At 40.9% G+C, this 127963-nt stretch overlaps 7 protein-coding genes across 22 annotated transcripts in view; 4 read left to right on the forward strand and 3 right to left on the reverse strand.

Annotated features, from left to right (window-relative positions):
• LOC120806991 (calmodulin-binding transcription activator 1-like) overlaps positions 1 to 13499 on the reverse strand; it is a 47577-nt gene extending 34078 nt beyond the window's left edge. The window contains exons 1-2 of the mRNA XM_040158585.1: positions 13412 to 13499; positions 8347 to 8450 (exon numbers count right to left, since the gene is read on the reverse strand). Of these exons, the coding sequence (XP_040014519.1) occupies positions 8347 to 8450; positions 13412 to 13478 (171 nt within the window). The 5' untranslated portion in view covers positions 13479 to 13499. The remainder of the gene's footprint in view (positions 1 to 8346; positions 8451 to 13411) is intronic.
• A 4642-nt stretch (positions 13500 to 18141) lies between these two features.
• Positions 18142 to 26112, forward strand: LOC120806968 (dnaJ homolog subfamily C member 11-like). Its single transcript, XM_040158539.1, has 16 exons — positions 18142 to 18271; positions 19071 to 19200; positions 19357 to 19430; positions 19551 to 19652; positions 19869 to 19997; positions 20111 to 20233; positions 20433 to 20506; positions 20644 to 20833; positions 21013 to 21098; positions 21604 to 21720; positions 21824 to 21979; positions 22355 to 22424; positions 22654 to 22711; positions 23384 to 23526; positions 23610 to 23739; positions 23862 to 26112. Exons 1-16 carry the CDS (start codon positions 18146 to 18148, stop codon positions 23885 to 23887), a joined length of 1734 nt encoding a protein of 577 aa, XP_040014473.1. The 5' UTR covers positions 18142 to 18145; the 3' UTR covers positions 23888 to 26112.
• A 1482-nt stretch (positions 26113 to 27594) lies between these two features.
• phf13 (PHD finger protein 13) lies at positions 27595 to 32923 on the reverse strand. 6 transcript variants are annotated; one of them, XM_040115524.1, is made up of 6 exons: positions 32447 to 32853; positions 31477 to 31578; positions 30694 to 30715; positions 29418 to 29597; positions 28901 to 29321; positions 27595 to 28807 (listed from the first exon to the last, which is right to left on the reverse strand). In XM_040115524.1, the coding sequence occupies exons 2-6, from the start codon at positions 31503 to 31505 to the stop codon at positions 28575 to 28577; spliced, it is 885 nt and encodes a 294-aa protein (XP_039971458.1). In that variant the 5' UTR covers positions 31506 to 31578; positions 32447 to 32853; the 3' UTR covers positions 27595 to 28574. The 6 variants fall into 6 exon arrangements, with proteins under 6 accessions (XP_039971458.1, XP_039971459.1, XP_039971456.1 ...); XM_040115525.1 differs by having other exon boundaries at positions 32744 to 32852; XM_040115522.1 differs by lacking the exon at positions 32447 to 32853 and adding an exon at positions 30108 to 30203 and having other exon boundaries at positions 31477 to 32438.
• A 1205-nt stretch (positions 32924 to 34128) lies between these two features.
• On the forward strand, positions 34129 to 41355 carry LOC120806934. 7 transcript variants are annotated; one of them, XR_005709763.1, is made up of 7 exons: positions 34129 to 34250; positions 34957 to 35057; positions 35163 to 35474; positions 38139 to 38583; positions 39423 to 39482; positions 39576 to 39725; positions 39842 to 41355. XR_005709763.1 is itself a non-coding variant. In XM_040158482.1 (7 exons), the coding sequence occupies exons 5-7, from the start codon at positions 38444 to 38446 to the stop codon at positions 40560 to 40562; spliced, it is 921 nt and encodes a 306-aa protein (XP_040014416.1). In that variant the 5' UTR covers positions 34129 to 34250; positions 34585 to 34709; positions 34957 to 35057; positions 35163 to 35474; positions 38139 to 38443; the 3' UTR covers positions 40563 to 41355. The 7 variants fall into 7 exon arrangements, 6 of the variants coding, with proteins under 6 accessions (XP_040014416.1, XP_040014415.1, XP_040014418.1 ...); XM_040158482.1 differs by lacking the exon at positions 39576 to 39725 and adding an exon at positions 34585 to 34709; XM_040158481.1 differs by lacking the exon at positions 39576 to 39725.
• A 423-nt stretch (positions 41356 to 41778) lies between these two features.
• Positions 41779 to 48903, forward strand: LOC120807033 (heme transporter hrg1-A-like). The gene is made up of 3 exons (XM_040158659.1): positions 41779 to 42176; positions 44619 to 44786; positions 47608 to 48903. The coding sequence occupies exons 1-3, from the start codon at positions 42047 to 42049 to the stop codon at positions 47742 to 47744; spliced, it is 435 nt and encodes a 144-aa protein (XP_040014593.1). The 5' UTR covers positions 41779 to 42046; the 3' UTR covers positions 47745 to 48903.
• Positions 48904 to 60221: 11318 nt separating this feature from the next.
• Positions 60222 to 60794, forward strand: LOC120783144 (twist-related protein 2-like). The gene has a single exon (XM_040115900.1). The coding sequence runs from the start codon at positions 60222 to 60224 to the stop codon at positions 60792 to 60794; it is 573 nt and encodes a 190-aa protein (XP_039971834.1).
• Positions 60795 to 67460: 6666 nt separating this feature from the next.
• On the reverse strand, positions 67461 to 111038 carry LOC120783236 (histone deacetylase 7-like). Of its 5 annotated transcripts, none has more exons than XM_040116069.1 (25): positions 110771 to 111038; positions 91359 to 91543; positions 90665 to 90752; positions 90039 to 90153; positions 89638 to 89717; positions 88526 to 88639; positions 88108 to 88205; positions 87307 to 87405; positions 86641 to 86794; positions 85375 to 85619; positions 84831 to 85043; positions 83870 to 84065; positions 83574 to 83707; positions 83109 to 83229; positions 82973 to 83022; positions 81312 to 81419; positions 81027 to 81082; positions 79702 to 79789; positions 79106 to 79225; positions 76375 to 76472; positions 72755 to 72873; positions 71814 to 71947; positions 71609 to 71693; positions 70013 to 70160; positions 67461 to 69914 (listed from the first exon to the last, which is right to left on the reverse strand). In XM_040116069.1, the coding sequence occupies exons 1-25, from the start codon at positions 110787 to 110789 to the stop codon at positions 69872 to 69874; spliced, it is 2910 nt and encodes a 969-aa protein (XP_039972003.1). In that variant the 5' UTR covers positions 110790 to 111038; the 3' UTR covers positions 67461 to 69871. The 5 variants fall into 5 exon arrangements, with proteins under 5 accessions (XP_039972003.1, XP_039972001.1, XP_039972002.1 ...); XM_040116067.1 differs by having other exon boundaries at positions 84831 to 85082; XM_040116068.1 differs by lacking the exon at positions 110771 to 111038 and adding an exon at positions 103132 to 103149 and having other exon boundaries at positions 84831 to 85082.
• Between the last annotated feature and the right edge of the window lie 16925 nt (positions 111039 to 127963).

A 127963-nucleotide genomic window follows, 5' to 3' on the forward strand; every position in this document is an offset into this window, starting at 1 on the left:
GATCTGTGAGACACTGGAGAGCCAATTGGTATTATGAAATCATTATAAAATCAGAAAAAGAGCCAAAAGGTAAAGCTCCATACATGCTATGGCAGACGATGCGATACCTGCATCATAGTGTAATTATTGTATGAGGATGTGACACAGTTGAGGTCTTTTTTTGGCACGTGCCTCTTAATATTTGAAAAGCAGATGAAAGATACTTTTAGTTATCCGTGTAAGTCCTATGACCAACAAATTCTTATTTTTTATTTTCGAGAAACCTCAAATGCACTTAAATTCGTGTATAAAAACGTGGATACACACGTTTGCTTCTAAATTAAAGTCCTTAATTGTGTCTTTAAAGAGTTTACCGAAACAAAACTCCATGAGGCCAAAAACGTGTTGATTAACACTGTGCAGTAAACACGGCAGGAGAGCTCCACAATAATATGACTTCTCAACTCATTAACAGGAAAACACAGACATTAAGAGATTTACCTTGAGAAATGCTACCAGTGAACGTTCAACTTTAACAGACTCTGTGGTTGATAACTCACATTTACTACTAAATATACATATTTACTATCCCCCACATATACATCTCTCTTATCAAATCAAATAAGCAGTGGCCTAATTGATAATGAGCAAAAGAAATGTAAGTGTTCTGAAACCACAGCAAGTTGACATTTTTTATCACCATGCTGTATTTTTGCACATTGATTTTACACTGAAAATGCAATTTAATGACCGCATAATCTTACCAGATTTAATTAAAAATAGAGAATACAGTTTGCAAGTGGCCATTAGTGGGTTGAAGCTTATAAGGCAACATCACATCAACAAAACTGACAATTGGACCTCACAGCAACTTTACAGAGCACAAACAAAAGTGGTCTGATACATTTTACAACCCCTTTGCAAATAAGTATGTGAAGTTTGACTGTTTCAGTATTAAATACTTGGGTATTCACATTTTTACTGACAACTTCATATTTGTGTCTTAAAAACGTTTTCATGTCTTAACTGTCTGGATTAGCTATGATGTAGGCAGTTAATGATCCTGTGTGGAAAATTTATAGAGGCAACTTGGAAAACACAAGTGTGTAGTCACTGGAGAACATCCTAAATATTTGTGCAAGTTGTGGTTTATCTAACTTCCAGGATATTAATATTATGTTGTACTAGAAATACGGAACCATAACCATCATCTGTCTAAATATGTAGGATGTGAAAACTGTGTAGAGACTGAAACAATATTATGCCAGCAACAGCTAAAAAAAAATGAACAAAATGTAAAATAGGTAAAATAACACTATTAATGCAGAAATGAAACCAGTGAAATGCAAATTGAATCCATGTTGAGTACAAGAATTTGAGGGCTAGGCTGCAGTTCAGAAGTTACTGATCAGTATAGTGCAATTGTCTGTCTGATATATTTTCAGAAACGCTCGGAAGAGTAGATGGAGAGATTTTAAGTACATGCGCAAAACGTGGCTTAAAGAAAATGCTCTCGGACAGTTTGAATAGAAGGTAGGTTACAGTTTCAGATCTATCTATCCTTTATTTCCTCACTAGAGCCGAAGCTCCAATCCACTATTGCTGGTGGACAACTCCATTATCATTACACAACACTGAAGCAGTATCAATCATCTGTAAAAACCTCTCAAATGACTCATGTAGAACTCATGCAGTCTCAGGTGTCCACAGATATGCTCAGTGCATAGTTATCATATGAATGCACAGTCAAGTATTGCCAAATAATGGTGCGTGGGGAGACTGCCACAGAGTCAGCATCAGCAAATGTGCATTAGTAAAAAAGTGTCAGGGCATCCGGATAGCGCTACATGTGACTTGCAGATCAGACAAATATATACCCAAACTTGGAATAAAAAAATTGTACAAATATTTGTCAGCAGGATTTACAGATATTTTGATATTACTTTTTAATTTTAAGTATTGTTGGACTTGTGTGCCATTATCTGCATAAAGTCCAACATGACAAGCTGAAACTGCAAGCGCAGTATGAAAAATAAAAGATGTTTGTCTGAAACCTACCTTTGTAAAACATGAGCAGAGAGTATGAAATATGTTTTGACTTCAGGAATCCTGAACAAGGCATATTCCCCTACAAACCTCTAAACTCCAGACTTTATTAAGTCAAAAACACAAAGACACTTAAGACAAGCCGCGTCCAAATCAATAGCATTACAGTATGTCATAGTTAAATAAAATTACAAAGTTATCTAGACAAAGCTCTACACATACAGTACAAGTTCTCAAAACATGAGTACAAAGACCACCACACCCAATCACACATTTTATTGCTTTATTTGTCTCCAATGAATCAAATCTAATTTATAGAAGACTCAGATGTAACGAGGTTCTATGTGGAGATATTTAAGGACACAAATAGCGGGGTCTCCACGGCAAAGCCTGGCTCCTTATTAGAGAAGACACTGCTGGCCATTCATTTCTTTTTGGTTGGGCTTGGAATCTAACAGGAAGTTAAAACGCAAAAGATACACTCAAAGACATACACATGAAGGGAACACACAAACGAGCTAAAGCACATACACAACACCCCCACACTCACAGTCACACGTTCCCACTGTTTAATATATTTCTGTGTCTCCAGTTAACAATATTTTGTGTCAAATTATAGTGGGCAAGATAAATAGTGGGTCTGTGTGACATGGAAAAAATAGAACAGGAGGAAAATGCGGGGCTTCCAGTTGGGTAGGAGGAGTGGAGAGAAAACACTAACTCCTACCTCAGACACCTGGCTTTCCCTGACTAGACTTGTAAAACCTGGTTAATCCCAGCCCCTTGTGAATTTGTTTGTGCTGAAATATCTGCATGACTGAAACACACTGAAATCCTGATCCAGACAATCTATGCGGCATCTTCCCATTTGCAAATGAAAAACTTGCTGCATAATTACTTGTATCAACAAGGAAATTAAATGTATGAATAGAATGAATCTAATTAATTCTTTGAATTGCTGCACATTTGGTTAATATTGCCAGTTCGGTCAGCAGGACAGTATGGATGTCTGGAGTTCGAGCGGATATGGAAGTCACAACAGACACAAAAATGACGTTGGGCGTTAATTGGGCTATGCTTGGCTCAGAGAGAGATGGAGATAGACAAAGAGGAGGAGAAAAAGAGAGAAGGAGGGAGAGAGAGAGCCTGGAGGACTAATTAGTGATTATAACTTGGCGCTCTCCAAACATAAAATATTTCTCAACCCAAAAGACAGAGGAATGATTAAAAATAAAAGAATAGGAACCAAACACAAGGAGCTGTGCAACACCCCTCTGGTATTGTGTGTGTGCATATCTGTGTGTGTATATACATATATGCATGCATGTGTGCATGTGCGTGAGTGTGTGCGTTGGCTTCTTTGCCCCCTCATTAAACCATGCTTTACTCTGGTAAACGGCAACAGCACAGAGCTCAATGTCAACTGCAGAGGTTACAGCCATAGGCAGGCTCTGGGACACTCACATGCACACACTGACACAGATAAGTCTCTTTCGCACGGCACACCAGTTTCATTTAAAAATGAAACTTCTGGTAAGTTTCCAAAGACACGTTACTTTTGTCTTACAGCCGACAAAATGAGGAGTGTCAGCCTCAGCCAGTGTGAGCTGGACATTAGCAATTCACACTTCAAAGTCATAAATCAAGGGCACCCTTCACCACAGTATAAATGGAACATAGATGCCTGCAACTTGCTGTGTGCTAACTTTATTGCTCTGGGTTTCATAATGGATCTATAGTATTTTTTTATGTAGTCTGGTAACTGACATTTAACGTCAACCCTCCTGTGTAACTTCCTTTCCTCACACTCCTCCTGTTCATGTTTTACCTGCAGCGAAAAAATGGGAAAAATCACAAAGAAATGTAGGAGTACATTGCATGAATATTTAATTCAGTGTATCTATTTAATGGTTCACAAACAACAATAATGACATGAATAGTAAATTAAACATTCACACACACAGAGCTGTTTGGGCTAGAAAGTGGAGCTCACAAAAGCTGAGATGCCACAGCACGCTGCACAGGTGAGTGTGAGTGAATTTCTGATATTAATTTTTACCCTGAGATTTTGAGCTTTTGCCCTTCACCAATTGGTTTTTTTTTTTGGATCTGTTGTACATGTTTGGCATCGCGAGCAGACATACTGACGATGTCATGTCCTTCTTATCACCTTTGATGTACTGCACAATCATAAACGGTGTTTGTGTCACACATGCCACATTGATCATTACATTAGCAGGAATACGCACACACACGCACACACCCAATCTGTTACCATGGCAACACCTACCCGTGATGCACACACGCACACACACAGACACACACACACACACGCACACGCACACACACGCACACGCACACACAGAGACACACACAAAGGAGGCAGTGGTTTAAAATGTATATGCTTTTTGATCTGCTTCTCATTCATGTAATCATGTTAGTGTCATGCAGCAGCACAGCCAGACATGATCGTGTATGAACTGTCAATGAGCTGCCTTCACACCATACAGCTACAAATATATCTCTATGTGATGAGAACGGAGCACTACAATAAAACACTGCATGCTTCATGTCACATCTTTTCATATCATTGATGCCAAAGTGATGCCTTTTCCTCACACTTGCTTATGGAACCTACACAGTTGAGCGACATATAGAGCAGACTCACATGCAGAAGCACTGTGGCACAGACGGCTGTCGTCTGTGTGATGTACTGAAGCCTTACCAAACCATTTGACAATTGCCTCATTTGAGTCATAGTGGGGGGCTGCTCTGAAGTAGAAGCCTTTAAAATCCACATTAGATCATGCTATAACGTGCACATTCAGATAGCACATGCAGGCCCATTTCATAGTTTGAATTTAATCTTTCAAAAAGGAATTTTATGTGTTATTCAACTCAGAGTGGCCTCTTAAAATATGAGTCAGGATGTCAAGGGTCCCCACAAGAGTAATCATATCTCTTCATGAGCTTGAATCCCAGGACCAGATTCTAAAGTTCATCTTTGACTAGATTTAAAAAAGTTTGATAGCCTCCTTATTTCAGTGCTCCAAAGAATTCTCTGAAAGCAAACAAGTCATTCCCGATGAATGGATAAAACAGACTCTACCATCAGTCTGTCTACCTTAGTGTGGTTTGTTATCTAAAACTAGTCTATAGTCCATTACCATGGACAGATACACATACACCCCCAATCTATTATTGAACAAAAGGCTCACGCCTCCGCTCAGCCCTTCAGGGAGGAATCCATCCCTCCATCCCAGAATAATTTCACACATCAGTGGGTACACAAAAGAGAGAGAGAGGGAGGAAGAGAAGGAAGGGAAGGTAGAAAGGAAAGGAGAGAGGAGGAGCAAAGGAGGAGGAGTGGATGGGGTAAAAATGTATGGAGTCACAGCTCAGTGCTTGTGGGAGGCCAAGGTGTCGGGGAGAACCATGTGTGACAAAACAGAGATCAGAGGATCATATGCAATCACGCACATGTGCAAGAAAACAAACGCACATGCACGCACACACACACACACAGATACCAACACACACTTGCACAGACTTACACGTGCCAAGAAAAAGGTGAGAATAAGGACATATCAGATGAAGACTTGTAAAGATTGGGGCTGACTTAATCAGAGGCATCCAAACACAGAAAGGTAATCTCTTTATCGCACTCTCCTCTTCCTATTCACACACACACACACACACACACACACACACACACACACACACACACACACACACACACACACACACACACACACACACACACACACACACACACACACACACACACACACACACAAAGGATAATCCTAACTCTAAATGCTGACATGTATCGACAGAATGCAGAAACCCAACATCCAAACAGTGAGGATGAGGAAACACAAAACCAATTTTGGATTTCGTTGTGCATAAGCATATGAAAATGAAGAATTCTATGGAAACCCACAAAAGCATACATGCAGACCCAAACACAGACACACACACAGACACACACACAGACACACACAGACACACACACACACATACACGTGTCTACACACCGAATAATTACTGGGCGTTTTCAACACACCATTTGTCGATAACACATCACCACACTTCATGAGCAATATCTAGACCAGAACTGTATTATAACTTAAGCTAACACACACACACATACACCCACACACATTGAGCAGATGTGGTTGAATAAATAAATTGATTCAAGTTTGACAACTGACAGCTAGTGGTTTGGAAATCCCACATAAAATTGTTTTACACTACAATCTATGGTGGACAATTTATAAAATCCTACATGTGTATAACATTTGATGACCAATGATGATTTCAATTTTCACTATGCTGCTGATGAAAACTGCTATACTTCTCGCAATGTCTGCAATACAGACAGATAAAAATCAACAAACGTAGAAAATCAATATTTTTGTTGCAGCAGCTACAAAATAATCAACCACAATCATCTGGAGTTTTGTATATGCCTAACAGACACAAATACATACATGCTCTACACGCACAGCGAGCAACCCCCTGTGAAAGCACCTAGCAAGAGGAGCAGCAGACACAATGGAGTCTTTAAGTATGCAGGAAACTTTATGCCTGGGTGGAAGAGGAGCTTTGAAGGAATCCGCTGAGGGACACCCAACCTCCCCCTGAACTAAGCCTGCACCTTCCTCATCAGAGACAGAGAGCCATGGAGAGAGAAACAGAGAGGGGGAGGAGAGGAAATGAAAGATGAAGATGGAGAGGCCTAGATGGTAACATGAAAAGGAGACTTATGGAGAAAAAGAGGGAGAAAGGGCAGGAGATGGGGCAGCAACAAGGTGCTCTGGTCTAGTCCCTTCACCTTGTGCGCAATTGCTCATGGTTAGGCTGATGAAAGTGGAAGTCCCTAACCGACAGCGGTCACGTTGTTCTGAACCACACACACACACACACACACACACACACACACACACACACACACACACACACACACACACACACACACACTCTATTCATGTGGGCACACTGTTCAGTAGGCGCCGTGCTTAACTCCCAGTATGACCTTCATTGAGATGGATTGCATGAAAAATGTAATGACTTTCCTGAGAGAAAAACCACAGGCCAAATCAGCTTTGCATTGCATAATAATGCTAGACTTGGTAATCAATAACACAAACACACAAACACACATCTATAATGGAGTACACAGCCTGCACATGGAGAAAATGTCCTCGCAGAGGCCAACCGCATCACAATGGATGGAGTAAACCACCAGTGAAGAGCTGTGCAATGCATAAACAAGGAGCTATTGACGATAAATGCCTGCATCCATTTCCACCTATCAAACACTTCCCTAAGCTAACAGCTTAAGTCTGAAACAACATGCAACTCTGTAAAGCTTTTCACACCCCAAATGTGTAGCTCAGGGTTATCTTTGGCCCTGAGTAAAGAGTTGTCCCATCCTAATTTGGCCCCATTTTACATTGTATCACTTAGCCACTAGCAGAACTTTAGTTATCTATTGTTCATGCTGCAAATATGATGCTAATTTGGGCCCAGAGCAGGGTAAACTCAGCCCTATATTAATGAGTGATAGCCGTGTGTTTGTGTGAAAACTTCAACAATTAGAGCATACTAAAAGTTCTAAAATATGGTTAACATTGAGTAGTGAAAAAAAAACTTAAGTTGCTTAAACTAAACTCACATTTATGATCAAATCCTCTGTGTGTATTGTCACTGTTTTTGTTGTTTATGTCTCACAGACAGATTTTTCATTTTTTCCTGTTGCTTTGGAGGACAACATTACACACCGTTAAGTAGAGCATAATTTTAACACATAACACAGGGCAGAAAAAAGCAACGATGTGCAGAAATGTGCCAAACATTTAACAGCCTTCTGTGGTTGCATAGCAACAATGTTAGGTTCAGATAACAATCTCTATCCTATTGACCATAGGTTTTTTGAACCCAGTAACACCCGGCAGTGGAAACGTTCAATCTGTAGCCTCATTTCTTGTTTTCTTAGCCTTTGAGTCCTATAGTTTTAGACCCAGGAGCCCCTGATCCATAAGCCTTAACCCAGAGTTTTTTGGATAACAAAGCGAGACAGACAGCAACATGCCAAATGGAATGTAGTCAGTGGGATTTTGGCTGGGAGCTCAGGTTGTTTTTTTTATTTCTTAGTGTCACAGTTTTAGAGTACCATAATGAAAAGCTGCCATTGTGTTTGTTTACCTCCTCTTCATCTCTCAATGTGACAAGAGCTAGAGATATGTCAAGAGTAAAAAACACTGACTAAATCTCAGTGTCACAGATATTTCTCTTTTGAGTGTGTTTCATTCTCACCTCGTTGGTGTTCCAGCGATGGCGCTCCTTGGGCAGAGAGGAACATTTGGGTAGACACTCTAGCAGCTTCTTAGGAAGGTAGATCTTCAATTGGCCTGGCTCATCTGGAGTGGAAGGGGAGGTGGGGGAGGACAGAGGGTGAAGATAAAGGAAGATCAATAAGGGATGAGTAGGAAGAGGAGATAAATTTCTCATCAGACAAAGAGACATTGCAAGAGGAGAATACCAAAATTCAGCATCTCTTTGATCTGGCTGAATAAAATCATAACAAACTTTTGTTGTGTAGCATTTCAAATGGCTTGATGTGACCTTAAGTAAGTGAAATTGTAAACAGATTTGTTCAGGCCTACGAAGGACAGAAGCTTTAATTAATTTTTTAAAAGAAATTTTTGTCTATCCAGTTACAGATCATTCTTGATCTGTAATAACTTCTTCCGAATTATGAACCAGAAATACAGCTGAGGATTTTGGCATAGCAGTCAATAGTCATGTCAGGCGTATACATTGTAAGGCACAGTAAGTACGTTATTCCTAATCAATGAAACAAGGGCGAGCTAGCAAATTGCAACAAACAAACTATGTTTAAGATTTTCCACGTCATCTTTATATAAGCTTTTCTTGTTTATCTTATTCACTTATGGGTGAATAAGGTTGCTAATTTTGTCAATCAAGGTGCAGGGTGCAAACAGTATGTTAAGTGTGCAGTGTGCACTTATATTTGGACCGCAGGTGGAGGTGCACAGCGCACCTGGTGCCCAATCAGAATCAGATTTGGATTAAGAACCCATTATCATACATTATCAGTACATTTGGGGTTGGTTACAATCATGACCAATCACAAGGGTATCTCTTATCCCCTTTAAAAGCAATGCTCTCCCCACAGTGTTATACAGACAGTTAGGTAATGGAGAAGAGACTCCAGACTAGCTCCTCCTGAGAGGGAACTAATATTCTTCTATGGGAGCTGGAGAGTTGCAAGTTCAAATACACGACAGCCCAAATGCTGCTATAGGCAGGTAATGTTAAATTCGTAGTTTGAGTCATGTTTCTGGAGATACTGAAAGTCCTCAGAGGAACAAGTTTTCTGTGAGTAATGATGCACTGTTCTGCACTGTAATCCTATTTAGAACCACAGTGATCAACAAGCTAACCACAGGTGAGGCAACACAGGTTCGTAAAATCAGTTAACCTTTACCTCCTTAGCATCGTTTCTTTGAAGAATTAAGTCTGGTGATATTCTACATTTTTTAAATTTTATTCTTTTTATTATCGACAAACCCAGCAATGAATTGATACTACTACCAAGTATTGCTTGTGTAACTAGTGCCTATTATAGCAAGTTTGTCTCTGGCACGAACCTCTTCTGTTGTCCAAAAACTACTAAAACACATCAGTGCACCAACCCATTGCACTAACTGACATGTTTCTTCATTACGATTAACATTGGCACTGCAGTTTGTTTTAAGTAAATCCCACATACACCATTCTGCTGCAGGAAATACTCACTCACACACCAAATCCGCAGTTGAAAATAGTCCCCAACATATGCACTATTTTCTCCTGTTTGAGTAACATTTGCTAAAAGCTAAAGTGCCCAGCTGGTTTAGGAAACTGCATTTTTTCAAAATAAATGTAACCATATATTTGTGACCCCTTTTTAAAGATTTCAGTCTTCAGTAGGGGCTTCAGGTCGAGAGCCACAAACAGGACAGTGAAGTATTTAAGTATTGAGAAACAGACTTAGACATAACACATTGTTGATTTTAGTCTTTTCATGAGATTTGTTTAAAACAACAAAACTAAAGCCAGCCTTATCCTTTAATTATTTTTTCAGTGTAATGTGATGTGACTACTGGTAGTAGAACATGAATAATAGAGGTTTGCCTAGTTTTGAAGAGAGTTATAAGAGTGCACTGCCACCAAAACTACATGGTGCTGCTGGATTACCTGTGAAAGTGCCACTACTGTGCCTCTCCTCTTCCCACTGCAGCGCTCAGAGAATCACCAAAATATTGAATAGATGCAGGTGGGGAAAAAAATCCCACTGCGCCACAGGAAAATACCACTTCACCAGCGCAAAGCGTCCATACTAAGATAGAGACCCTCGTGTGTGTGTGTGTGTCTGTTTGTGAGTGCGTGCCCGACGGGTGTGCTGCTCAGAAGTCAAAGAGAACAAGCACTCAAAGGTTATTGATAAGCATTTGAGTAGAGGTCGTCCATTCATGACTCCTCTGGGAAAATAGGAATTATACTCTACCTGAGGGCAGACGACAGAGTGAGACAAAAAGAGATAGGTGGGGTGGGGGTCAGGGGGGTCAGAGCAGGGAGACAGAAAGAGGCAGGGAGACAATGAGCCAGAGAGAGACAGGTAATGAAGAAAGAAACAAACTTAGAGGGAGAAGAATCCGAAAGTAAGAATTTTGCAAGGACAAGAGATGGAACATGGTAACACAAAGACAAAGAGGGGAGAGTACTGTAGGAGGACAGGAGCAGGGTCTATGTGTGTGTGCTCATGTGAGTATGTAGGTGTCTGAGCGTGTGTGTGTGTGTGTTTGTGTCAGTAGGAAGTGTGTTCAGGCACGTATGCTTCCCCTAATCAATTATGCATTTATTAATAGAAGGCCTGAGAAGACAGAATTTCAAACAGCTGAACGGTGCAGCAGCTTAGTTAAACAGCTGAATGGTGCAGCTTAGTTAAAGCCTAATTTCTTTTTTAGCAGCACTCCAGCCTCTCTGCTATGAATGCCAATCAGCGTTTAAACCCCACCCCTCCTGGCTATAACCCCCTCCCCTCCCCCTGCTGTTCTGAAGAATTCTCATCAGAGCCTCGCCTTTGAAATGTACCAGAACCACCACATCAAACAAGCCCGTAGCACATGCGTAAGCACACACACAAACACACATGCACTCACACACACACACACACACACACACGCACGCACGCACACACGCACGCACGCACGCTCATACATGCAAACAGACACATGCATACACAAGCAGTGCCTGCCAATCAAAGAACACACATCACAGTATTTGTCCTAAAGTGGCATTTCTTTTTACCTGTGACCTTGGTACCGAAATCCCTTTCAAAGCACACCTTCATGGACACGACCATCATCTTAACGTATTCTTAAATGTACTTTTCTCACTGACGGGAAATGGTGGACCAACTTTGCAGATTTGTTGAATACCCAATGAGCTTTTACACCCCAAAGACACTGTACATAGATCACGCACTCATTTGTTAATCTGGTAAAAGAGAGTCCAAAAGAGTGACAAAGCCTGAATGCAAATGTGAGACTGATGGCTCATTAAGTCGTATAGAGGTATGTGTGCTAAAAGTGAAAGTGTTCGACCAAAGTGAAACATTGCTTTGGTAGCCTATCAAATGCCATAATTTAGACTGGAATCACATACAAGAGCAGACTCTGACTGATGAATATTTTACCTCATAAAACTGTCATCTCCATATTTAACACAGAAACAAGCCAATGCCCTTGTGAGATGGCTGTCAGTTAATTATAAAACTCTCCTCAGTAAAGAGAGAGAAAAACGCTCCAAATGCAACTCTTAACTCTGCCCCTACTGATATAAGGAGGCATCAGGGGAAATTTTCACATTTTCCCCCTTTTTGGGATGAAATTAATGTGACAGAAAGAAAGGCTCATTGCACAGCAGCTAGATAGAGGGATGACGGGGGGTGGGGGGTGGGAGGGAGAGCCAGGGCAGGGAGAAGAAAGGGGGGAGCAGAGCACGGTGAGCGAGAGTGCAGGAAGAGGGAGGGAGAGACGGGAGAAAGAGGGAGAGCAGGGGGGAAGGGATAGAGAGATGGGCATGCATGCTAATTTTATCATTCTGCTGATAAACTTTTCCTCCAGTAATCCTCCAGCTGGGATGCGAGAACAGATAGGAGACAGGGATAGGCTCGGGAAGTCTCAGCTCATATTAAACAGCCATCCCAAACAGAACTCTCTGTTCTTTTCTATTCTATTCTATTCTATTTCAGATTTTCTCTTAATTCTTCATTTGCTATTTTGTGACGGTCACATTTTTTCCCATCCCTCTTAACAAAATAAGAGGATCTGGTGAAGGTATGAAGCCATCTGCTCCTTTTGAAATGAAAAAGGGGTTGGTGTGTGTGTGTGTTCGTGCGTGTTTTGGGGGTTGGGGTGGGCTGGGTGGTTTCCACATACCTTCCCTCCTTATACCCAGAACCCCCATCACCTCACTAAGCACCATGTCTGTCTGCTCCTCCTCACATCTGTTTATTTTCTCTGTTTATTCCCCCCTCACACACACACACACACACACACACACACACACACACACACACACACACACACACACACACACACAGCGTCAGAGACATGCATCTGTGTCATGTCCTCTGGAATCAATAACCAATCAAAGCAATCATTGCCTTTATAGTCCCTCTAACACACCACAGCAATCACACACATGCCCAGTACACACTTGGACGCATACAGGACCATGCGGCGACCCCAGATTTCACACTCCATCTCACTTCTAGTTTAACCAGGCCCATTGAGGATTGTAGATACATAATGCCATGTGTACAGATTAGGTATGACAATAAACTACTGATAGCCAAAGTAAGCTCTGCCTTATTGTGTGTGTGTATGTGTGTGTGTGTGTGTGTGTGTGTGTGTGTGTGTGTGTGTGTGTGTGTGTGCCCGTGTGTGTGCCCACTAATACTGTACTGGCATGCATGAATAAACATGATGTGTAACAGAGCTGAATTGGAATGACGTCTCAGCAGAGAGACACAGAGATAGAGTGTGTAGTTGTTTTGTGTGTGTGTGTGTGTGTGTGTGTGTGTGTGTGTGGGTGTGTGTGTGTATGTATGTATGTGTAAGTGTGATCTGTTACAGAGCAGATGAGAAGGAGACCTCGGTTCCCGCATCACATCATTCTGCCAGAAGGCTTTTATACTTGCTCCCAGAGTCACCCTGTGTTACCAACAAATGTTCGAGCGCCACTTAAATACCCTCTCACAGACATGCGCACGCACAAACAGTGTGAAGAGTGTTTGTGTGTCTCTTACTGCTGGCGTCAGTGTCGTCACTCTTGGGAGGGGTGTGTCCTGTGTAACCCACTGCAATCCTCACCATTCGCTCTGGATTTCTTATCTTCTTCAGTCCTACAAAAAAAGAAGCAGAGCGAAAAAAAGAGACAAAGACAGAGACATATTTAGGAGACGCTCCAGACTTTGGTTTCCTTGGCAGTCGCATACCTCACCTCATTCTTCCTCCTCTAAAGCCCAGAAACAAAACTCCAAGTGATATGCATGTGGGCTGATCCATTTTCTGATCCACTAACTTGCATCCATTGTGTCCCCTGATCGATTGGCCACAGTAGATACACTGCCTCCGTGTGTGTGACTAACTTGTACCCAGCTTTAGTTTCTCTTCTCTCTCATCATTTCTCTGTTTCCCTGACCACTGTTGCTATGATACAAAGTAGACCAACCAGCACAGAGGGAGATGGTCTTCCAGGCTATATGGTGGATATTGTTCTCATGCCCACTGGTGTACTCTGCTGATCAGCGCCACACACATCTGCCAGGGGATGGAAAGCATGGATAGCTGTCTCCAGTCTTCCTCGCCACGATTCATTTGGCTTTCATTCAGCATGGCTGAGGCTCCTAAATTATCACATCCTCTCACTAAGGGGGCAATGGACAAAAAAACCCCTCATACTTTACATGCCGTATGTCTGTTTACATGTGCGTGTAGGTAGTATACAGCATGGGCAGGGGGTGGTTTTATGTTCATGTGCCTGCTGATCTGCCTATGGCCCTTCTGTCTCATCTACAGTTCTAGCCTTTTCACGCAATGGGACTCTCAACCCACGGCCTTTCCTTTGCCTCTGGCCACACACTGCATGCTTGCTTGCCTGCATGCGTGTATGTATGTGTGTCTGACATTAACTGCTGTACGCCTGAAAATGTGCTTCACAAATGTAAGATACTACTTGTGTGGTTCAAGTAATCCAAAAAATTGCCCTTAGAGAAATCTTGCTCGGCATCGCTCCCTAGTGGAGAAAGGGTAAAAAGCTTCCCCTGTCATTCTCAGCATCACTTTGCTGAGGGAGAGATAAAAAATAATGACAATTAAGAACAGTCCAATAATAAAACTGATGCCTACAGCAAATTTTCAGTGCTGTATGTCATTCTAGCTTTTAAGTTAAGCTGTTATGGAACTGTGTCTCATCCATAAAAACACAGCTGTTACGTTTGTTGGCTTGACCGGCTTCTTTAGCCAATGCGACCCTCTGTGACATCAGTAGCAAGAAAATGAAAGTGATACTTAGAACAGACTAACTACCAGGGGATGTTTATAAGCAAATGTCAAACACACAGAGTAAGGAAAAAAGCCTTCATTAACCGATGAGTTGAGCTAGAGATAATATTGCCATGGTAATTCTGATCATCCCCTAAATAATTCATGAATGAATGAATAACAATCTGAATGAAATGGTGGCTGTGTGTGACAATAATGACCCCAAGAGTTTAGTTGAGGGAGTAAAAATTTAAACTAGATTCATACATGATATGACCTAAAACTGACACACATACACTCCTCCCCTCCCCAACATAAATGCAGCCAGATTCTCACCTTCAATGCCTTAGCAACCATTAGCTCAACACCAAATGAACACAAACATAAACACACGCTCACACACACACACACACACACACACACACACACACACACACACACACACAAGCACACGCGCGGGTACGTACACACACACACACACACACACACACACACAGACATACACACACACAGAGACTGGCTTGTGACGAAATAAATACACAGCTGGACTGGGAGGTTTCGTGGCTGTCAGGAAAGGAAATATTCGATTCAATGGTGTATTTTATTCTCAAAGAGAAACACAGAGACAGAGAAACACACACACGCACAGAAAGCATCTGAATTCCTTCAGCGTGAACCACTCTCATCCTCTCTCATCCCCATCCCTTTTATGCTAAACGCTTAAAAAGGACTCATAAACCAGCTATTTAGGGGAAACGCTGGCAAACATTGGACGGTGAAAACTACCTTATTCCGACTCACTCAGAGCCCACCGACAGGACAACTCTCCTCCCGTTATTTATTTGCTGTCGGTTAACCGTGCTCCACACAGTCGCTGCTTCAGCACCAGCGTCCGTGTTTTCGGGACGGGCCACAAGAAAGGGAAAGCCCTGCCGTTATCTCTCTCCTCCTCTATGCCTCCATCCCTTCATCGCCTTGTCTGAACCCCGAATAGCAGGACTCTGCCACCTCAAATAAAAACCGTTAATTCTCTCTTACCTTCCGGCTTGTTTTCGGCAGCCATTTCCCCTCCACCGCGCGCCTCATCCCTCCTCCTCCTCCTCTTCCTCCTCCTCCTCCTCCTCGACTCGACCTAGTGGTGGTGGAGGTGGTGGTGGGGAGGGGGTGCCACGCGCGTGCACAGAGAGGACAGCTCAAGGAGGGGGGCGGGGCTGAGAAGAAGGGGTGGGGGGGGACGAGCCTGCCAGGTTCAGCGAGACTATTGGTCCAAACGGTGAGGACTGACAGCGGGGATCCGTGATGGTGACTCGCGGAATTCTCCATCCCTCCGTTTATTCCCGTTGTCCCCGCCCCCTCGACGTTCACGCGCTTTCATCCTCGCTCTCTCGCTCTCGCTCTCTCTCTCCCCTCTCACGTCACTGAACAACGTCTGTATTCGAGGACACCTTGACAGCCTCCCACAGCATCATCATCATCATGCTCATCATCATCTTCTGTCTCTCTCTCTCTCTCTCACACACACACACACACACACACACACACACACACACACACACATACACACAACATAGACCAACACACACGAACAGACTACAATACACACACACACAACGACACGTACAAAGTCGCGTGCCCGCTCACTTCCCCACATGCAAACCCAGTGGAGTGTTGAAAAACGGCGATGTAAGGTCGCGTCTCGCCATAAATTATGAACCTCCCTTGAATATAAATGAAACGAACTGCCTGAGAGAGACTTTTTAGACGCGCGTGGGCTGGCGGGCGCTGTCGTTCGCTGTGGTGCTGAAGCTCGCGGTGCTGAAAGGACAGCTCCACACGCGCCTACACAGGCTGCGTGCACTCACTACCTGCTCTCTTTGAGCCCGTGTTATTGAACTGAAGTGATGATAGGTCAGGTGAAAACTCAAAGGATGAAAGGAAAAACACACACCCCCCCCACCCCACCCACCCCCACCCCGCGTCTCCCCTTGTTGTTGCCTATTTTGGCTCAGGCAGGAAATCGTTTTTATCACTGGTCATTGCTCGTTAAATTTATAACGAGCCTATTTTCCCACTGATAGGCTATTTATAATGATGTTGTTTTACACCGCCCCATCCCTTCCAAACAGCGCGGGTTAACCGGGACCATTATGTTCTTGTTTCAAGCCCACACCGTCCCTCTGTGCCTCGGGGTAGAATATCGCCTTTGCGCCAATAAAGCCTCGTGTTTGACAGAGACAATCGACTCAGTAGACACGAATGGCAGTGAGGAACATGTATAAGAAATGCAGCCAACAATGAGATCGGTTTAATTTAAACGTTCAAAACCCCGTGCTGTCGTTGCTCCATGCCCCAAAACAACATCTAAACAACAAATCTCTAGCCTGTAGTTGATGCACAGTATAATGGTTGGCAGATACGAATTTTAAATGGAAAACATAACATCTATGAACAAAATTATAGAGCTAAACTCACATCTGTACTTTAAATTTACTAAAACACAACGCTAACGGAGTATTTTTACAGTGTGGTATTGCTACTTTTACATACGTAACAGAGGTGAGTACTTCTTCCACCACTGCAACAACTGGAGCAGGCAAAATGAAAATGAGAATTTACTGGCAGCAGAGCAACAGACAGGAAACAAGACTGGATTACCAACTGGGCAAACTGGGCAACTGCCCAAGACCACGGGTTCACATCATGGCAATTCGTGTGCAGTGATTTAACTATTTGACTATTGTCCTTAAGGTGGGTCCTGCGTCAAAATCTAGTTTTAAGAACACCATTATTTCATCTGATAGGGCTGACAGGTTCCATAGTCCTGAATCAACTTATTAATATTCACATACCCAGACAGCAAACATGGGGCCAGATAGTAGCGTGCTATAGCAATGAGGGGGAGGGAGGGGGCAGGATGTTACGAAGGGCGCGGCGGCTCATTTTTGCCCCATGGCCCCAAAGCAGGGTAATCCGGCAACGGCGTGAAATGACTGGAGACAGCTGATGTTGAACTGCTGACAATAATTGTAATTATTAATAAAGTGTAATTCGGTGAATAGTTTACAGATTGCTTTAAGCACAGCGGACAAGATAGATGGGCATAAAGCGAGACTCTCATCATAACTAGGATTTTAATATAGTATTGTTAATACCGGAGTTATTGTTATTAAAAGTCATTTATTTTGAGTCCAGTAGTTAAACTGTCGTATTAATGAGCGGGGCCTGTTCATTCAATCGGAATTGATCATCGTTGTTAGCCGTTAGATACACGATAGCCTACCGACTGTATTAAGACAGAGAGGAAAGGAAAGGAAAAGGACAGTGACAGACTGTTTTAACACACTGACAAATACATCACCCTCCAAAAAGAAGAAAGTCTCCTCACGGTGCTCTCTCCTCTCGTCTGGAGGTGTCAAACCTTTTTCGCGCTGAGCTCAAACTCAAATACAACAAGCAGAGGGCGACAGGACGACTTCCGCTTCTCGCACGGCTGACCAATGAGCTTCCAGAACACTGGAGGGGTGGGCGGGCTCGGACCAAACGCGAACATGGCGGCGTCCGTGGATGATGATTTTGAGTTAAATAACCAGGACTATTACGCTCTACTCAACGTCAGGAAAGAGGTACTTTTCTGTGTTTTACAGCGAAGCCCGACGATCACGGTCTTTTTGGCGTGATCGCCGGGCAGACTCTCTTAGAGAAAGTAATGTGCAGTCGGTGCATCATCGTTGAGTTGATTTGCGGTCTTCTCCATCAGCACCATCGTCCGTGGAGGCTGAGACCAGCTGGTGCTGCAGAGGCATGAACACGCAGGCTATTTAAACATGTACTTTACATGATGCAAGCAATGCATTCAAAAATGCACGTAAGCACAGATACCTTGTCTGCACCCATGAGCACCTTCTCGGGTCACTATGAGAGATGATTAGGAGGCCTGACCAGGACTTGCGCTTGGATGTTCATCTGGATAACGTTAGGTAACATTTGGTGGTTCCTGAGGCAGGGTTAATGTAAGCGGACTGGTCGCTGTTTTTCAATTTCCCTAGAGTGGATGCTTTAATGCAGCAGTGCTGTGTCAGTACTCAGGAGAGGGGCAGACATGATTAGTCAACTGAGTGAAAATTAGTCTGCAACAATTATGACAGTCAGAAAAATAAAAAAAAACAAAAAGGCAGCAAAATTACTGGTTCCAGCCTCTCATGTGAAGATTTCCTGCATTCATTATTCAACAGTCAGTTTCGACTGGACTTTTCTTTGGACAAAACAGAGCAATTTGAAGACCTCACCTTTTCTGACATTTTACAAACCAAACAATTAATCAATTAAATCTCCAAGGTATATGGCAGATTAATCAGTGATGGAATTAATTGCTAGTTGCAGCACTAACCGGGAGTGAAACCTGTCCTCTCTCTTCCATCACAGGCTACATTGGAGGAGCTAAAGGCATCGTATCGGAGGCTGTGTATGCTCTACCATCCTGACAAACATCGAGACCCAGAGCTGAAAAGACAAGCCGAACAGCTTTTCAACCAGGTGCACCAGGCGTATGAGGGTAAGTGGAATTTAAACCATTTAGTTGAACATTTTTATTGCCATTCGAGTTGAAAAAATTCAACAGCATTTCTTCAGGAAGGAAAACAGACGTAACGCCAGACAAAACACAATACATCCGTATAAACTGAACGGTGACTTTCCCCTCTGCCCTCAGTGCTGAGTGATGCTCACTCCAGAGCCATCTATGACATCTTTGGGAAAAAAGGGCTTGAGGTGGAAGGCTGGGAGGTGTGTATTCTGTCTAAAATAACCTTTTTGTCTCACAGTTGAGTGGTTTTACTGCCACATAGTACATACAGTATTAACGTATCTTCATGACAAATTTCTCCTGGTGATGATGCTTTGTAGGTGGTGGAGAGGAAGAGAACTCCAGCAGAAATTCGAGAGGAGTATGAAAGGCTGCAGAGAGAAAGAGAGGAGAGGAGACTGCAGCAAAGAACTAACCCTAAGGTTTTGTCTGTCACAACTGCACCACATTCCTTTGTCAACTTCTGTCAACTGAATTTCTTGTGCGGGCCACTACTTTTATGCAGATATTATTAAATATGTCACCGATTAATTTTGACTGTGGATAGTTTCCACATTCACTTCATTATGTCCCTAAACTTCTTCCTTCTTTCTTAATTAATTCTGTCAATCTCTTTCCTTCACACTCTCATTATTCAGGGTACCATCAGTGTCGGTGTGGATGCAACGGACCTGTTTGACCGCTATGATGAGGACTTTGAAGAGATGCCAGGAGGAGGCTTTCCTCATATTGAAATCAACAAGATGCACATTTCCCAGTCCATAGAGGTATAACAAAAGCCACTCACTCAGCATTTACCTTCCACACAGCTACCTAACTGGGCCAGGATCACTGCAGTATCCTCTGTTTTATCAGGCGCCACTTCTTTGTCTTTGTTCAGGCCCCTTTGACGAACTCTGACACAGCAGTGCTGTCTGGTTCACTTTCTACACACAATGGGAACGGAGGGGGCAACATTAACATGACAATACGAAGGGTTACTTCAGCCAAGGGCTGGGGAGAGGTACACACATATACACACATATGCAAACAAAGTGCAAAGAATGCAATATATAAAGCACAAATATAAACTACAACCTATAGAGGCATTTTTTTGAGGAGGCCTTTTAAAGGCTTTATGTTAGATTTTCAGATGGGATAATACAGGTTTGTTTAGTTATTTCAGCGCATTCCTTCCCCTTTCTGCGCATTCGTCTCTGCAGGTCGAGTTTGGTGCAGGAGACATTCTGGGACCACTCATTGGGTTAAAGGTGTTTCGCAATGTCACTCCACGGTGGTAAGGCCCAACTGTTTGACATGAGGAACAATAACACATACTGTATCGACATAAGAGCGGCATTCTCCCTCTCTTTAAATAGTCTCTTATTAATTAATAAATTAATCTCCTCATTAATCTGTCATTTCTCTGTCCAGTTTCTTGACAGCCCAGTGTGGTTTGCAGTTCTCTCCTCGAGGTTTGCGACCGAGCTGTTCTCTGATGACGGCGCGCCACCTGGACCAGAACACCATGGGTTACCTTCAGTGGCGCTGGGGGCCCAATAGCGCCATGACTACCAGCCTGGTCCGAGACACAAAGAGCAGCCACTTCACTCTAGCTCTGCAGGTACACACAAATGCTTTCACCAGCAAATATTGGTAAGAATGCCTATAGACTGCCACTTGCACTCATTATGATGAAAAAGGTTTGTACTATAACAGAAATTTGCTTTACTTAACCCTGTGGTTTGCTATCTTTTACTCTGTATATGCTTCTTATGGCCCCCCAACCCCACCTTCTTCCAGCTGGGTGTGCCTCACTCCTACCTGATGATGAGCTACCAGTACAAGTTCCAAGATGAAGACCAGACTAAAGTTAAAGGCTCTGTCAAGTATGGCTGTCTGTTGATGTTGTGTCAAAGGACTTAAGTATCCTTTTTTAAACCAACTTGTGTAAAGATAATGAGGGGGATAATGAGGGTATAATGAGAAGAACTATGACAATGCACAAAAATATATCCTGTTGATTGGCTTTGGTGATTTCCATATCACTGCACTTGGAAGGGAAACTGAACGCCAGCTGAAAATCTTGTTTTTGTGTACTCCAGGGTGGGTGTTGTCAGAGGTGCAACAGGCACCTCTTCGCTTTTCTGTCTGGTGTTAAGTTTTCGCAAGAATTGTGAATGTTTTTACTGAAAAAATATTTCATAATTACCAGAGAGCAGTTTGTCTTTTCAATTCCTAGATATGTCAAGATTGATCCTTAAACATTTTAAGCTAGTTATACTGGCTGTTTAATTTAGTCTGTCCCATTCTGCCCATCTTATTTTCTTCAGTAGTTGCGTAGCCCCATCTCTTCGTAGTCTTCTGTTCACTTCTGTGTCCCTCCCATTCCAGGACAGGCTGGTTTGGCACTGTGGTGGAATATGGAGCAGAGAGGAAGATCAGCCGACACAGTGTCCTGTCAGCCACTGTCAGCATCGGCGTCCCACAGGGAGTCACACTCAAGATCAAGTACTGGCCAAACCCAAAATATGATCTCATCCTTCTGTGGCTTCTTATCTCACTGCGTGATTCTCTAATGTATGTGCATGTTTGTGCTGGTGTTTCCATGCAGGTTGGCGCGTGCCAGTCAAACTTACCTGTTTCCAGTGCACCTGACAGATCAGCTGCTGCCCAGTGCTGTCTTCTATGCCACTGTGGGACCCCTGCTGGTCTACATGGCCATCCACAGACTGATCATCATCCCATATACACAAGCACAGAAACAGCAGTCAGTACATCTCTTCAGTCAGCGTTTCACTTTGTCAGAGTATTAGATAATCTTAGTACAGGGCTAGTTTTCAATTATAATCAAAAAATGATCACTGTTCAGACTGAATTTATTGGTGAATTATCTTTCCTTACCAATTACCAAGTTCTCCTTACCCCTTCTGTCTTTTAATGTAATTTGTGTATGCATAATAAATAGTAAGATCATGAAATCTTGTCCTTCAGCTGAAGGCAACTGCACACCCCTGATGTGGGCAGAAATGCAGCTTTCCCGTTGTGGGTGTCGTTAATACTAGAGGGGTTTCTTTCTCGCCACCACAGTGAATCCCAGCGGGTGATTGTTGATGTTTGCTTTGTCTGTCTCTGTTCTTCTCAGAGAGCTGGAGCTGCAGAGGAAGAGTTCTGCCACGGACATCGCCAAGAAGAAGCAGGAGGCAGAGTCTGCCGTGAGCACTCACACACACACACACACACACACACACACACACACATTCACATGCAAACACACCATTTATTCACTGTGTGTGGGGGATCATTGATCATTGTTTCTAGGTTCAGCTCCCCTCATCTCATCTAAAAACCTCTCTCCACCCCGATCCTATTCTATTTCGCTCTCCCCCACCTCCTCCTCCTCCTCTTCCTCCTCCTCCTCTTTCTCCCTTGGCTCCTCTGCAGGTTCTGCTGATGCAGGAGTCTGTGAGGAGAATCATAGAAGCAGAGGAATCCAAGATGGGTGCGAAAGGCGCACACATGCACTCTCTCACACAAATACAAACACAAACACACACACACACACATACACATATACTCATATACATTTTACCAGGGTGTGAAACTGAGAACCTTTTTAATTTGCAGCTAGTCAGAACTTGGTAAAAATCCAAATGTGCAATTCAAATGCATTTGTCATGGTTGCTGTCAACAGCATAATATACTGTAGCTCCAGGATTCTGTTTAGCTACGAAGCAAGAGATGATGATGTAGCCCATCTCCATGCTGCAGTGTTTACATAGGTTAAGCTTGTAAATCAGTGCACAGAACATCAGAGTTCACACTCAAATAAATCAAAACTGTGAAGTCAGTATGCTAATGGATTTCCTGTTATATTTATGTAGAGAGAAGTGATTATTTGAAGAGCCACTCTATGAGATGTGTTCACAGCACCTTCTAGAGGCTGTGCGCAACGAGTAGTTGTGCAAATTGCTACATATTATTGATATCAAGCTAACATAGGAGCAGGACTGTTGAGGTTGCATGTGTTTGCGCGGCTGTAGTAGGAATTTACACGTGTGAATATTCTGTATTCTGTACATTATTCCTGTGTATCTCGGTTTTAAACTGACAATGCATTTACAAACATACCAAAAGTTAGACGAAAAAGCTTTTACCATGTATCACTGTCTAGGTCTGATCATCCTGAATGCCTGGTATGGAAAGTTTGTGTCAGACACTAGCCAGAAGCAGGAGAAAGCAAAGGTCATCGACGTCACTGTGCCTCTGCAGTGTCTGGTCAAAGACTCCAAACTCATCCTCACAGAGGCCTCTAAGGTGTGTGTGTTCACTTGTCACTGTATGGGACTGCGCATTTGTAAATCAGCATGTGTGCAATTGAATGGTTTCTCTGTGTGCAGGCAGGGTTGCCGGGCTTCTATGACCCTTGTGTAGGAGAGGAGAAGAGTCTTAAATTACTGTACCAGTTCAGAGGTGTGATGCACCAAGTCATCTCTGCAGACACTGAGCCTCTACGGATACCCAGGCAATGTTAGTATGCAGCCACTTTACTTTTACGACCCAATATTATCCTGCACACTTGTTACAACGTGGCTAAAGCCTGTATGCATGCATCCAAGTTCAACCTATAATTATTATTTTTGTCTCTTCAGCTCACAGAATTGAGTCTGAGTCCTAGGAGCTCACCACTGCAGGAGCACCAGAGGGCAAATGCAGATAAAAAAGACTTTGTGTAAACTGAAGAACCCATGAGTGGAGGGGACACATCAAAAATAAGTCAGATTCTCTCCTCCATTCCTCTTCTGTCATGGTATTAATGAATCCGTTTATCAACTTCGTCCACTCCTCCCTCTCCTGTGGGCCATCTCCCAGGTTCAGCAAAAATACAGGAGTCAGCTCAGAGTTTCTACAAGGTGTCACCCTTTGAGTCTCTAGTCGGCTACACCTGACAGGGCTGCTCAAATATCTGCCTGCTGCAGGAGATCAGACATTGGCCCCAAGCATAGTTTTATAAATGCTACTACACAGAGGGACTTGCTCAAAGATAAATTTATAAAAATTTCTTGACATTTGTTATGTCAAGTGTATACAAACGAGCTGTGCTGTAATTTTAGCCCTTATCATTGTAGTCTTTGTCCTGTATGTGTATCACCCTTGTTGTTTTGAATCTAATAATGTTATAACATACCAGTCAATTCACTTACTCATGCAAAATGTTTAGAGTAACACTATGCAGGATCGTGTCTCATGTCTGTGACCCTAACGCTGGCCAAGAACTGAGGAATGATTGTGTAACTCGTGTTTTTGTTAATGCGTTGAAAATGTCTCATCCTCAATTTATTATGCCTTTCAGTGACATGTCTGCTGCCAGTCAGCAGGTGCAAACTGGTGCTCAAAACTTATATCTGTGAGGGTTTGGCTTTGGAGTCTGGAGGAGGGATAGCATGGGAAGGAAAAGTGAAAGCGATGCCCTCTGATGGTAGTTATCCAACGAAGGAGAGACAGGCTTGAATTATCTATACAGATTTTTTTTAATTTTAAGATCTCAGGCTAGACTGCAGTTTAAAGACAGAGATTCCTTTTGTATTTGATTTGCGTCAGTGTTTACTGATTATCTTTGTGCAGTTGCAGCCAAAAAAGAATATTCTACTGTGTTTTTTTTTTAATACAGTGGAGGCTATAGCTTGTACATCACTGGTGTTTATCTGGCACAAAGCCAGTGATGACAGTAACTACTGGTATGGGTTTGAAACATTTAAAAAAAAAAAAAAAATGGAGATATGAATGAAGAATCTTTTTCCGGATGGGATGCAACCAGCAGAGGGCATAGTTCAACACTGTCCCTCCGACAAATAATAACTTGTTACTGGAGCTGACCTGAGTAACACTATAACTATTTTACTTATTATGGCATATTTACATGGTTACATGAATTTGGTGTTAAAAACCAGGTTTAGTGCGTACACCATTCATGTGCCATTTCTGTTAGTTTGATCTTGTTATCCCTCCCCTTTTATTTATTTAAAAATCCTGAATTGATTTAATCTTAAATGCAATCTGAGTTCTTACACAAAGTAGCGTATAAGATGCTAAACCTATATTTTTCATCCAGCATTTTTATGCCTGTCATTTAGGTGATAATCTAAACTCAGTAACTCACCATTGGTAGCTATTTTCTGATCAATGTGGTGAGACTGACATGGGGAAATCTAATATCCTATGATGTACTTTTTGTTGAGTATAGATGTTGTAGGACAGAAGTCCCAAAGTTTAGTCCTTATACTGATGTATTATTTGTGTCAGTAGCTACAGTGGTTTCAGCTGAAGGTGGACTGGTACTGTAACTGCAAGGGGAAGGGTGAGGGTCTGTCAGTTATTCTTCATTTTGTTTGGGAACCCTGTAATGAACTACGGAGAATCCCTGAACACACTACTGTAGGATAAAAATTGTATTTTACTGAAAAAAAGTGATATTTTGCACAAAATGTACAGTATTAAAAGCAAAATTTTTAGGCTAGTTGACATGAAAGTGGTGCTGAAGACTCTAATAGTTATTTATACTAAACTCCATATGGTGCATCTAAGAACAGTTATTGGTCCATTGGTCCCTGATTGATTCCGATTTTGCCATCAGTGGTAAGTTGTCAGGACGTCTGTCTCTGCGCAGCTCTACAGTTAGATAATGGTCTTGGCTTGGGGTCACTATTACAGCAGCCATTTTGCACTGATTCTGTTTGTAGTATTTGTCTCCTCTCTTTAGTTTTAAGTGTTCTGTAAAGTATTTTGACAGGTCAGCTGGTCACCTCTGCTCTAGTGCATCCATGAGGCCAGCAGAAAGATTGCTCCCTGCTGTTAAATTACAACCCATCATCCAAACTGATCCACCTTATGTAAATGTACTGAATGGCTGAGGAGCCTGTGTTCCCTGTCCTGGAAAGATTACAATAAATATGAACAAAAAAAAAACAAGATGTGGCGTGTGATTTCAAGAGCATTATAAGACCATCCTTTTAAAAAAAAAAGGCACTGTGATATTATAAAAGACAAAAAGCAACGAGTTAAAATGGTAACTCTTTATTTACAATAGTTTACAATAGTTTCACAGAAACAGTTTGCACCACAGTACAGACAACGCTTTCTCAATAAGGGGATAGGACAACCCAGGATCAGAATAAACGAGTTGTATCACAATGAGCATTGTTAACATTAATTACACTGATGTCTTTAAGACGCAGACTAACGTTGGGAATTTGTGCCTGAAGGTGTCTTCACGTTCTCTTCAAGACATGAGCGTCCTGAGAAACAGCAAATGATTTTAGGTCTTGAATCGTCTTAAAAACATCACGACCTGTGTGACTGCTGGGTATGAACCAGTTAACCAACATTTGTAAATACCAGAAGACAAAGAGTGCAGAGATGAGCTTAACCACTTTAAACTCTCAGAAAGTCTTGTGTTCTTTACAAACCAAACAAACATTCATTGTGTGTGTCAGTCGTTCCCTGGTGAAGTCAACGATTCTGCATTGTAAAACCCCATCCTGGACTAAAATCCAAGGTTCTGAGTCTAAATTCTGTCACTCTACAGTATGGCTTTTGTATAATCAGAAACAAGATGTAGCCTACACAGACAGGCCCAACAGCAGATGGCACATTAATAACAAAGCTTAAAATCTTTCATCCAAATTGCAGCAAGTTTTGAGAAAAGTGTTCTTAAAAAAAAAAAAAAAAAAAAAAACATTTTTCCATTAAACCGGCTGCATATGGAAGTAATTGAATACTGCTGTGAAAACATTAGTGAGAGGTGATAAGAGACTGAGGTCTGTTTTTCTGATCTCACCCTTCAGACACAAACAAAACAAACCGACCCTGCCCACAGTACTTTGCAGATATCCATTTCTCCATCTTACTAAAGACCAAAAACCATGGAGCTTAGTTGAGACAACTCGTAGCAGCACATGCAACACCCCTCACACAGTGTTAACCATTCAAACACACACACACACACACACACACACACACACACACACACACACACACACACACACACACACACACACACACACACACACACGCATAATTTCAACTGGACTCTTGAGAGAATCTCTCTAACAACACTATTCCAGTTCAGTTAGCTTTTTTTCTGTCGATACTTTAACAGGACGGTCACAGGAGTTCCCTTCTATAAATAGATTTGTCTCTGAAAACTTTGTCTTGAGCATTAAACAGCTGAAAAGTAAGGAAACTTTAAATAATGGTTTGTAAAATAAAAGTATTTGTGAACAATGCAACTTTTCCAACCCTGTCATGAAATGTAGCAAAATCATGCTGACCAGTCAACAGAAAACACCTTTACTTTTAGAAAACTGTCATGTTATCTGAATCTTGTCAATTATCTGCTTTTTTTTTTTTTTTTTTAACTGCAAAATAACAAATTCTTTATTATAAAAGAACTTCTGGTGAAATAAGAATGCTATTTGAACATTTTTGAGAAACACAGCATTTGAAAGCTCCATGTGTGGCCAAGTAACATCTTGATTCAGATGAGTAGCCGAGGTTGGAAGACAGCTTGTGAAGTAGAAGGGAGAGGAACAAGGGCTTGGTTCAGTTGTATGGGCTTAAAGCCTCAATGATATTCTTTCACAGTGTCTTAAATAACAAAACAGAACAACAAACAGATGAAGCAGATGCAGACTCTCGTCTCTTATCCTACATCTTTGTTCTATTGGAATATACCTCAGCTTAATACTATAGCACCATCTGAAGCAATTGACACAAGGCTTGACTTATTTTCTCATTTTTTAAAATGGTTAATTATGTGAGATAGGCATCTTAGAGAAATCAAATCCAGTTTAATCAGAAAGACATACCTGTCTCTATGACAGAAAGGTCAGATGGATTTAAAACTAAGAAAAAAAAGTGAGAAAAAGTGCAAACATACTTTCCAACAAATCCCAGCATGCACCATAGTGGGTGGCAGTTGTGAGGGTATTCTCTCTATATGGCAGTTCAAATGTTTCCAGTGTTCACGAGACACCAAGTCCCAACAGTAGCGGTTTGCTGCTATGCTAATGTCATCTACAGACAGACATCCATTCAGTGATTGCCTTACGCAGAGTCTGTAGGGAAGCAGAAACAAACCTTAGTAAATCTAAAATATCACTCAAACTGTTTTCAAATGGAATAAGGGCTTGGGATAGGTCCACCAAAGTGTTTATAGAAAATGGGGGTTCATGGCTGACCATGAGGGACAGAGACTGAAGGATCCAAAACCTGATACTGAGGAAGGGGCAGTCCAGCAGGTGGAGGAGAAGCAGGAGAGGAAGGGGTCAGAGTTCAGAGTTCAGGGTTCAGGGTTTGGCTTGGGGTCAGTCTAGCAGGTGTTTGCGTGGGCCTACGCGTGAGCGGTGGGAGCGGCGGGCGTCTGGGGCACCGTGTGTCTCTCGGCAGCTCTGGCACACATATGTCTCTGGCACGTGGCTCTTGCGGATCTTAGCGCACGACAGGTGGATCCAGGTGTGACACTTGTTACACTCGATCATGGCCCGGCCCGCAAAAGGCTTCATGCAGAAACATGTGACAAGGTCCCACGAGTCGTCATCTGAGGAAACAAGAGAGAAAATCCACTGAGTCGAGTTTGGCCACTTTGTCAGACTTGTAACAATGCAAAATATGCACAAATACAAGACCTCACCTGAGTCTACCATGATGTCCTCATCCTCTCCTGATCCATCTTCGTCTCTGAACACCACCTGTTTCCCCTGGCGGAACACTGTTCTGTTTCCTGAAAAGCCCTCCACCTTCTGTACCTTTACCACACCTTCTTCAAGGTCCCGGCCATCCCAGTATCTACGCTCCTCCTTGGGCTCCTCCTTGCAGGGGGAAGGACTAGGCAGATGCTGGGGGTGGAGGGTTATGCTGATATCATCTTCAGGCTCTTCTTTGATTGTTCGTCCACCAAAGGAGACAGGGAATGGTAGCCCTGGGACTGTCGAGGGGGCCTGCTGGGCCTCACTTTCCTCTCCAGCCTGAAGCTCCCTCTCCTTTCTCCTCTTCTTCTTCTTCAGCTTGTCAGCTTTCCTGCGGTCATCTGGGTGCAGGGTAGTGATTGTGTACTGCAGAAGAAAAAGAGAAAGGGCATGTATGTCAAAAGGAATGAAGGCAACCATATAAAAGGTGTGAAGGTTTGATTAGACGTCAATTCAATTCACATCTTTCTTGGTGTGACTGGACAGCGTGGCTCCTGGCTGTGGACGCTTCCTGCTCCTGTCCTGGGGAACCTTGGGTGAGCGCTGGGGGCAGGAGGCTGGGGGTCCTGGGGTCCAGCCATCACTGTCAGCTGTGCTGCCTGTACTGTTGGGGGGGCTGGAACTACTGCGCAGTGGAGAGTCCTGTAACAATACATTGACGAGTCGGGGTTAGTGAGTGACAAAATCACATTAGGAGATAAAGCTGGTGATTAATAGATCCAAAATGCATTTGAGAATTCTTTGCAAACATTCATCCCCTCAACAATAAAATGACAATAATCTATGATATTCCTAATAACCGATCAGTACACTGCCGTTGGACCAAACATTAGCATGATATACTGTGCTAGTTTAGAGACCTGTGTATGGGTAAGGTGCAGCCTCAGACTAAGACGATTTGGGCGTCTTTGGTTCAAACTATAATTGCTGTGTTTTAACTCAATGGGTTTCACTGTTTCACTGTGTCCTCTGGAAACTTCAGAAAGTGTCAGAAACTCCCTCGTGTAACAATGTAGCATGTCTGGTGTTATGAATGAATTTCAAGGAGTTACCAGTAATGAGATTGTAGCAGACAGCTTGAATGTTGGGCAGCACCATTTATCATTACGTTTTTCAATTTTCATTTAGACCTCTGTGAGCTCTCATTCTTACATGACAACAATTATGCTGTATTTTCATTAGCAGGGAGATCTGGGGCACAGAACCCATCATCAGGTATCAACAGATGACCACACAGCCATACACCATCTGACGAAATGTGTGCAGGAAGAGAGGGCAGGAATGAAAACAAATGTAGCATGTGTTAGACAGAAACAGAAGAGCAATATGGTCAAAGAAAAAACTTCTAAGGAACAACCACAACTAGAACAAAATGAGTCATAGTTTAAAAACCCTGTTGCTGATGGTGAGGAAAAGGAATTAAATTTGACAAACATTAGTTCTAACAAACGAAATGTACTAGTACTGGAAAAAAGGGTTGTCCCACTTTGTTGCCTGTTTTTGAGTTCAAAGGAAAAGACAGTTTAAAAAAAAATAAACAAAAAAACTTTTCAAGTAATGCTTTGCCAAGGTGTAGTCACACAACAAATTTTGATGAAGCTATCAAGGGGGTGACAACTTTACCAAAACATCCCTCCCACCTGGAGGGTCTTATCTGTGGGAGTTTGGAGGAGAAAAAAATGGTGTAACAACTGACTGTGGAACACTGTAAAAAGACTGTACAAAATAGTATTCTCACCATGTGAATTAACTGCTGTAGTCTGTTGTGTGAAACAAAAAATTAATGTTAGTTCTTAGTAGAGGGTGTGTGGACACTAAAATATACACTTTAAGACAGAGAAAATACAGACAAAAGAATCTGTTTAAGATAATCTCACTGTCTGTATATCTCCTTCCCTGTCCCCAAACAGTAGATGCAATTCAATAAGCAAAAGAAAACTAACATCTCATATCCCATTTGCTGAGTTGACACATCTCATGATTAAAAAAAAAAAAAAATGTGACTTAGTTGCTAGACAGTGAGTCAAAAGTTTCACTACACCTTTCTAGACAATAACTTCCACCCAAAAAAGTCTTGACCGCTCAAGGCCAATCACAACAGTTACTTCACAGATTATATCCATGTGGTCTATGAATATCTGCTTCAAGTTTTCAAACACTACCTTTCTTTGAAATCCATCCATATATTTTCTCAGGGGCCAAGACAGGCCTTTATGTTTTATTTTTTTGGGTTTTTTTTTTAAATCCTTTAAGGATTTTTAAAATGCTGTTATCCACTGTACCTGTATTTTCATTTGATTTTGTTTTTGGATACTTTCCCTGGAAATTTTCTTAACTGTTTACATGACCAAAGCTTTTTCACATTAGGAAACGTGATGCAACTCTGGGACACAGTCCTCAAGTGGTAATGCAGTTGATTAAAACGATTGCATTCACATTAAAAAATGCGCCAGTTTAGCCCAACAATACGGGTACTAGTGAGACGATGAGTGTAAAGGCACTGTGTGCCTCATTTACTCACCTCTTGGGGGTATGGGATGTAACCGGCATAGGCCAAGACAAAAGTGCAAAACTTGTTAAAATCCTCTACTGTCCTCCTCCTCCTGTATGGCGGACTGAAACCCTGAAACACAGTCACGTCACTGAAACATTGGCTCCATCAAACCTTCCCATCCCGACATGGCGTTGACATTACCGAGAGCTGATCGCCACATAACCATATTCTGTAGACTGACACACTCAGCGACGTAAACAAACGAAACGAAACGAAACGAAACAATAACACGCTGGCTAACATGGACTAAAGTTTCGTTTACTGCATGGACATTTCTCTCTGGACTCGCTTGTGAACCTCCCTACCAACCCCCACCGATTGGCACAACTAAAAACGACAGCTAACGTTAGCTAGGTCGGCTAGCAACAGAGAGCCAATAAGTAACTAATGCTATGAGGCTAGTGTCGGCGGAGTTTAACTGTCAGACAAAACTCCGAAACCACAAATGAATTCGTATTACTGACTATCAAAGAGTTACGGAAGCATCAGTGTTTGCCAGTTGTTATCTGGCAATAAAAGCAGATGGTGTCAATATGCAGCTCAGTTAGCAGACGTTAATGTTAGCATGCTCCGCAATAATGAAGGAATGTTTTCTTTTCGATGAAACCTTAGGCTAACGCTAGCTTTAACCGTGAGATCAGTCTTACAAAGTACCGTCTCAAGTAACGTCAATCACTCATACAGACGCAAAATGTCAAGTTTTAGTGGTGAATGTTGACCGTTTGATGTAAGCCTGTCTTAGTGCTTAATGTTTGTAACTTCTCTCATTTCTGCAGCAGTAGCTAACATTATGTCAACATAGCACAGTGAGCTAACGCTAACTAATCAGCAGCTGCTACACCGTGTGGTGACAGACCTCGGGCAAGTTGACGTCTGCTAACGTCGTTAGCCCTGACTGCAAACTACTCACCGTGAAACAGTTACATAAAACACTTACCTCCGACTGAAATGCATGAGATGTCGATGGGTTTATGTCACCCATCTTTACTAAGCGCCCGATCACCTGGCGTTTTGTCAATAACGTGACAGGCTACAGCAACGGGCTACTCGATGCCACCGTAAACACCGATGTTACCTAGCTAACACCTTACGTTATAGCTAACGTAAACGTTACCAAAGCTAAACTCGAAGCAACAGTGTTCACTCAGTTTGCCATAAACGAAAACATGACTTTGACCAGCGCCAAGAAAAACCAACTAGTGTTAGCCATTCGGACCGGAGTTGTAAAACGTGCCTCCCGTGAACCGTGGACGTTACTACTGTGTTTCCATCGATCTGTCCGGTAACATCTCCGTGTTATCCAGTTTACTGACTGCTGCTGGGGGGAGCGGTTCAATTCGGCTGTCACCATCTGCCTGTCCCACTCTTCTTCTTCTTCTTCTTCTTCGTGTCTGTGGCAGGTAGTGAGTGAAATGCTGCATTACCGCCCTCTTTTGGGGTGTAGCGCGTGTGCGCGTCTATATTTTTAAAGATCCCCCCCAGACATGTTTCAAGACATTTAACAACAAGACTGCTTTGAAAAAAGTATTTGTATTTACTGGACACTGTACTCTCTCTTACAGTGCTCATTCTCAGTGTATGTGTAAGTTGTGTAAAACTAGTTGTGATCCTACGATCACAGTAGCTGGTAGTTGTGATCCTATAATCACAACTACCAAGCGTGCGAGCAAAGAGCACAGGGAACACCCCATCACCCTTCAGCAGATGAATGCGAAAACAGTCATCTGGTGTCAAACTGCTTTTGACACCACATGTCAAAACTGGTGTCCGTTTTGGCGTCAAACTGTTTTCACATACCGGTATATCTTTCTGCAAGGTGAAGGTCAAGCATCCAAGTGACTTGATTTTTGAATGGGGGGGGTGCCTTAAATGCTGTTGAGTCTTTTATGATAATCGTATTCAACATTTGCTATATCCTATCTCCCTCCTTCTTTTGCTACATCTCATGACACTTGGCATTTAATGTTATATAACCATTGACCAGTGCTGGATTTTCTACTGCCTCTCAGGGCCCTGAATGGCTCGGGTTCACTGTATGTCTTTTAGTGTCCTGTACAATTTGTTAGAGGTATGCACCACTAAATCACGAGTTCAACTGAAATGCTAAGGCCTGTTATCTCTATTTCTATGTGATTTTGAGGCCCTGTCTTGGGACTTGGGGGGCAGAGTGTCAAAAATGTATTATCACATGGTGCATATGACTAAATGCAGGGGTAAATAAAGAACCCATAGTTCATTGGTTCCCCAAGCAGGTTAATCTAGCCATGACATCTGCCTATTCTCTTTCATTCTTCATTTCAGTCTTGCTATAATATACATTCATGTCATTTCTTATTATAGCGTCTTCTGCTAATTTATTCACTAATTTGTCCCACTTTTTTACGGTGGCTGAGAGAGCTGCAATTTAAGAAAGCACATGCAAATAGACAAAAGTGATTTCCATTAATTACTTAGATTTAATTAATTACTTACTTTACACTTCTCATAATAACAGAGAAGATCTCTAACAAGCAAATTAAGAAAACATCGTCATCAATTTGACAAGACATGCGCTGCAAATACTCACAACACAACCAAATAGACAAACGCGCTACAAGTAGCACAGACTACAACGGAAGTGTTTCCAGGGGAAAAAATATAAGCGGAGAACCCAGCTGGGACGTGCTTGTTGTTCAATGTTCTGATTTTTGAAGTTATTGAAGTCGGCTACTCCTCAGTGGTTTTGGAAAATGAGCAAAAATGTAAGATTTTTTTGGTTTGTTTTGCTTATTATTAGCCTGACAATTCAAATAATCTGACGAAATACAGATAAATTATTGAGCAACGGTGTGCTAACGTCATGTTAGCGCACATGTTATGTACGCTAACTTACTTAGACCCATCACCAGATAACGTTCAAGGACGAAAATAAAATCCAAACTGCTTAATTAATGGTCATTAAAAAAAAAGTCGAAATGAGTTGCAGTTTGACGGCATTAATAATATTTTAAATTTTGTACCGAGCCTTTTGGTAATGAAAGAAAGAGCAACAAAATACAGTATAACATGTTAACTTGAGTCCACTCGTCTTTCCAGATCAAACTGTATTGTCCTTTTTCTGTGGCCTCAAATTGAAGGAATTTGCCAACATTTTGCAGTTCCTGTGAGCGAGATACAAGCTTTGTTATGAAGACCGCTTCTACATTGTCTAGAAACTGCAGGTGAAGACCATGGGTCATCTCAAACTGTGTCCAGACGGCAACATTATCTTACCGAGCTCCTGTATATTATCTACTGTGCCACAATGTAATATTAGATGTTTTTGGCTGTCAGCCAACATAGTGACAGTAGTCAAATCCCATCAAATTATAGGAACTACCTTTAATCAATCTCTCTCTCTCTCTGATTGTCTATTGTTTGTGTCTGTCTGTCTGTCTGTCTGTGTGACTGATGCATGTGCCATTCCAGCAAAGTCAGCTGTTTGCCAGGTCATGAGATAGGGAGAACTAAAAGAGACAGAAAGGAAGACATTTTCAAAGAGCAAAAAGAAATCAAAGAAAACAATGAAGGTAAGTTAATACTGATGTTAATACTGATGTTTGACACTGTGGAGCTGTTGTCAGACACAACAGTCCTTATCATTTGTCCTCCGTCTTTTCTGATTTCTGATCTAGATTTCTGTTGGGATCATGAATAGGATCAAGAATGGCTTCAAGCCCATAAGAGGGAAAACCATACCTCTACATGTTGAACCCCAGTGGTCATCTGAGCAGCTTTTGACAGCTGCCATGAAAAGAACTGAAAGACTACAACCAAGACATGGAAGATGGAGTATACGTCTTGCTCTATCCTGATGACTCTCAGATAAAAAAATATCCCTGGGGCTGACACATCCTCTACCATTGAATACTACAAAGAGGCCATTGGAAAGGCTTGTCAAAGGATCACAGTGTACATCTGCACCCTTGAACCCTTGTTGTCAAAAAGTAAGTATTGAAATACAGTATATGTATATGTACATGTAAAAAAAAAAAAAAAAAAATCCAAATACTTTTTGTGATTAGTGCTTTGAGTGTGTTGTGGGATTCCAATTGAGGTTAAATTGCTTAGTATCCTAAATTTTTAACAGTATTGGACATAGGTCACGGAGATGACTCAGTTTCAGAGGATGAGGAGGAGGATGAAGTTGTAGTTAGGGTGCCACCCAATAGGTCACCTCTTTCTGACACAAGTAAATCTCAGGGATTCATTTGTTCCAGATGTCTGTGCGTACAGTACAGCTATAATGCATTTACATCGCCTGGACACCATTGATAAGTAGGCGACTTCAGTTACTTAAAAAGTCACAAAGCATTGAACAACAAGCATGTCCCAGCAGGGCTCATCACTTTTTTGTGTCCCCTGGAAACACTTCCATTGCAGTCTGTGCTATTTGCAGCGTTCCTCCGTATTTGGTTTTGTTGTTTGTGTTTGCAAGCGCATGTGTCGTCAAATTGATGAAGATGTTTTTCTCAATTTGCTCGTGTTTTGTCTATTTGAATGTGTTTCCCTAAGTTGCACTGCGTTGAGCTCTCTCGGCCACCGTAAATTTTACTCATTTGCTGGCATCTGTAAAAACACAACAGTCAGTGCAGACATTTGAAATTCTGTTCTATATAAAGTGTGGAGAGAGAGAAATATCAGAACTGTTGAAATCATACTTTTAAAATAATGTTTGGATGATTCCTTTTGTACGTCAACCCTGCATTTATTTTTAATATATTTTATTAATCATCCATTTGTTTTGCTACTATCATTGCTTATACATATTTTATTTCATCATCAATGCATAAGACCTAATTTGTGTTGATTATATACTGTATACTATATTTATAATTATAGTAAATTAATATATAATTAATATGTGATATGGTAATGTGCTACTGAGGACCCCAGAAGTCATGGGCTTGGTTTTAAAACAGTATTCTGATTGATATCTAATTGATACCTAATCATATTATTTGCAAATCCAACTATATGTGAATTTCCGACCGCCATGCAGGGGGCGCTAATGTAACGAGTTGACGCTAAACGCCTGAATACAAATGAAGAATTTTCTCAATGGTGGTTGTAGGTTTTTAAGGGTGTTCGCTGCAGTTTTATTTTTTGAGTCACATTCAAAATATTTTGGTGTAACTTTCGTGTTCAAAATGTCGAACACCACACTCCGGACTTTTTCCGGAGCTTTTTAACTGAGCGGTTTGCCACCGCGCCGGTGGAGATACTTTGAGAAGTTGAAACTACGGTGGAGGCGCATTACGGGCGAGACAAACGTCTGCGGAACAAACTGCACATGATGCTCAACACCCGGGGGTAACGTTACCGAGGATAGGTCTGCCACTCGAGTTTCCGTTTTCCAAAGCTCAGCCGACTAACGGTAGTCGCTACAACATTACTTGGGTCACTGAGTTACAGCGTAGGGAAGTTACTGAGTTTCTGCATCGACCTGAAAATGAGCTCGTTTGAAGTATACGATGAAACGTGTTAACGTTAGCAGTCTAGATTAACCTCCGTCGTTACGCAGGACTCTTGCGTTATACCTTTGACAGGAATATTAGTAAAGCGTAAGTCATGAATTCACAACAGCTTCCAATGCGATGCTACGTGTGAATATACAGTCAGTTGTCAGTTTATTAGGAACACCTAGCTAAATCTAATCCAGTCTGATACAACAGCCGGCAATAAATCCTCACTTCACGAAGGTTATAATGTTCAGGGGTTTTGTTGTTGTTTTGTTTTGTGTATTTTAACTGTGTTAAGAGGTGTTTGCTCAACTGCGTGATCGTTTTGGAGGACGTAGGCTGTAGTGCTGTTGAACTGCATTGCGATATGCTGACAGGTGTTCCTATTTTGTCCACCCCATTCAAATCAATGAGGGTAAGCTAAACAATGGACACACCTCTTTGTGAAATGCAGTCCAGTTCAACAGCACCACGATCTACAGCCCCCAAAATGGTCACACAGTTTAATCAACGGCTCTGTAACACTGTTTCAACAAAAAAACTGAACATTATAGCCTTCATGAAGGTAGGACTTAGTGCAGGGCGGTTGTATTCGACTGCATTAGGTTTAGCTAGGTGTACCCAATAAACTGACAGCTGAGTGTAGTTTGTTGTGGTTTAGCTTTGTGCTGTGATTTTGAACTTGTCACCTTATGTAACCACGGCAGTAAATATAACTAAATACTGCACCAAACTAAAGTTTAGAGGTGATTTGTACTTCACTTGGCTATTTCCACCTTATGCTACTTTATACTTTTACCTCTGTATGTTTACCTAATTTCTACCCAACTATAAAAATACTCAAGAATGTGAAACAGTTTTTACTCAGGACCAGGAAATATAAACAGACCAAACGTCAGGAAAACACGAGCATCAAGACAACAACAACAAAAAAAAACATCGAGAGTGTTTAGGTGCCTCAGTATCTGTGTGTAATAAAACATTTGTATGTTTTGGGCTACTTTACAGACTAAGATTTTGCAGAAAACATTTTTTTTAACTACTCTACAGGATGGAGTAGTTGTCTACAGACTCTTTATACCCAAAGTGAAGCAAGAGATGTATAGTTAGTAAATATTGTTGTTTTTTGTTCATTTTTCCCCACAATAGATGTTAATGGATGCACTGCAGAAACCACAGATGTAAGGGAGCAGCCCCCTGAGATGAACACTGCGGTGGACTGGGAAATATCAGAGCCACAGCCAAAAAAAAACTTAAAGAACAGCAAATTGACTGTGAAATAAGTTGGGGGTCAGAACAACAGCAAGAGCTGGGGGGAGCTGACAACACAGTTGCCCCAGGCTGTGTGAAAATTGACCTAGGCGAGGAAGACGTAAACATGCCCTGCATCGCTGACTTGTACCACATTAAAGTGGTGGAGTAAGAACCCAACTCTTCAGCCACTATCTCAGCTGATGAAGCGAATGATGAACACAAGGACAGTTCCTCATTGGACTAGGATGCAGTCACAGATTGCTCACAGCTATCCCGAAGAGAAGAAAGTGCAAGTGAGAGTCAGGAATCTCAAAAACATAATAAAACGTCAAAGACAACGGTAAGCTTGACAAAATGCCTGAGAACGCCATAGATCTAAAGCATTTGATGAATAAACCTGGCAGTGCCAGGCTGGAGAACCTTTGTAGTGTAGTGACAAAACACGTTAATGTAGCATGTGCCTTTTTGTTTAATGTAGTTTAATTTAGTAAAACAAAAAAGTACAGCATTACACAGCAAGATATTATTAATTAAGTTACTTGATTGATTGATTAATTAATTGGTAATTACTTGATCCAGCAAAAAACATCTAATAGATCAAGCGGGTGCAAATACCACTTTGCAGCCCTAGTGCATGTATATAGTTTGTTTCAGTGTTCAACTGTGTCTGGGAAAACATGAAAATTTTTAATGCAGCTCTCCAGCCATGGGAAAGAGTAAATCGTACAGGATCATGTTTCCAGTGTTTAATTTGATAATCACCCCCAGAGGTCAGTCTGAAACCACACAGTTAAGTCAGTACTCGTAATTTAATTTCTGAAAATTACATCAGCTGTCCTCAAACCAAGAAATACAGATTTATCCTTCTGGCTCACTTAAGACCAGCTTTTAATTCAGTTTAAAATGAGGTTTTCTTCTTAAACTCTTCCCTCCCTGAGTCAAACAAACTGAACACTTACTCAGTCAAATGAGACTTCCACAAAAATATGAATTTACAGTAGTTTCTAGGTCAGAAGATGTCCAGGAATGTCCAAGACAATTATCAAATCAAAACAGTGGAAAAATATCTGAATGCCCTTAAGGACTGGTATCTAATGTTTTATTCACATTGCAAGCCTGGTTTGTTTTTAACAGTTGAAGCATGAATAATAAGTTTTGTTTTTTTTCTTTTCTTTGGAGGAAATCAAAATGGAAGAAGTCAAAGAAATCCCTGCAGAAAACTATGCTAGAATTACCAACGTAAGAATGGCAAAACTCAATGACTATAATTTATTTTGATGCAGTGCTACCCATTTACTTACATAGCAAATACTATTAATCTGTTTCATACAGGATCATGCCCTACAAATCTTTAATTTCTGCACCAACTGACTGCCAGTCCTTTTTGGCAAGGCTCAGTGAGGGATATTCCCAATGACAAGAAGCCTCTGATAGCTAAAATGGGCCTTACAGCAGATGTGGAATTGGTGGACTGTGCTTTTGGTAAAGTCCCTAAAGGTTGCCCCCTTGTCCTACAACTGCCCTGTGCCATCAAGTAAGGATTACAAAACTTACGACGACGCTCCCCCTCAACCGCTCTTTCCCTTGTCTTATCACAGACTGGAGCCAGTGTCGGCCCTTCCTACCCTCAGTGCCAAGGAGCAGGATCATGTGAACGTCAAGCAGATCACCTGGGAGGCAACACATAGTCTGGAGCACTCCACATGTGGATGCAAGGAGTCTGTAGAGGAGCTGCGGAAACTGTGCTTGACCAGCTGTTTCAGGGAGATCTGCAAACTTAAACCAGGACAGAGCCACGCGGAGCGCCTGATATCAAAGATAAGGAACGGATTCCCCAGGTGCAAGACAGCACAGATAGAAGAGGAAATGAAGACTGATGTGCTCCGGGAATACTGTCAGCATCAGTGTGTCAACTGGTTCCCCTGTGGTTTGGTTGTCCACCCGAACCCTCCATGGTTGGGTGCGCTGCCTGATGGGTTGGCATACGACCCCGATGGGAAGCCCAGTTTCAGGTTGGTACATGTCAAATGTATCAGGTTCCGAAGCTTCCTCGACTGCGGGTTCCTGGTCTGCCGGGACGGAGCCTTGAAGCTGAAGACGACCCACTCATACCCCTGGCACATCCAAGGAGAGATGAGGGCGACAAGCACGTCATGGTGTAATCTGTTTGTCTTCTCCACAGAAGACATACTGGTTCAACGCATCTACCACGACAAAGTTATCATCAAGGTCATGAAGAAGAAGTTGCATGATTTTTTTTTTCTTTTTTTTTTCTGTTACTACCTGCCAAGTGTATTTTACACTGGTGTCACAGCTTGAGTGTTTGTGGCATCGTCACACTGCTGTCAATACACTACACGTTGATCCTCAGGTGGTTGGTTGTGAGTTTTAACAGATTGCAAACGCCTTGAATGTTGTACATTTTCTGACCACTACTGCTCTACTGGCATTATTAAATATGTAACTTTTATTATTAGTTCCATTGAGTCTCGTCAGAAGTAAGTTTGTGTTCTGAAATTTGTCTCTCATTCAAGTATGTTTTCATTACCGACGGGAACAATTTTGATCCTTTTGTATTTTCTTTTACTTTGAGATGACTGTTGAAACAGCCAAATCCTTGCTTCAATTAGAAATAGCTGTTTTGATTCGCCATGTTTAACCCTCTTACATCTCCAAAGGCGCCATGTTCTAGGGCTACATGTACTGAAAATATTATTTTCAATATTGATCAATCTGCTAATAATTTACGCAATTATTGGATTAATCGTTTTGTCAACGAAATGTCAGAAAAACAGTGAAACAAGCCATCACAATTTTCCAGAGCCCAAGCTCAAGTTGATCATGTCAGAAGGTATTCAGTTTACCATCAGAAACCAGAAAACATACACATTTGAGAAGCTGGAACAAGGTAATATTTGCACTCAAGTAAATGACTTAAATGATTAATCCATTACTAAAATTGTTTTGTTTTTGCAGCACCATCCCTGCAAGTCATGTAATTATGTAGGATAACAACAATTTCTTTCTCTGAATGACTTTTTGGCAGACAAAAGGAACATATATTCTCCCATGTGTAGCCCATAAAGCATAAAATATTTGCTCTTTTGTTGTAATAAAAATGTTTTACGGTCATCTCTGTATTTTCTTGCCATCCCGTGCAAGCTCTGTATGTGGCAACGGGAAGTTTTTGGTACGGTCAGAAGTAGAGAAGAAAGCTCTGGTTGATTTGACAGTTATTGTTGCTACTTGTACACATACAGCACTGAGCTCCATGGGACCCCGAACAATGAGGAGGTGAAGCCACAAGTCAACAAAGCACAAGGGTTCGTGTGGTCAGTTGTTGTAATTGTCCTCTGCTCCTGTAGGGGGCGCGCTGTTACCTCAGCATGTCAGAGAGCTGCAGCGCTGAGCAGGTCTCTTTGGTTAGTGTCAGATGACGTAGAGTCAAGCTGTGTGTGTGTGTTTTTTTTTTTTTTTTTTTTTTTTTAACAGCTGGACAGAAAAAAAACGCTTTGTCATGTCTCACACTTCAGCCTGTGTTTGTGTGTGTGTGTGTGTGACAACCATTAGTCAGCAGGACACACACATTTAGTCACACTTTGTCCTCTCGGGCCTGTTTGCAGATTGACCGGATGCAGTTTTGAAATTATCAACTCGTTGCTCTCTCTCTCTCTGTCTCGGTCTCTCTCACCCTGTCTTTCACACACACACACACACACACACACACACCCACGCGTGCGCTCGGTTCTCCTCTGTTCGTGCCTCTGCTTCTGCCCCACGTCGCCTCTGTTTTTCTTGTGACAATGGCTGTAAACAAAACGTACATCAGTATCGGCTATGCCTCGTTTGGTGTCCTCATGGGGTTTTCTGCTTTCCTGATGTGGAACATTGTGTTCAATCAGCCTTGGACAGCAGCCATGGGAGGACTGTCAGGTAAACGCCGCCGCTGTCTGTCCTCAGCTGTTGCACTGTCTTTAAAGTATGTGTTGTGTGTGCTGTGATGTCTCCTGCTGCAGACTGGAATTGGAACTAAACAGCAGTGACCCCCCCCTCTCTTCTGGCTGAAGGTGCCCTAGTTACTAAACCTACTGACTGAGTCTAAAGTGAGACAGAGTTCACAGTTCACCCTTGTTTTTGAAGGGCAGAAGTGTCAACTGATCAACGGTGTCTTGCAAAGTTGTTCTTGAATATTAGTGTATCTTGCTGCAGAGCTTTCATTTTTAACTGACAGGTTTCAGCTGTAAAAGGATGTTTTGCATTGGTTTTTTACCTTAAATGAAGAAAAACTTTTGTTGGAATAATGGAATCATAACTATTATAAAAGTTAACTATAACCTTGGTAATAAGCATTATAAGGTGCAGAAAGATTAAAGTATAAGCTACTAACTGTGAATTCAGTGGGTTGTTATGGCAATTTTCCTTGGTTATAAAATGCCATAAGAAATTATATAGAGCGCAATATCAATGTTTTGCTTGTTTTATCCCACACATAAATCACTCATACTTTACATTCTTTTAAACCATTTTCCAAAGCATGTTGTAGTGTCTTCCTACATTTTTAGGCAAATGTTGGTTCCTTTTCATTTCAAGTTTCAGCAAGTCGAATTTTATACCGTACTTAAATAATTAGAAACCATTGTTTGCTTGGAGGGCATGACAGTGTTTACAACTGAGGGCAAATGGTTTGTATTAATGAAGAGTAAACAATATTGCACTGACATGACAATAGTATGATCCTGTGAGTTTGGAGTGAGTCATTTTCTGAGTGTGGCTCTGATTTCACTCTGATTGTTTAAATGGATTTGCATATGACAATGGGCACAGATTTGTGATTTCATAAATAACGTTAGATGCCATTCAGTTTACCAAAAAATATAGAATAGTTGGCTTTATGTACAATTACGCAATGGGCTGTAACCATGGATCTGATCTTTGAACCGCTGTTGAGATTAGCAAGTCCATATCCATAAACCCTGCACTCATCAGTCCACAGGATGTACTGTCATCAGTTTTAGTGGTTGTTAAACACATCAGTTCCCAAAGTTCGGACTGACTAGTCTGGACTGTCTCGTGATTTGGATCCAAAATGATAAAAATTTCATAAAATGAAAAATGATCATAGGTACAGAATTGTCCTTATTCTCTCACAACAACTGAGATCAGTGACCCACATACGTGAAGTTAAGCCCGTTCTCTGGAAACTTGGCAATAATCTGAAATATCACTGAAATATTACTGATATCTGAGAATTGGAAACTCCCTGAAAACTAAAAGCTGTATTTTCATTTGCGCTGGCTGCAACCAAGCTCCGTGCCTGCTTTGTTGATACACTGACACTGTGAATTAAGCGTGTTCGTGATCACAGTCTTCTGAAAATGGCAGAGAGTTCACTCTTCGCTGTAGAACCATGTGCACCAAACGTTCGCTGAAACGCTGAGGCAGGAGCAGAAGCTGCTGTCAAGATGGCCTCAGTTCGGCTCAGGTTGGGGAGATGCCGGCTTAGCTGTGAAATGTTGCCCAGCTTCACAATGCTGCAACTGTATATAATATAATATAGATAATTTTAAAAAAGGAACATGAAGAAAGAAGTGCAATTCATTGACTCAGCAACAAGCTGTGTTCTGATGTCCTGCTATAGGATCAGTTAAAATGGCTGAGAGTGTGTTGCCTTTAAAGGTGGTTTTGCACGTTGTAGCCCATTATATTCTTTACATTATTGTCACCGTTAGCTGAACATGTCATCAGTTTTTTAAAATTGTTTTCCAAACTTCTGGGCCGCCGATTTGAGCGTCAGCTGCTGAAAATCAAGCTTTCTAATGAAGGAAAGTAATATTTAGGCGGGGAATGCACCGATCCCTGACACTGGTGCAGGGTCGATACTGATTTTGAATTCGGGGAAAAGAGAGCACCTGTGTTGGATCAGCAATCACAATCTCTAGATAACCTGAGTTAATCAGTATTGGGCGAGAAAAAGTCAGAGCAATGTCTCCTTAATTTAGGCTACATTGTGGTTTTCATGCCATCCACATCAGCTAATTGTTTGACTTTAGGGTTTGTTGTTATGGAAGCATACAATAGCTTTTGAATGCAGTACTTTGAGTTTTCAGTACTTTCAATACCCTATTGCAACTGTATTACAATGCACCAATAACAAAACAAAAGTTTCAAGTTTCTGGATGGGGATTTTCACAGCATATTGAAATAACACAGAAGCAGTAGCTGCCCGACGTTTTGAAAAATGAATAAAAAACTTGTTGTTAAATGGTTAAAAATTGTAAAACCACAGATTGTCCACCATTGTCCTTTTTAAAGCAATTTAGTCCTCTGAAAATTAACTTGTCCAATAAGATTTAACTGTATGTGTTTGTCCCTCAGGTGTGCTGGCACTTTGGGCCCTGATCACTCACATCATGTACCTGCAGGACTATTGGAGGACCTGGCTGAAGGGCCTCAAATTCTTCTTCTACATCGGGGTTTTCTTCTCTCTGCTGGCAATCATAGCCTTCATCACCTTCCTCTCTGTTGCCATCAGCAACAACGAGTGTAAGTTCACCTCCATTGCCCTCCTGTTTCACATGACTTGGAGTTGACACTGCTCTTTGCCAAGCGTGTTGGTGAACTGGGCTGTGGTAGAATCAGACCAGTTCCTGTTTATCATCCCCTCTATTAGTGGTTCTCCTAAGAAGGATCAAACACAAAAGACTGGAGTTGTACAGATGTTTCCCAAGGTACTGCAACGGGCGTTAAATTTGTTTTGCAATACTGTGAATAGTCACTATAAACAAAAATACTAAAGGATAAAGGTCTCAAGTGGATTGACCTGATAAGGCAGACACCTAAGTAGAGTGCCCCAGTGGATGTTAATGTCCCCACTTCGACTCCACCTGCCTTTATTATGTCTACTTAACTTGCAGATTTCCTACAGTTCCCATAGTGCCCTTTAACAACCCCATTTAATGCAGTAAGTTCTCATTTTTCAAGGCTACTATCGATGGAGAAATAGTTACGTCTGTCTCAGTGACAAAGATTTTTTTCCCTTTTTATAAATGTTGAACATCAGTTCAAGGCCACCGTGTCAACACATTTTTGTGTCCTTTTTTCATGGCTCGGGCAGGGCCCCTTGGTTACAATGAAGGGAACTCTTAATGCTACAGTAAACAAAGACAGACAATAGTGTGCTTCAAACTTTGTGGCCACAGTTTGAAGAAGGCATTTCCTGTTTCAACCTGACAATGCCCCCATGCCCAAAGCCAGGTCCATACAGAAATGGCTTTACTGATTTTGATGTGGCACAACTTCACCAGGCTGCTCAGGTCCCTGATCTCAACCCCATCCTAAACCTTTGAGATGAAGTGGAACAGCAACTGCGAGCCAGGGCTCGATTATAAAACTGCTAAAAGTGATATTTTGGGCTTAAGTAAAAGATAGAAGTAAAAATCCTTCACTTTTACTCCTACGCCCCAAATGTAAGAATAAGGGCTATTTTTCTAATTTCTTAAAAGTTAAACATGTTTTTAAATTTAAGAAGCCCCATAGGTGTCTTAAGTTGGTTAAGAGTGGGTCCAAGATAGCCGCAGCATAGAAACCGATTGGAACACTCAGCTTCTTCGATATTTTCTGGAGTGATTGGTCATGATGAATAATAATCAATAATAATCATCAGTTCCCAGCTTAATCAATTTGTAGTGAAATTCTCAGACGACACTGTTATCCTTAGTTTACTCACAAGTAACTCCAATATTGCCAGCCGTAAAACTGGAGTGTATAGGTTTGTGGGCTGGTGTGACGAGCGTCACTTGCACATTAATTGACGTAAAGCTGAAGAAATTGTGTTCGATCCCAGGTCAATTGGAGACTAGAGCCCTGTGGTTTAATTTGTCTCACACATTTGGCAAGTGTCTGTGCGAAAATGCCTCAGCATTTTTTGTGTCTGCAGGAATACTATGTTCATTTTTTTACAGAGCAACTATAGAGGCCATCTTACATTGTGGTATTACCAGCTGGTTTGGAAACCTAACTGTCAAGTTTAAAGCTCAAATATTTTTAATTTTGGTTAAAACGGCAGTTTTGAGCAGTCCACTACTCGGCAGGCTGACAGGGTTGTCTCTGACCCCGCCCATGTGTTGAACTCTGAGTGTGTGCTAATGAACTCTGGAAGGAGGTACAGGGTCCCTCAGTGGAAGCACAGCCGCTATAAACACTCAGTCATACCTCTGTCGGTTGAACTTATCAATTGGCAGCTCCTACAGGGCAGACAGAACAGCAGGGGGGGGTCTAAGATAACTGCAATGTATTATCAACTGTGTGGGGGCCTATATGTGTGTGAAGTGAGAGGTGTGTTTCGGTCAGGGTAATGTTTGCAAATGTTTGCAAACGTGTGCCTATCTAATGTATATTTAATGTGCTTTTCTGGTAATGTTTGTAATGGTTGTTTGATGCAGCAGTTCCCTAAATCCAAGACAGACAGACATTATAGTAACCTTAACCTTAATATGCTGAAGTGAACAAGAATAAAGCTGGCATTATTTTTTTTTTCCTCCTTATTATATGATTTCTTTATTGTACCACATCTACCAGCAGCAGAACTTCTTTCCTTTCCTGCCTTGTTTTTGCTTCAATTTCAGCTAGTTTCTTTTTATTTTATCCCTATTAATAATCACTATTTATACATTCTTTATGGAGGTATTAAGGATATCAAATAAATGAACTTAAAAATTGATTACATATGTATTTAAAGAGAATCATACTTTTTTTTTGTTAAAGACTGCCTGATATGACAGACCGCAGGTAAATCCTTATCTCTTATTGACAGTTCCTCCTCTGAACATACTGTACATGTTATCAGTCACTGGAGAGTTGCTCTCAAAGGTTACTGGCTTTTGCTGTAAGTAGGAGTAAGTTGCACGATAAATGTGTCTTATCCGTCACTCTCAAGGGAGAAGTTTTTTTTATTTTAAGGTGGATCTTTAGAGCCGTCCTAAGTCTAATTTTTAGAAGTTTAATAAATAGGGTTTGCGGCCTTATCACCCAACACGAATGTCCAATCTAAGTCATGCTCTTGTGGCTAAACGGGAGTAAATTTCTGGGGGCAGGTTCCAACATCTTGTGGAAAGCCTCTACAGAAGAGTGGAAGCTGTGGAAGTAGCATATTAAGGCTCATGGCTTTAGAATGGGACGTTTAACAGGCACATGTGGGTGTGATGCCCACATACTTTTGGCCACATGGTGTAGCGGTGCTGCAAAGATCTTTGTGGTGCCATTTACTATGTGTTTGGACGGGGGGTACGTGCGTGAATGTGAAAAATTACACCACTCCTCTGTGCAGAGTGCTGAAGGCTAATCTGTGTGTCTCCCCCTCCCACAGCCCTGACTGACCCTCAGAGCCTCTACCTGTCCGCCGTGTGGAGCTTCATGAGCCTGAAGTGGTCCTCCCTGCTCTGCTTGTCCGCTCACCGCTACCGCAAAGAGTTTGCCGACATCAGTATCCTCAGTGACTTCTAACGGTATTAAACATCCCACAGTAGCCACTCAAGACTTCTACAGTACACTCACTGTGCAGGCTTCCCGACCTGAGAGTGTCACAGTGTGGCAGAGACGGAGAACACTTTAAGAGGAATCAGGGGAGAGTTTCAATTACTTTGTGTTGTGGACGAGCACCAGTCTCTCCCCCAAACCTCCTCTATTTCACGTGTGCAGGATTTGCCACTTCACAGACAAATCCCAGCCCGTTTTATATGATCCCCGGTAGATTTTATTCTCTTACATTTTCACTTCCTCAACACTCTGCTTAGTCATGCATCTGCACGATTTCTTGATGACAAAATAAATCCAAAATATGGTCGTTTTTAACCGTCACTCAGTGAAGAGAATTGTTGTGTTTCAACACACTCCTCAGCGGTAATTATCAGTTGCAGTTTCATGTTCTAGCCACTAGAGGGAGGAACTCCTCTAACAATTAAATAACATGTACAGTACATGAGTTTTACATCTTATCTTTGTGAAATTACATCTATATATTTTCTTTATTTTTTTTTTCTGTATCAGTGAACAATGAAATAGCCTTATGACAGACATGTTTCCATCACAAGTTGCACATACAAATGACAAAATGTGTATATCACAGTGGTGAATACGATGCTTTACTGTTGACGCACATCCAAACACTGCTTTCACAGAGTGTGCCAGGGTTTTGTGAAAGGGCAGGTCACCCTAAAATCCTGTAACATCAAAGTGCATGCATCCATGTGCAATTCCACAGGCCCTGATTCAATACAATTCTGAACTACGAAAGGGGGCATCTTTAATGTAAAGAATGATTTTTGTACAATTTTTATCGATGCTACTAAAGACACACGAAGAAAGTGACAACCTTAGATATGAAAAGTGTAACGATGGCCCTCGGTTGGCCCTTTGATTCACAACAGCAGTGATACCACTAATGTGCATGCTCAAGTATTCATATTGTTTTATGATATATCGTCTTCATCAAAACCATTTTTGTCGTTGCTTAATGAGATTATTTTTCTGGATTTCCTTTAAATATTTCGAAATTTTTCTTCGTACACTATCATGTTAGAAATGAAGCAGCCACATGTATCACTTGACTGAATGTAGGAGTGTATGTTTGTACAGGAGCGTATCTGAGAATCATGTTAATAAAATGCGTTTTTGGACATCCAGCGGGCACTGGTGTGTTTTTGCAATGCAATCTTAAAATAGCCATGCCTGTGGCTAATAATTGTTCCTCTTTCATAAAAAAGAATCTGTCGACATCTTGTACAGTTTCTGTTCCCCTAAACATTTAATTCTACATTTCAAAGGAATTTTAACAGCAAAAAAAAAAAAGAAAAGAAAAGAAAATTGTTATTTTCTTCATAAGGCCTGTGACTTTCATGTAACATGAGAAAGTGTCATGGAAGCAGATTGAAGGTGCTACACATTCCCAGGTCAGGAGGGTCAGTGTTGGGCATTAGAGTGGGATTTGCGCCATGAGAGGAATGAACCAATTTTCCAACCCACCCGAGCCACGTTTATGATGAAAAAACACCCCACAGCATTGCAATTGCAACAGCAAATGCAGACCAATAACCTGCACTTTGAAGTCAGGCAATTATTCCATCCATCCACATTTTTATTTTATCCCTCAAAGGGAAGGTGGGGGGTGGGTGTGGAGAGTTTTTGGTGTATGATTTTGTTAAGGTAGCCGTCTGATAGAAGGACTTTGATGTTGATGTGAAAAATATGTGACTGAATTATTGTGGCGCTATCAGTGTTTGTTTGGTGCATTATACCTCATTAAGTGATTTGTTTACAGGACAATATCTGGTGCAAAATGTGTCTCTTAAATCCATCCCGCAGCTGTTTAGGAAAAACTCCTACTATGCTAAGTACTGAGCAAAGTGAGTTTGGCGTAGTGTTTCATTATTTATTAGAAAGATCAGTAACTTTGATCCTTTAGAAGCCACTATCATTATTTCACTTTCTGTGTTACTTTCCTGCATCCTTCCTCTGTGTTTTAAGGACATTTTTGGTGGTACTTATATCTTAATTGCGTTACACTGGTTTGTTTGTAAGCCCCCAGAGTCTCATTGCATCAAGGTAATTGCAATGTTGTGGTTAAATCACCATGGCAACATTTTTTATCTGGTCGTTATAAACTTCGACATTAAGAAACTGAAAAACAATCCGGCTCACTTTTCCACTGAGCAAGCTGGGGGCTTTGGAACCAAATGCGTCCTATTAAGTTTATACACCATCCTGTAAAACTGTGTGTGTGTGTGTGTGTGTGTGTGTGTGTGTGTGTGTGTGTGTGTGTGTGTGTGTGTGTGTGTGTGTGTGTGTGTGTTTTTGTGTGGTATGTAAAGAGAGGGAGGGTACTCGTTTTATTCAATTATAGGACTCCTTTCTACTCAAATCGAGGAAGGAAGTTGACTCAAGAGTTGACTGGTCTGGCAGAGTGCGCTGAGACTGGAAACAATAGTTTATACGTTCAAATAACACAAATATCCTAAACATCCTGTACAATTAGACACTAAAGAGCAGCTGAATCAAAATCTGTAACAAGCAACCTACTGGGGAGGTTATTCCTTTTATAGAGCACACACACACTTTTTCAACAGATGACGTGAGAGTCCAAGTATTTGAAATTATTCATGGGGGACACAAACACACTTTACCTTTGTGAACATCCACCTGTCCACTTTCTCTGTGAACACATCAAAATGAGTAGTAACAGCGAAGTATTATCAGTTCATCAAGTCCAGCATTCATAATTTTACATAAGCAGAGGTGCAAAACTATGAGCAGCTAAATGTAACTAAGTGCATTTACTCAAGTGCTGTACTTAAGTGCAATTTTGAGCTGCTTTTACTTTACTCGTGTATTTCTAGTTTAAGCCACTTTACCCTTCAACTCCATGATTTTTCAGGGGGAATATTGTACTTTTTACTCCTTTAAATTCATTTGACAATGATAGTTACCAGACTCTTTTCAGATTAATATTTTACAGACCAAATGTGTGATCCATTTTTAAGATGCGATGCTTTGTTATGGGTTAGACTACCCAATAGAATGTAAAGTGTTTAGTGTTAATTTTCTTCACCTCGACCACCTGCAGCATTAAAGTACTGCTTACATGCATAAATAATAATGATCCAGTTATAAAATATTATAACACTAACAGGGGCCAGTCTGCATAATTAGTACTTTTACTTTTTCAAAATTTTGAATGCAGGGCTTTCAATCGCAATGTGATATTTTTACAGTATGGTATTATGACTTTTACTCAGTAAACAGATTTGAATACTTCCTCGACCACTGCTGTAAACGCTCTGTGTTCGGTATTTGCAGTTTATCATCAGGTTATAATAGGCAGTGGTGGAGGGGGTTTTGATATCTCTTATTTCAGTCAAAGTCGCAATACTACACTTGCAAAATATTTATAATAAGTAAGTATCAAAAGTAATAAAATGTTAAAGCACTAGGCCTCAGAACGGTAAAGTGTTACACCACCAGTCAAACCAGCTGTTATTTAAATTTACATAATTTAGTGTCCTAGTGTTTCTGAAATTTAAGCTTAGAACAGATAAACAATTGAAGATTTAAAAAAAATTAGGAATCATGGAATCTTCTTGTTGAACTAAATTTTATCAAAATTTTTGTCTCATCAAGCAGCCGAACACACTCGTTCGGCTGCGTTCTTTCTACAATGGAAATCAAATATTGTTCAGAAAGTTAGTCCCGACACTGCTGCAGAAGTTCCCACAGATGTGTTGCACTTGTAGTTTGCTTTGCTTTCAACCTCTGTCCAATTCGACCCAAACCAGCTCCATGGGGTTTAAGTCTGGAGACTGTGCTGGTCTTCCATCGTGCGAAGCCATCGTCTAGTAATTTCTTCTAATGTTTCGGGCCCTTATCTTGCTGCGGGACGAACCCCTGACAAACCAGTCTGTCTTCCTTTGTTACTTGTCTTTTTCTCTCCATCCTTACAGCAATTTACAGAACTACTTCCTTCAGTACAGTATTGTCCTAATTATGCATCAGAGGTCGTAGTAACACAGTTTGTTCCAACACTGCCTTCGTACAGACAGAGGGTTTGCAAGTAATCAACAAAAGTTGGGGCACCTGTAGGAACTGTTTGCATTAACTTTCAAGGCTTCATTGGCGTCCATTGGGCCTGTTTTCTATGAAATTTACATGATTTTTCAGTTTTTGGTGACCGAAACTTTTTTTTTCTTTTTACCTTGGGCAGTTTAGCGCTGACCCTTTACTATTATTATTATTATTATTACTAATGATGCATTACTGTAAAAGCAGTATTTTATTGTTGTAGCTGGTTGATGAAGAGCTTCTTTTCACTATAATGTTGAGTAGTTTGATCAATAGCAATGCATCAGAGAGTTTTATAGGTTGATTACATGTTTTGAATGGAAGCTCCAACGTAACTAAAGTAATTATAACTGTCAGATGAATGTAGTGGAGTAAAAAGTAACATCTACCTCTAAAATGTAGTGTAGTAGTAGTAGTAGAAAGCAGTATAAAATGGAAATACTCAAGTACCACAGAACTGCATTTGTGTAAAAGTATTTTGTTGCTTTTTCAGTTCTGATAAAAGGTGAACGGGCTCCCAGCTTTGTGTCTATGGTGCGTGCTGGCTAACATTTTCAATTACGAAATATGGACATTGGTATTAATAATACAAACGTGAAACATTTGATCTAAAAAAAGAAGCGTCAGAAGGGGGGAAAAAAAGCTAAATGAAAAGCAAACATCTTGAATTGGTCGAGAACCAGATGGCCTCTGACATTAAGAAGCCGCTTTGGCATTTTAAGAAGGCAGTCCCAGAATGATTTCCGAGGAACTTCCGCAAAGCGTGGTACAAAGCCCACAGATATTTAAGCAATATCCATAGCAATTTACTGTTTTATTTACAAACTGAAACATATGTTTCTAGACCTTTGTGCACCCCCCCTCCTCTCCCCACTCTCCTATTACCACACTGATTTACCACTGCAGGATTTCTCCCACACAATTTTCTATTTCCTTTCCTTTCTTTTCCCGTTTCTCTGCATCTCTCTATCTTCATCATCTTCTCCCATCACTCATCAATCAGTCTGACTCTCTCTCCTTCCAGACCTGCCTGTCGACAGCACAGTAGATGCCCTACCTTTACACTCAGCTATTGTTTTTGCCCTCCTCTGACTCTTGTGTTTCTGTGCACGATGCTGTCTGTGCCTCTGGGACCACTGTGAGCTCGCATCTGAAACATTTTAGAGAGACACATATTTGCTGTTTTAGAGCACAAAGGGATATGCCATGGCAGAGGCTGTTTGAAGTGGCTTCACAGGGGGAACCAGAACCAGAGCGAGGGATTTGAGAAACCATAAAGAAACGTTAGCGCAATGTAACTTTGGTAAGGTCATCTAATCTAATGGAAGAGGGGATTGATTCAATGTGAAGGCGTACCCCTTTGAAGCTTTCTCTGTTGATGTTTCTAATGCAATAGCTCTGTTGTAGAAACGCAGCATTCCTCTCTACCTTGCAGACAGTGCTGCACTGTCCGTTTGACAGAACTGGATGCGTGATAGTGCCTAATCCCTGAGATCCCAGGTTGACACTGCTTCCAGTAACCAGTATTTGAAGTGTGAGGTTGGAGAAGGCAGCGTTTGACTCCCTGCCAGGCTCCTTATCTAAAGAAATTGATTTGTGGTGTGGGTTTTTTTTTTGTTTTTTCTAACAAGGAACCACATTCATAGAGGGCCAAAAAGGTGTGTCATTGCTATTTTAATCCCCAGATATTCCGATATACAGCAGTGGAGACTGAGTAGACAGGACACTGTAGCCCAGCTAATGTATTAATCAAAACAAGGGAAAATTTTGCAGAGAGAGGGGATGTGATCAAGATTTTACAATCCACACAAAGATGTTTGATTGCCCTTGTTATCCACATGTATTTGACATATGGTTAACGGCCATCATCATCTCTTTGTCCCTGTTTAGTGGTCAGCGTTGAGGTGCACAAGTTTTTATGAAAGTTCTCCTGTAAGCAATAGTCTTGTGGCTTCATAAGCTCATTTCTGAAGTTCACGCTGAAACCGGATTTTCCAACCCGAGTGGCCACATGGTCAGCTCTGATCTGCTGACTCACTGAGCGTCTTATTAGTGTTTACAAAAAAAGTGAACCTAACATGTTGAATTTGACTGGCTGACTCAGCAGCGAAAATGAGTCCCATGTGATAATTTGCTATATATAGTACTGGGTAACATCACTATCTTTCTGCCTGGCTGATTAGACTTAACAGTGTGAACTTTAACTGAAGTAGGCTGTTTTACGTTTATATTACAGATGCTGACAAAAGTACAAAGATCTATGTTTTTTATTCCCGTAGAAGTTACTGTCCAACTGTTCTTCTTATGTGTTGCCCCTGAATCACATTATCACATGCACCGATCACATGGAGCTGTCATGTCCATATCGTATTTGCTGTTTGCACACATGGACATGGTATGATGCAACATTCAAGCAAATTTCAACCTTTACGTGACATCTACTACCTGTATTTAACTTTATATTTAATGTATGTGGTTTACTTCTGTGTAACATGAATACTGACAAACTGCGTAAAGAAACCTGGGCACCATTTCTAATAAGAAACCCCCTTTATGAAGAATTTATAATTGTCGCCTACCTACTGGCTGTATTAACAAATAATATGCCGCTACTTTATGATCAGTTTTAAGCCATTAATGAGAAGAACGTTTAGGTTGCCAGGTTGTGACTGATTGGACGACATGACCACATAAAAAGAGTTGCAAGAGGATCTGGAGCAAAATCCATTTATTAATAACTACTAATAACTCTTTTGTAACATTTTACTTAAATACCCCCTATTTAGCATTTACAGGCAATGTATAAACATTTAATAAATGGCTTATAACATATTATAAATACAGTTTTAAGCAGCTATAAATATTTATTAATGTATTTGTTAACTATGAATGCTCCTGTGGATGCCCATAAATGGAGGCTGGTGTATAAACACATAATGAATGATATACTATATTGTAATAATATAAAATATGTAATCGTGAGAGAAGTTATAATTGTTGATCATTAATTAACACTTAAAATATCCTTATATCTGTTTACAGCTACATTATAATGAGTTATTAAACCATTTACAGGATTTTTTTTCTAGTGCTTACAAAGGCTAAATACAGGGACTTATAGTAATGTGTTACCTTTTTGGAGCACTTGGCAACCCAAAAGTTGTTCCTATAAATGGCCTGAGACCAATCTATAAAGGATTAATTAACTAGTTATTAACCATTGACAAATCCATAAGTTACAACTTACAACTCTTTATAAAGACTTTTTAGAGATGTAGTATCGAAACTCATCTTAACAGTTCTTGATCTACGGTGGACATAAGCTTTTAACCATTATGCGCTGCTTCTTCCCTGGATGTCCCGCAGTGAGCCATGCGAATCTATATCCAGCCTAACCTGCTGCTCAGCGTACACCAGCCCAGCATGCCATATCCCCAGCTCAGCTGTGAGCTCCACTGGGACTGTTTGTAATGTGCCATGGACGGACCCCAGCACTTAAACACTGTAATCAGAGCCAGAGCAGGATATTGGCTAAATTACACATGAAAGCAGGGACATTTGAAGGAAGCTTGAGCACTAAATATTATGATAAATTACGGTCTAATACGAGAAGATAAGTCACAGCTAAACAAGAATAATACAGGCTTGCACGCAGCGGGAGAGGGAAGTGTTTTTAAAGCAAGATTGTGGTTTTATATGTGGAAAACACATATGTTACAGGCATCTATAGACATCTTACAAAAAAGTCTCACCTCAAGGTCTGATTAGTAGCTGCTCTGGAGCTTTCAATCATATCAGAAAATCTTCATCTCATCACCTCAACAGATGGAATTGCTAACTGTTATGGAAATGTGGATGTGAACGTTTTATACTCAAGACTGAGTTACCGACAATCAAACTTCAACTTTGAAAAGAAAGATTTTTAACATTCAAAAAAAGAATGTAGCTGATCTGCTTCATCAGGACCGTGTGGGCGTGGGTTAATCAGGTTTCAGCAAACAAACCCGCAACATTACATTTTGATTCAAATACTGTGATTGGTGCACAGATATACGGTATATTGCTTGTTTCCAGCTCAAACCAGTGAGAGGAACAGAGACGAAAACAGCGCAGACAGAAATCTCTCCTGTGAAATAACCAGAACTGTTCTCACTTAGGCAGAAAACTTTGGCACAGGTTCCCACTGCTCGTGGTAACAAGCTGATTGAGAATTTTTTTTCAGGGCCTTTAAGGACATGTGATCCATTCAATTCAACACATTAGTCATATAATATAATGATAGAATATCTTATAAGTTATAATTTCTAGAAACATGTTTCTATACTGCCTTCTTCTGCCAATTCTTTTAAACTCAGCCTTGTAATCTCTTAATGATTCAGATTTGTCACTTCAAATATTTGATTTAAAAGGAACAGCCTGACATTCTGAGAAATATGAATATTGGCTTTCTTATCAAGAGTTAGATGAGAAGACTGATATCCGGGGAGCTAGAGCTAGCAGCTTGCTAACTTAGCTTAGTGTACAGACTGTAAACAGGGAGAAACAGCTAGTCTGGTGCCCAGTGTAAAATGTCGTTTTTAAACTTAGCTTTTTTGTATGGATTAAACAAACAATATAATGTTTTGATCAGTGAACTTTGGAGGTGCTGGTTGGTGAATTATGTAACCTTCTGCTAGGCTAACTGTTTCCCTGTGTTTCCAGTCTTTGTGCTAAGCTTATCTAACCAGCTGTTGGCTGTAGCATCATATTTAGCGTACATACGCGAGAATGGTATTGTAATGGCCAAGAAAGTGAATGAGTATTGTTCAAAATGTTGAACCATTCCTTTAATTTAACTGCCATTAACTAGAAAAGACAGGTGAAGACATGATTCTGTGTTCACGGATTACGTTTTTGTTCAAAACAAAAAACATTGTCTTCATTGTTAATTTGCAAGAACCCACCAACCCAACCCCACCCCCACCCCTACCCCACCCCGCCCAGTCCCATCAACACCATCCCCCACCTAGCATGCACCTTCACCCCTCAGCCCCCAGCCCCCAGCCCCACTCCTCCCGAACCCCTCTAAGTGGATACCCCACAGGAAGGGCTTCTCCAGGGGGGAAATGGGTCCCAGATGTCTGCCTTTGTGCCACTATAGGCTCCTCGGGAGGGATGGAGCAGTGGAAGGATGGGTATGAGGGGGGAGGAGGGTGTAGTGTGCTGTGTGCAAACATCAATAACAGCAGCCAGGAGGGTGAAGAAACTCCTAGGGTGAAGGTGAGGAGGAATTTAATGATTGGTTCCTTTTGTTGAGCCAGTGTGAATTTCCAAACACATGATTGGTCACGCCATTGCGCTCTCACCAGCTGAGTACGTCAATGCAGAGCTTCGACCTTTTGGTGTGTGATGGTAATTGAACTGACTGCATTACGAACTTAGAGAAACTGAACTGAACTTCAAAGTTTCAACATGGCTGCTCTTCAGTGGTGTATCTCAGTCAGGACCAGACCATATGGTGTAGGGACAGAAACAGACAATACATTGGTCTTCTTTGATATCCACCCCCACCGTGTTCATGTGTAGGCCCATATATATTGATATATATTGATATGTGTGTGATGTGTATGATCTATTTTCAGTTCCAGAAAGGGTAAATTATGACCCCCTTGGAAATAAATGAAGAGGAGAGCAGGACCTGAGTGTTTAGTGAAACATTATGTCAAGACTCTGACAAGGAAATGAAATGTGCAACATCAATCAGCCTATGAGGACGGAGATCAAACGAGCCTCCACACTCCTGCATCTGGTTCTGTTTGGACAGCCTCACTTTTTTCCCTCCTTTCTCCCTCTCCTTTCTTCTTCTTTTCTTTTCCCCTTTTCCTATTCTTCTCCCATTCTGTCTCTCTCTTTTTTTTCTCCCCTTCTGTTCCTCTATGTGCCACGACATTCCTGTTGGCCTACTCGCTTCGTTAGCTCATTTTTTCCATGATAGTGGCTCACAGCCACGCATTCTCTAAAAGGTAAGTGGCAGCTCCTGAGATTAGCCTCAGCAACAATGACTTTCCTGTCCCTCCACTGTCTCCACCAGAGCTCCCAATAAGCTCCAGTTCTAATACCAGTTAATCCTGGAGTTGACTTGGCCTGTTATGTAAATACAACCTCGTATAATTCACTGTCTCTGTCCACGGCCTTGCTTTGATGGCCAGATGAGTTTTCTTTCTTCTCAGTTGATTGAACCCAACTGGGATCAAGCTACTTTCCGTCCAACATCACTCTCTGAATGAAATGTAAACCAGCGCAATCACGGGGCTCATCAAAAATCTTCTGAACCGCTCTCCACACATAAGGCACTTCAAATGCTGCCTCAATCACACCCAAATTGTCGGGTCGAAGCTGTTGAAGCTGTAGAAAATGATATGAGATTTAGCTGCAACCCATGAAACATTTGTTGGTAAATAATATGTTTCTGGTAAAATGTCTTTCTTTGTCTTCATATAGTAACTCTGGACAGTGACTGAATTGTATCATCTTTGGAAACATGAAAGATGTAACGACTCTTGTAAAATAATATGTTTAGAGGTGTTGAAATGTACAAGCTACCATTAAGTATGCTGTCATCAAAAAGTACAAAATTTCTGCAGCTTCGAGCGGCGGAAAACTCCCAACCAGATTTCTCTGCAGTGATCCACACATGAGTCACTCTTGTTGTGACGCATGAAGGTATAAATGGATGCAATGTTGGGAAACTGATAGGGATTCAAAAGCAGATTTATGCAAGACTTAATCATTTGTTCAATTTGGTGGTTGTTCTACTCAGTTGTCTAAAAACAGTTTGAAGAAACATGAGCCCGAGCTGTACGTTATCATTTTCTCAAGAAGAACCTGCCTGCTGTGTCATGTCTGCAAATGTGTAGAAAATGGATTTAAGTGGCTGCAGACCCAGATGGGTTCGTGGTGTGGAGGTGGAACATGTGTCAGCTCTGCCTCGAGGCCATGGATGGCACAATTAGGTGCTCTCTCACCTCTGCAGACTGAGGTCACCGGGCCACTGAGGTCAGGGGTTATTTAGGGTCCTGTCTGCGCTCCCTTCCTGATCCAACGTAGAGGAGAAGGACAGCTGACGTCAGCAGTGATGTTAGAGGTGTTTTTTCATCAAGAATTTTCATAAAACAAGCACCGGTCCGGTGTTAAGAGTTTTTAGTAATTCATTGTACATCAGTGTTTCGGAGACAGTGATGTGTCATTTGTTCAGGAAAAAGCTCATCTTGTGAAATTCTTTCCAAGATGCATGCTTTCACGACCTCACATTTTCTCTCAGATCTGCTTAAAGCTGCTGCGGCTAAACGGATTTATGAAAAGACTTTTCTTTGATTTGCTGGACTTTACCATCTGTCATGGCAAAATGAATAATTTGTGCCATTTATAAACACAAATTCCACATTATAAAGTGCAATAATTAACACATAAATCCTCCCTCAGTCTTTTAAACTGCAGTATTTTCATTGACTCGGTCAATGTTGTGACCTGTCGTGTAACAGATTCGTTTTTATAGTGTCTGGTTATCAGCATGGTAAAGTTCATGGCAGAAAAACATTAGTGTGAACTCACACTTGTTCTCATGTTAAAGGAGAAAATGAAAAATGTTTAGTACTACATCAGCACTTAGGATTTATGACTTTTATTTTGCACATTTGTTGTAAAAAAAAAAAGCTTTAAAAATGTGTAATCATGAAAATACCATATAATAAGTAGTCAACATTAAAGCTAACACTGATGGCTGTTGGAAATAAAAGGTTTAGACTGATATCTGCCCTGATAATTAATTGATGAACGAGAATGCAGACACAAGGCTGCTTGCGGACTGGCGCTCCAGTCCAAATCTGGAACCCATAAAGCCTCAGACATCTCTGCAACATTAGACACAGCCCTTCTCATTGGCTGAGAGCGCCACTTACCCCCTTACTCTATCACCCGCCCAGCTAATGCTCACTTCCTGCTTTGCTGTCTGTCTCGGGCCGGACCGCGCCCTCTGGAAGTCCGCTGAGCCAATGAGAAGTGCCCACAGACCCCGGGTTAGTGTTTAGGTATAAAAGAGGTAGAGGTGGACCTGCCTGTCAGATGGTTTGTTGTTGTTCTGTCTGCCAGTTTGAGAGGGGAATGTGAAAGTGAGAAATTTAACAAGGTGACCGAGAAGCAGGACAGCCAGAGCGACGTCCCATCTGATGGAGCTTCAGCAGCCGTAACTTTGGTTGACGGAGGAGAAGACTTTTGTTGCACAAGGTTGTCGAACTCAGGTTTGAAGCTCTCAGCAGGGGTAAACAGTGAAAAAGAGCCTTAGAGCATCCTGTCTTTGCAGTGGAGTGTGGAAAGTCTTTGGTGGAGGGTACAATGAGAGAAGAGGTGTCCTGCACAAACTCCCCTGAAGGAGGACTGGGGGCCAGCGAAGAGGAACTGGAGAGAGGATCAAAGAAGACCCTCCAAACAGGAAACCGAAAACGTTCCCCGTATCCAAAGAAGGACAGCCTCGTTCAGGCGGAGGAGAGCAGCACCGGCAGCCCCACTAGCCTGCTGCCATCTGGGGCGAAGAGGTTGAAGAAAAGCCCTACAACAGTCGTGTCATTGGCCCCCACGTCGCTGGGCCCAAGGCCAGAGCAGCCCTTCGAGGACCTCCACTCACAGCGCGTCATAGCCAACGTGCGGGAGCGTCAACGCACTCAGTCCCTGAACGACGCCTTTGCCTCTCTACGCAAGATCATCCCCACGCTACCTTCAGACAAGCTGAGCAAGATCCAGATCCTGAAGCTGGCCTCGCGCTACATCGACTTCCTCTACCAGGTGCTGCAAAGCGATGAGATGGACGCCAAGCTGGCCAGCTGCAACTACCTGGCCCACGAAAGACTCAGCTATGCTTTCTCCGTCTGGAGGATGGAGGGGGCCTGGGCCATGTCCACCAGCCACTAGGACCCCCTTCGAACTTTTCTCCTAAATCCTCTCGTTTCCACATCTCCACCCCACCGCCTCTGTCTGTGTTTGCATCCATTTCCTGACCTCTGAACATCTGAATTCATGCCTTTTGGTCTGTTCTTGATCTTTTCACCTCAAACCTTTGCATACAATTCTCATCCTGCTCAGTCTCTGTGCTCCGTAATGCTTCTCTCCATTAATCGACTACATCTACTAGCATCCACAGTTGGATACGTGCAACTAAAACCTCTCGTCGTTCACCCTATTCCCCTCCGTTGTTTCCACTTCCACTGTTCTCCCCTGTCGGTCCCACAGTTTAGTCCAGTGCAACAAGACGCTTCACTGCAGCCCCTCAGGTATGGACACAACATACAAACACAGATACAAGTACACAATACATTTTAGTGTACAGATACATGCTAGAACATATACAGAAATCATACATACAAACACGTACATGTGTACACACTTCTGCGTTCCCCATGTCATCAGCTCTGAGACATGAGTACACATGTTTCATCTGTACTGGTATTTATTTTCACATTCAAAATATTAACAGCAAGAGTTTTTCAGTACATTATTTTACATTAGCCTTGTAGCTCCACAAAAAAAAACTGATGAAGCACTAAACAAACAAAATAAGCCGAAGTACAAATATGTACTGCTCATTTATTCAAAGGAATCCTGTTAAAAAGAAAACAACAATAGATTAAAAAAACACAAACAACTACATCCACACATGTTCTGAATTTTCACTTGATGATTTTTTGTGAGAAATGCAGCATACCATTTCTCTGGGAGACCCATCACAGACTTAACAATTTGTGCAAATTCGTAATGTGAGCAGCTATAAAGTTCAGTAGGAAAACAATAACTGTAAATAAAATTAAATGTATTTACTAAAAAAAATATAAAACTTCTTAAGAAATGAATTTTGCCATTAGGTGTATAAAGATAGTTTGAAGAAATCAAAACACTCTTTTCACTTTTTAAGAGTCTTAGTTTTTGAAATTCAAAATTTATATGCAAATGTGCAAATGAAAGTGTTCCATGTTATTTAATAATATTTTATAAAAAGATAATCTAATTGTAATAGAAATTGTGTTTGAGTTAATAGAATATAAATGTGAATGTGTTTAGTTCATACTTTCACTGCTTTAGATTATCTTCAACAATTTCATGACACAAAATTATTTTCAGTTGCTTGCTGATCACTATAACTGCTAAACTTATTTAACTTATTTATTTTACAGATTTTGTAGAGTGTAAAATGCTGTTAATTGTTGAGTGATGCTTAATTGTTTGTTGTTACATAAAATGCCATAATTGTTATGTTGCTCAGATAAGATGGGTTTGTGTAAGCATGTGCAAATTATTCTGCCATTTTGGATGTCAAACTGAGGAGAACTTTCTTGTTAAATAAAAATATTACATTATAAAAGTAAAAACTGGATCCAAATAAACTTAACTTACATGTAATTAATAGCTTGTATAGAGTCTGTCATGTAAGACTGCAAAATAAAATGCTTCACATGAAATTATAAAAATTAAAAAATGATCAGCCAACGAGACATAATGCATAAATAATTTTAAAATCAGATAGCGTTGAAAGTGTTGAGTGTTGAAACATTAGTAGAAAAAGAAATAAAACAAAAGTCTGTAAATTTTGTCCTATGTGAATTCTCTTAACACATCCAGTTTATGAGCAAACCTCTCTGCCAATCGGTTAATGTAAACCTTTTTGTCCTTGTAAATACATCAAGAATAAACCTCCGTGTATCCCAAACACTCTGATCAACATGAACAACTCCTCTCTAAAAATAGGTTTCCTCAGGCTGACAAGACTCAGGCCATGGCCACGATAAATAACACGAACAACAAGACTTGCCACGATAAATGCAGCAACTTAGATAGAATGTAAAAAGAGCTTCTTTGAGCGCCTTGGTTGTTTCATTTTATTAACTAAAATGAGCTAACAGCACATTATCGTGGTAATCTAAACTCTCCTGCTCCAGTGTTTCACAGACCTCTGATGTATTTAAGACAAATGTTTTCCTCCAGAATCTGTAGGATCGACTTCACACAGGGTCTGTTTTTTTTCAGCCGTTTTAACAGACATCAGATTCCTGCACAGGTACAGCATGAAAGGGGGAAAAGCGAGGGAGAGAGAAAAAAGTGTAGGCACATCACTCTCTCTCTCTTTCTCTTTCTCCCTCTCTCCCCCGGCAGCCTTGCCCTCTCTCCTCAGGATCTTGTATCGTGCAATCAGGCCCCGCCGGGGCCCAGACAAGCAGGAACCTTTAGATTGGAAACAGTTGTGAGGTATTAGGAAGGTGTGTGTACCAGGGTTAGGGTCAGGCACACGGGCCTGTGTATGTCAGCGCAAGTACATGTGTACTGGTGTGTATTTGTGTATTCGTTTGTAGTGGGCTTTAATTAGCTTGTGTGTGTGTGTGTGTTTGTGAGCGCGCGCGCGTGTGTGTGTGTGTGTGTGTGTGTGTGTGTGTGTGTGTGTGTGTGTGTGAACACATCTGCAGATTAGTAAACAGGAATACGCTTACAGATATTGTTTCAGTGATTTTATCTCACTCCTCTCTTTGTTTTAGTTTTACAAGACTTAGAGTTACATTTCTTCGAAAAGGCAGCTAGGAAGTCCTTCAAAATAAAATGACAACGTAAAAGATAAGTATTTAATTGCAAAAAGAGCGAAGGGTTGTAATATGAAGAGGTGCAGAGACCGTGTAGAGATGAATTTATGTTGCTCTGCTAGGAGGGAATACACATGTTTAATCAGCTAGATGACAGGTCAAGGTAAACACATTGCAGACACACAGACACACTGACACAGATGTGTGAGCAGACATATAAACGATTACGAGCACATTACACAATGTGCAGGAATCAGTGAATGGCACATAATGCTAAAACATCTATACATTACATCGTCCAGACACACACACACATGCAGCCGCCGGCCATGTGCACACTGCAGGTGTTCCACTCTGCTATATTGTCAAACCTCCAGCGGCTTCTGCCGCAGACGACGAGGGCTCCAGTCAGCGCTGTGGATGGAAAGCCAAGGCCCCTGCACGTGGAGCCAAGCGTCCTTGAATGCAGCGCGGTAGTTATTACCTAGCACTTTGCCTGCTCTGCCTGTTGTCATCGGCTCTGCAGGGGCGCCACAGAGAGTGCCAGAGGCTCAAGGCCTGGTACTGACCTGAATGTTCAATTTTAGGAAAGAGATGAGGTTGGAAAGAATCAGGAAAACTTCAAAGACAGAGTGTGCATGCATGCGTGTGTGTGTGTGTGTGTGTGTGTGTGTGTGTGTGTGTGTGCTTTTACAACAGCATGCATATTTAAGAGGTTACATGTACTTTGCACAGTCTATCACTCATACATATGAATACCCACAGTATGCAAAATATCAAGGATGCCATCAAAATGTTGAGTTGCAACCTCTTGATTGCTGAAAGCTTAAAAACCCTGGTAGTTAGGGGGTGGACAAAATAACTGAAACACTTGACAGTAAGTGTCTAATGTTTAGGGTTTTTAATTTTTTAAAGGGTGATTTAATTCAGTGGTAATTTTTGAGGCTGTAATTCATGTTGAGGAACTGGATGCCAGTAAATTGCAAGGTGTTCCTGCTATTTTTCCCGCCCACCACAGTTTTTACAAAGGAAATAACTGGATAATTGGCTTTACCTGTCTTCACACCATCAGTGTACTAAAGGGAAAGTACAAGTCTCCCTAATATTTTCTGCTCTCTGCATTGAAAGGCTCAGAATATTTTCCTTGAGAGGCTATAGCATGCACACACATGAACATAAATGCACTGCGGACAGTTTTAAGCATTTCGATGAGCATGATTTAAGGACATGTGGGTGTCTGGCTCAGCATGATACTTTCAGAATGACAGGATTGTTTTGTTTGAGTTGGAAAAAACAATACTCTCCCTTCTGTTTATGCTATATTCAGAATGCCTGTCACTGCTCTTTCTTCTGCTGGAACCTCTGGCGCTGCTGCGTCCGCGTGTGTTTTTGCGTGTGTGTGTTTTACAGTTTGGACTGACCAGCTGTTGGATGCTCTTCTGTTCACATTAAATCTCTGGCTTTCAATCCGGACCGATTTAGGACCAGATGTAAAGTCCTCTGCGGCTCATCTGCATTTTTAAAAGCCCCATCCAGAAGTTGTGGCTTCTGATAGTCATCTTTATTTTTAGAGAGCCAAACTGTGAGCTGAGTGCAGGTGGGAGGGTTTTGTGTGTGTGTGTGTGTATGTGTATGTGTGTGTGTGTGTGTGTGTGTGTGTGTGTATGTGTGTATGTGTGTGCGCGCGTTTGTGTGTGTGTGTGTGTGTGTGTGTGTAAGTGAGTGTGCATTTGACTACTGCATGCATATGTGCTTGTGCATGTATTTGTATGTGCTGGCCTTTCTCACACAGCTGCAGGGATAGAGAGCCATGAAGGAATGACTTCTGGTTTGACACGTAGGCAACAAAAGGCCAAACAACAGGAGTCCAAAATGCATCAGGATCTGTCTGGAAACATTCACACGCAGATACAATTCACAGAAGCAAAAAAGATGTATTTATGAATTCAAATCAAAGTAAATTTAAATCATTTTTAAAGTGTAAAATAAAAATGAAATGCTCCAAAAAAACCTCCGGAAGCACCTTTTTTTTTTTTTTTTTTTTTTTACTGGTAATCTGAATCCAGGGCAGGAATGGTGGACCCAATACCACCACCAATAAAAATATAATGTAGAGAGGTAATTACTGAATGTAAATACACTGAATGGCTAAAAAAAAGGCAAACCAAGCAGCATAAAAAATGAGGCTTGATTTAATGAATATCTTAAGGATGTGACATTAAATATTGTACAACCAGGCAGTATGCTTTACCGCTATTGTGTGAAAAGAAAAAGCAAATGAATACAGCAGAATACAGCTTGCCCATTCCTTTGTTACAGGACAAACCCCCCCCCCAAAAAAACCCTTTGTGTGTCAATCAACACGTTCCTGCTTTTATGGCATAATGAAAGTCATGGGATGGGACGTCACCCTTGTGGGACAACTTGTCTCTCTCTTTCTTTCTTGTAGCACAGAAAGGCAAAATGTAATTAGGGAGAAGTGAGAGCGGTCAAGATGAAATGTTTGCTTGTTAAAACAGGAGAAGCTGAAGTTAAAGAGCTGTAGGGATTTTTCCACTCTCCACTAAACAGAAGTGTTCGTTTGTTTGTACACTGATTTTATAACCTCAACACCGGCTCTCACTGTTTTTTTGTTTGTTTGTTTTTTTGCACAAGTATGCCACTGTTCGATACATGTCTTCTTATCTAAAGAAGTTATGCTTAATGATGTTAACTCATCTGTGTTTCTCATCTCTACAGAAAACCAACAAATGGAAAATTCACAAAACTCAAAGTAGAAATTTGTTCCTGCTTCATTGGCCATCCCCACTTTTTTTAATCTTTAAAAAACTTTTTTTTTTTTCTCTTTCACCGGACACGTGCTCGACTCATGACACTGAGATGTATTCTTGACCGTCGATGAGTGTTTCTGAAACACTGGGGAGGAGACATGACGGTCCAGTCAAGCGCTGAACATTTTAAATGATGAAAACAAGAAAGAAACAAAGAAAGAAACAAACAGCTGGCCTGCGGTGACAATGAAACAAAATGGTTGCTGGTTCAAGTGCCTTGGGTAACACCGTGATAACCATCATCCGCCCGACTCCTCACATGGGATGACTCACTGCCAGACAGACATTAAGATGACTAATGACAATGGCACAGTGATGGTTAGAGGGCGGTCACAGCCAATGAATGTTTACAGCTAAAATGCTAATAAGCTAATCGCTCTGGCTCTCAAAGCCCCGTCTTGTGGGAAAAAGAAGAGCACGAGGAATCTGACGCAGATCTTCTACTTTGTTGTGCTGTAGTAACTGGATAGCTTTCTGTGTATTTTTTTTTTTTTTTGCGTGTATCTGTTTGTGAATTTGATGTATGCACACTGTATTACTTCAAGTCTGCTTATGCATTATACTTGGCTTCAATGAAAAATGGCCATGGGAGAATGAATAAAGCCACTGATCACAGTTCAGCCACCACTCAACTTCCGTATATTTTTACTCCAGTTTTTCTGTTATTAGTGAGCGTAGCAGAAAGTTGTACTTTAAAATGCAAAAATCAGTGTATGTCAGCTATTTCCTGCAGCTTTAAAAATATCTTTTCAATAAAGAATGCAAAAAAAAGAAAATCAGAAGGTTTCTTGTAAAATGTGCCAAAGTGATGATGAAGTGATTACAGCCAGTGTAGAGGATTCATTTTTAACCATAAGTAGTCGAATTGCTGTTTGATCATGTTTCATCTGTATTGTTTTGCATTTGCTTTTGATCAGCTTTATCGTGTTAGCTCCTGCGGACAATAAAATTTTTCTCGATGCCGTATATAAGTCCAATATTTTGATAATCAAACGAATAATACATTACATGTCGGCACTCAGCAACTCAGATATGATAGGAAACTCTGTACTGACACATAATTAGCAAAGTAAAAAGGAGCATTCCATTAGAAGTAAATGAATCATCTTATTAAAATGTATAGAATTTACCTTTATTAATTATTTTTTAGGAAAACAAACATAGTAGAAAAGACAAAAGACGGACAAAAAAACCCAAAATAAAGTCATTATGTACACTGTACAGAAAAAAAAAAAATCAGACAGTCAGCTCTGATAAAACTGGACTTGGCCTGCAGTTTTAATTAGGATCCACTTTGTCGAGGCAACCCTCACACAGGTTGGTCAGCACGATACTTCAAGGCACATGGGCTCATAATTTGGTCTCTAAGTACGCATGGGATTCATTTTAAGATCAAATACAAAAATAAGTCATTTGCCTTAACTAAGACAAAAGATAAGACATGAGATATGTTAGGTCGCTGTCACGAACGTCCTTGTAAAACTACGTAAAGCGACACACCTCTGTAGTACTGTCCCGCATGATGCGAAGCTGAAACGGCTCTGTTTTCTCTCATCGCCATGTGTTTTCACATTTTCATAGATTAGCAATGATTTGACAGGATTTGAGTTGGCTACACAGTGCAACATAAAGAAAGAAAGAAAGAAAGAGCGCAAACATACTGTATTAAAAAAATAACCTATAGCACCATCGAAATTGTGTTAGACATGCAAAGAGCACTTCAAAGAAACAGAATCTGAATGTATAAATAAAAGTCGTGTAGGTTTGTTTTTTGTTTTTTATAAATGAATTGTTTACATATGCATCCTGTGCTTTTGGTGCTGCTCAACTGTTTGGAAAAAAGAAACATTCACAAACTTTCAAAGTCTTTTAAGTTCTTTAAGCCATGCCAGTACAGGGACGGCACATTGTTCTCATAAACATTGGTTGTGCTTAACCTGTGTCCAACTACAATGCGTGGATATTCAACTATCTCAGTATTATTGCTCCATCCTAACTGCTAAAATGTCCTTGTTTGGTCCTAGAGCAAAACATCCCAGACGCTGACAATAAACAGAACGGCGCTAGTAAAATGACAGAAAGGACAGCTCACTTTATCCTTGTACAAAAGAAATAAATGTATAGAAGAAATTTACAAAATACAGCAGGAATGCTCATCCACAGGTAGAAACACTGGTCCACTTAACAAACATGATCAAAGTTCAGAGGTTAAGACCCAAGTCATTCTGACCCCCCCGTTCCTGAGGGCAACGTAAGTGCACTTTGTGTGTGTGATTGTCATAAAGACGATGTGGCTTTGGATGCGAGTCTCATCCAAGATGTCAAAATCAACCTCCTGACAGAGAAGATGTGATCTGCATTGTCACATATACAATCGTTTCTGAGTGGTCAAGCTGCACTGAGGCATCATGGGTGATTTCTGTCTTTGCTGACGTGTAAAGGACCTCTTTCAGAGTCATAACTTTCTCCCCTGATATTGATACTCCAGTGACTAGAGGTATTAACGCTTCGTTGTGACTAGTGCCACCGATACAAACTATAATATGTCTGTACATTTAGGATGCACTTGTGATGTGTCTCCTTTTTTCTGTCCGGGAGCAATAACAATAATTTCAGCGATCTGGAGTCTTGCTGCATGTGCTCGCCTGACAGACCAAGAAAGAAAAAAGAAAAAAGAAAAAAAAGAAAGGAAAAAAAAAGGAAAAAAGATTTAAGAAAATATGTGGACATACAAAACAATATGAAACATATGTATCACAGACTTCACTGTAGCTTCACTCTTGATTACTGGATTCTTAAACAAAAAAAACAAAAAAAACATCTTGTGCTGACATTCACAAAAATGTGTGCCATAGGTCAAATGAATGAATGTTCTAATGATTTCATAATATGAGCAAACAAGATGTTTGATTGTCAACATCCGTCTCCTCCATTTTGTCCCGTTCACATTACAGAACAGTACAGTGCAAAACGATCAGAGAAGATCTTTTCCTTCATTGGATCTTTGTCAGAAGCAGTCAAAGGATGTTTTAAGTACACAGGTCGTGTCTGCTCCCCTTCACAGGCACGTCCTGTGGGGACGACTCCTTCTGGCTCCAGCAAGCCGAGTTGACCTTTGATCCCGGCTTCAAGGTTACAACAGTGGGAGCGATAACGCGCAGGTTTTGTGGGAGTTGTTAACAAAGTGAATGTTTAAAGTCACAGAGCCATGTGTTCATGCTACGTTGCCAGGTCCGAATGCTACAAGAGTGAACATCCTTCATTAATCTGCGTCTGGGTGTCTTTCGTTTCGTCGTTCTCTCAGTCCAGTGTATGATGTCCCCTTCAGGAAAAGCCTGCGGAAACGTCATGACAATGTGAATGTTGTCCAGGTGAACGTTGTTGCTCAGTGTGTGTTTGAATCTGAGTGGTCAGACTGCAGCCAGTAGTAATGCAGGTGGAGGAGTTTTTGTGAGGCAATGAATACAGTGGTTGAACTGAGGAGGACATCTGGTTCCACTGATGGTCCAAATGCATAGCTCTGTGTGTGTGTGTGTGTGTGTGTGTGTTTGTCCATTGAGACTTGGTTAAACGCAGCTGTCAAGAGATTCTTTCTTCAGAGAGAATCAACTTTCTCTGTCAGTTTTTCAGGCTGTTTCCTTAATAAATGAGAGAATGAGAAAGATTTGATGATACATTAAGTACAGTATTGTAAATTTGTTTAAGGAGAAGATATTAAATATGACATCAGCCTTACCTGTCAGAGATGAGGGATCCCATCGACAGCGAGGCGATGGCGCTGACAGCCTCGTTGTCCGAGTCTCGTCTCAGCCGTCGTCTCTGGGCTTGCAGGTAAGACAGATCCACTGTGGCGGCCGAATCCTTCACACTCTGCCAGTACTCACCTGCAGGAAGCAAAGGAATGGAAAAGGGGGAGAGGAGGAAGGAAGCAGGAGAAAGAAAGATTAATGGCCCCAGTCGTTGGTATTTCAGTATTGTTTTCATCCTCAATGGTTCCTTCAGGGAAAGTGTCTGCACTGCATTAATAGAAAGCACAACTTGGTGTTTGATCCACCAGTTGTAGCTGTTTGATCTGAATATAAGCATTGACTGTGATATAAATGGAAAAAATCTAAACTCAAGTTCAACCTCTTCTCTCAGGGTCTCCAGGCTTGAGTCCTGTGACACACAGTGAAAGTAAAAAATCAATCTGCGTTTGCAAATGTGTTCATCTATGAGCATGTGTGTGTTCTGGCTGTGCATGCAACTTGCATATATTTCACCCCGGGGTCTAAATTATGGGCTTAACATTCTTGTGGCTTTGCAAATATTTTTAATTAATCTAATTTGGTTGGGATAACATTTGTGTGCAATCAGGAGGGGATGTTGCGAAGGTCGTGTGCCAGAGAAGTGTTTGAAGATAATTGGAGCCAGGGCGGTCCGTGTGTGTGAGCGCGTTTGTGTGGTGGTCTGTGTGTGGGACGGCTGGAGGGAGGGATGGGAGACAGGGATGTAAAGGAGGAGAGATGGCCAGAGAGCAGGACTGATGAGGACACAGGGGAGAGATTGCTAAGTGGAGCAATAAAGAGATTAAAGTTGTAGAGAACAGAAATGTGAAGATGAAACTCTGAACATCTTGTAGAAACGGAGATAGAAAATTTTTCTGTTAATTTTAGCCGATGGAATCATCACAATACAAGTTTCCCTTATTTGACAAATATTCCATATATTTCTTTCTATCAAACCAAAAATGTTTGGATGTAAAATAAGACGATACAATAGTAGCACAATTGAATTGAACAACAGTTCAACTACAAAATTAAAAATCTTTGTATGACTGGATTGTAATTTTACTTTCCCTCCTCTGTTGCTCTTCCGGAGGTGTCTTCCTTTATTTCAAGGTAATGTTTCAAGGTAGAGTTTTCCCTTGTCTGGTCCAGGGACAGAGGATGTTGTTTGTTGCTCAGATTGTACAGAAGCACTATGTGATTTTGGGCTTATCAATAAAAAAAAAAAAAATGAAATCCACACGTGTATAAGGTGTTGAACATGGTGGTATGATTATCCGCTGGTGCAACAGTAACAGGTGTATTCCTTTGATCTCATCTTCAAATAAAAACTTCAGCCAAAACCAAGTTGCAATAAAAACTTGCCCAACAAATAATTTCCTGAAAAACCATTTTTCTTGTTGATTTGTATTCGAAGAGTGATTATTTATGTGTTCACTTCACACCAGCTGATGGAAATATATGCACGTTCACATCTCATACTTAGTGTAACGTTTCAAAAGTGTGTGTGACGTGCAAACCCTCTCACTGATGCTTCAAGGTGTGTTGTGCTGAGGAGTTCTCACCCTGAACCTGGATGACTCTCTGCAGCGATTTGACAGCATTTTCACAAGGTTTCTGGTCCAAGATGGACTGGGACAGTGGCTCCACCTGGGACGCAACCAGAATAAGTGGTTAGAGGATTGAACACACTTTATCTACACAAAAATATGTACAAACAAACAAACAAACAAACAAACAAACAAAGACACACACACACACACATCTCACCTCCATGCCCAACAAGGCACTGACACAGGCTTCAGAGGCGTCACAGATGGCTTTGAGGTCATGTCCCCCCTCCAGAGCCAGCACCACCCGACCCCCAGCCAGTGACATGAGCTGACGGGTGAGGAAGCCAAAACCTGAAGACAGACACACAGGTTGATCCAGATATCGACTGCTCAGAAATTAATCCATAGATATTGATTAAAGAGAATGAAGGATTCCTTGAGTGCAGGTGAAAGTTAGCCCCATTTTCCACGTCAGCCTCTTACTCAAAATTGTTGTGATCTGTTATCATACCATTAGTTCAGAGTGATGACTCCTTACTTGTAGATGGCATTCAGTTCTATTCATAGTGCTCCTCATTTACGATTCAACATAATTCAAGATGTATGTATGTAATCTCAATTTTAAGACTAAAAATCAGTTCCCAAAAACAAAAAATTCAAATCAGTCCACACAGCTTTAATTTCTGTCACACTCAAGAAGTGAGGTTTGTTTCGATCAAAACTGCTGCATTAGACAGCGCTTTTCACCTGATGCCAATTGTGCAATTTGTCCCATAAGTTAGTTGTAGCTTTCTGTTACCACAAGTTTTCTTTGAGTCCGCTAATATTCTGCATTCAATTCCTCGGGGAGAATAATATAAATGTAAGTATTTATCATAAATAATGGTAAAAAGTGAAGATAAAAGCAGGTTCATATAAGGCAGATGTCAATTAGAAAAATAGGACGCACTTTTACCAACACCAGAGGAATCATTTAAGTAAACGCAGTACAAAGTAGAGTACAAATACATAAACAGGATATAAAACGAAATGTATGACTGACTTGAGATATCACCTTTCATTGTTTTGTTCAAGAATAGGCTTTTAACAGTCATTCACATACTTTTGTGTTAACGTGAATGTATGCTGTATGTAAATGAGGGGCTGACTGAGCCTTACACTTGGCTGTGACCTTGTATCCTCCCAGTGAGGACGAATGTCCTTCGACAGCATCAAAGCCAGCCGACACCAGCACCACATCAGGGGAAAACTCATGGGCGATGGGCATCACCACGGCTCTGAAGAGGACGAGAGGAAACAAAACGCTGTGAACCAAATACTGTGTGTTATGCTTCGTTCCTTCAAGCCCTGTGGCCTGGCTGAAATAGTACATTTAAGTTATCATGTTTTCAACAGGTGTTCATGATTTGTGAGACAATGAGAAGTGGGAAGAGTGAATACAATATAATCCTTTGAGCGAGGAAGTCATTGTGCAATTGGTTTAACATCAGAATAGGCTGAAAAAAATTAATTGTGGTAAATGAAAATAATTTTAAGTTGCCTGTAAAGTTAAAAAAAAATATCAAAGAAGAAATCACTGCATAGTTAAGGTGATTGATGTGCAACTGGAACACGTGTACAATGTAGGATTTTTTTCTGGATTGTTAACTGCAAACATTTACTTCATTGTAAACTCCTTCCATTTGAAAATGATGAAAGATAAATTATCAAAGGCCACGTTCCAAGTGCTTGATCTCTGTTCTTGATCCACTCCTGGTAAGCAGCCAACACTAGAAGGTGGGGTAGCTCCCAGGTGTGAATGAATGTGTGCAACTGTTTAAATGTGAAGCAGAGCACTGCTGAAAAAAGAAGCATGAGCGCTCTGCAAAACCTTTCCTGGATATATAAAGATCAAAAAACAGTCACAGCATAGACTCAGTCCAAATCAACTTTAGGCAGGTGGCTAACACTGAAGAATTTCTGATTTTGCGAGTGACACAAGCAGATAAAAATGAGACCCTTGACATATCTGGGCTGTGACGACCACATACTGTATACTCTACTCAGGGTAAACCACTTTCCTCACTTCTATGCTCTCCTCCTCACTTCCTCTCATCTCCTGCTGCCAGTTATTTAGCAAGAGCGCATGGCCCATGCCGCGTTTGATTCTCTCTCTCTCTCTCTCTCTCTCCCTCTCTCTCTCTCAGCGGCAGTTCAAAGGCGCTTGTGTGCGTCTGGTTCCTATTAGGAGCTCGTCCCTCTTCTCACGTCACTGACAGCCAGCCATCTGGGATCCATTGGGCCTAATTACGCCGCCTTTGGATTCCCTAACAATACACCCCCCACTTCTTCTCTTCTCTTCTGCTCTCCTCTCCTCTGCTGTATTCTCCTCTCCTCTCCTCCAAAGTCTGTCATTTGTCAGTAGCCACCTAGAAATACACATGAAAATATGTGCATGCACCCATACATGCTATACACAGGCCAAAATAGTCACATACGCAGGCTCTTCCTTTGAAACTGGATGTTATATGTGTGTGCTGTGCTACCGGTGATTACACTGACCTTAAATTCTGACCACTTTAGTAATCCTCCACACATACACACACATACACACACTACGTCATGACACTTAATATCAACGCAGTTGAGCTTTCTCTTGATTGTACTGGAGTCCCAACCCCGCTCTCAACCACAATATTTCCCCTGTCACTAACACACCCAAATACAGAGACACACATCATCAACAGTCGCACTCTAGCTAGTTCTTCTGTTCCATCCCGAAGAAAAACACACGGTCTAGAACACTCTGTTGTCTAAATTATGTATTCAAATTGAATTACAGAACTGGCACCAGACTAAATACTTAATTGCATAAACATGAATTCACGATGCATTAAATTTTGTCTGTACAGCGTGTTTTGCATTTATTCGCACCGGTTAATCCCTAGAATGGTGGCAGTGTTTACTGAAAACTTATTCAAACATTTGTGTAGTGTGCGTTTTTGCAGAAATCCTTTCTGTGCTCTTTGCATTTTGCTTCTTAAAAAATCTTGGGTATCTTGCTGCATTTTTTGCAAATCCAGTGGCAGTAAATAATGTGTTGTTCCACAAGATAATTTATGACAAAGGTCATTAGCCGGATTTGCACCCCGGACATCACAGCTCCACGGTATGTGCCTCAAACCACTGGACCACCAGGACACTCCTTCCCCAGAGGGCTTTGATATAGGGAAAAGTTTCTAGGAGCAACACACAATACGGTACAGTACGACAGTGTGGTTAACTGAGGAAGTTTTACACATGAAAACACTTGCCATTTCCCAAACTGGATGAAAAATACCAAAACCAGACGCCTGCTCAGGAAAAAACCAGTTGTCTCTTAATTAGCATCCAGGGCTCCAGTAAACAGTGGACATAGTGTTTCCGAGCCTGCCTATTGGGTCTATGGATTTTACCAGTATGGGTTAGCTCATTAGCATCTTTCCTTTGACAAGGGGCCCACCCACTGTGTGCAGCACCATGTAGAGCTCACATACTGTTTAATCATCTGGTGGCGAGCCAGTGTTGCTGACAGAAACACTATGAGTTCATTATAGGGCAGAGCACAACCAAACCATATTCATTCAGGAAAAATTGCTTGAATGAAATGAAAAGTGTGCAAAGTGAGCAAAGGTGTGTTTCACAAACACATTGGCACGTCTTTTTGTTTACAGTTTAGTTTAGTTTTAGGGTTATGCTATTATTATTATTATTATTATTGCCCATTTAATACAAATTGTGTAGACTTTACACTGACTACTGTTAACCATGTATCTGAGAAAATCAGGAATCAGGTATGACCTGCTTGAGATACTGAACGTGTCAAAAGTATGCTAGACAAGTGTGCAGATGGGAAGTTTTGACCACTGAGCTTAAACCGGGAGGAGAAAAGTAATAACTTTCTGTTTATCCTCTTGACACACACACACTTGTCATTCACATTGGTGGAAAAGATAAACTCATTTTCATATTATCATGAAAATAATATGTTTTCTGCCTTTTTTTGATCTGGCTATTTCCTGTGTTTATTCTAAATCTGCTGGTTTTATTAGCTAAACTGGCTTCATGGGATCACTGTACTTCGTTTGATTTACAGGTGACTGATGAATCATCATTATGGGTGGGAGGAGAGAGGGACAACTATTCTTTTGATTGGATTAAAATTCGAACAGGTTTACTGGGTGCAGTTGTATTTTCCTATTTTTGCAAACATTCCTCGCAAATATAAGCGAGCAACACAAGCGAGCAAAACAACCACCGACCTACTGATAGCTTTTGAGCGACATGTTGGAGACACCAGCATAAGTAAATGCTCATAATGAAACAAACACGAACAAAGTCCTCAATAACTAAGCTTCCAACCAGAACTTGAATGCATCAACCTGGAAACCTTTACAAGCAACAGTTTATGTAACTGTAATGTAACTCTGACAAATAAAAGCCAATGTAATGTTGTCAGGGCAGATTATCTATCTCAAGTATGAGCTCTGTGCAAGTTGATTTTTATACTGCAGTGACACAAACTGAAACCCATGGATGTCATGGATGGAAACATACACACCAACATGAAAACTATGTAAATGTGTGTATGGAAATCTGTCGACAGCAATGTATGCAAGTATATTTAATTTGTAGCAAATGTGCTTGAACATGTTGAAACACCAGGGCAGACCTTGAATTTTAGATTTTAAGTTGTCGAGCACTACAGTACGAAATAAACATGACAGAGCAAATAGAGGCTGGCTGATTTAAATCTTTACCTGAAAGCAGCCAGGTACTCAGCATCTCCCATGGGAGGGTTCAAACCTCCTGTCCATCCTACATTCACATTGAAGCCTTCACCTGCACCTGCACCCACCTGGATGGAGGGGGATGGGGAAGGAGGAGAGAGAACAAGAGAAAAAAAAAGTTTAAAAAAATCCCAGTGAAAGTTGAGAAACTGTGTGACAATGACAGATTTGTGTCAAATTTTCACAAAATCAGCACGGCTGTTGCAAAACTTTGTATTGCAGCAATTGAGGGAAAGTGACTGCATCTCTTTAAGGCAACACCAGGGAGTGATTATGATTCCTAAATGAAAGACGGATGGCTATTAATTCAACACCCCTGTCCCTTCATTTTGATTTTGATACAATTTGTCAAATGGCCTTATAAATCACTCGGAGCCACAACAGAGCTACACCCGTTTATAGTTCCCAAGCTTTAGGCTACAGCTACAATGGAAAATATTATTTGGCAACTGCTGCCTTATATATATTGTATGTTGTAAAATATTCTATTTACTTTATAATTATCCTTTATGTCGTGTATGCAGAAGTTTAGAAGGTTTGGTCTATATCACGTCATATAAAACTAACTTTGCGTACTACTCAATACTACTGATTTACATGTACATTTTACAATATCCTGTATATGATTTTAGAGGATATTTAGCTGTGCTGAGACTGGCATCTACTCTCAAAATGCCAAGCAGAGCCGATGGAGCTCCTCTCAGTTTGACCTCACATATTTGGGGCAGAGAAAACTGAGGCCTGGGTCTTGGAAAGAAGGTCTAAGGATTCCTGCTTCTCCCTTTGTAGTCCTGCTAGCAGTCATTTAGCTGATCTCTAAGCCCTTCACCATCAGTCATTGTGTCAGTTTGAGGAGAGAGTGAGGGGGTTGATTGACACGCTCTTGGCAACAAGGTGTGGTAATTTCCTTTGTGTGTGTGTTTGTATATATGTGCATGTGTATGGGTGTGAGAGGATGTTTGAAAGAGAAAGAATGCTGATGAGCATCGCAGAGCGTCTGTCTCCATTCTTCTCTCAGTGGACGGGATGTTCACAGGGCAAACGAAAAACATATGAGGCCTCCTGTCCTCTGCCAACTGGTAATGTACCCGCACGCACACGCACGTGCACAAGGATACACACACATAGCTGCACACACACACACACAATCCCTGCTATTGCTCCAAGTCTCTTGCACTCCTCTGTCCTCTTTCTCTCTTTCATGTTTTGAAAGTTGCTGGACTGGATTAGCCCTTAGCTGGTTTCTGTGTGGTACTCGGCACTCTCCGTTATAGCTATGACATCACACTCCCACCCCATGGTGTGTTATATACCTACACGGGGGACAGTGAGACTCCAGAGGTTTACCACACAGCTCAACAGAGGTTGAGAGGCCACTTAAGGCGTAGCCACATCCAAGCCAGCAGAGCGTTTTATGTACCGTCCCTCGTCAGGGGTTTTTATGGGAAAACATTGACTATTTTATCCTCATTATTGTCGGGGAGGATGGGAGAGTAAGAGGAGGGGATGTGGGGGATTGGATGGGTGGTTAACGCCACCGTGGGTTGGGGTCAATTCATCTGACTGGGGATAGTCATCACACTTGGTTTCTGGTAAGACCACAGGCAGAATTCATAGGCAGCTCAATTTCCTGTATGCAAACATAGGCAAGCAATTCGACTGTACACATCCTGTTGTGAAGTTCTTACATCCAAAGCCATGAAATTTTTCAAATAAAATTATCTACAGAATTAAACCGCCGATGGATACACAAAAACACAGTGTGATCTGCTCATGGCGAGTTCACTAGATAGATACATTTGCAGCATTTGGAAATTTCATGTTGAATAGGTCAAAAAGTTATCTTGCTACCAAAGACAATTCAACAGTCCCAGTGGACAAAAGTGAACAAGCTAGCATGAGATTCTAAATTGTATTTTGAATTATTTACTTTAAGGCGGGATCACAGTAAAACTATAAAGATATTCAAAATGAGGGCGAATAGAAATTTTAAGATTTAATTTATGCAAAGCACTTTGACTTTAGATTTATATTCTAACCAGCTCAAATTACAGGATCACATTGTTTAGATTCCAGTGGTATAAATAAAATATGTTTGTTCTAATCATGACAATTCTGAGTGGTCTGAGGCCCATTCGGAGGGAAGATATAATTTTAATCCTCAACCCCAGTACAATGCAATATAACATATCCGTAGTAACCTGTTCTCTCTTTCCCTGTGCAGTGCAGACTCTGTGATCATGAAAACCAATCATCATGAATACATTTAGGATATAATTGGGGCTTTAAACTATGTAGATAATTCCTGGATCTATTGTTACAATTATTCTTCCTGTTATGACACGTAAATGCTAAACACGAGCTCCTAATGTCCCATTGGAATCACATAATTACCAAATATTTCTATACCGACACATCTTTCTTCACATGAGACATCGTTGGTATAATTATAACTCTGTTTCTTTAAGAGTCGAAGTAATATCAGGAAAATGGCTGTATTATGTGTCCAGAATCGATCTACAGAGAGAACCTGTCTTATAAGTATAAAGGCTTCTCATGTGTTGTTCTTAAGTTATGGTGTTCACAAGAATTTAGGTACATGCAGAGACACAAACACACATAAACGCCCACACATCCCCATGACAACACAAACAAAAGCAGAGAAACACAGCACTGCTGTGGTGGACTGTTTTGTAACTACCTCGCTGGGATGTCCACTACCAGGAAAGAAGTTGCCATCGTCATAGCGATGTAGAGAGATATACAGCACACTGGGATCGTTATAGAAAGCTTCCTGGGTGCCGTTGCCATGGTGAACATCCTGGACAATGATTGGATCACAGATTAATAAAACCAGCAAAGCTTTCCCCTGTTACTGGCAAATGTAGTTTAATCCTAAAGCTTTTTGATGAAGCAGGTGGTAATTAGTGTTTGATGCAGTAATATGTCAGAGAGTAATATGTGGATAAAGACATGTTGCAGGCTTATATGCACACACATGGTGAACAGAGACGACCACCTGGCTGTGGATCAATATCTGCATGTGTGTGGGCTTGAGTTCATATGACTGTGTGTGTCTCTGTGTCTACTCTAAGCATACGTGACAGTTCAGATCACACATGGAGACCAGAGATAACAGTGTCTAAATTGACTAAATGATAAATAGCAGTGCTACTGTACAGGGCTGCTATGCTTCTGGAAACCTGTTTGTGCCCATGATACATTTGTGTGCCTGTGCATGTGTTTGTTCCTGCCCATGTGCGGTCCAGTGATACTGGTCATGCAGTGGGTCCTCACCCAGTCCACGATGAGGATCTTGCTGACGTTGAGTTTGTGTTGGAGCTGCTTGGCAGCGATGGCCACAGAGTTGAAGAAACAGAAGCCCCTGTGGACAAACAGAGAGGAAGAAAGGCAGCCGCATGTGTTTATCAGGACATCCGCACTAAATTAATATCATAAAATCACCATATGGACCTTAGGAACCTCTAAGACATGTCTCCAGTTATGTGGTGTCATGTGGTGGCTATTCAGTCCAGGTTGTGACAGTCACAGCACTGACTAAAAATTGCAAGTCATATAGGGAAACTCCTGCCACGTAAACATTTACTGCAAATATTTGAGAAATGAGGATGTTTCATTTCAGCTTGTTTTGTATTTCATCTTTCACTGCTGACAAACAAAAATCTTTTTTTCATATTACACCATTATGCTGAGTCTAAAATCCTGCACTCCTGAGTACTGCAGAAACCACAAATTTTGTGACAAACAGAAAACCAAGCTTATCATAAAATTTACTTCACGTTCCAAATGATAACATAGTGTGAATTGCTGGCAGGACTTTTGAGATGATTTCAGAGAGATGAACTCACAACTTGGCGCAGCAGTTCCTTCAACACTCACTGTCTACAGTAAAGGTATGCAAAAAAACTGCTGATGTATGAAAAACAATGGAGGAATGTTGGAAGTGGCAGTGTCAGCATGGGTCATAAACTGTGAGTGCCTTTGTGTGTGTGTGTTTGTGTGTGTGTGTGTGTGTGTGGACGGTATATCATATATGCTGCTCAAACTCTGCTCATCAAGAAAAAGTCATTATCATCCCATAAATAACTGGTGTCAGGGACTGCTGACTACACACAGAGTGTGGTAACTTGGCTAATGCCTCCTATCAAAGACTGACACAAACAGGCAAGTACACGCGTGCACTCACATACACACACATACAGTACACACGGGGTTCTTTTGAGGTGCTTTGCTCTGTGTTCTGGAAGCTTAAAAAAAAAAAAAAAAAAAGTAGAGGGGGTAGTTTGCTCCAGGCATCAGGCAGGTAGCACAAATCCCACAAACTCAGACCCACACACACACACACACACACACACACGCACACACACACGCACACGCACACACACACGCACACATTAATACAGAGAGACAGAGAGACATAGGCGCCCTCTCACTCTTTCTCTTGCTCAGAAGTAAAGCTGATTTGTAATAAATCCTTTGAAACACTTTGCAGAGACCTCCTGGCTCCTGGTATGTGTGTGTGTGTGTGTGTGTGTGTGTGTGTGTGTGTGTGTGTGTGTGTGTGTGTGCGTGCGTGCGCGCGTGCGTGCTGCTGTACTTACTGAGGGGAGGACTGGGTTGCATGGTGTCCAGGGGGCCTCACCACTGCAAAGCCATTCTGTGAGAGAAGAGCCAAAATCCTCAACACCTTGCTGCTTTCATAAACCAAACAGTTTTAAAAGGGTCACATATTTATGTTGCGGGTGTTGTTATAGTCAACAGCTGAAATATCCAGAGGAGTTACCAAAGTATACTGTATATGATGGTGTTTACCCCACAACCTGTTACACAGCATACTGAGAAAACACATGTTAGAGATGATATAGTATTTGGTAACAAAGACACACCTTCAGCTCTCCTTGTGCTACTTTCAGTGCCAGGTCTGTGACACATCCTGCAGCAATACGGGAGGCTGCTGATGTGTGAAGTTCGTTCCAGATTGTATCGATATCTACCTGTCAGTAAAACAGTGGTGAAACAAGTAATGTCAGTTCAAAAGTCAGCCACAGATGTTAACTGAAGATGAAATTAAAATTTACCTGTGTTTGAATGGTTAGAAAGTTGCTGTATATGTATATATATAAATTTTTTTAATCTCTTTTTTTTTTACAGTTAGTTTCAGACATATCAAAACTTGACTGTCTTGATTGGCTGAACTTATAAAAGAGATACTGAAATCCAGTAAGACCAGTTTGCAGAATTTTACCTGTCAGTCTCAGGTTTGACACATTTCACTTAGTTGAGCTGATGCCAAATACCAAGTCTAGTGGCAGTTCTGAGAACTTACATTAATTAAACTGAATTTACTGAAATGCCTTTATTTTGCAATAATAAATTATATGAAGAATTATTCTTATAGTGTTATGTATTAAATTTTTATTAAATGTGTGATGTTGGACTTTAACTTCTGTTTGTTGCATCTATTCTCAGTTAAAACCCGGTCTTCTGTTTCTGTGTAACTCCATGCTTCAAAACTCACATTTCTGGTGGTGTGCTGCGGTGGAACAATGAAATCAGAGGAATTTCTTTTATCACAGACTTTGCCATCTTGTTCCAATCACCCCTCTTCACCAGACCAGCCAAGGGCCGGAAATCCACACAGATCAGTCGTCTTATCAACTGACACCCAGCCCCCTTTTTCTTTTCCTACCTCCTTTCCTCTCCTCTCCTCTCCCCCCTTATCTGTCTCCTCTCTTCTCATTGGGCTTCACAAGTTTCTCATATGCATTATTATCTGTATCTGTTTTGTCATATCAGAGGAGAAAATGTCTTTTGTCCTTTTTTATCCTCTCGATTGCTCCTTCTCTCAATCTCAATCTATTACCTACGTATTTTAAATTAACTTTTTTCTTCTGTAACAGCATTCCGTTTGCCCACACCCATTCCCTCTAAATAAAATCCAGTTTCACTAACACGCACCCCTCCTAGCTGCAGTCTCTATGTGTACCCTCTTTCTTCCCTTCTTCTTCTCTCTTTCTCCCACATCTCACCTTTGTACAGCCTCTGATTTCTGATTGGGTTTCAAAGTTATCTTAGCCAAAAACAATAGCATTAGCAATTTGTAGTATTATTAGCTTAATTGTGTAATGATGCATAATCAGCCATGTAATGTTTGCTGTTCAGTAATGCAATTAGGAAAGTGGAAAGATTCCCACATGACTTGTGTTTTAAAGGGGTCTGTGGTGTGTGTGTGTGTGTGTGTGTGTGTGTGTGTGTGTGTGTGTGTGTGTGTAAATGTCTTTCTATGGTTGTGTGAACAATTTTTTATTTCAAAACCATCGTTGTGAGGACATGTTAGCCAGTCCGCAAACCTTCAAAGGGCTGTCTGAGGGTAAAGGGTTCAGGTTAGTATTAGGTTTAGGTTAGGGTTAGGCTAGGCATTTAGTTGTGATGAATAAGATTAGGGTAAGGGGCTAGGGAGCGCATCATGTCAATGTGTGTGAACGCAACTATAGAAACACCCATGTGTATGTATGTATGTGTGTGTGTGTGTGTGTGTGGCACTCACCCCAACTCCTCCACATGGTAACATCACAAAAATCCGTTGAGATAAGATTCCTGCAGGAGACAATTTATGCCATGAATATTCTTTAATCATTAATTTCTTTATTTATTTTTTTCCTCATTATTATTGTTGGTTTTACCAGCCAGCTTGCGGTTGTCCAGCTTGAGACGGTTGAGAGGGTTGGTGCCGAACAAAAGCACGTGTTTCTCTGAATGGACTGACTGCAGCTCTTCCAGAGTGGCCTTCCTACTACGGATACGCTAAATACACACAGACACGCAAATATATATATATTGCATATAATACTGACTCTGGGGGTATGCATCTGCCAGTAAGTGTAGGGTGTGTGTGTGTGTGTGTGTGTGTGTGTGTGTGTGTGTGTGTGTGTGTGTGTGTGTGTGTGTGTGTGTATGTGTGTGTACATGGTTTTGTGGACAACTTTTAGTTTGAAACCATCACTGTGAGGAAATTTTGGCGAGTCTTAAAACCTTCAAAGGGCTGTTTGAGGGTTAAGACTTGATTTTAGGGTTCAGGTTAGAATTAGGTTTAGGGTAAGGTTTCGCATCTATAGAAACACCATTGTTTGTGTGTGCGCGCGCCATACTTCACACTGGTTCCTGAGGCCTCTTTCATGCAGTCTGGACCAGATGCTCTGGACCCTCCCAGCATGCTCAGGGTGGCGGCTGTTGTCCCCACAGGTACACTGGTGCTTCTGCATCTGAGCGTCATAAACCAGACCTAGAAACAAACACATGCAAACGCACATCACCTCTTAACCCTGCTTTCCTTCTTCAGCATTTCATGAGCTAATCGTACATGAATTGTAACTAAAAAGCGCCAGCAGGTAATGGCATTCATGGCTTGTTTTCACATTTGCCTGATCAAAGAAGTGTCACTCACCTGTTGTGAAGCGTAACTGGACGTCTGCAGCAGGGCTGGACAGTGACAGAGAAGGTATGGTGGTGGGTGGATGTGGAGGAGGCAGGGAGGTGGAGGCTGGGGAGGACCGGGTCCGAACCAGAGGCTGGTGAGGCCAAATTAGAGCAGGCACACTCAGGGGGTCCTGCTGGAGACCTGGTCTAAGGATCACCTGCCTCTGTGGTTCCCAGAAGAAAACAGGGAATGTAGGTGCATTTAAAATATGCAGCACATGGCAAAGACTAACTTGAGTAAATTCCACACACGCCTAAATCCAATTCCTCTCTCCAGTACAGTGCAAATACTCATTATTTGGTCAATTTAATACTGCTGGTCCAGAACATGCAACTGATAAAGAAAAAAAAAAAAAAGAAAAAATCAGCATTACCAGACATGCTGCCACATTACTATAACTTGTAATCTTTTCATCTTGTATAAATAAAGCTACAGCGCCCTCTGATGTCAAAACATGGTTCAAACAAGGGAATTCATGTACATGAGCATTAGGAACGTAAATTTTAAACATTTTTTTTTCTTTGTCATTTGTCACATGTTAAAAAAATTCAAAACTAAATGAATAAATATTTATTAAATATAAATACTGAATTAAAAGCTAAATTCTACCTATTAAACAAAATTGTTATACAATCATTATAATGTAAGAAGTTAACTGGACGGCATAATTTGCACGTCCTGTTAATCTCTCAACTGGTGAGTGATCAGCACCACTGAGGTGCACTAAACATAACCAGTTCTACTACTGAGGTCATTAATTAAGCTAAACTCATTAGCAGAGAGACTATGTCAACATACTTTTATCTTACAGTACCCAAAAGAGCATTAAAGCATTAAGGAGATATTCTTTTAAGTAAAAGCAATACATCCCTATGGAAAGCTCTCTATAAAGCTCTTCTAAGATGCCACAGTGAGTTAATATTAGTACCTGACTGAGGGAATGTGAGGGCTCAATCAAGCTCTCCCGTGAGGAGGTTGTGGACTCTGTGCCATAAACTGAATCTGTGCTCGCAGTGCTCTGTCTCCTGCGGTGGCCATCGTCACACACTGAGCCTGGTTCTGAGCCGCACACAGACCCGGGCCCCGAACCTGATCCTGATCCTGATCCAACCTCCTCCAGGTCCATGTCCTCCGATGGGATCTGTGTCAGACGAGCCTTCTCAATGGACTTGCTTGTCGGCTTATATAAGGTAGAAGTTTTACAGTCTTTACAAGTCTTATATTTACTAATTCTCTCTTTAATAGGTATTTGTATACAACTGATAATAACAAATCAAATTATTTCTATATCGAGTCAAATATTCAATAAATAAGTGAATATAATAAAGATTTTAAAAGAGGAAATCCATGCACAGTCCACATAAAGTCTCCACAGAATCATTCTCATAAGACCTATCACTGACATCTGTATCAGAACTATAGTCTGTTTATTTGTGTGTGACATGCGTGTGTCCACACTTGTCTCCTCTCACCTTGCTAAGGTGTGCGCTCTGCTTGAACCTCTCCAGCCCGCTCTTGTGGTACTGTTGCAGCAGCTGTTGCTGAGTGTGTGAGTGCTGGCTGGTGTGCAGAGTGAAAGGTGGGTGGCTGTAGGGTGGCGGCTCTGAGCGTGTTCGCTCCACGGGTCTGTGTGAGGTCAAGTTGACAACGCCTTCTGTTCTAGAGGGGGAGGTCAGGTGAGACGGCTGCTGCAGAGGAATAGAGCTCAAACCATGAACTGCAGAGAGGAGGAGAAGAGTACCAGGTTACAACTGGGAATAAAAATGAGGGCAGGAAAGATAGGAGGCAGAGGGATCTGGGTACATGGGGAGGTTGAGGAAAAAATAAAGAAGCACAATAAAAATGGAACTAAACATGACAGAAATAGGGGCAGAAAAAAAAAATCTAAAAGGGGAAGGAGGAAGTAAACTTGAAAAGGAAAGAGAATGATAGAGTGAAAGGGAAAGTGTAAGGGAAAATACACCTTTTTAGAAAATATTTTAGTTTTACTGTGGAACTCAGATGATGATGTTGCTTGCATTTACAGCATATTTCTGTTATTACTGAAACTGCATCACTGTTGAGTGTCATGTAGAGGGCGCCCTTGTTTGTAATATTGAGGCAAAAGAAACGCAGCACAATACAGAGGACATTCATGTTCTTACAGTCTGTTTTAAAATTATAGACCTTTCACAAAAAAGACATTTTTATTTCTTTTAGCAGGAGTTATTAATGACATTAACAATGGCTCCGTTCCATTTAGGTATTTCAGTAAGCATCGCCAGTGAGCCGGGATGCATAACACCAGGACGCTGAACTTGTACACCTAAATGGAATGGTACTGATGTTATTCATAAACACCTGTGCTTTTTCTGCTAAAATGTGTAAAACTGTGTGTTGTGAAAAAGGTCGATTATGAGTGTTGTCAATGTTTAATATACAAGATTTTTGCTGTGATTGGTAAGACTTTAATGAAGAAAAGGTGAAACGGCAACAAAAAATTAAAAAATACATAAAAATAATTGGAAATGCTTCTTTTCTTTCCATATATACATCAACTATTATCCAACAATTTCATTTAAAAAAATCTATGTCCTCTGATCTTTTATTGGCTAAGTTGCACCATAATAAAGATAATTCAAATATGCATGTGTAGATGTTCCTTTGTGTTGTCACTTGCATGTTTTCTGTATACAGTATGTGTATATTTAGGTATGTCTGTTTCTTCTGTACTACACATTTGCATTTGCACAACTCACAAGAGACAAACTGGGACTGCACCAGTCCAGTATGTGGTTCCAGTATGAGCACAGGCTGCAGGCGTTGGGCCAGGGCTGGACTGCTTCCTTCCATAGGCAAGTAGACCTGATGAAGAGCAGATACTGCCAATTGCCTGGCTACTCGCAGGTCAGCCTGTGGAGAAAGAAGAGGAGGGGACAAGAGAAAAGAAGAGAGGAGAGGTGATGGTAAGAAATGCGGGATGGGTCACTAGGAATTAGGGAATTCCTCATCATGGTTGCAGCTTATCCAAACGGGCAAAATGGAGGGTTAGTGCATAAGGCAAGCTTAATGGGGGGGTTTTACAATGTGGAAAGACTCATCAGCGAACAGGTTAACAATGTCAGTAAACTGCCATATGACTAATTCACAAGATATGAAAGCACCAGAGATCAAGAGGGAAGTGAAAAGCTGAATACACCATGTTTCATGCAAGTGTCGAAATGTGCAGGCACTGTTTTAGACATTCAGTCTCAGATACACAAGTTCATAGCATAAATTTATCTATGCCATTTGTACATTTACTTAAATTATCCTTTAAACTGATGCATTATCCAGGAACTTATTGGTAGTTTTTGTTGTAAAATAAAACTTCAACAATTTCTATTCTGATTCTTAAGGGAACCCTCAAAGGTATCTTCACTCACCTGTGCAGGAAGTCCAGCAGTGATATTGGGCATGGCAGTGGGGTTGGGAGGCAAGGTGAAATGGGCCAAACTCCCATCCTTCAGCAGCAACCTCTGTGCCTAAATGAGACAGAAATTGTCATTAAACAGGTCATCTGTACAGAACATCACATACAAATGATCACATCCATTTTGAATAGAAAAACATCAAAATTTACATTTACATAATTCTCTCAGTGTCATATACTGAGAGAATGGGCTGAACATTAAGTATATCAACTTTCACACAGGTAATCACTTTGATTCTATTGCAAAAGACCTGACTACTATTTCTACCAGGAAAAATATGCTAAGTATTGTAAAAAAAAAAAAAAAATTATGTTTCAACATGGAATTATCAAGTAAAATGTATTTGTACATTGGGCCATATGGCCTTCTCATATCTCCCTGTTTAAAGCACTGGATACCATTACTATACAGCATTTAATACCAAACTAACATTCAGCTGTTGGTGGTTGTGCAATAGTAAAATCACCAGAAAAACCCTTGCAAGACTTGCATCATCATACAATAAGTAGGACTATACCCTCTCACTGTTAAAAAAACTGAAAGTCAAGGATTTTCCAGGAAACAGTTAATGAATTAGTCCATATTGGGAAGATAAAACAGAGATGCATCGATGTGGAACACCTCTGGCCCAATGTATTGTGTTGATGTATGCTTGAGCAGGACACTGAACCTTAACTTTTGCCCTCATATATACTAATGTGGATAACAAAGTCTGCTAAATTGCTATAATTTTAATATAAAAGAAAGGCTCACCTCATGAGCCAGTGGAAGGGCCCCGTTATCCGAATGGAGGCTGTCACTGGGTGAGCTGCACCCTGACGCTGGGGTGCTGCTGCTGCTGGGGGAGGAGTCTGGATGAGAGAATGGAGAGACACCTATAAACTCATGACAACCAACAAAAGAGCAGATGTGTTCATACAGCACAAAAGGATGCACATAACAAATTGGAAAATGAATCAAACTGTGCCAGTACAGTATGTGTTGAAATTACATGATTTGTGTTGCTAAAAACACCTCTTTCAGGTGATTCGTGCTATAAAGTAATACATATGAAATTGGCATATAAAAGCAGCATAAACTTGAAATAGCTAAAAAAAACACACAAAAAAACAGTGCAAATAACAGACGCATAAGATCATGAGCGTGATTAATCTAAATGTAGATACTCTACCCAGAGTTTCTGTCCTGTGCTTGACAGCAGGAGGGGCACTGATCTTACGCTGCAGCGGGTTTGGCCTTGTACTGATGAGTTTCTTTAACTTCCACTTCAGAGTGGGCTCAGAGACTGCACAAACACAAATACACACAAATTAATACATGAAGAAGCACATGCACACACAGACATGGACATAATTATCCTTAAGGTCGCATAAAAAGGAAACATATGTATAGCTCTCAAACTCAGAACTTGATGATAAACAGTAACATCTTATACACTACATCAGCAGGAATGTACCTACTCAGTAATGCACATCCTATATTGATGCACTCAATTTTCATAACAAAACCACATTAAAGCAATCCAGAGCCCAGCTAAACCAAGCAAATACCTCAACCCTGGTCAATAGCATAAAAAGTTCCATGTTTACATTGGTCAGGCTCCAATAAGCCCAAAAAACACAATCAATCAATCAGTGGCTGGCTCAGAGCAGATAAAAAGCAGCAATGTGTTGTTGCTGAGCCAGAAAAACCACTGGAGACTGTGTGTGTGCGTGTGCGTGTGTGTGTGCGTGCTTCCTGGCACCTAAAGGGTTCTAGGGCAACGCAAATAAATAATAGCTTTTTGAATGGTTGTACTTGAAGAGACAAAACCACTCCCACTCTCATTCACACAGTGAGAGCGATCTGCTCTGGAGTCTCACGCAGTTCATTTTACACATACCTTAGTTTAAGTTATGTAACTGCTTTGGTCTTTGTGTCTCCCTGTCGCTATTGTTTTTATGAATATTCGGTCTCTGTCTGGCCCTGCATGCCTTGTACTTTATGAGTTTCCTTCGTCTCACTAGAAAAGACACTCCTGTGTATTTTCATTCTCCCTCATTCTCCTATTCTCTAGCCCAGAATATGTATATAATGACAGTTTACTGAGACGCTGAAAAGTATCACAGTGAAAAAAAATACCACTGAAATATGCAGTCTGATGACTTTGTCTAACTCAAATTACACAGAGCACACCACAAGAAGAACAGCCCTGAAATGGAAAATCACCAGTGACCTTCACAGCCATAACCTGTCTGTGATGGGAACCTCCATCACAGACACAAACAGCTAGAGGCATCTCACCTGTCCTGCGCAGGGCGAGGTCCTTACGCTGGTCACAGGATGTAGGCTGAGGCTTTGGGGACGCGTCAGGAACTGGTAGCCTAGGTAACCAAAACAATATTGGATAGACTGCTTCACTTATGAATGAGGAGATTTGCTCGTTATTTATTATATTTTATCACATTAATTAAAATCAGAAAAGGATGATGCCACTTAATAACAAAAGGGGAATTAAGAATGCTTTTCACAATAGATCCACCCCTTCAACACTATTTTAATATACTTGTAGAGCTCTGCAGTGTTACCAAATTAAATAGTCTTGCTTTTCCTGAAACTGTGCTGTGTCTGCAGCTCTCAAAGTCTATGTTCTGCTTTAAAAAACCTGATGTTGGAGTTCTGCTCTGCCTGTTTGTCTGTCTCACCTGTATCCTGGTGTAGTGCTGGTGTGGTTGGGAGTAACCCTGTCATGGTTGGGCTGGCTCTTCATAATTATATGTTCCCGAAGCTTCTGCCGTACCAGGGGACTGGCTACGGCACCTGCCAGTCAACAAAATAACTCCATCAGGAAAAAGACAATGATTTGGATCATGTACAGCCATGCAATAGGTACACCTACAGACAACAGTGGAACTGATTATATAAAATAAAGACAAAGTGTTTTTGAATGCTGAAATCTCAACAGTTTTTCTTCACATTGAACTTTATACTATTGTTGTATCAATAAAAAGCCAGGAGACTTCAGAGGTAGGATCCAGGATATTTTTCCCTTTACTCTATGTTCTCTTCATTTCCTCTACGTGGTAAAAATAAAAACAGTACAAAGTGTTTCCTGAAATAAGCATTTGTTTGACTTTGGTTTGATGAGTAAAAATTTCCTTGGAACCTAAGAATACATCACAGTACTATTGGAAATCCCCTTCTTTTTCACTGAAGCATACAAATAGCTCAGATGACTCAGATGAAAAGCACGTCAACAACCCTATGGTCTTTCAGATAACCTCCGAAAACAAATTACAGTATGGTACAGTACAGTACATGTGATACTCACTCTGCTCGTTTTTATTCTTTCGTATCAGCTGTTGTAGCTCTTCTCTTTTCTCCTCCTCCATCTCTCTTTGCGTTTGTTCAATGGTGTACTGCAAATAAAAACATGAAGAATATAAACACTGACCAGTATTATCTGCTTTAATTATGATTGAGAGATTTGTACAGAAATGAACAAAATTGCAACTGTTACAGTCTCTGACAAACGAATATCTGTATATAGCTGACTATTGCCACAGGATTTGCATATTGAATGAGCCTCCATTTCTTGTCAAAAGAAAGATATCCTAGCACTAGACATGCAGCATCAATCAGCTGATCTATGGTACCCATCAATCAGAATCAAGTCCTGAGAAGGTGGTCTGTTTACAGTAACCTGACCTTCTTCTTACTCATTTCTGCTGAGCATTCAACCTAGGCAAAGGTGAGTGGCAAAAGCAGCTGGCTTGCTCTTGTGATTGATGTGGCAGGAGGCTTGTCTGCCTTTCACTGTGTGTCGTACCTAAATAAAATCCGGATATGCTAATGTCACTAGTTTGAAATTTCATGACCATACTCAGTCATAATAAGCCTCTGAATATGTATTCAATGCTGATGATACAGAAACATTAAGGAGCTGTTTCCAGTCATGCTTAGTGACGGTGAGAGCTGAGATCGCTGTAGAGAGTTATTCTCCTGACACGAAAGTTTTTCCTCACCTGCAAGCGCTGCTGGGAAAACTGGGAGCAATGCTGAGTGGTGAGGGGTCCCAGGAAGAAGGGAGGGCGGGGGGCCAGCATGGCCGAATCTGGGCCTGGATGTAACAACCTCTGGGTCACACTTAGGTCCATGGGCTGCTCCCCACGTATGGATAATGAAGCCTGACTGCTGATGATCACATCCACTACAGAAAAACAGAGAGAGAGAAAAGAGAAAATAACAAATCACTTTGTGAAGGGAGTGTAAAACTTTGTATGCTTATGGGTGTCAATGTGGGGTGAGGATTATTTATGGGGTCAAACATCAGTTTTGTCTCTCTGGGGAATCTGTTATTTCATAGATCACAGTCTACTTTTGGTTCTATATGCGTTGATTTTTCAATGTCCTGCATGTGGGCTATAGATAGATGATCATCATAGATTCAGAGTATCAAAAGTAGTCCCAATATCTTTGATGTTCAGTTCATAACACAAAAGGTCACCCGAGGAAGAATGTTTTTAACAGATATTCATAAAAAAAAGTCCAAGAACAATTGGAGCACCATTTACTGTTTGTGTTTTACATAAACATGATCAGGAGTGCACTCAGTTTATCTGGCATAAGTATATGCCCAGATGTGTACTTGTATTTGAACTCTGCACGTTCACCAGTCATATTTCATTTCATTCAAGTCTTCCTGCCTCAAGTGAACTGGCTATTGTCCAACACTGCATTCAGGAAAGCAAAAGAGAGAGGTGTTTGTGTGGGTTGGGGTTGGAAGGGCACAAAAAAAAAAGGAAAGAATAAAAGAAACGGCGTGGGGAATTGGATTAGAACATTTTGTAGTCAAGGCATGTGGGTCACGTACATCAATCTGTCATCTCCTTTCCAAATTTTACTAAAATGAAAGAAAGAAAAAGCTAAATTTAGCACAAGCGAGACTACTGAATTAAGCTTCAGTTAACTAAAGGCAGATGTTTTTTTTATAGGTGCAGGGGAGTGAGAAAGGGTTTGATCCATTTGGCCAATGCAAAGGCCAGTGTAAATACTTTTGTTAGAGCAACCTTACGTTTCACCACGGCTGATTTAACTGTAGCATGAATGGCACAATATGGGCCTGATGGAAACATCAGCCGGAGGTTATTGACAACTTTTGTGATGCATCACATCAACAGGACAAAAACACATGGAAGCTCACAGAACACTTGATACCTGAAACCAATAAACATGTTGAGGAATGTTTCGGTACTGACAGACACAAAAGAATAGATGGATAGAGTATGGAAGGAGACACCTTGCTCCCCCTGGGGTAGAGGGACAGCGGGAGGGAGGGAAGGATGTGGAAATTTACTGAACTCAAATGCCTAAATGACTGCAACCCAGAATATTACTCAACATTACTCACATAATTCCTGTCAGTGGACGTTTTTTTTTACTGGTGTACCCTGTTGGATTACATTAACTGTTGTGGATAGCACTGTATCACAGTAACAACTTTGTAGTGAAAACACTGCCTCTCACATCACAGTATCACACATACTTGCTCCAAAATTATTCACTTGTTTTGGGAGTTATCCAGGAGTTAACAAATAAAAGATTACATTATCAAACCAACTGCATTGATAAGGCACACTAAAAAAAGGACAAAATCAAAATGCAAAAACAGATACAGATAAGCCAAGCAGATGGTGTTTCTAGAGTTAAAGACAGTGTTTTGAAAACTTGGTCTTCAGTGCTTACCATTACAGTTAACAGCAGCTCCAGCAAAAAATTGTACATTGGCCTAAACAAAGCCTGCAACACTTCCATGAGTTACAGAGACAACATTATCAGATTTAAACTTTCAGTGGTGCAACAAAACAGCATAAAACAAACCTCCACATACAGGCTGCACCCAAGTGCCACTCAACTAAGTCTGAGTCGCCTAAGTCATACGAACCCAGACAGCGTTATTTGGCTCACATTCCCAACAGCAGGACTGATTCCGAGGGAGAAATAATAACGTTTGTTAAGGCGTTACAGGATGACAGAATTCCTCTGAAGAAGAAAACACTCCCACGCTCCTGTTACTACAGGTCAAGTGAGACTTAAGACGCAGCACAACATTAAAAAACTGGTGGAGAGTTAATAAGACCAGAATCACTTACAGTACGAGATAATATTGTAGAGTTTAGGCCAAGTGGTCGCAATTCTGTAGCCCTGCTTGATACCCCGATACAGAATTCATAATAACAACACTATCTGCTCATAGGGACAGTTTTGTGTTTTCAAGTTTTCTGCATATGTGAGACAGAGCAGAGAGATGTGCAGGCTTTTGTCTGAGAACTAAAAGTTTGATGCATTATTTGTACCTCTTTTAAACATGATGCCTTTGTTTTATGTACTTCTTGCTCTGCAGAATTTTTGGAATCCTACCTTGCCAGCTAACTCAAGGAAGCTGAGATCTGTCAGACAAAACTTAATGTCAGAGAGGCTTTCCGCTGGTGTATCCCTCTCTGACTGTATGTCACTGTTGAAATTGACAGGGCTTGATTCTTAGTCTTTTTACTATTTTAAAAAAGTGAGAGAAAAAACAGGAAGTACCAGCAGAACGGTATGTATTACCAGAAGAATGTGTCTGTGTGTTTGCAAAGGAAATCAGACAGTCACTGAAGGAGCAGGATGGTGGTGGTGGAGAGTCAAAAAATCTGCATACACTCTCTAACACACACACACACACAAATACATGATTACCAAACAAGTCAGCTCCACCGAGAGAAAGGAAATGATCAGGAAGTCAGTCTTACTTCTGTTCTAAACAGAAAAGAAACACCTGCGGTATATTTTTACCCTGAAAATACTGCGAAGACCCGGCTGCAGCACCCATATGTATATGAATTCTACTCACTTTGAACAATGTGACACTAAAAATCTCCCAGAGACACATGGTCTACACTGACTCACTTGTATTTACTACATTTTCTATCTCTCTCTATACTTTTAAAGAAAAAGCCACTTTTCCAAACAAATATGTTTAGTTGAGTTTTTGTACTGACACTGAAGCTGTGTCTTTAGGCAGACTCATCATATGACTGGACACAAAACCAGCTTGGTTACGGCATTGGGCATTCAAAGAGCCAACTGAACAGTTAAGGTTTCTTCCACCCGGACCCTAAAGGGGTTCAAAAATGACGATTAATTCCTATCACATTACCAAGAGCTCATTACACAAGGGCATTTACAGTACACATTAGTTTCACCATTACATTACAAAAAACCTTGCAATGGTACCGGTATTTTCAGCCAATGTTGTTTGCCATTGTCTGCTATTCAGCAATTGTGCTCTAAAAAAAATGTAAGATACATATTTTAAAATTGAAAAGAAATGCTATTTATGAGATAAAATCGGGAACAGTTTTAAAATAAAAAGAGAAGTGTATATAGATAAGATCTGTGTGCGTGCTTCTCTGTCTCTCATTTGCGCGTTGTGGTGCTAAAAATAGGCAGGAGACAAACTTCTGGTTTCTGTAATAGCATATTTGTTTCACAACCATCATCCTCTTTCTGTGGTCCTTCTGCATTAACACACTGAAGCACTGACACACACACACACACACACACACACACACACACACACACACACACACACACACACACACACACACACACACACACACACACACACACACACACACACCTGCACACATGCATAGGCTGTACTGCTGCGTACACATACACAGACACACACTCACATAGAAACAGTGACTTCCTGTTTCTAAAGTTAGCCTCCACCATAACATCCTCTTGGTTCATTTAGGCAAGCAGAAGCTGCTATTTTGGTTGAATGGCTTCACTAGTTCATTTCTGCAGCTTGAGAGTTACAGATGTCCTTCAGCAGTATTTATATCCACAGTGTGGCCCTAAAATGTGCTTTGTTTTTTGTTAGCTGGAGTGAACTCCACTTGAGTTAAGTTTGGAAGTCACACATCAGGTTAAATGCTAGTTACTATTTGTATACATAAAAACAGGCAGCACGCTTTAGGTTTATGCCTGGTTAACTGTTGCAACAAAGCAGAAAGAGCACGAGGTCCGAGGCAAATGGTAGTCTGAAATATAAACAAATATTAATATTGTTTCTAGTAGAATATCAAGCACACACACTTGTGCTGAGTGTAAAGTCATTATGTTTACAGAGGACTTTGTATCAACAGATGCATTCTCACACACAACAATTTTGTGACAACTACTCCACCACACTGGCCACCTCCAGCAGTCGCCCACCCGCCCCCCCTTACGTTTATAGGAATCCACAGCTGTTGGGGACATTCTGTCCCCCTGCTTCCGAGCAGCTGGAGTATCAATCTCTGTCTGAATGTGTGCATCCATATGTGTGTGCTTGAAAGTGTCCATCCTAAAAACGCCAAGATATTAATAGCTTGCAGTTGTTTCGTTTGAGTGTACATAGCAGGTCTTTGTGTTTGCATAAGTAGGATCTGCTTGTGCGACAGTTGAGGGTGCGTGTACACATGTTATCAGTGCATCAGTGCTTGGGTGTATTGGTGCCAGTGTGCCCATTTGTTTCTTTTGAAGGATCACTGTGGCTCTTTGTGCAAGCTTAAGTATATGTAACCAAGGCAGTTTATTTTTAGGGCACCTGTCAGTAAACACTTGTGTTATTATGTATAATCAAGTGCACATATGTGCAAGGACACTGAGTTTGTGTGTTGCTGTTTGTCGACATATTAATAGCATCATACCACGTGTTTTTATGATTGTGGCGTGTGTGTGCTTGTAAGTGTATTAATAGCATTACCAATTGCCAACACATGTTTCTGTATGCGTATGGCGTGTGTGAGCGGCTGTCAATAACTTGAACCTCATATATATATATATATATATGCAAAAGTATGTGAATAAGTTTACTACAGCCGACCACCATGAGCGATGTGCTGATATTGGATGATATTGGTTTATTCCAGTAGTGGCATATATGTTGTTGATGTGTTGCAGATATGTGAACAAAAATTTGCAGTGCATATATGTTTATAGGCTGCAGACATAGTCTCATTTGTCTTGACTCAAGGGCTGCAACTGACAGTTATCTTAAAAATGTATTAATCAGCAAATTGTTTTCTTGATTAGTCCATTAATTGTTTTATAATTGTTTTCCCATTAAATTTCATAAAATGGTGATGTCACCCAATTCTTTGAAATGCTTGTTTTGTCCAACCAACAGTCCAAAACCCAAAGCTATTCAGTTTACAATGGGAATAATAAAGAGAGGAGCAGCAAATCCTCACATTAGAGAAGCTGGAACCAGAGGATTGCTGGCATTTACACTTGAAATATGACCAATATTATAAACTGATTATGAAGATGGTTGCCAGATAATTTTCTGTTGATCAACTAACTGATTAATTAATTGTTTTCAGATCTAAAAAAAATATGGCCAATCTATTATTATGGTATGTTTGGCATTTGTTTAGCCTTGCAGTTAAACTTTGTAAACCATACTGCACAGCTCATTCCCTTCTCCCTGAGGCTTACGAAGTAACAACTTATTATGCCACGACATAAGACTAATACATTCCTACACTTGACTGTCAGCAGGATAACAAGCAGATATGAGATTCCTCTATTGTGTAGTCTTTTCTTTCTTCCTCTCATAGTCATCAGTACTGTTTTGTACTGTCCCTGCCACTCTCTTCAACCAAAAGGTCAGAGGTGGGACATTTAAAAGACTTCTCTTGATCTTGTGTCCCTGAGGCGGCGCGGGAAAAAGGTGAGGGGTCGCCAGCTCACTGTAGAGTTGTCTGTCTATTAAAAGTGTCACAAGCTAGCATGCTCTTCAGTGTGATTCTCCAGCTTGATTTCTCACAGCCAAAACAGACTGACAATTGTTGAAATTGTTTCATTATTTCTCCTTTGGGTTTCAAAAGGTCATCTTTTTTGGAGGGAGAAAACATAGCAAAGTTTGGCCCAGGGTGCTGTCATAAGGTTTGCATGAGACTGAAACTTTGTCTTGCCTGAGAACATACACAATATGTGTTACTGCTAATAGAATTCACACTGAATATTTCATAATCTGGCAGGTGTTTCTCGTTCATAACAAAGAGAGATAACACAGTGTATTTGTATTAATACACACCCTCATTCAGACATACCACACGGATTATCACGTCAACATTGCCCTCAATCATGCAAATTCAGACATGAGCTAACATTTGACCTGCCGGGAACACCAGCTGACTTCCTTTATGTACTTCCAAAGAAACAGCAACTGACTATCTGAGCATGGGATGAGTCAGGTTAGTGGTCTGTACACCTCATCTAAAACCAGAAACATCCACCTCTGCACCATATTTCTGACATTAGCACACCCCCCCCTCACCCCCCCTCCACCACCACCACCACCACACACAGAAAGATTGGCATTTATTTATTTCTTACATGTAAAAACCCATATGAATGATTTGACTGAGAGAAGAGGTTCTCATGCCCACTTCCTATTATAAGTTTTCCATGTATCTGCAGTATTCTGTGTATCACAGTCTGTTATTGCACACTAGGTTAGAAGGCTATGTACACAGAAGGGCTTCTTTGTTTCAAATACACCCTGCAGTCAGTAAGAATAAGGTTACTGTCTTCTGGCACTAGCCTGCTTTTACTGCTGGTTTTGATAAAGTTACTGTCTTTGTTTGAACTTTGTTGATTTCCCTAATACTCTCCATCTTTTTGCCCTCTCTCTGTCTCTCTCTCACAAATAAACACACACTTGCATGATACACAGGCAGAGTGATGGTCCTGTTGCTGCGTTTTTGAGGAGCAGAGTGTATCAGTAGTAAGATGAGTTGATCTTAAATCAGGAACAGGAAATGTGATCTGGGGCTCTCACCGGTCCAGAACACTGTACCTATTGTCGGAGCACTGCTGTGGCTCACGCTGGGAAAACACTGGGGGCTTTTAAAGGTTATCTGTCTTGGGAAAAGGTTGATGTTCACTTTCACAAATAGCCTGCCACCCAAAATGGATACCTGATTTCGGCCTGATTACTAAATATGACTTTGGCTTTGGCTTTGCCGTGCTAATCCGACAAATTCTCTATCACGGTTCATTCAACTAGGTTTTAAATATTGGTGAAATACATTAGAAATAAGTGATTAATTCACCAGTTGTGGGAGGTCCCTTACTGCTTATCTTAGTCATCCATTCAGCATACAAAGGGAAAATAAAACAATCTACTGAACTTTTAATGTCTTCAACTTATTAAGTAGAAGACTTATTAAGTTGAAGACATTGTGAATATGTGTCCCATCTAGAGCTGAAAAGATAAGTTGATTAATCAGTTAGTCAATCAACAGAAAATTGAGAAACTATTTTGATAATCAACACATTGTTTTACGTTTCAGTCATTTTTTAGGCAACAGTGCCTAAACATTGCGTAGTTCCAGCTTCTCAAATGCGAGGATTTGCTGTTATTCTTTGTCTTATGTGATAATATTCCACAGTTTTTGAATTTTGGACTGTAGATCAGACAAACAAAGAAAGCTGAAGATCGTAACAGGCATTTTCCACTGTTTTCTGATGTTTTAAAGACCAAACAATTAATCAGTTAATCAAGAATTAATCAGTGAAAATGTGAAAATAGTTGTCAGTTGCTGCCCTGCTCCCATCTCACCAACATCTCAACAATTAAGAGATTAATCAATTATTCAATAAAGATAAAATGAATCAACATCTAGTATGATAATCAATTAATATTTTAGTAATTCTTTGAGAAAGTCATAGATAATTGTAAATTAAAACTCTTTGGGTTTTGGACAATGGTCAGATAAAACAAGCATCTTGAATAGGTCACCTTTTCACTATTTTCTATTTTAATGGATTATTCGAGAAAATAATGAAGAGATTAATCAATGAAAAATCATCTTTATTGCAGCTCTACTTCCGACTCAGAGAAAGATCAATAAAAAACAGGGATCCAACACAAGACTTCTAATTTTGGGCTCATTGAGTTTCACCGATGAAATGTACATTCAAGACTTTTTCTAGGCCAACTCTAAAGAAAACTCACAGAAGACAACCAAAACAACTAGTACATGTCTCCACCTGTTTCCTTCCAATATGTGTCAAACCACACGGTGAACTGAATGTTCAGAAAAATTAAGACGATCATCTTAGGTGTTTTAAATAACTGTGACATTCTATTAGATGATTACCCACTACAGTATGCTGAGTGAAACCCAGCTTCATACCTCAAGAGCAAGTCAAAACAACACTAACTGCTAGCAACCACATTGCAGTGCAACTGTCTGATCCAAATTATATAAATTGCAAGCTGTAGCACCTTACAACCAGTAAGGCCAGAGCGTGACTGACAGCTGATGCCAGCTGTAGGAGGAAAGAGCCGACTTTAGCTGAAATTGAAAAAAAAATGTCTTGTGTACAAGAATGTGGAAAAACTCCAAAGACAGAGAGAAAAACAGAATTTCCAAATCTCTAGAGAAAGTGGGAATCATTTTTGCTTTTTTCTCACAGATGATGGTGGTAAAGTTTCACTCGAACCTTCAGCCGCATTAGGCCTGTTCAGTGTTGATGAGTGTGACAAAGCCAAACCCAACAGGCTGTCACATCTTGTGGAGAAAAGGGGCTTTTGTGATCAACAGTCTAGGTAAGATGACACTGGTCATGCAGCATGGATGGTTGGTAGTTATGATCAAAGTCTTCTGTCTTTATTCAGGCATGTGTAAACACACACCTGTCTGGATGCAGTATTTGCACCCTGTACAGACAGTCTTGCATGCACACAGGTAGACATCTGCCCATCCAGAGTAATAATGATCACAGCCAGTTGTCTGAGATGACGAGAGGAAAAAATGAAGGAACAAGGGGGAGATCTAAAAGGCAACAAAAAGGGGTCAGAGGAGTGTGGGTGGTGTCGATTCCCTTGGCATGGCCCACATGAAACTAATGTAACTGAATCCCCACAACAGCACCGAGGCTATGACCTCATCCCGTCAGGAGGGAACCTGGACACATGAGAACATTATTCCACGCATGGCTGGACGTGTGAATGTATACGTGCACGCATATGTATTTTTTCATTTTCTAGGGACCGAGGGGGCTCGGGTGGGATCGAACAATTTTTACAACTTCTGTCATAATACAGTACACACACTCAAACACAGCTGCCCACTCCATGGCCCGTCAAACAACCGAGCATTTGTTGCCTAGTAGTGAATGAGTCAAACTTTTCAATGACGTTATGGGCAGAAATACATCCAGTAGGAAACTCTACACTTGTACACACAATGAGGCCTTAATGCTATGATCACAATTGTATGCCCTATTTATCACCTTAAAATAGCCCCTTTGCCATTCAGATTAGGGTAATTACCATGGCAACTAGAGTTACACAGTCAATCAGTTCAGACAGGTAATGAGGTATTTACTTATTCAGACTGCTGCATCCGACACTGGCTCATGATCTCATAACATGTACAGTTAGTCTTGTTTTGGAAATGACTGTGGCCATTTTTTTTTTCTTTTCTCTTCTGTATTTCTTTCAATTTTTAAGGGGGGGGCATAACAAACATCAAACTGCAATCGAAAATCTCAGCCAGGGGAGCTTCTACACCTGCTGAGTTTGGACACGAGCCAGCAGACAGGATAACATCGACACAGCAGTGTGTGTGTGTGTGTGTGTGTGTGTGTGTGGCAGTCTGCTGAAATTCCCCCCCCCCCATCAAGAAGGAAAGAACACTTTTTTTTTTCATTCCAAGCATTTCAGCTGACATGAATGATTGTACATAGACGCCGTCAGGTAACGGTCAGGACATCTCTGAAAATCAAGCCGTGCGTCCACGAAAAGTCGTCTGATAGCTACTTCACAGTGCAGGTTAGCAGATAAAGAGCGCCTACCTTTCGGGGGTGAAGTTCAAAGAGCGACGCTTTTTCAATTTCATGCGACACCGGAGGGACTGACAGTCGGCTTTAAGGTAGTAGTAGCAAGTCAGACAAAAGGGAGGACGGATAGAAAATTCGTCCAACAGTCTGTCCTGCTCATGTTGGGTCTCTTTTTTTTTTTGTTTTTTTCTTCCTCCGCCAGTTTTGGTTCCAACCGTCAGCACGCGCCACTGCCAGAGCTCTGTCCTGCTCATGTTAGATTCTTTTTTTTGTTTTTCTTCCTCCGCCAGTTTGGTTCCAACCGTCAGCACGCGCCACTGCTGAGCTGTGTACACTCTATTTGGGTCTCTTTTTTTTTTTGTTTTTTTCTTCCTCCGCCAGTTTTGGTTCCAACCGTCAGCACGCGCCACTGCCAGAGCTGTGTACACACACGAAGCCAAGCTCAGCACCTAAAAATGTCTCGGTAATTCTGTGGGGAAAAAGACTGTCCGCCGCCGACCGAGAGCTGCCCTCCGCTTTAAGTCCAACAGTCTGTCCTGCTCATGTTGGGTCTCTTTTTTTTTTTGTTTTTTTCTTCCTCCGCCAGTTTTGGTTCCAACCGTCAGCACGCGCCACTGCCAGAGCTGTGTACACACACGAAGCCAAGCTCAGCACCTAAAAATGTCTCGGCACTTGGTGGGGAAAAGACTGTCCACGCTGACCCAAGAGCTGCCCTCCGCTTGTGTGTCTCCTCCTCGCCGAGTCTGTGTGGCTGTGGTGAAACTGGCGATGAGACCCGCTGGGAGTCTCACTTTCACCCGGGTGTTGGCCGCCGGTGTGAGGGCTCCATCTGCTGAACTCAGCAGGGTAAGGATGCTCTGTCTGTCTGTCTGACTGACTGTGTGTGTGTGTGTGTGTTCCACCACAAGGTCGGGGACCCAAAAGGTCATAGGGACCGAAGCCCGGTCCTAATGAGTCAAAACGTTATTTCTGAGGTCTTGGTTAAAGTCAGAGGTAAGGTGTGGATTAAGGTTAGGTCAAGGTTGGGGTTAGGCTGTCCACAATAAATGGAAGTGAGTGCAATGTCCTAAGAAAGATAGTTGTGTGAACCGGAGACACAACGTGCTTTACGCATCACGCTGTTGCCCCCTTGGCTTCATTAATATTTTGTGGCTCTATATCTCTTTATGGTTATTTTAGTCTTTTTTTTAAAGTCCTTTTTTGTTTCTGTTTTTTAGGTTTTGAATCTCCTAATTGTTATTTTTCCTGTCTTTGTTACTGTTTTGCATCTCTTCGCGGTCATTTTGAGTCTCTTTGTAGATGTTTTGTGTCTCTATGGTTGTTTTGTCTCTCTTTGGGATCCTTTTGCACTCGTTTTGTAGCTGTTTTGTATCTCTTTGTAGTCATTTTGAGTCTCTTTGTTGTTGTTTTGAGTCTCTGTGGTCATTTTGTGCCTTTTAACTGAACTCTATGACTTTCAAACAAGTAATATTAACAGTCACTTAATACAGGCCCATCTGGTAATCCATCCATGTGCCACACCTGCAGTTCTGTGGATATTTTTTATTAATGATTACAAATGATTACTTGTTCCTCTTCCATTAAAAAAACTAATAGGCCTATTTCGTAGCAGACATTTTATCTTGTATCTTGAGTTACTAATTACATTAACAATGGCTCTATTATATTTAAGTGTCCCAGTGAGCCACGACCGTATGACAGTGAGCCAGCATGTACCATGGACCCTGACACTGAGGCTACTACAGTAAATGGAATTCACCCGTCATTAATATTATTAATTACAACTGTGATTTTCTTACTGAAAAACGCATACAACTACAACCATTAGAATAAATGGTCTGGAGTACATATATAAGTTTTCCCCAAATGGAAATACTCATGTATTCCTCATGGATCAAGTATACTCACTATTCACGTACCACCTCTTCAAATGGCATGTGAGTACAGGAGATGCACTTAGTTTCTCTGCCAAAAACACAAAAATATGGGAAGGTAAAAGTAGACTAAAGTACAGTATGACACTTCAGATCTGATAAGCCTTTAAACTGTTAGATGTTGCCAAAATGTACGCAAATAACATAAAGATAATGAATTAATGTGCCAATTATGTAAATGACATGAAATTAATTGGTTTGCTGCAGAAGAAAGACACAAACAGTCACCTGAATGCGAAAGTGGTCTCAGACTCAGACTTTTGGACCCCACTACATTTCTATAGTAATGATGAGCAAACCAACGGTGTAAGGATGAGTTTTACTCATATAGATTTTGGATTCTTTTTTGAGTTCTACAAAAAATATATCTTTAAGCAGTGTGGCATATGTATACATCTGTGGTACACTTTTATAGCATCAGACAGGATATTTTTAAGGGTAGTGGTGAGGCCAAAACAGAATCAACCTGGCCAGAAGTAAATATGGCCATGAAAAGAAAGGAAGGAAAAAAACAACAAAAAAACCCAAAACACACATATATATAATGTATATATAATGTATATATGTATGTATGTATATACAAATCCAGACATACACCAAAACAAATAACAAATGTAGTTAATTTGCATAGTGCTGTCTGCTCTAACAAAGTCTCTCCCAGACTGAACTCCCACTGTCTCTCACATATTCTCCATGCTGCTTGAGGACAAATCCACCCTTTGCCAATGCAGAAGTCCACATCATTGGATCCATGAAGATAAACCAGTCCGGATCAAAACGAGTACTAACAGATTTTGAGCTTAGCCAGACTTTTATTTCATGTGACCCATACCAGTCCTGCTGTTATGAGTCAATAGGTTTGCTGTTCAGTTAAATTATGTACCTAAAGGGAAATTATGATTTAAAAAAAAAAAAAAAGCTATCAACAACACACAGTCTAATTTGCTCTTGGCAGGGTTTAACAGTCCATCCCCTAGTCATGGGGCTTACTGTGCCCTGAATAATTTGAGATATGTACAAACTAATTGAATTTCATAGTAGGTCTTCCATTTTGAGCAGCACATGCTTGAGACAGACCTTCTTCTATTTACAGATGTACAGAGTGCCTAGTACTGGTTGCTTCCTGAGTTATATTTTCCCTGAAATTAGCTAATTTATTAAGTTTGTATTTAAAACATCATATATCTAAAAACAAGTTTATTTACTGATTTGGTGTGGCCCTTGCAATCTATTTCATGAGCCAATATCAAAACGTCATTATTCATATTAATCATGTCATATTAAACATGTCAGATACTAATTTTTCATCAAATTTAAAACAATATGTAATACGACAATACTAGTGGTCGTTGTAAGTGTTTATCAGCAGGACTGATGTAGTTGGCACCAATGTTTGTGTTTCTGTCAACACGTCATCGTCAGATGTCAATAAAGCTGTCCCTTCTTATCTTTCCCCCTCAGACCATTTCTACACTGTGTCTGCCATCTAAGGGCAGTGCCACTGCTGGGTAGCATGTGAGGGTTTGGATCTGTGTGGGTGTGTCAGCCTACCTGTGTGTGTGTGAGAGAGGGACAGTCATCAGACCCCTCACTAAAAACATTTCCACCTTACAGTACAATGAAAGTACACTACTAAAGTTTTAGCACACCCCAATTTTTCCAGTTTTTATTGAAATTTTAGCAGTTCAGGTAAAGTGAATAACCTTAAATGGTACGAAGGTCAGCGGTAAACTGCCCACGGTAAAAAAAAAAAAAAAAGGTAAGGTCACCAAAAACTTAGAAATCACATGAATTTCATAGAAAACAGAGTAGGTCTTTTTCGGGGATTAGGAAATTGGTTAATTTAATCGCTTTCCTGCAGCAATAGAAGTGAATGAAGCCTTGAAAGTTACTCACATTAATTTTTGGTGATTACTTCCAAAGCTTCTGTCTGTACAAAGGCAGAGTCAGAAGAAACTTTGTTACTACGACCTCTGATGCACTATTATTACTGTACTGAAGGAAGTAGTTCTGTATGTTGCTATCAGAATGGTGAGAAAAAGGCAAAGGACAAAGGAGGTCAGGGGTTTGTCCCGCAGCAAGATAAGGACCCAAAATATTAGAAGAAAGGAACTAGACGATGGCTTGGCATGATGGAAGACTAGCACAGTTCTAGACTTAAACCCCATGGAGCTGGTTTGGGTTGAATTGGACAGAAGGTGAAAACAAACACATCTTTGGGAACTTCTGCAGCAGTGTTGGGACGAACCTTACTAAAAATATTTGATTTCCATTTTAGAAAGAACGCAGCCAAATGAATGTGTTCGGCTGCTTGATGAGACATAAATTTAGATTAAATTTAGTTCAGTGAGAATATTCCATGATTCCTTTTTTATTTAAATCCCCAGTTGTTTATTTGATCTATGCTTTAATTTCATAAACACTGAGACACTGAATCATGTACATTTGAATAACAGCTGGAAAAATTGAGGTGTTCCAAAACTTTTGACTGGTTGTATCAGCGAGATGTTGTGGAAAAGTCTGCACCAGACACTCACAGAGATTTGATTTTATACAAGAGGATTTTAAAAACTGAAAGCCAGAACAGTGAAGAATTGAAAAGACACATATGGCATACATGGGTAGGACTCCAAGGTAGAGTTTTGTGGCCAGTAGGGCTCACTCCTCTTCCAGTCACAGGAAGCCAGCAGGAATGAGAAGAATGCAGTCAGGCAATACGGTGATGGAGGGAGCAGCAGTTGCAGGGCAGATTGCCAAGAAGAATGGGAGAAAAAGAGGGAGTCAAAGAAAGATAGGGAGAGTGAGAAAGTGATTAGAGAGTGGAAAGGCTGGGGCACGAATAATTAAGGAGCACAATCAGGCAAAAAGCAACATTGGCATTCCTCCAGAGCCCCCGAGACACGCTCACATACAAAAACAAATGCCCAGCAGCAGCTTTGGTAGTTGCATGTGGTGCAAGTGTAATTGCTCCCGCTGGTATTGACAGTTTGATGTGGATAATGTGCGTGATATTAGAGGAGTCTGACAGAAATGCCACAGTACATTACTGTGACTCGTGGAATGTGTGTAGTTATCAGTCTGACAGATTTCCAGGTAAGTGGTGGAAGCTGGGGGTCCACAAACAAGAATTTGTTTTTTACTGTCTAGGGGGTCATCCTACCTTACAGACACACACATGCAAACACATGCATGCAGAGACATGCACGGGCTCGCAGACAGTACACTCAGACATGCACACAGATACTTACAACACAGCCATACGTACAGCCAACTTTGTATCTGTTCAACTCTTTCTTTTTTTATGCTCATCACTTTCAATTTGACAGATAGCTGCCTTTTTCTAACGACTGTGTTGTTCTTATTTGTCCGGGAAAGTCAGTTTTATTCACATAACGGAAAATTACAAAATGTGTCTTAGAGGGCTTTGTAATAGAAACAACAAATTAAACCCCCTTTCTCCACAAAAAACCCTTCAACTGGAAAAAAGGGAGAGGTCTCAGGAAGAGCAACAGAAGAGGGGTACCTCCTCCAGGACTCACAGATATAAAAAATTTGTAAGATATATATATATATATATATATACACAGAGTAGACAGAATTAGTAGTAGTGGTAGTAGTAGTATACTGGTATGATGCTACAGTAAGAGAGACTGAAAGCTGCGCTAACCACAATTTTTTTTATTAAAAATCGATCGTTACTATGTTTTATGTGAAAAATCATGTAGTGATCAACGCTCTGAAAAAAGAAAAGCTCTTCAATCAGTTCCTCTCTCTCTCTATGTCCATTGCTTCAGAGCGCTTTTGTGGTTTTACGGCTCAAAGCTTTACTGTTTTAGTTCACTCTCACCGTTCTCATCAATCTCATGTTCAGCTGCGCCAGGCAGCTTTTTCTGGTTAAAAAGCTATGGTAAACCCACTATATGCTACCTGCCCAGCACCAAACAGCAGACAAACAAAGTTAGTGAGGTGTTAATATGTTAATGTTGTGTTTACAGCTTGGCTAAAAAATCAGTTAGTGCGGCTTTACATCAAAACTTAATGTGAAATGCAGCAAAGATAAAAGAAGTTCTTGTTGTGTACGTTAAAGAAAAAAAAGGGTCCATTTCGCATGTAAAAAAGCAGTTGCAGAAACACCGTTCTTTCACTCCCTTGAACTCTTTACAGCAAAGACCACTGCACGTGTTCAAGTAGGCCCCGCGTAGCTGTAGCTAGCAGCTGTGTGGTAACTTTGAACCGAGAAGTTGCTGGAGGCTGCTCGCAGCAGTGGGTAGCCTCTAAAGCCTTTCCATTCCCAACAGCAAAGCAAAGTCAACCCACAGAGGGGAGAGATAGCACTTAGCAGTCGCCTAGTTTCTCTGGAAACTGACTGTGATGCTGGAAAGTGTTGCTTTATGACGCCTTCACACTCCTGTGTGCACACGTGTGGAAAAACGTCAAAACAGAGTTCAGAACAGTGTGTACCCCTTTGAAAAGGTTTGTGATATGTCTTTTAAAACTACTATACAGTTTGTGAAACTGAACAAACCTCTGAGGTGGTGATTTCACAGAAGCTCTTGTCTCATCACGCCTGTTGTTGATTAAACTATTGACAAATTAAGAACTTTGACAGCGTTGAATGTCAAATAAGACCAAAAATACATTTCCGAAAAACCCTCTTTATTTTAACCCATATTATGGCCTGAATGTAAACAGAAAGAAGTGTGAAAAAAGGTCGAAAATTGTCATTAAAGTGTATTATATGTCTTGCTAATAGTGGTTTTCCTCTCTGTACAGTAAGTTCTGAAACTATCTACTTAAATAGCTTTCTCCATGACAAAATCCCTCTGACAGTATTTCCATGTACAATTAGACTTCCCCATGGCACTGACATTCAAATAGTAGATCAGATTCTTGCAGTAAAGATACTTTTCCACAAGGGGGAGGTACTCCAATAAATGACTGCATCTATTGTTTGTTATCTAAACAGAAACAGCAGCCCGTTCAGGTGTAAGAGATGGTAGTGAACTTAGAACTCGGTATCACTCGCCTCAAGCACTCATCTCGAGTTTCTTCTTCATTCCTTTAAAATGCTCACTTGGCCTCCGTTGGCAGCTTTTGCTGTCGATGAAGAACCCTCTTCAGACCAGAGTGGACTTAATGAGAGTTGATCTGTTTTGGATCACCATACTTTTTGCCTAGTGTACAGCCAAGTTACTGTACTGTCCTTCAGCAACCTGGAAAATGTAATGGACCAGTGCAAATCCAAAAGTCATTTTGGTAATTGAAAACAAAGATGCATTTAAGTTTTGATTGGACTGACACTTGTAGAGAGGGAAAAACCTTCTGGTCAAGTCATTATTGATGGAGGTTTCCAGAGACAAAAAATGATTTCTTTAAGATATAACTTTTGGAGAAGGCTTAAATACTGTACACAGGACAAGGGTTTCAGATTTTAAAACTGAAACACACTTCTTTTTTTTTTCCCGTGTTCCCTCAGTCGACAGGCATTCGGCTTGATTTAGACACCCGTGCTGTGACTACCTCTCAGAGATGTAGTCTGAGTCAATGACCCTCAGAGAGGGAGAGTTATGTCCCCTGAGGGCCACTTCCAGCTGACTGTGGCCTCTTAACCTTCTGCCCCTCGACCTTTGCAAACCAAACAAACACAGAGTCTGATGATTTATCACAATGACAGAAATACAGATGCTCAAGTTCATCGAGTTATTTATACAGTTTGGCAGCTCAGACTGATTTCCCACTTTGCAGAGGACATTTCTTTGCTATCCTCTAATTAAACTAAATATGGCTTCTCAATAGGGCTTCAACTAATAGTTATTTTCAATTATCGGTTAATCTGTTAATCATTTGGTCTATAAAATAACCATCACCACTTGCAAGATTACATCTTTAAATGTCTTGTTTATGCAACCAACCCAAAGAAAGTAAGTTTACTTTCATGGAAAGAAAAAATATTTACATTTTAGCATCTTGAACCAGTATATTTTTACTTAGAAAAATTCGTTGTGATTAATTAATTATCAAAATTACTCCCTGTTTGCCAATTGTCTGTCAATCGACCAAATATTTATGCTCTAGTTCTTACCATTTAAATCTCTGAACCATACATTATGGCAAAAGTTGCATTTAGCTAATAATCTCATTTTGAAGGCTTTAGGTCAACAGAGCATTTTTCAGATTTTAAGTGAGACTAATTTTAACGGATAGATTTGGAGACACAATAAAAGTATTCATTTGATTAACAGTTAATATGGGGTTCCTGCTGAAACAATTAATTCTTAGAATTCATAAAAAAACATCACATATAATTTTGGACTGGGTGGCATCTGTCCAAGGAGAGTTTGTATTCTTTAAGCTCCAGTTTGCTAGGTTTTTATTAGTGCTAAACTCCCTAAATCACAAATTTGTGTTCATGACTGCAGGGAAAAGGACAAACAAACAGAACCACGAATGTCATCATTATACCCCCCATTATTTTGGGAGAGAACACAGCGCAGTTAAAGTCTGATTTATTGCCCAACAAACCACGTAGACAAGTCTCTAAAAATGGAGCAGCACAGGAGAGTAAAAATAGAGCGAAAGTTCTGTGTTTTGGGCAAGAGAGCAAGCAAAGGCTGAGGCCAGCATTTCATCTTATGCAGCAAGAATTATGTACAGTTCACAAAAACAAGGAAGGAGGGGATGAAAGGCTAAACCTGCTATGTAGTGGACTTTACTAACTTTTTACCTAAAGTGTGGTTTTAAGCATTAGTGGGGGCAGTGGGGATCTGATATACAAGGCTGGTTAGAGATTTCTAAAAACCATGTGTCTGTGGGAAAAAAAATGTATGCATGCATTAGTAGGATTAGACAACTCAGCCATGAAAACACATTTGCAATTTTTTCTCCTTACTTGTCATGTCCTCGCTTGAAAGTAGAGTTATTCAAAACAGAGGATAGCCGGTGTTGTGACAGCAGCTTAATTAACTCTGACTGCGTCAACTAAAACTCTCTCTAGCCTTTTGCTGAACACCTTCTCTTTCTCATCTCTGTCTGTCTGTGACAGAGGTCAGATCAGCATTGCAGTGAATGACTGTCGTTGTGTGTCTCCTCATTCTTTGCACTATAATACATTTTCGTGGACAGACTAACTGCTCCGGGGTGGGTGGGTCTGTCTCCAATTTTCTCCCCTTCCCTGTCCTGAGAAACAACACTTCCAAAACGAAACAAATAAACAAATTGGTTCCTTACCACAGTTTTCCTCTAAACATTCTTGCACATTTATAAGTCTACACAATTTTGAAGCATTTGCACTGATAACAATGCGTAGCCATTACTCTGAATCCAGAGCAAACCCAAGCTTCTCAAAGCTAAAGCCAACCAAAGCTGACCATCTGCCGACAGCAGCAGCCCATAGAGGAGACTCAGATAAACAACTGGACCAAGAATCTTCAGTCTGGGTAAAACTGTGTCAACATCTGCGGCTAAAATCCTCTCTTCAGAGTATAATAAATAAAAGACTGATATACTTTCCTGGTAATATACAGTCACTGAAGAAGACACATTTTTTTATGCAGCTTCCACACGCTGTTTAACAGACAGAAATATATTATGTGCAAAAGTGCCATATCTCCTACCAGTTTTGGGCGCTGACATCCAGTGAGAGGTCCCACCGTGCTCCCACAGCAGTCCAGTCAATCACAGAGGCAGCAATCGGACAGCCTGGGAGGCTCGGGGAGAAGATAGATCCGTCTTTGACAGGGGAGTGGTGCTGCAATGCTGGAGCCTGGCCGTGCACTGACAGAGAGAGTCACAGTCAACCGCTTGAAACGGGCTCCCTCTGACTTTTCTGTCTTGCACTTCCTCTCATGTGAGCTTAACTATCTCTCTCTCTCTCTCTCTCTCTCTCTCTCTCTCTCTCTCTCTCTCTCTCTCTCTCTCTCTCTCTCTCTCCTTACTTACTAACTCTCAATCTCTTTTTCAGAGACGACACAGTTGCTCTGCCCTATCACCCCACTGTAACTTTTTGTTAGTGCTGCCCCTGCACCAGAACCTCCGGGAAGGGAGGGGAGGAGGTGTGTGTGTGTGTGTGTGTGTGTGTGTGTGTGTGTGTGTGTGTGTGTGTGTGTGTGTGTGTGTGTGTGTGTGTGTGTGTGTGTGTTTGTCGGAGAGAAAGAGAGAATGACAGATTGTGTGGCTGCTTGTGTCTGACAGACAATAGCAGGAAGTGTTGCTTTAGGATGCACAAAGTACACAGGACCGAAATAAGAAAGTTGCATTAAGCATTACAAGTGTTAAAAGATGTATTACAGCGGTATTATACTTTGCTTGTTAAATTGAGAGCAATATCACTGTAAACAAAAATGTAAGTCGTGAGTTTGTTGTTGGTGTGTATCAGTGTCGTCTTTTATTTGCCACCAGAGCCTAATTTACAACAGTTTTGTAGCCAGAAGTGTGTGCTGGTGGGATGAAAATGGCTCTAAATCAGCTTTTAAAAAGGAAGACTAATCACTGAATGATTTTAATTTTACTTTTTACTTATTAATTATTCTGTCAAATGAAGCTATTTTACCCTACTCAGTTTAATTTAGATGTTAATTTATGGTTTATTTATAAGTTTTTCAGCAGGAGGGATAGGTACAATAATCCACAGCCTAATCAGTGTTTCTTTTACCTTTTTTCTTAGCTGTACTTGTAAGATTAACTTCTGTATTGAAATATTTTTACTTTCAAGAGATGCAAACATATATGACATGCACGACTTTTTTTTTACCAGTCATTCAAAGGCAGCAGTTTACTCATGGTGCTTATCAAAGGCAGATAACTATAGTATTTAGCATTGAGCTGTTTTTAAAAAAAAACGTGAACCAGTCAAGCTCTCACTTCTGTGTAAACACACAAATGGAGCATTCAGTGTGATTACTTACACAAGGCAACATATTTCACCACTGCAATTACATTTCAGCCTGAGTGATATTAACAAGGGAGAAAACAGCCAGGATGTTAGTGATTTAGAAGAGAACAATTCAACAGTGTTGTATAACTAATTATAGTAGTTTATTTCACTGTGATCTTATCTCTGCAAACATACTGATAAGCTGCCTTAGTCACTCTTGGCTTGCTTATGAATTTGAGAAACTGATTAAGAACTTTCTTTACGTACAGTACTTCTGGTAAACATACATTTCCCCGGAAATAAGAGTGGAAAACACGAGTTACTGCGCCGTGTTTTCTCACAGATTGCCACTCACTGAGATCTGCGAGGAGATCCATTCATATAAAACTACAACATCAGAGAGCTCAAAAAAGGCTGAACCTGTGTTTAGTATATTTTCGTGCAATATAACAATACTGTACACAAGACAAGCATTGAAGATTTGAAAAGCACAGGTACAGGCTCACCAAACCTGGACAGCTGAAGACTGGAAAAGAGTAGCCTGGTGTGATGCATCTGGATTTCTGCTGAGGCATCCAGATGGTAGGGTCAGAATTTGGCATCAGCAGCATGAATCCATGAACCCAACCTGCCTTGTGTCAACAGTCCAGGCTGATGGTGTTGGTGTAGTTGTGTGGGGAATGTTTTCTTGGCACACTTTGGACCCCTTAATACAAATCAGTCATGATTTGAATTATTGCTGACCATGTGCGTCCCTTCTAATGGATACTTCCAGCATGATAATGCACCATGTCACAAAGCAAAAGTCGTCTCAAACTGGATTCATGAACATGACAGTGAGTTCATTGAACTTAAATAGCCTCCCCACTCACCAGATCTGAATCCAATAGAAGACCTTTGGGATGTGTTAGAACGGGAGATTGGCAGCATGAATGCACAGCTGACAAATCTGCAGAAATGATGTGATGCAATCATGTCAGCATGGAGCAGAATCAGTCAAAGCAATGACTGAATCCATGGTATGGTACTATGGTGTTCCTAATAAATTGCTCACCGAGCGTATGCCAAAGAGCAGCAGCAAATAATCCAATTTAAGCAGCTGGAACCAGTAAATGTTGGACATTCTTGTTTGAAAAATGAACAGAACCATTATTCAATTCTCAAAATAGAGGGGGATTAATTTTTTGTTGATTGACTAATCATTTCAGTTCTACTCAAAAGCAGAAAGTTAGCTGGTGTAGCTCCAAATCAGCCTTGTGCGGCACAATCCAAATGGTTGGTAGTAACGTAATTACAAAGCTTTTACCCCTGCATGCTTGGAGGCACTTAAAACCATGGTTAAAATGACGCTTAAGCAAATTTGCTTAATTTACTTTAGTACAGTTACTTAAAAGATCACCATAATTGATTGTCAAATAGTTTAGTTTTAGCAGACATAGCAATGCTTTGACAGACATAACAAGTCAGTAGCAGACAATGTACTGCAGCTAAGCCAACACACATTAGTCCTGTAAAGCTGAAATCACCTATGCTGATTTTAGGGAATGCATGCTCCATGTTTGTCTCTTCCTGCAGAAGAGAAATGCATCTAAAAAGGTCGACAACCCTCCTGACCTCCACTGCTGTGTGGTCTGGCTCCCTTTGCTACCACGCTAGCAGCTATGGATTAGCTTTCTGGTTCAAATGTAACTTCATCCTTTGGGAAAACATACTGACCAAAGGAAATTCATGTTTGGGGGTCACGACCCTTTGTCCTCATGGCAAGTAGTAGAGATTCTGATCCTGGCATGCCCTGCTCTCAGATTCTATTCAAACAAACCTTATGAAGAAAAGAAGATTGTGATGTGCAAACTTTGAATCAATGCATAAAAAGCAACAAATGGATGGTTGCTCTTATTACATTTTGTAAGACAAACTACAGTGGATGCATGTTTTGCCTCAGTGGAAAAAGTATTTCATGAATTTAAAGAATTGCTTTTGCCTGTGTGTCAACAATTTTGATCTAACCTCCTAGAAGCGATTTCCCAGAATTTCCACTTAGTCACTATGACAGCATGTGGGTTTTAATATACATAAAAGAAACAGTCTGAATTAGATGAGCCCAGTTTTCAAGCCCTTTGAACACAAATTCCTCACAATCTGGTGTAATCAATTGGAGTTGGGCACCCGTGACGCTGTGGTTGAGTTGATACAAATAGCTAAACTTTTCCTTTTTGTAGGTAGAGAGGAAAAGGAGACAAAAAAAAAAAAAAAAATGGACGTCACCGCTGATAAGAAGCAGGTTAGGAGTCCTTGAGGAATACAATGGCATCTGCATCATCTGGAAACATAAGGTGCACACAGGCCGTTAACAGACCCTAAAGATCAGCGTGCGACGAGCAGTAGGAAAGGCTGGTGGGGGGGGGGGCTTTATCTGCCAGAACAGTTGAGACAAATCACAAGGAGAGGAAAATACTGGAAATGTCTTATCAGCCTGTGAATGACCATCTTTTTCTCCCATTATCCGTTTTAACTGATCATTTTTACTATTGCCCCTCAAGGCATTTGCAAGAAAGTTTCTGCTCTGTGAACAGTGTTTCAGAACTTCCTTCGGTTGCTTCAGCATCAGATTTTCCACCAAAAATTCTTTCCCTCATTGGTGATGGGTATCATTTGAAATGCTTCATTAGCAGAGCCAATGCAGTACCTGAGTTTTTAGGGACCAATACAAAAAATGACTTCTTTTTTTTTTTTTTTGACTCAGCCTAGACTACTCAGTCCACCTTTTTTTCTCTTTTCAGTAAAGTTCATAAATCTTAAATGTTGTTTAAACACAAGCAGGTGTGCCAGAGGTTTGCCTAAAACGTGTCTAAAAATGACCATTTGTAAATTTACATCTTGAACTATCTGACAAAAGAAATAAACTAAAGAGTAAGTCTGATGATATTTTATATTTTTGGTATTCAGCAAATCTCATGAAAAGACAAGTATTCAACAATGAGTCCATCTCTCACTACCTTCTGACACCCCTACCCAGTCTGCGGCTCTTAGCCCGAAGCCCATTTGTACATACTGAAGATGTACATTTATAAAAACAGATGAATATCATGAATATAAACTTTCATTTTTTAGAGAGGATTAATAATTTCTGGAAACAGCTTGGCACTACAGTTTTTAGCAAACCTCCCTCAAATGGGAATAAACAGTGTATTTTGCAGGGACAATTCAGAGATGTGGATTATCCACACTTGATACTCTAGTGAATATTTACAGCAGTAGAATTATGTGTGTGGGATTGTCTCAAAATAAACTACAGTGCTAATGTTTATTGCAATGAACGAACATGTCACCCAGTGTCTTTTGGGCAACAATTTGGATGCCTGTAAGAATAGGTTACATTAGGACTTAGCTACAAAGAAAATACTTTATCAATTCATTATTGGTTGTTTTACAATAAAAAACATATAGAGTATAGCTAGACTTATCTTTTAAGTAAACAAAATTACAAATTGGCAAGAAATTCAATATCAGCATTCAATACGTGATATTTTTCGATAGGTAGTTGGCTTAAAGAAAGTGTTGAGGTTCAAAACCAAAACAACAAATAATATTTAAACTACACTGCCGCTGTTGAGACCACAAAGGCTGACATCTCATATGTAGGTCGTGTTGTCCTCTTGAAGAAATTCACCCACCAACTGTGTCAAATGCGCTCACACACTTCCAAGAAGGTTGTTGTGCTTTTCAGCCTTCAATCGGCCTGAGCAGTGAGCTGGCCCGTCTCTCACAGGAAGGGGGAGTTTCCTGAAAGGTCACGGTTGTTCCAGCCAGACCAAACACTGGCTAATTGCTTTGTTGTTTGTCGGGTCGGTGCCTGTTTTCGTGTTGCACTTTTCCTTTGTTTAGCATTCCCAAGTATATTACCTGAGCCTGTGGCCAAAAGATGGGGAGGATGGGGAGGGAAGTTTGAAGAGTGGGAGACAAAGGAGGGGGAGGTTTAGAGCTGAAAACACGAAGGCCGCGGTTGCACGGTGGATGCCGTGATTAGGCCGTGAAGGGGCCCCCCATCTCTCTTCGTCTCTCAAGTTAAAAATAGCAGGCCTAGGAAGGTGCTCATGGGACCGGGGGGAGGACTAGAGGGGACAGGACGAGCAGGGACTGCAGTAATTGGTGAGAGACAAACAGCTGGGGGAGTGTGTATGTGAGGAGCTCTCCTCCATGCAGCTGTACTCTGTCTTTCAGTGTCTAAATCCCCCTCAAATTGTTACATTGCTTCTTTCTTTCTCTCTCTCCCTCTCACACACACATAGAGCAGTAGGGGAGAGTAATGGGTCCCTGACAGCCAGAGCCCTAAAGAATGGAAGAATGTGCAACATGAGGCAAGGGAACAGCTGTATAGAGGAGGGAAAACAGGAGGGTGGAGGGGCAGTTGATTCACAGAAGAGGGACAAGGTACCGCCACAGAAGGGATGATGAAAAAAAAGGTGGGGGTGGGGGGTTGGGGCTTTCTGAGAGTAACAGTATGTGGAGAGGGTTGACTTTTCTGGAAGTGGAATCAACAAATTTATCGGTTTATGTCAAATGTTGGTCTAAATCAACCCCAGAGCGTCCTGGCTGGGATGGGGAGGCCAGCAGATGTTTTGCTCAGCTGTTGCAGAACCGATCCGCTGTTGGGTGGATGTGCCTCCGATTAAGTGGTCTCTCTGTAATGAATCAGCCTTGGGAACTTGAACGGCTGAGAGAGGCTGAATGAACGAGACCAGAACAAGGACGACAAACTGCAGATCCCTTTTTTGTGTGTGTGTGTGTGTGTGTGTGTGTGTGTGTGTGTGTGTGTGTGTGTGTGTGCGCGCGCGCGTGTGTGTGCGTGTATGTGGGAGAAGATGAGACGTAGTGGAAATAACATGAAGTCACCCTGGCTAAGAGGGCACTGGCTATTTGGTTTTGGCTCTGTACTACGTCCTCATATGTTGAAGCTGGACTATGGAAAAAGTACTTGACAGCGGTGTGTTCATTTGCTACTACTTATCCACACAAATTTACACTTCACCACTTTTATGAGCTGTTAACCACCTATTTTGAGGGGAGACCTGGCCAAGATATTCATCTGTACGTTATATTTCTGTGTCTTTGTCACTGTCTGTATTTTTATACTAGAAAGCATCTGCGTGTGGTTTATTGTGCCACTCCCATTTTTAAGAAGACAGGCTAAGTTTTTTGTTCAGGGTACAAACGGTGTGGGAAGAGAAGATAGCATGAAAAAAAAAGATGCAGCCAGAAAACAAAAGTGCCATGCATGTAATATAGATACAAACATGCACAATCATGCATGCAGAGACACATGCAAACACCAAAACAATTGTGCATCATTCAACATTAGTTTCTTGTTTCTTTCTTTGGTGTAGCACAAATTTTGACACCTGTTATCAACACACACCTGGATCACATGTGCACACTTTGTTTAAAGAGGTTTTTAACTTTGAGGCTCCAATTCTTGTGAAATCCCCTCCTCTTCATATTTCTCGTGAAAATACCACTGTTGCCGTGGTTTGAGATGACTCTTATCGCATCATCTGAAGTGTGCTTGTTAGCGATTTTGTGTGTGTGTATTGGATCAAAGTTGTACAGGGGCTACACGTCACTGTGCACCTGCATGCTGGCGGAAATGCAGCTACCCCCCATCACCACAAAATACACACACACACACACACACACACACACACACACACACACACACACACACAGACAAACATGCACAAATACACAATGCCCACCTGTGCTGTCTCTTGTCTCTCTTGTAACCTAAATAGTTGAATTGTTGAAAACATTTTCACTGTAACTCTGTCACTTTTCACCACTGCTTGTTATTACTTTTTACAACTAAAGCTAACACAAATGAAAAATGGGGCGTGAAAATCCGCAAGGTTAGCCACAAAAGCAGCGCACAGATGAATGGCATGTGCTGTGGAGGTGTTGTATGTGCAGAAGTAAAAGAAGATGATTCAAGGTGGATGACAACAGTTGGAAGAGAGAGCAGTTGAGCACATGGGCCGGCTTTCATAGTCTGGAAGGCCCAGGTGACCAAAATAAAAAAAAACTCTGAAGGAATAGTAGCCCTTAAGGTTGTTTCATTCAAGAATGGGCTCGGTACCCTGGTAATGTAATTTTTCTCAAGAAAATCAGATCTATACCAGTTTGTCTTGGTGAAACTGGTGTAAAGACAGAACATTACTACAGCGCTTTGAAGTTTTGGAGTACATATACACAAAAATAGTGTGTACAATATTATTAGAATAATTTTAACACAAAATGTTCAGTGTTAATCATGCGTGATTTTAAGTGTAAAAGGGTCTGATATCTGAGAGTATTTCGGTCAGTCATAGAGATGTCCCCACAGAGAATGAGCACCTAACTCTGCATGGAGCATTTTAGCTACTTATAAGTCTTTGTTTTGGTTGTCCGGCCCGTGACTTTATTGTTTTGGTTCACTCTCACTGCTCTCAGCCGTGTTGTTTTCGATCACAGCAGGCAGGTGTTTACAGTGAAAAAGCTCTAAAAAGTCACTGTGCGCTACCTGCCCAGCACCGAATGGCAGACAGACAAAGTTAGAGACTAGCTGGTGAACATAGTGAAACATTTAGTAGCTGGAAAGCTGGATATTTCCCTCAGAAGTTCTTGGAGACCATAACGGGGCTAAAAGGAGAGTGAATATTGGACTTACACCCATTCGATGCTTCAAATGAATGCTAATGTTGCTCTGTATGTGGTGGATGTGTAAATTGGCAATTGTTTGTTAACAAGTTCACTATATTAACTTCATAAGGTAATACTATGACAGTGTTGTATTTACAGCTTGTTTCCGCTGCCTGCAAATGGCCAAAAAAACAGCAAAATTCATATGGCCTGGATGTAGCCCAGAGCCGCCATTAGTTCTGGCACAGATCTGTAAAAAAGACCTGGGCCCAGCCCCGGTCCAGATGCGAGACGGATGCAAATTATTTTGTAGTCTTTCCTTTGAGCCCGGCCCACATCTACTTTGATTCTGCTGACGGACTGTGAGGCTCCGACTGTGACACCGCCCCTCCTTAGTGTACACAGCCCGTATCCAGGCCGCATCTGGAACGGGGCAGTAAAACGAATGTGACTGTAACGCGGATCTGCCAGTTTGTTTATTTGAATATTTGAAGTCAGTGCTTCAAAATCACTTAAAATGAGACTCCAGTATCTTTGGAGAACTGTAGCAAAACAGTATTTTCTTCTCTTGATCTTTGATATAAAAATAAGATTGTAGTCAAAAGTGAAATAAAAACCTTCACTGTATGTTTAAGTTTGGATTCTGCACTTTTAGAAGAGTGGAGGTTGGATCTGGGAAGAGGATGAAAGGATTGACAGATAAATACTGTAGTAAGGAAAAGGACATATAGTATTTTGGGATTTTTTTTTGTGCCTTTTGCTTGCAACTGCAATGAATACTTTCTTCACTATATGGATTTTTGTAATTAAAAATGTATAAGTCTATAATACTGACTTTTTACAGACAATATTTTCTTCTACCTTCTGCTGGTATCCCTGTGTCGGATCTGTTTTCTCTCTGTCTCTCTGCGGTATGTAGGGCAGGGTGACCACAGGGCTGACGAGGAGGTTGACAGGTGTCCCCCCTGCCTCCAGCTGTGATGAGAAACGCTGTGACTTTTACTGAGAAAGTGCTCCACTGCAGAGATGTGAACACATAGCTTCAAGACACAGACCTGCTAACTTTACACACACACACACACACGTTCAAACCGTATCTGACAATGAGCATAGCATCTATTACACTCACATGACACACATCCACTCAGCAAATGAATACAACCATGACAACACACATGCACGCATAGGGCGACATTACCCCTTTTCCCCTAATGTGACCTGGTTTGCATGGCCACCCACCAACAACAGTAAAACCCATAAGCACAGACAGGCTGGGGTATCTACTCACGCATTTTAATATGAAACCTGCACTTTGGTTTGTCCACAAACATGGTCATCTGACATGTGGTTCCTCTTATTGCAATACTTTCTATGCTCTATGTGTGTATGTTTCTGTAATCTGAGTCAAGCCTGAGAAGTTAAATGTTCAGGAAACCACAGACACTCGAGCTCGAACACCACACAATGACATTTAAGATCATATATACATACACCTACACGTAATGAACACATACTAGTCTGGTGACTATCATTCTCCCATATGGTAAAACTATGATATTTACTTCATTACTATTTAGACAGATATACTGTTTTAATTCTGCTACTAATGCAATATATGATGCAAGTTTTTTCAGTGTTTGTTCTTTGACCCATTACAAGAATTATTCATTGCTTTGTAACAGTTTCTTTTTTTAATTTCAGACTAAGTTCTCCTCTCTACATTATACAAAGTATTTGCTGTAGTGTAAACAAGACTAAGTTGGTCAGTCGTCTGGTTTGTATGTGTGTTATCGTGTATCTTAGGGACTATTTTCAGCCTGTAGCTCACATGAACTGACTGAGAGCAACAAACAGCAGAGGACAATCCTCAAGAAGATCCTCAAGAATAAGGTGATCCTGTCCATCCATTTCCATACTTGCGTTTCTATTGTGCGAAAACATCAGCATGCTAACATGCCCACAATGACAATGCTAACGTGGTGAAGTACAGCAGTAATGAATACCATGCTGACCTATTTAGTTCAGCGTGTTAGCATATGGACATTTGCTAATTCAACACAAAGTACACTTAAGGCTGATGGGAATGTCATTAGTTTGCAGATATCTGGTCAACAACCATCTAATATTGTTGAGAGCTTTCAGTCATATAATCAATGTAAACAATGATCAAGCAAAATCAATCTTATTTATATAGCCCCAAATCACAAATTTGTCCCACAGGGCTTCACAATATGTACAGTATAGAACACCACCTATCCTCAGACCCGTGGTTTGGGTAAAAAAAAGGCAGACGTCATATGTACAGAGAAGACAGAAGTAACAGTAGTAAACTGAGTGATCAGCATTCAGATTCATTTAGGATGAAGTCAGGTAGTGACTGTAAGACAACATACAGGACACTTACTTACTCACTTGGTGAGATTGGTGTTATATACTGTATGGGATGTAAGATGTGTGAATCATGACGCCGGTAGACTTCGCCGCAATCTCAAAAAATTCTCAAATAAGAAACTTGCTCACAGTTTCATAATGCATTGCAAACTTTCTCTGCTTTAAACATCAAATACTGTAGGTGTGAGACATGCTCTGGTTTTGAGACCATGGAAAAGCTCATCTTGTCACTACAGGGACTATTTTTTAGGCTCATATGAACTGACAGAGAACAACAAACGTCAAAAGACAATGCTGACAAAATCACCAAAAATAAGGCAATTCTGTCCATCCATTTCCATGCTTGCGCCTCTATAGTGAGAAAAATCAACTGAAACCCTTGAGTGCATCGCTGTAGTTCAGGGAGTTTGTTTTCACTCATGTATGATTTTACCCAAACTCAGAAATGGTCGTCAGTTTGTTGATTTTGCTCTGATTAGGGTAGATCCTTATTCCGACCATTTTTTATTCAGAAAAACTCGGCTCTACATGCAGTATTTTTATAGCAACATCCTCCTTCTAATTCTCACAAAGACACACATGTAAGTCTGCTGCACCCTGTTCCGCTGTGGCAGCTCAGGTTTTAAATGCTTGTCTCAAGGGTGCAATGGCAGCAGTTAGTTCACTTTCACTTTTCATAGATTTCCCCAGTTTTTCTTCAGAATGAAACCAGTGACCTTTCATTTTTATGCAAACATTAAGTTTTAGGACTAGAGAACACAAATTGACTTGGAAGCCTTTCAGCTGACTGTAAGATGATGTGCTGCTTGGTGGATCCCTGTAAGTCTACATAATAATAGAAAAAATTGTATTATAAAGCCTAACATACAAAGCTTTAAATCAAATTAAACAAATTGAGTTAATTCATTTTCTATTAATTTAGCTTTTTTAATTTTATTTATTTCACATTTGCCATGAAAGATGTGTGAATAAATGACTCAACATGGCATGAGAAAGCAATAATAGGGTTAAGACAAATAGCCACAGTAATACAAGGGTGAAAAGTGTGTGTTTTGGATGACAGGAGTTACTGTATTTTTGTTCTAGTAACAGTTCATCAGTAATTTTGACTTAAGTTATTAACATATACTTCTATGAACGGAATTTAAGTTAAATCTGTGTTTATTGCGCACACAGAAATAAATCAGCACTTCTTCCAACTTTCCAACTAAACTCCATGTATAATGAAATCAGGGCCATTATAGAAACCACATGACTGAAGTGGCTAAAAAGTGAATAAACACAGTGGCATGCTCTGTGTGTGTGTGTGTGTGTGTGTGTGTGTGTGTGTGTGTGTGTGTGTGTGTGTGTGTGTGTGTGTGTGTGTGTGTGTGTGTGTGTGTGTGTGTGTGTGTGTGTGTGTGTGTGTGTGCTGAGAATATAAATATAGGGCACGGGAAAACACAGAGGAAATGTCTGGCTGTTAATGCGACTTTGCAGCCATTATTTTCCAAGGAGAACACTTCCTTAAACACACACTCATGCACACACTGCCCTCTTCCTTTTGCCTGGAAAGTAAGAAGGGCACAAGAACAACAGAAAATTAAAAAAAAAAAAAAAAGCCAAGATGTTTTTCTTTCCCCCTTTGGAACAATGTCCAGCTCAGGAGGAAGAGGCTGAAAAAAAAACTTCATTCCAGCATTTTTCCTCTCAGTATAATGAACATTTTTTCTTTGTCTCATTCTTAACAAATTTGTAAAATGTGATCACTCAGCTTTGTAATAATAAATAATACGATTATTCACACTGTGGCCCCTGCACTCAGTCATTCCTTGCATGCTAAGCTGCTGTTAACAGTGAAGGAGTGCCTTGTGCCTCATGCATGCTACATCTCAGAATCTCTCATAAAACACAGGTTTATTGATGTTCTGTATTTATGTATTTTCTCTCTGTCTCCACCTTCAGCTCTGTGAGAGCACAGAATATTATTTTGCCCTGTGGTGGGCCTGAGAGTAGAGAAACATCCACGGGCCATGCATGCGTTCCTCACATTCTGAACCAAAACCACATGGTGGGTTTAGCCCTAATGATATTTGGATGACTTGCATAAAGGGCATCCAACATCCAATCTAGATAAGTAGGCACAGAATCAATAGAAAAGAGGAAAAAAGGGTCCTCTCTCTTTCGCCCTTGAGGCTCACACACAGACACTCAATGCATAGCATGAGCTTCGCATTACTGATCTGACTGCATCGTTTTCTGCTTTGTCTTCTCGTTGTGACTGGGTGTTTTGTTTGAAATAAAACTCTCTCTCACACACACACACGTACAAGAGATATGCACACAGAAAACAACACGCCCTTGTTATTACTGGAAAGTCACAACTGACATCCCCCTGCAGGCGGCTATGTGCCAGCTGAACAGTCATACCCCAAGCTGGGGCGCAAAAATAAAACACTCCTTATTATGCCAGGGGCATTCTTAGCAAAACATACAGTTACATTTCATACAGAGGCTGTGGCCTATCAGTGTGCACATGTGCTGCTTGGAGCTGCAGCATGATAACATGAGGGCACCACCCGAAAGTATTAATACCCCCACAGACAGAAATAAATGCCTCTGAGGACCACCCCATTGTACTTGTACCCTGGGGCCACTCTGCAGTCCGTGTGTGTGTCTTTATCTGGGACCCATGACTAGTCTCTGCCTCACCCAAAAACCTAACGAAGTCACGTAGTGCCATTCCAAGAAACTGTCCTGGTGTGACCCTGGTCACTGAGCGCACAGTTGGGTACACTAAGAGGGAGCACAAATGACCAGAGGTGAGATGATATTTTTCAGATTTTCTTTGACTTTTTTTTTTTTTTTAAGTTACACCTTTGTCACATTATGCATAATATTATTTTACTTAAGAGAAAAAATGAATAACCACGTTTATAGTTTTTTATAAGTATCTATTGAACAAAAACTTTAAGGCTGCATTTATTGATTTTTTTGGTCACCTGGGAGCCGCAAAACTGCTGTAAACACAACACTGACATATAATCAACTTAAACAGTTGTTGCGGCAGATGTGTCATATCTCTCTCCACCTGGCAAACATAAGTCCAATATTCACTCTCATTTTAGCTCTGGTTTTGACCCCCACCATCTCCAGTGGGAAGTATCTGTCTCTTTAGCAACTAAACACTCCACTATGTTCATCAGCTTTGTCTGCTTGTCATTTGGTGCGATGCAGGTGGAGTACAATCGGTGGATGGAAACAATGCTGAAGAGAGCAGTGAGAGGGAATCAAAACAGTAAAGTTACAGAAAGGCCAGAAAAACCGAAACAATGAGCTGAAAAACGCTAAAACACTTCTTAGAGCTGAAGGGAACTACATTTTTGATTGATGATTATCACCTAAATATCTTAAACCAAATCAATCTCATTTACAAATCTAAAGACAATTTTTTGAATTTTTTACATATAGTATCACAATCTGCATCTGTAAATGATCTTCAGCTTCAGATTGGCTCCAAAATTAATCGAACAATAAGATGAAACCTCATGTATTAATATAGTATATTGATTAGTGCAGCTTTAAAAGAAAAAAAAATGGAATTAAATAGATGTGATTTCCTCAGCAGTGATCCAGCATCTAAAGGAAAAGAAAAGTGTGAGATTCGATGTATGTACAGACTGGTTTTACTACAATACATTGTTTAAGTCAACCTGTATAAGTGTATTAACTGTACTAAATTGGTTGGGCTCCTAACAAGTACAAATCAGTGCCATTTGATTGAAAAATTAGAATAATACGAATGCAGTTTGGCCTGTTTCTTAATAGAAGCATTTCTATTACGAAATGGTTCTATCTAACAGTCCAACTTTTGGATGTCCTAAAGTCGGACTGTTGCCGGTTCACCTTTAGACACCTGAATGATGCGTGAAACTGCTGTTTGTCAGTAATGCTTATGATCTTTAGAAAGGAATGTGCGGCCAGAAACACAACCCTGTGGAGACGCACATGGTGCACAGTTTCTTCTTGCTCTGTTGTGAGACAATGCAACCAAAGAGCCCTCACCTAAGGGATGTTGCTGCAACCAGAGCCTCTCTTTCCTTCATCTAACCTCGTGCACAGACGCAACGGCTCAGCAGAGCGCACAAGAGCAACCTTATCAGCAGGCAAAAGAAGTGCCTCTGCTTCGTACCAGAGCTGATAATTAACTGTCGCGCAATGACTGGATTTCTCTGATAACCTTTTATTTGTTCCCCCTGCACATCACCACTCATGCAATCTTGTTCCATGCATGGCCAGCTAGAGATGTGAGCTGAGGTGAGCTCAAATCTACTCTGACATATTGTACACATGTCAGATATATCTTGATACAAGCCTGCGGTGTGTGTTAACCAGCACTGTTGTGTTTCCCTACACACAACGCTGTGTTTTTGGTGAGATTATCCAGTATAATCTAAATGATCGTAACTGTTTCTTGCTGACCTCAGTGTTGAATCTGAGAGGTCGTCTGGTCAATGAGGGTGTACAAACACATGTAATGAGAGACAGTGCCCTCTAGTGGCTAAATGATAACGGGCAAATATTTAAAGTTTAATTTTCTCCTTTTACAATTTTCCATTTTGTTCTATTTTTTATGGAAGGGAAAAAGATCATTGTTTTTGAGAGTGTAAGACAGACTACCTAAGTTATATGTCCCAAAACAGAATATGGAGCAATCCTACGGAAGACAAGCCTAGAAATAGAAGAATTTCATATAACAATTTCAGTTTCTGAATATCTTTGGTGTACACTGTCGTGTGAAAACAGAAAGTCTATCTGCTTATGTTGCTAAGAAGAAGCAGCAGTAACACTGGAGGCCAATGACGTACCAGCAAGTATTATTACATATGCATTATTCTACACCCCATCCACTCCAGCACAGATAATCATTCTGACATTTATATGTGTGGAAATAATTATGAATAAAATTAAAGTGGGACATACAGTATATACATGAAAATATTTATACTTAATATTGGGAATGTAATTGTCAGTTTGAAGAATGAAAAGATGGTCAGGTTTGAATTTGAAACAAGAACATGACAGGGAAATAAATAAGTAGATTTATGTTGTTATATTACATAGTAGTATGTTATTATAGATGCCTTTCTATACAGTTTATTCGTTGCTTGTAATTTGGGGCAAGGTAACTGGACCTTGCACTTTCATTAACATGTTGTACACTTATTTGAAATTTGCACTTTTACTTCTATTTCATTCTCGTATTTTGTATGTCATTCTTTTATAATGTATCTACATTTTACTTTATTATGGTTGTATACATAGCATTTTAAACTATATCTCACAATGTATATTGAGTATATTTTGCACTACAATTTCCTTTGGTATGAATGAAGTTCTGACTCATCCTAAATCATGTTGCTTTGAAAACATAGTGATAAGTACACACATTTGTTGGTGGTAGTCTAGTGGGAGTCAAACCCTTTCTAAGGTTTTATTATGATACGGTAAAACAATCTCAACACGTGTTACCATAGCTCTGTTCAGTCTACTACACTGGAATTAAAGACTGCATGCGGCACATTTTATCATGGATTCCTTATAGCTGTGACTGTGGGTGCATGTGGAAAGGATTTTGTGTAACCGTTGGCCAATCATTTCTTGTAACTGTATACAGTAGTTACCTAACAGTTGATGAACGAGAAAAAGCACCATTTGATCAGCAATGCCCATAAAAATAATTACCCCAAATTAAAGATTAACAACCATGATGTGAAAAAAAAATCACACAGAAACCCTCTGCTATGTACAACTGTTTATTTTTGATTTGCAAAACATCTGACAAAAATAACATTACATAAACACCAATTTATAATAGAAAAAAGAAGATCTTGGAAAAAAATGAGACAAAAGATAAATTGCAATTACATTAGAATTTAGGTGACTTGACTTTTTTTGATAATTGCAGCCATATCATGCTGACCTACACAGGCAGTTTATGGCTAGCAGATTCATCAGTATGCATGTGTTACAAACATTACATTAAGTGCTTTTGTTGGTTCAGGCATTTTAATTGAATGTGGCATGATTTGGGTTCACAATGCAGGGTTAGAATTCAATGCCAAATTCAAATTTTATTCCTTATAAAAGATCAATAAACATGGCTGACAGAGTACTAAGTAAGAAGCCAAACTCACACTCAGACAACCTTCCCATTCAAATTAAGCTGGGGAACATCTGAAGCCAGTTTCATTAACACCCTCCCCTGCATTAAAAGGGTCATGTTATGGCACACAGCTCAGGGTAGATGTGACCATGGCGACATTGTTCCTCAGTATTCACTGATCAATAAAAACTCTCTAATTTCATTCAGTGTTTACCTGAAGCAGTTTGACATGAATACAAAAAAACTTGGTTTAAATTCACCAAAGTGAGTAGTTGCTCCGTTAATATGATACTAAGATCTGAATGGAATTCGTTTTTTCCCCAATAAGCACCACTAAGTTGCGTATGTTTCAAAAGACACAATCTTCCTATGAGGCTTTGTCGCGCCGATGGGGGCCGACACTTTGGATGATGCCCGCATTATGTAGTGTCCGTAACACACGACTTGGTGACGCTTGAGATAAAAGCAGCATTGCATGGCTACTGAGGATTTCACCCCTCCCAATTCCCCTCATTTAACCAAACCTTGGCAGGGAATGATGAAGGTGCAGGAGCCGACTTTAGGACAGAAGGAGAGGTGAAGACACAGAGAGGGTAGGGATGAAACGACGGGGCAAATAAGAGAGAAAGGTAAGGATGGCATACTACAGAGCAAAGACCATGCTAACAGTACCTAGTGGAGCGCAAACACACCTCTCGTTTCTCCTACTGCCACAAAGTCTTTCAG

The sequence above is a fragment of the Xiphias gladius genome, chromosome 21, assembly GCF_016859285.1.
Source record: "Xiphias gladius isolate SHS-SW01 ecotype Sanya breed wild chromosome 21, ASM1685928v1, whole genome shotgun sequence".
NCBI lineage: Eukaryota > Metazoa > Chordata > Actinopteri > Istiophoriformes > Xiphiidae > Xiphias > Xiphias gladius.

What these genes read in the sequence shown, in the direction of transcription:
- LOC120783236 (XM_040116067.1), bottom strand. An exon ending in TTTCCCAGCAGCGCTTGCAG is followed by an intron (nt 90,753 to 91,358) that starts GTGAGGAAAAAC and finishes TTTTATTTGCAG; the next exon opens with TACACCATTGAACAAACGCA. An exon ending in GCAACCCAGTCCTCCCCTCA is followed by an intron (nt 79,790 to 81,026) that starts GTAAGTACAGCA and finishes GTTTGTCCACAG; the next exon opens with GGGCTTCTGTTTCTTCAACT.
- LOC120783144 (XM_040115900.1), top strand. Translation starts at nt 60,222, where the DNA reads ATGAGAGAAGAGGTGTCCTGCACAAACTCCCCTGAAGGAGGACTGGGG.
- LOC120806968 (XM_040158539.1), top strand. Translation starts at nt 18,146, where the DNA reads ATGAGCTTCCAGAACACTGGAGGGGTGGGCGGGCTCGGACCAAACGCG. An exon ending in TACTCAACGTCAGGAAAGAG is followed by an intron (nt 18,272 to 19,070) that starts GTACTTTTCTGT and finishes CTTCCATCACAG; the next exon opens with GCTACATTGGAGGAGCTAAA. An exon ending in GGAGTCACACTCAAGATCAA is followed by an intron (nt 21,721 to 21,823) that starts GTACTGGCCAAA and finishes GTTTCCATGCAG; the next exon opens with GTTGGCGCGTGCCAGTCAAA.
- LOC120806934 (XM_040158482.1), top strand. Translation starts at nt 38,444, where the DNA reads ATGAAGCGAATGATGAACACAAGGACAGTTCCTCATTGGACTAGGATG. An exon ending in ATAAAACGTCAAAGACAACG is followed by an intron (nt 38,584 to 39,422) that starts GTAAGCTTGACA and finishes TTTTCTTTGGAG; the next exon opens with GAAATCAAAATGGAAGAAGT. An exon ending in ACTATGCTAGAATTACCAAC is followed by an intron (nt 39,483 to 39,841) that starts GTAAGAATGGCA and finishes GTCTTATCACAG; the next exon opens with ACTGGAGCCAGTGTCGGCCC.
- LOC120807033 (XM_040158659.1), top strand. Translation starts at nt 42,047, where the DNA reads ATGGCTGTAAACAAAACGTACATCAGTATCGGCTATGCCTCGTTTGGT. An exon ending in AGCCATGGGAGGACTGTCAG is followed by an intron (nt 42,177 to 44,618) that starts GTAAACGCCGCC and finishes TTTGTCCCTCAG; the next exon opens with GTGTGCTGGCACTTTGGGCC. An exon ending in TGCCATCAGCAACAACGAGT is followed by an intron (nt 44,787 to 47,607) that starts GTAAGTTCACCT and finishes CCCCTCCCACAG; the next exon opens with CCCTGACTGACCCTCAGAGC.
- phf13 (XM_040115520.1), bottom strand. Translation starts at nt 32,860, where the DNA reads ATGGTGACAGCCGAATTGAACCGCTCCCCCCAGCAGCAGTCAGTAAAC. An exon ending in ACGTCCACGGTTCACGGGAG is followed by an intron (nt 31,579 to 32,743) that starts GCACGTTTTACA and finishes ACTGTGTTTCAG; the next exon opens with GGTTTCAGTCCGCCATACAG. An exon ending in GGACATCATGGTAGACTCAG is followed by an intron (nt 28,808 to 28,900) that starts GTGAGGTCTTGT and finishes TTGTTTCCTCAG; the next exon opens with ATGACGACTCGTGGGACCTT.